Raw genomic sequence first — 144,179 nt, 5'->3', positions numbered from 1 at the left:
AAGAAGTTTCATACAACGGATAGGAAAAAATGCAAAGTAGGAAGGGGATGGAAGCATGAAGGAGATGTGTAGGGAGATGGCAGAAGTTATTAAAAGAACAGCAAAAGAAAGTGGTGAATCTAGAGGGATACGACTAAGAGACAAAGAGTCCTGATGGTAGAATGCGAATGTATAAGAAAAGATAAAGGCAAAAAGGAAGTGCTTTAAAGAATGGTCTTTATGCAGCAATACAGATAATTGGAAAAATATAAAGCGGCTAAAAAAGAGACAAAAATGACAGTAAGTGAAGCAAGAGTAAGAGCATATGAACGTCCTACCATTCTTTAGGGATGAAAGAAGGAGAAATATATATATAGAATTGCAAAGAGCCGTGAAAGAAGAACGAGAGAATTGGATCAGGTAAGTACATAAAGGATAAAGACGGAGAGGTTTTGACTCAAGATGAGAAGATCAATAGAAGGTGAAATAACTACTTCTACGAGTTATTTAATGAAGGACAGAAGACTCTTCCGAGCCTTGGTCGGTTGTGGACGAGGGAAGAAAATTAAAACTTCAACTATTATCAAATGATTCGAGACTACGAGGTAAAAGAGGTTCTAAAGCGGATAAAAAATGGTAGGACAGTAGGACTCAATAATATTTCGATTGAAGTTTGGAAGGGTCTTAAAGAGAAAGACATCAGATGGTTAACCAAGCTTCTTAATAAGATTTCAAGGTCAAAGAATATGCCAAATGAGTGGATAAAGAGCACTTTGGTACCTATCTACAAGAATACAGGGGATATACAGAATTGCGAAAACTATAGAGGAATCAATCTCATGAGTCATACCATGAAGTTTTGGAAAAGTGTGATAGAACGAAAGCTGAGACAAGAGACACAAGTAACATAAAATCAAATTGGTTTTATGACAGACAGATCTATCACTGAAGCTACAAACCTGTTAAGAAGGATGATGGAGAGGTATCGTAGTAATAAAAGGGATTTACATATAGTTTTTATTGATTTGGAAAAAGCGTACGATAGGTTGTCAATAGAGGTCTTATGGAAGGTTTTGAAAAGGAAGAGAATAAGAATTGCATAGATTCGTGCAATTAAAGACATATATGATGGGGCTACAACTAGTGTGAAGACTCATGGTGGTATGATAAAGGAATTTTCTATTGGTATAAGATTACACCAGGGATATTCTCTAAGTCCATATATTGTTACATTAGTCTTGAAAGTACTCATAGAGTATATCCAAGAGCCTGTGTTATGGTGCATGTTTTTTGCTGATGATATTGTCCTTGTGGGAGAGTCAAGGGAAGACCTAAATAAGAAGTTAGATTTAGAGAGAGAAGCTCTAGAAGTGTATGGTCTGCGCATAAGCCATAGCAAGACAGAATATATGGAATGTAAGTTCGGCCGTCGAAGGAAAAACCCTAATACAGAGGTGAAGATTAGAGAAAATATCCTAAAAATGTTAAAATTTTTAACTATCTTGGGTGCATCATACAGGATAATGGAGAGATTAAACATGATGTAAATCATAGGATCTAAGTAGGTTGGTCAAAATGACAGAGTTTGTCTGGTTTTATATGTGACAAAAAAGTGTCTTTAAAACTTAAAGGTAAATTCTATCGTACTGCTATCAAACTTGCAATGCTTTATGGTACAGAGTGTTGGGCGGCCAAAAGTGTCACATCCCAAAATGAGTGTTGAGCTCAGAAAAATAGTCACATAGCAAGCCTAACAAATCCAAATTTAAGATAAATAAGAAGGTTACAAATTTTTTTGATAAATTTACAGTTTCTAGAATGAAAAATTACATATTTTTAACAAAAATAAATAAATAAATAAATATGGATAGATATTGAATAGATATCTATTGCAGATCATTACTCTTAAATAGAAAAACTCACATAATCAAATATTTATTCTTGAAAAATATTTTTAGAAAAACAGAGTGAGTTTTGCAACCCAATGACTAGACAGTACATCTATAATTCATTTGAGACTATATAAATATTATTATAAAAACAATTTTTGTTAGAAAATAATAAATTATATGAATAACTGAATCAATAAGAGAGTTCTCATACAGAAATCAAATCAAATAGTTCACACTTGGGCGGCTCCAACTCTAAGGGTAGTTCTTTCCTCTCGTGTGTCCGTACGGAATAACAGATCCAACGTGTGGCCTACACGTTAGGCTAACAACGCCCCTGTTAGCTGGGTCTGAGTCAGATGCATCTAGGTGAACGTCATAATAGCTGTTAACTACGGTTTTCTAATACGAGCCACCCAAACCAATTCAAAACATATAATTTCGAATATAACAAATTCTTCGGTCTTTCAAATGTGAGGTATCAAATCAAATCAAACAATACTTTCTCATCCAAATCATATTCAATCATATTTTCTCAATCTTAAAGCATTTTAAACATATTTCACAATTTTAAAATAAGTGAGTACCAACAAATATTTCAATACTTCAAAAATACATATTCGAGTAAAATCAAATGTTTTAAAATAGGTGAATGCTATCCTACCCTCTCTAAAGTAACATGTAAGTTACCCTCTCTGATGTGTCACATTTTAATTGGGTGTTTATTTTAACCTGAGTTACTTTCTCCACTCTTTCATCGTCGTTGCACCTCCAAAGCATCACCGTCTTATTAGTGATTCGTTTTTTCTTCCCAAATCATTCTTCTAGAAAAGGTACTCCAACTCTCTCTAATTGGATTTACTCCTTCCCACTCCTTGGTTGTCCTCATTACGCCTCCCAAGCATCACGGTCTCGTTGTGTATCTTATTTTATCTTACCAAATCATTCTTCCAAAAAAAGTACTCCAACTCTCTCTAATTGCGTTTACTCCTTCCTATTGTACTCCTTCATTGTCGTCGTTATGCCTCTCAAGCATCACCGTCTCATTGGGTGTCTTGTTTTCTCTTCCCAAATTATTCTTTCATAAAAGGTATTCCAACTCTCTCTAATTGCGTTTACTCCTTCCTACTTCTTTGTCGTCGTCGTTGTGTCTCCTAAATATCACCGTTTTATTGGGTGTTTTATTTTCTTCTTCTGTCAGGTCCTTACCGTCTTCCAAGATATTATTAACTCTCGTGAGATTAAAGTAACTCAGGTTAAAATAAAAATTTAATTAAAATATAATATATAGAGGGTAATTTACATATTACTTTAGAGAGGGTAGAGTAGCATTCACCTTTAAAATAATATAAAATTTCTTTAAACATATATATAGTTTCATAAAAATATATAGCCTCATGTGTATATTAAAATGAGTTTAATAAAGATAAATATTTAGTTCTAATAAATCAATTATTAAGATTAATTTAAAATTTTTTGATAGTAATTTTTGTAAGTCAAATAATTATAAATATAAAATCTATTGACAAATTAGTCACAAAGTACCGAAGAGATTAAACTCGGAGTGCCCAAAATAAAAACTGAGAAAGGTTGAAGTAGAATGGAATGAAAAAGCACGAAATTTGAACGGGGGGAAGTAGCAGCAACTTCAATTCTCACAAAGAAAATAAGGGGATGGAGCATCAGCAGCTCCGATGACCCTCTCCAGCGTCGACGGTGAAGGACACAACAGAACAGCGGTGGCGGCAGTTCCTCTCCTCTGGCAGTGACTCCCACAGCAACACCACAAGCTCTGATGAGCAGGGGAGAGGCAGGGCTCAGCCCCCAGCGAAGCAGAGCAAAGGTAGAACGCGAAGCAGGCAGGCAGGGGCTCTAGCAACCTCAACGGCAAGCTCCAGCGGTGGCAGTTGCTCAACGATGGCGTAGCAACTCCTCCCTCCTCCACGCTACCTATTTTTCCCTATTCGGCCCTCATGCCTACCGCTGCAACGACGATGGTGATGGCAACGGAGTGACTCGAAGGTTCGAATTGGCTCCAAAGGCAGGACGGTATGCGGCGATGACGACGGTACAGCTCCATTCTCTCTCTCTCTCTCTCTCTCTCTCTCTCTCTCTCTCTCTCTCGTGCGGGCTCATCTTGTCTCTCTCTCCCCCCTGTGCCAACGACGCGACGACGATGGCAATGGTGACGGCGGGACCAAGCCGTGCCGTTCGGTCTCTCTCCTCCCTCCTCTTTTCTTCTCTTCTTCCTATCTTCTTGCGTTCTCCCTCTCCCTCTGTTTCTTTCTCTCTCTTGTCTTTCCTTCTTTGTGGTTTCAGAGAGTGAGAGTGAGTGAGAAGTGTGTGTCATATAGGAAATTACTTTGTCTCAGCTGAAACTATAATAGGAAATCTAGGATGAACAATTAAGAACTGGTTCCACAAGCCATGGAAAGGATTGCATGTAACATTTTCTCATGCTTTTTGTAAGCAGTGCATTGCCACTTCTCAGTTCTTCCTTTCTATATTATTCAACAATACTGTTTCTTTATTGGATAATATTTTTTTTCCCCATCAAACTGTGATCTTAATAAAAAAAAATTATTTTGATAATGGCACCTATGAACTTATTCACAATTCCTTAAGGTGTGTCTTTGATCTTTCCTTTTGTAATCGCCATAAGCTAAGAAAGAACTAACAGATAGTTTGTAACAACAGTTCATCATGATAATTTCAGTATCAAATTGACTTTTTCTTTCCAAGGTACAATAATGAGAGTGTGTCAAACTCGAAGCTAACAAAGCTAATATATTTTGGTCTACTAACATTTACAATCAACAAACTTGGTTTACTAGTTTTTCTAAGATACCTATCCTTGTCATTTCTAATTCAGTTTAGGAAAATATTTAACTTCATTATTTTCTTTTTCTTAGAAAAAATGCATTGGAATAATTTTTAAGATAACAAAAAGTAAAAAATATATAATTATGCCCCTCTTTTTATCCTTTTTTTTTAATTTAATTATTTGCAATTGGTTTCTATTTTAATCAGTACTTGGAATCAAAAGATCATTCTGATTCTAGTTTAATGTTGCCATCCTCTAATTTAGCTTTGTCACTGCAACTCTTAAATGATGCTTTATCATGATTATGACAGTATATACCACTACTTTATCAAATTTGCTTCTTTTTTTTAATGTTTTTGGAGAGGGGGAGAGCGAAATTAAAATTATCCTCTAAAGAAAGCAGACAAAATACATGGCAAATAGAAGGTAGGCGTAATTTGCCGATTTCAACTTCAAAGAAAGTTTGCCACAATTTACTTATTTTAATCATGAAGTGGTCCCAAAGTTTTCATTACGTTTTTTTTTGTCAGAAAAGCTGGTTAATTATTGTATAAACATACCAACCCAGTTCTCATTAGGTGATTATACTTTAAACATTTTACCCCACAGGAATAATTAATACAAAGAGTTAATGAAAAAACACAAATTAAATTAACAAATAAAATAGACTTAGTTTGTTAATGGAGTCAAGCAGAATATAAATTGATTGTCCTTCAAAGGTAGATTACTTCTATGATGCTTCCTCCAAGAAGGAGTTTCAACCCAACTTCTCAGAACATGAGACGCGTTGAGAGCTCTTTTATATGCTTCTTCTCTGCATAGACTCTCTTACACAGTCACACTCTTCACCTCAACTTCTTACCTTTGTTTTCATTTACAAAAGTGAGCTTCTAAGTCATCAATGGAGTGCAAGAGCATCCAAAGCATGGCATCAAGTAGCACAAGACCCAAATATGACGTGTTTGTGAGCTTCAGAGGTGAGGACGTACGCAACACCTTCGCTGATCATCTCTTTGCCGCTTTCCGTAGAAACGGAATACTTGCATTCAGGGACGATAGGAATCTGATGCAAGGACAACACATCTCCACTGAGCTGGTGCAAGCAATTGAAGGATCTCAGGTTCTCATTGTCATCTTCTCTAAGAACTATGCTACCTCTTCATGGTGCTTGCAGGAACTCGCTAAGATGCTTGATTGCAGCAATACGATAACAGAACCAAATCTGTTGCCTATTTTCTACGATGTGAGTCCGTCTGAGGTGCGTAAACAGACCGGAGACTATGGGAAAGCGTTGGCTGAGCATGAAGAAAGATTCAAACATAACTCAAAGATGGTGCAACAATGGAGGGAATCTCTGCTGCAAGTCGCCAATCTCTCTGGTTGGGATATACAAAATAAGTAAGTAATCTTTCCTAAATTCCAGTACTATCTTTGTAAATAGATTATCTATACATGAATAAGTTGATTAAACAAAATCACCTTGTTTTGCTCTTTGTTTTAGGTTGTCTTATTCTTATATAAGAAAATGAGCTTACAAGTTCATTTTCACTTTATTCTTTCAGGCAGGAGAATGGAGAGATTGAAAAAATTGTTAAAAGGGTTCGAAGCAAATTAGGTTGCAATTTGTTAGGTGTGGATGGGTTGGTTGGGATGCAATCTCGTGTGGAACAATTGGAAAACCTGATTGATTTCAACTCCGATAATGAAGTTCGGGTTGTAGGCGTTTGTGGCATGGGTGGGATAGGAAAGTCAACACTTGCTAGGGTCGTGTATGGTAGAAACCTTCATAAATTTGGTGCTCATTGTTTTGTTGATGATATAAGCAAAGTTTTTCGTGAAGGTGGTCTACTTTCTCTACAAAAGCAACTTGTTTGTCAAATTACAAATGGAGAGATCCAAGATATATACAATCATTACGAAGCTAAGAGTTTGATGAAAACTAGACTACGTTGTCAAAAGGCTCTGATTGTTCTAGATAATGCCGATGAAGTTGAACCGTTAGAGAACCTTGGCGTGACTCGTGATTGTCTATGTCCAGGAAGCAGAATTGTAGTAACTTCTAGAGATCAACATGTCTTGAACTCTTTTGGGCTTGATCAAACATACAAAGTTCAACTCTTGAATGACGATGAAGCTCATCAATTGTTTTGTGAAAAAGCTTTTGATGATAATATAACTATGAGTTGTGACGAGATTAGCAGAGAGTACAAAAAGTTGACGGATCTTGCACTTGAATATGCTCAAGGCCTTCCCTTGGCAATTAAAGTTTTGGGGTCATATCTACGCGGTCGAGATATCTCTGTATGGAGAAGTGCCTTGGATAGACTGAAAGATAATCCAAAGAAGGAAATCGCAGATGTGCTTCAACTTAGTTTTGATGGATTGGAACCCCTCGAAAAGGAAATATTTTTGGACATTGCTTGTTTCTTTGACTACCAACATAAATGGTTTGTGGAAGACTTGTGGTACTGTCGGGGTCTTCATCCAAAGATTGGAATAAGTGTCCTCATCGATAAATCATTAATAACAATTGATGAAGGCTATATTAGAATGCATGACCTGTTGCAAGAGTTAGGCATGAGAATAGTTCGGCAAAGTGCTCCAAATGAGCCTTGGAAGTGGAGTAGGATATGGTGCAAAGAGGATTTTCAACGTATTATGTTTGGAAATACGGTATGCAATTTTAAAAATTTTTCAATTTTATAGAGTTAATAGGTAACTGAAGTAATCTAATATTTTTGTGACTTTTTTTTATTTAGGTAATTGATGATGTTAAAGCCATGCAATTGATGGAACCATACCAAGGAAGAAATATGACATTAAGAGCAGAAATATTATCAAGAATGAAACGACTTGAATTTCTCCAAATACAAAATGTTAGTTTTTTTGGAAGTTTTAATAGCATTTCTAGCGAACTGCGATATCTCGAGTGGAAATATTATCCGTATACGGATTTTCCATCATGTTGTAAGCTATCCAAGCTTTCGAAATTAGTCTTGCGAAGGAGCAACATCAAGCAAATATGGGATGGCACAATGGTACTACTAATAAATAAAATAAGCTTAAGTTATTTTGAAGTTATAAAACAAATAAGTGAAAGTGTAATTAATGATGTTCGTTTTTTCTAATTGTGCAACAGTGTCTGGATAATTTGAAGAAATTGGATCTCTCTGACTCTGAGAATCTTGTGAAGATTCGAAACCTTAGCCAGGCTCCAAATCTTGAGTTGCTGTTCGTTAGAAGATGTAGAAAGCTTAAGCACATACATCCATCAACCGGAGACCTAAGAAAACTTGTTGTGTTAGATTTGAGTGGGTGCACAAGTTTAACGAGTTTTCCCGTCACTGTATTCGGTATATCTTCACTAGAAGAGGTAAATCTGAGCGGGTGCTCAAGATTATTTGGTGGGAAAGAGTTGGAGAATGGAAGTGAGAGTAGTATCCAATGCCAATCCACAGTATGGTCCACTTTTAAAAGGCTTAAGCCTAGGTTACCATTCCATTTCTTCAATTCTTTTAAAAGTAGATACAACCATGTCTTCCATATGTGGAGGCTTTCTGTCGCTCGCTTAAGCTGCGTGTATTATCTTGACCTAAGTTATTGTAATCTGCATACTATCCCTGAGGCCATATCATCCTTACATTATTTAGAGATGTTAGTTTTCATGGGAAACAATATAGTTAGAGTACCTGATTTCATAAACAAGCTTCCCAGACTGAGAGTGTTGAAGTTAGACAACTGCAAACGGCTAATGTATGTAGATGAGTTCCCATTGCCATTACCCTATCCAGCGGCAGAGCGAACAGAACTTGTGAAAATGATAGAATTGAGTATGTTCAGCTGCCCGAAAATAGTAGAGAAGGAAAGGTTGAGTGGAATGGGTAGTTCATGGATAAGAGAGTACATTAAGGTGCGTGTGTATTGTTGTTGCCATTATTGCTGCTCTTGTTTACGGGGTATGCATCTAATGATTAGGGTTGTCTGTGTTTTGTGGTTACAGGTACACAATGAATCCACTGGTAGACTTTCTATTGTAATACCAGGGAGTGGAGGTCCAATTCCAAGGTGGTTTAAGCATCAGAATAAGGGGGCGGATAATTCAATGTGGATAGAATCATTTCCTAATGCCAATGACAACAATTGGATTGGCATTGCCCTTTGGGCCGAGATTGTTGTTCAGTTTGCACCACGCATCTTCATTGAGCTCTGCTTTTACGACCAAACAGGAAAAGTCAATTTCAATCACATTGTTGTTTTGCTTCAAAAGGAGGAGGAGGTGAGGGGTGAATTGGTTCAGCTCTGCCTATTCTATTTTTCTCGCCAACTACTCACTCTGGATGGAAAGCAGCATGATCTTCATGGATCCCACTTTAAATTCGAAGTAGATTACCACAGCTATGTGGAAGTGAAGAAATGTGGAATGCGTGTGGTACTGAACCAGGATATGGAGTAACCCAACTGTGGAAGATATTGATTTAGTTTGATTATTGCCCAACTCAGAGGTATTCTTTCATCGTCTCAATGTCCAATCTTTTCCAACCTTTGACATTCACATCACCAAATTAAACATCGTTTTTCTCTTTTCTTTTCCCATTCACGTAATAATTTTTCTTCAGAGTCTGTATGTCATTTTGAATATAAACGGTTTATCTACAACTTCTCTATTTTTCTTTTATTATCAGCGCTATTTTTCCATTCCAAACCAAACACACACTAGGCTTCCAGTGAATTCTGCTGGAGTACAACTCAGGATGTTTTTCTTCCCATGTTCTACATTTCTGTTATTGTTACTGTTATCGTCACTCTATGCTGCTATGTTATTCGAGTATGAAGCTTGAAGCTTGGCTGAAATTGTCTAATCCATTTCCTTGTTGCAGAGAAGAGGATTGAGATATGTTGAGGGTGATTCATATTAATATGAGTAACTGGAACTCATCAGAGAAGAACTTGTTGGTGTTCATGCTACCATGTTGCTAAAATGCACTTGCCTTTTATGGAAAATTTGATGTGAATGGTGATATCCATGTTTCAAAATAAAGTAGCGCTCTTTATTTATGTGTAGAGACATTTTCAGTGGTCATTGTCTTTATTTCTATATTTTAGCATTGATACCGTATATATATGGTGAACTCTACCCTTGTGGCATATACAGTGATTATTGATAAATTATCTTTCAACTAGAGTTCCAAAGTTCGAATAAAATCATCAAATTTAATTGCTATCTCTAGTACGATCGCTAGAAAATCCTAAAAACGAGAGAGCTAAAAAATTGATAGAAATTTGTGATATATTAGTTAAAAATGATGGTAATTGGTGCGTGAAAGAAGACACCAAGGTATTTTATTTTTTATTTTTTCTCTTTAATTGCTCTTAAATTATTTTTCAATCATTACTCAAATAATAAAAATCCTAAAATGATAATTATTGACTCATTATTTTTATGACTAACTAATATTTTGATTTGTGTTTGTTATATAGTTTTTTATTTGTGTTTGTTATATAGATACAAGGCTATGAGGGTTGGTTATCTGAAGAGGAGTATTATTGTTGATCCGACTGAATTTTAAGAAAAATACTAGGAAAAAAATCTTAGTAAGGAGAGAGCTGAATGCATATGAACAAGTTCAAAACCCTAACTTAATTAATTGGAAATTGTGATTGGATTTGAGAGGAATTATGGTTTTTGGTGGGAATTATGAAAATAATACTACTATCAAGTTTCAAGAGAAACATCACGTCAATTGAAAAGAACAGAGAAGATAACGTAAATCTTGGAGTTCTGATAGAAAAATAATTTATGAATAATCACTGTATATGTCACAAGGGGTAATTTACCCTTTATTTTAGAAAGGGTAGGATCGAATTCACCTATATATATTACCGTTTAATCTATGATATTGTCAATATACTAAAATGATCACATAAAAAATAAACTAGTAGTAGTATTATCGATAATGCATGAACTAAAAGTTAAGATGAAGTATACAGACAAAAAAAGAATAAACTACATAATTAATATGAATTAAAGTTCAAACTTAAAGCTTAAGTGAAAAATCAAGCCCCGGAGACTCAAAACTAGAGGGTTCATTATCTGGCTTGGGATCCTGATCATCCTTTGCATGGCGAGTGAGACTTGTAGCAACATTGTCGGTAGAAGAATCTCCTAGTTGGGAAGTAGTTCCATTACCACCATTATCATCTTCTTTTCTCAAATTTGAAGAACTTGCTTGAATTCCACTAACCCCGCCTACTTCATTATTTGGTTGCAAACTCTCAATACTTAACCTATCAAGTGTTAATGATGATGATGAACCAAGAATCCCCTGCGTTGACCAATTATGATTACGACCAAACCTAAGAGCAGCAGACCAAGGATAAGAAGGTTTGTGAATCATGGATTCGACTCTTACCCCAAGTGTCCTATTATAGGACCCGTATAAAGCTGGTGTGGAAAAGCTATGGTAAGGGTAATATGGAAAGTGAGGGTGACCAAAAGCAGCCGTGTCCATCCCTTGGCGACGTTTCGCTATCGCATGCTCTTGTTTGTGGGCATTTTGGTGCCCGCCAAGGGCTTGAGAGGACGAGAACTCTCTCTTGCAAAAATTGCAAGATAAAGTTTTCGGCTCTGAAGTCCTTTCTTTTTCTTCAGTGTTTTCATCTTTTCCTTCGTCAACATTATTATTAGTCCAAGTTGACGATGATCCCATCATCCTCTTCCCGGTGTTGAAAAAATCGAGCTCTTTCACGTTGGAAGAACAAAGAATCGATGAAAGAGGATTCAGAAGGACAAGCATCCGAACTTTGTGCTGCCATGGCTCAAGAGAGAAAGAGATGTTGCAATTTTGAATTGAAATATGTATTGATAGTGGCATGATTAAAGGTTATTTTCCTTTTGAACCATGAGACATCACAAAAGACTTCTAAAATTTACTGAGTTTTATCAACAAACAGTAAAAGCTTAAAATAGCACACACTATCAGTAAACAGTAGCAATGAAAGCACGCACATGATTCTCCTGAGTCACACAGCCTCTGGTTTTGCAAAAAGATTAGTCTTTTCTAACCTTTGACATTAACATCACCAAATTAAACATCGTTTTTATGTTTTCTTTTCCCATTCACATAATCATTTTTCTTCAGGTCTATTTCATTTTGAAATAATAAAAAAAAAACGGTTTATCTAGAACTTCTCTATTTTTCTTTTCTTATCAGCGCTATTTTCCATTCCAAACCAAACGTACACTAGGCTTCCAGTGGCTTCTGCTGGAGTACAACACAGGAGGCTTTCTGTTATTGTTACTGTTATTGTCACTCCATGCTGCATTGTGTTATTTGAGTATGAAGCTTGAAGCTTGGCGGAAATTGCCTAATCTATCTCTTTGTGGCAGAGAAGGTGATTGATAATATGAGTAATTCGAACTCATCAAAGGAGAACTTGTTGGTGTTCATACTACCTTGTTGCTGAAAGAGGCTTGGCTTTCTTTGTTAGAATAGAAAAAATTTGGGGTAAATGGCGATATCCATGTTTAAACACAATTAGCCAGTTAAATATTTATTAATGGGGCTTGTGAATAAATAAGTGTATTTTAAATGAAGCATAAGTGGAAGTGACAATGTTGGGCTTTAGTTATCACAAGATCTTCGCAAACAAGAATGTGGTCGAAATTTGAAAAACAATAACTTTTCCGATTGAACCATGAGACTTCACAAGAGACTTCTAAAATTTACTGCATTATTGGACCACTGGACCCCAAAATTCCACTGTCATGAAAGTTCGAAATAGAGATTTGGTATCATTTTCCTTTTGTTTTTTGCTAGTTTATTTTGGGAATGAAATTGCATACTATATACCAATCGACAATATGGTCCACCTTTAAAAGGCTAAATCTTAGCTTACCATTTTCAATTCTTCAATTCTTCTAAAAGATATAATGATGTGTTTCGTCTGTGGAGGCTTTCTTTGGCTCCTTTAAGCTGCCTGTATAGTCTCAATCTAAGTTTTTGTAATCTGGATAGGATCCCTGAGGCCATTGCATCCTTACACTATTTACAGAGCCTAGACATTTTTGAATGAGGGCGGGGGTTAATTCAATAAGGATAAAGTCATTTTCGAATGCCAATGACAACAACTGGATTGGCTTGTCCATTCTGTTGAGCTTGTCGTTCAACATAATCCACCTACTACTTCCACTCATCCACAGTACCACTGCATTGATATCTACTTTCATATTGGAGAGAGGGATTCATTCACTGCCTATTCTATTATCCTCGCCAAAAACTCATTAGCTCTGTATGGCAGCATGATCTTGATGGTTCCCACTTTGAATTCAAAGGCCCCAAGAGTCTGCATTTGGAAGTGAAGAAGTGGGGGATGCGTATGGTACTCAACCAGGGTTTGGAAAGAACCCACTTCTGACAGAGAACTGCTTTGATTATTTCCCAACTCATCGGTATTCTTTCACTTCATCATCTCTATGTCCAATCTTTTCCAATACCAAATTAAACATCGATTTTCCGTTTTCTTTTTCTATTCACATGTTATCTCACTATAGTTTTTCTTCAGGGTCTATGTGGTTTAAGTAAAAACGTTCATTTGGAACTTTTGTATTTTTTTTTTTAAATCATCCCTGTTTTTTCATTCCAAACCAAACGCAGACTCATATCTCTGTATTAACTAGGCTTCCAGTGGATTCTGCAAGGTGGAGTGGAAACAGGAGGCTTTTCTTCCAATGTCCTATATTTCTGCTACTGTTACTGTTACTGTTACTGTTACTCTTCTATGTTATTTGGGTATGAAGCTTGGCTGAAATTGTGTAATCTATGCCTTTGTTGCAGAGAAGATGATTGAGATGTTGAGGGTGATTCATAATGAACTAATCAAAGAACTTGTTAGTGTTCATGCTACCATGCTGCTGAAAGAGGCTTGGTTTTGTTGGAAATTTTGAGGTATGGTGATATCCATGTTTTCAAAGTAGCATTCTTCTTTTATGTGTAGAAACATATTTAGTTGTCATTGCATTTATTTCCATATTTGCTTTCACTTTATGTCTTTAGTAAGTTGAGACTTTTGTTTGACTTTTATGAACAAAAAACAAGGAGACTGAGAAATGTGAATGTAATAAAGTCAAGGGGGCTTCAGGATCATTTAACTCAGTGAGGCAATAGAGATATATGTTGTTGCAATTATCAACTCTCCATGGAAAACCAACGTTTTTGGTTGCTTTGTTGTATCAGTTATGATTGCTTTGCTTCTAGCAGTACTTGCATATATGTGACCTTACGTAATGTAAAGATTTCCATATGCTTTCACAGGACCTTGTGTAAGTGAAGCAAGTTATTTGTAATAACTAAGTTTTATCAACTTGCACTAAAAGCTTAAAAGTTAAAATAGCACATGCTATTAGTAAAATCAAAGTAGCAATAAAAGCACATAACCCTCCCAAATCACATAGCCAATCAGTCAGGTTTAATTCAAAGATTTTCTAATTTAATACAAAGATATTAATTAGAGAAGTAGAACTAATTTACCATAGGACCTTGCAAACTCATGTGTAAACACAATTAGCCAGTTAAATATTAATTAGTGGGGCTTGTGAATAAATAAGTATATTTTAAATGAAATATAAGTAGAAGTGACAATGATGCGTTTTAGTTTCACAAGACCTTCTCAAACAAGAATGTGGTGGAAAAACTATAACTTTTTCGATTGAACCATGAGACATCACAAAAGACTTCTAAAATTTACTGCATTATTGGACCACTGGACCCCAAAATTCCACTGTCATGAAAGTTTAAGCAGCCTTAATATAAATAGACTTTTTATGTGTATAGCAATTAAAGAGAAAGGGGGGAGGGGGATGGGTGAGAAAGTATCCTCTAAAGAAAGAAAAGTCAATTTACGAGAAATAAAAGGTTGGCATAATTTGATGATTTACGCTAATGGTAATGCTAACTCCGCTTATGCTACATCTGTATTATATAGCCAGTCTCAAACTCGGATAAAAGAGGAGGGTTATGTTAGGCCTTCGACAGCCAACATAAAAACCTAGTCGAATCTTCATGATATGGATCAAAGATGTTATTGCGCTAAAGCTATGTCATTGTTCAAAAGTAACGCATTGTATGGCTCGCATACATTATCAAATGAGCAAGAGCCGCTGCATCAGTGCCTGGATGTAGTGTTAAATGAGTAAGGATTCCCGCGTTTTCGTAAATGGACGAGGGTAAATAAGCTAGTTCACAGAGAAGAAAGTAAAAGTAAAGGCTGGAGCGACAGAAGGTTGAGATTTTGGACATGGAACATAGATACTCTAACAGGAAAATCTATGGAAGGGTGGTGAATACCATGACAAGGAGGAAGATTAACATCATATGCCTACAAAAAACAAAATGGGTCAGCGTAAAGGCTAGGTAGTTGGATATCTTTGGATTCAAACTTTGGTATACAGGAAATGTGAATAATAGGAATAAGCTAGGTATTATCGTAGATAAGTAGTGGAAGAAGAACATAGTGGATGTCAAAAGGGTGGGTGATCGGATCATCTCTATGAAACTTGTGGTGGAATGAGGTACTTTTCATGTGATTAGCGCCTATGCATCTCAAGTGGGTTCAGACGAGCAACACAAAATAAGGTTTTGTGAAGATCTAGAGAGTTTGGTCCAAGACATACCCTCAAGAGATAAGATTTTTTTTAGAAGGTGATTTAAATTGCCATGTTGAAAGAGAAGTGACTGGGTATGGAAGTATTCACAGAGACCATGGTTTTGGGGTGGTCAATACCGAAGGTAAAACTACTTTTGACTTTTTCTCAACCTTTAACCTTCTCATCGCAAACACATGTTTTAAAAGAAAGACGAACAACTTATAACCTATAGGAGTGACATGACAAGCTCTCAAATTGACTTTTTTTGTTGAGGAGAGTCAGTCGAAAATTTTGCATTAATTATAAAATTATTCTGAGAGAGAGTTTAACAACACAACATAGGATGCTCATTATGGATTTTTGCGTCGAACAAAAGTTAAGGAAAAGACATCATACGAAGAATCGAAGGACGAGGTGGTCACGGATGAAAGGTGACGAACAAAGAAGCTTCCTAAAACGAGTAGGAGAAGAGGCAAAGTAAGAAGGGGATGGAAGCACGAAGAAGATGTGTAGGGAGATGGCAGAAGTTATTAGAAAAATAACAAAAGAAAGTTTTGGTGAATCTAGAGGGATACGACTAAGAGACAAAGAGTCCTGATGGTGGAATGCGAGTGTATAAAAAAAGATAAAAGTAAAAAGAAAGTGCTTTAAAGAATGGTCTTTGTGCCGTAATGCAAATAATTGGAAAAATATAAAGCGGCTAAAAAAGAGACAAAAATAACGGTAAGTGAAGCAAGAACAAGAGCATACGAGCATCTCTACCAGTCTTTAAGGATGAAAGAAGGAGAATATATCTATATATATATATATATATATATATATATATAATCGCAAAGAGTTATTTAATGAAGGACAGAAGACTCTTCCGAGCCTTGGTCGGTTGTGGACGAAGGAAGAAGATTAAAACTTCAACTACTATCGAAGGATTCGAGACTTCGAGGTAAAAGAGGCTCTAAAGCAGATGAAAATGGCAGGATAGTAAGATTCAATAATATTCCGATTGAAGTTTGAAAGAGTCTTAAAGAGAAAGACATCAGATGGTTAGCCAAGCTGTTTAATAAAATTTTAAGGTTAAATAAAATGCCAGATGAGTGGATAAAGAGCATTTTGGTACCTATCTACAAGAATAATAGGGATATACAGAGTTGCAAAAACTATAGAGGAACCAATCTCATGAGCCATACCATGAAGTTTTGGGAAAGTGTGATAGAATGGAAACTGAGACAGCAAGAGACACAAGTAACATAAAATCAATTTGGTTTTATACCAGACAGATCTACCACTGAAGCTGCATACCTGTTAAGAAGAATGATAGAGAGGTATCATAGTAATAAAAGGGATTTACATATAGTTTTATTGATTTGAAAAAAGCGTACGATAGGTTGTCAATAGAGGTCTTATGGAAGGTTTTGAAAAGGAAGAAAATAAGAATCACATAGATTTGTGCAATTAAAGACATGTATGATGTGGCAACAACTAGTGTGAAGACTCATGGTAGTGTGATAGAGGAATTTTCTATTGGTTTAAGATTACACTGGGATCTTCCCTAACTTCATACATTTTCACATTGAATTTGGATCATCTAAAGTTTAAATTTCACTTTAGAGAGTAAAGTGTGATCTCTCACCATTTATTTCATATGTAGGACTAAGAATAACTATAAAAGAAAAACTATTCAATGATAGAAGATCACACTTTACTTTTTAAAATAAAATTCAAACTTTAGAGGATCCAAATCCTTTCACATTATTCTTGAAAGTACTCATAGAGTATATCCAAGAGCCTGTGCCATGGTGCATGCTTTTTGCTGATGATATCGTCCTTATGAGAGAGTCAAGGGAATTCCTAAATAAAAAGTTGGATTTATGGAGAGAAGCTCTAGAAGTGTATGGTCTGCGCAAAAGCCATAGCAAGACGGAATATATGGAATGTAAGTTCGGCCGCCAAAGGAAAAACTCTAATACATAAGTGAAGATTAGAGAAAATATCCTAAAAAAGGTTAAAATTTTTAAGTATCTTAGGTGCATTATACAGGATAATAGAGAGATTAAACATGATGTAAATCATAGGATCCAAGTAGGTTGGTCAAAATGGCAGAGTTCGTCTGGTTTTATATATGACAAAAAAGTGTCTTTATATCTTAAAGGTAAATTCTATCGCACTGCTATCAAACTGGTTATGCTTTATGGTACAGAGTGTTGGGTGGCCAAAAGTGTCACATCCCAAAATGAGCCATGACTGGAGCTCAGAAAAATAGTCCCCTAGCAAGCCTAACAAATTCAAATATAAGATAAATAAGAAGGTTACAAACATTTTTGATAAATTTACAGTTTCTAAAATGAATAATTACATATGGATGGATCTTGCCTGCTCCATATATATGGAGCAAATGACGTCTAAGAACTCAACAAAGAATAGATATCCATTGCAGATCATTACTCTTAAATAGAAAGGCTCACATAATCAAATATTTATTCTTGAAAAATATTTTTAGAAAAACGGAGTGAGTTTTGCAACCCAATGACTAGACAGTACATCTATAATTCATATGAGATCATATAAACATTATTATAAAAACAATTTTCGTTAGAAAATAATAAATTATATGAATAAGTAAATTAATAAGGGAGTTCTCATACAGAAATCAAATCAAATAGTTCAAACTTGGGCGGCTCCAACTCTAAGGGTAGCCTTTTCCTCTCGTGTGTCTGTACGGAATAACAGATCTAACGTGTAGCCTACACGTTAGGGTAGCAACGCCCCTGCTAGTTGAGGTCTGAATCAGATGTATCTAGGTTAAAGTCATAATCGCCGTTAACTACGGTTTTCTAATACGAGCCTCCCAAACCAATTCAAAACATATAATTTCGAATATAACAAATTCTTCGGTCTTTCAAACATGAGGTATCAAATCAAATCAAATAATATTTTTTCATCTAAATCATATTCAATCATATTTTCTCAATCTTAAAGCATTTCAATCATATTTCACAATTTCAAAATAAGTGAATACCAACAAATACCTCAATGCTTCAAAAATACATATTCGAGTAAAATCAAATATTTTAAAATAATATAAAACTTCTTCAAACGTATATATAGTCTCATAAAAATATATAGTCTCATGTGCATATTAAAATGAGCTTAACAAGAATAAATATTTAGTTCTAATAAATTGATTATTAAAACCAATTTAAAATCCTTTGATAGTAATTTTTGTAAGTATAACTAAGTGCAAAGCAACATATATCAAAATAATTATAGACGTAAAGTCAAACAATTAAAAATGTAAAGCCTACTCACAAATTGGTCACAAGGGACCGAAGAAACTAAACCCAAAGTGCCAAGATAAAAGGTGAGGAAGGTTGAAGTAGAATGGAATGAAAGAGCACGAAATTTGGACCAGGGAGGTAACAGCAACTTCAATTCTCACAAAGGAAATAAGGGGATGGCTCATCAGCAGCTCCGGTGACCCTTTCCAACGTCGACAGTGAAGGACACAAGTGGCCGTTCCTCTCCTCTGGCAGTGACTCACACAACAACACCACAAGCTCTAATGAACAGGGAAGAGGCAGGGCTCAGCCCCCAGCAGAGCAGAACAAGGGTAGAACGCGAAGCAGGCAGGCAGGGGTTCTAGCAACCTCAACGGTGGCAGTTGCTCAACGATGGTGTAACAACTCCTCCCTCCTCCAAACTACCTCGAAAGAGTTACCTCGAAACCTCAATAATAACAAACTCAAAAGTTGAACACTTTTTTTACTTATTAATTTGGATTCCATAATTTAGGGTTGTCATAAGTGAAATTTGAATGAATGAAATAGAGTAGAAAAGGAGAAGGAAGTAAAATGAAAGAAGTGGGTTTAATGATAGTGTGTAATTGTAAGATGAAGAGATGAGAAGATGAAAGAGATGAATAAGAAGGAAGGAAAGAGGAAGAGAAGGTTTTAGGTTTTGTTATTGAAAAGAAATAAAAAGAAAATGAAGGAAGGAAGGGGGGATGGGGTCTTCAAGGAACCTTTGGAAGGGGGGGGGGGAGGGAAAGTAAATTTAAGTGGAGGCATGTGTCTCCACGTGCTTTCCTTTTCTTTCATTACAATTATTGTTTCTTTAATGGATAATATTTTTTTTTCCCCATCAAACTGTGATGTTATTAAAAATTTTCTATTTTGATAATGCCATAATGGCACCTATGAACTTATTCACAATTCCTTAAGGTGTGTCTTTGATCTTTCCTTTTGTAATCGCCATAAGCTAAGAAAGAACTAACAGATAGTTTGTAACAACAGTTCATCATGATAATTTCAGTATCAAATTGACTTTTTCTTTCCAAGGTACAATAATGAGAGTGTGTCAAACTCGAAGCTAACAAAGCTAATATATTTTGGTCTACTAACATTTACAATCAACAAACTTGGTTTACTAGTTTTTCTAAGATACCTATGCTTGTCATTTCTAATTCAGTTTAGGAAAATATTTAACTTCATGATTTTCTTTTTCTTAGAATAAATGCATTGGAATAATTTTTAAGATAACAAAAAGTAAAAAATATATAATTATGCCCCTCTTTTTATCCTTTTTTTAATTTAATTGTTTGCAATTGGTTTCTATTTTAATCAGTACTTGGAATCAAAAGATCATTCTGATTCTAGTTTAATGTTGCCGTCCTCTAATTAAGCTTTGACACTGCAACTCTTAAATGATGCTTTATCATGATTATGAAGAAATGATATGTTACTTCCAAAATTCTGTTCTCTTTCTATATGAAAGACTATTTAAATTTGTGTAGGTTTTTAGGAGTGTTGTTATCACACTAAAGATGCTTATTAATTAAATGAATTCATTGAAAAAAGCTGGTTAATTATTGTATAAACATACCAACCCTTGCAGCTTCCCCGTTCCCATTTGCTTTTGCAAAAAGATTATACTTTAAACATTATATACCCCACAGGAATAATTAATACATAAAGTTAATGGAAAAACACAAATTAAATTAACAAATAAAATAAAATAGACTTGGCCTTCAAAGGTAGATGCTTCCTCCAAGAAGGAGTTTCAACGCAACTTCTCAGAACATGAGACGCGTTGAGAGCTGTTTTATATGTTTCTTCTCTGCATAGACTCTCTTACACACTCACACTCTTCACTCATTTTCATTTACAAAAGTGAGCTTCCAAGTCATCAATGGAGTGCAGGAGCATCCAAAGCATGGCATCAAGTAGCACAAGACCCAAATATGACGTGTTTGTGAGCTTCAGAGGTGAGGACGTACGCAACACCTTCGCTGATCATCTCTTTGCCGCTTTCCGTAAAAACGGAATAGTTGCATTCAGGGACGATAGGAATCTGATGCAAGGACAGCACATCTCCACTGAGCTGGTACAAGCAATTGAAGGATCTCAGGTTCTCATTGTCATCTTCTCTAAGAACTATGCTACTTCTTCATGGTGCTTGCAGGAACTCGCTAAGATGCTTGATTGCAGCAATACGATAACAGAATCAAATCTGTTGCCTATTTTCTATGATGTTAGTCCGTCTGAGGTGCGTAAACAGACCGGAAACTATGGGAAAGCGTTGGCTGAGCATGAAGAAAGATTCAAAGATAACTCAAATATGGTGCAACAATGGAGGGAATCTCTGCTGCAAGTCTCTAATCTCTCTGGTTGGGATATACAAAATAAGTAAGTAATCTTTCCTAAATTCCATTACTATCTTTGTCAAATAGATTATCTATACATGAATAAGTTGATTAAACAAAATCACCTTGTATTGCTCTCGTTTTCTCCTTGTTTTCGGTTGTCTTATATAAGAAAATGAGCTTACAAGTTCATTTTCTCTTTGTTCTTTTAGGCAGGAGAATGGAGAGATTGAAAAAATTGTTAAAAGGGTGAGAAGCAAATTAGGTTGCAATTCGGTAAGTGTGGATGGGTTGGTTGGGATGCAATCTCGTGTGGAAGAATTGGAAAACCTGATTGATTTCAACTCCGATAATGAAGTTCGGGTTGTAGGCGTTTGTGGCATGGGTGGGATAGGAAAGTCAACACTTGCTAGGGTCGTGTATGGTAGAAACCTTCATAAATTTGGTGCTCATTCTTTTGTTGACGATATAAGCAAAGTTTTTCGTGGAGGTGGTCTACTTTCTCTACAAAAGCAACTTGTTTGTCAAATTACAAATGGAGAGATCCAAGATATATACAATCATTACCAGGCTGAGAGTTTGATAAAAACTATGCTACGCTGTCAAAAGGCTCTGATTGTTCTAGATAATGCCGATGAAGTTGAACAGTTAGAGAACCTTGGCGTGACTCGTGATTGTCTATGTCCAGGAAGCAGAATTGTAGTAACTTCTAGAGATCAACATGTCTTGAACTCTTTTGGGCTAGATGAAACATACAAAGTTCAACTCTTGAATGAGGATGAAGCTCATCAATTGTTTTGTGAAAAAGCTTTTGATGATAATATAATTATGAGTCGTGACGAGATTAGCAGAGAGTACAAAAAGTTGACGGATCTTGCACTTAAATATGCTCAAGGCCTTCCCTTGGCAATTAAAGTTTTGGGGTCATATCTACGCAGTCGAGATATCTCTGTATGGAGAAGTGCCCTAGATAGACTGAAAAATAATCCAAAGAAGGAAATCGCAGATGTGCTTCAACTTAGTTTTGATGGATTGGAACCCCTCGAAAAGGAAATATTTTTGGACATTGCTTGTTTCTTTAACCACGAACCTAAATGGATTGTGGAAGACATGTTGTACTGTCGTGGTCTTCATCCAAAGATTGGAATAAGTGTACTTACGGATAAATCATTAATAACAATTGATGAATGTGGCGATATTAGAATGCATGACCTGTTGCGAGAGTTAGGCATGAGAATAGTTCGGCAAAGTGCTCCAAATGAGCCATGGAAGTGGAGTAGGATATGGAGCAAAGAGGATTTTCAACGTATTATGTTTGGAAATACGGTATACAGTTTTAAAATTTTTTCAATTTTATAGAGTTAATAGGTAATTGAAGTAATCTAATATTTTTGTGGCTTTTTTGTATTTAGGTAACTGATGATGTTAAGGCCGTGCAATTGGAGGGATCATATGAAGAAAGAAATATGACATTAAGAGCAGAAACATTATCAAGAATGAGACGACTTGAATTTCTCAAAATAAAAAAAGTTAGTTTTTCTGGAAGTTTTAATAGCATTTCTAGCGAATTGCGATATCTTGAGTGGGAAGAGTATCCGTTTACGTATTTTTCATCATGTTGTAAGCTATCCAAGCTTTCGAAATTAGTCTTGCAAAACAGCAACATCAAGCAACTATGGGATGGCACAATGGTACTACTAATAAATAAAATAAGCTTCACTTATTTTGAAGTTATCAAACAAATAAGTGAAAGTGTAATTAATGATGTTTGTTTTTTCTAACTGTGCAACAGTGTCTGGACAATTTGAAGGAATTGAATCTCTCTGACTCCGAAAATCTTGTGAAGCCTCCAAACCTTAGCCAGGCTCCAAATCTTGAGCGGCTGTTCCTTAGAGGATGTAGAAAGCTTAAGCACATACATCCATCAACTGGAGACCTAAGAAAACTTCTTGTGTTAGATTTGAGTGGGTGCACAAGTTTAATGAGTTTTCCCATCACTATATTTGGTATATCTTCACTAAAATACGTTAATCTGAGCGGGTGCTCAAGATTATTTGGTGGGAAAGAGTTGGAAAATGGAAGTGAGAGTAGTATCCAATGCCAATCGACAGTATGGTCCACTTTTAAAAGGCTTAAGCTTAGGTTACCATTCCATTTCTTCAATTCTTCTAAAAGTAGATACAACCATGCGTTCCATCTGTGGAGGCTTTCTGTGGCTCGCTTAAGCTGCGTGTATTATCTTGACCTAAGTTATTGTAATCTGCATACTATCCCTGAGGCCATATCATCCTTACATTATTTAGAGTTCTTATATTTCACGGGAAACAATATAGTTAGAGTACCTGATTTCATAAACAAGCTTCCCAGACTGAGAGTGTTGGAGTTAGATAACTGCAAACGGCTAATGTATGTAGATGAGTTCCCATTACCATTACCATTACCCTATCCAGCGGCAGAGCGAACAAAACTTGTGAAATGGGGAGAATGGAGGATGTTGAACTGCCCGAAAATAGTAGAGAAGGAAAGGTTGAGTGGAATGGGAAGTTCATGGATGAGAGAGTACATTAAGGTGCGTGCGTATTGTTGTTGCCATTATTGCTGCTCTTGTTTATCAAATGATTAGGGTTGTTTGTGTTTTGTGGTTACAGGTACACAATGAATCCACTGGTTTCCTTGCTATTGTAATACCAGGGAGTGGAGTTCCAATTCCAAGGTGGTTTAAGCATCAGAATAAGGGGGCGGATAATTCAATGTGGATAGAATCATTTCCGAATGCCAATGACAACAATTGGATTGGCATTGCCCTTTGTGCCCAGATTGCTGTTCAATTGGATAGAACCATTTCCATTAACCTCTACTTTTACGACCAAACAGGAAAAGGCAACCTCGTGTACAGTATCTTTTGGCCTAAAAAGGAGGAGGAGGTGAGGGGTGAATTGGTTCAGCTCTGCCTATTCTATTTTTCTCGCCAACTACTCATTCAGGATGGAAAGCAGCATGATCTTGATGGATCCCGCTTTGAATTCAAAGTAGATTACCAAAGCTATGTCGATAATGAGCGTTTGGAAGTGAAGAAGTGGGGAATGCGTGTGGTACTGAACCAGGATTTGGAGTAACCCAACTCTGGAAGATATTGATTTGGTTTGAATATTGCCCAATTCTCAGGTATTCTTTCATCGTCTCAATGTCCAATCTTTTCCAACCTTTGACATTCACATCACCAAATTAAACATCGTTTTTCTTCTTTCTTTTCCCATTCACGTAATAATTTTTTTTTCTTCAGGGTCTGTATGTCATTTTGAAATATAAACGGTTTATCTACAACTTCTCTATTTTTCTTTTCTTATCAGCGCTATTTTTCCATTCCAACCAAACACTGACTAAGCTTCCAGTGGATTCTGCTGGAGTACAACACCCATGTTCTATATTTCTGCTGTTGTTACTGTTATTGTCACTCTATGCTGCTATGTTATTCGAGTATGAAGCTTGGGTGAAATTGTCTAATCTATGTCCTTGTTGCAGAGAAGAGGATTGAGATATGTTGAGGGTGATTCATAATTAATATGAGTAACTGGAACTCATCAGAGAAGATCTTGTTGGTGTTCATGCTACCATGTTGCTGAAATGCACTTGCCTTTCTTGGAAAATTTGATGTAAATGGTGATATCCATGTTTCAAAATAAAGTAGCGTTCTTTATTTATGTGTAGAGACATTTTTAGTGGTCATTGTCTTTATTTCTATATTTGCCTCCACTTGATGTTATCAGTAAGTTGAGACTGAGAAATGTGACTCTTGTTTGACTTCTATTACCAAATAAAAAAAAAAAAAATAGGAGACTGAGAAACGTGAATGTGATATAGTAAACTCTGTGAGGCAGGAGAGTATTATATATGTTGTTGCAATTATCAATTATCCATGGAAAACCAACTTTTTTGGTAACATTGTTGTATCAGTTATGAACTTATGAATTATGATTGCTATGCTTCTAGCAGTACTTGCATATCTGTGAGCTTACTTATTGTAAAGATTTCAATATGCTTCACAGGACCTTGTGCAAGTGAAGCAGTTGCAAACTTTGCATAAGATTTTTTGATTATCCAGTTAAACTATTATTAAATGAAAATGCTTATGAATGAAAAAGATAATAAGATAGGACGAAAAAGGTGTAATGCACATTAGCGTTTATACTAAAATGATCACATGAAAAATAAACTAGTAATAGCATTATTGATAACGCGTTAAGATGAAATATACAGACAAAAAAAAGAATAAACTACATCATTAATATGAATGAAAGTTCAAACTTAAAGCTTAAGTGACAAATCAAGCCCCGGAGACTCAGAACTAGAGGGTTCATTATCTGGCTTGGGATCATCCTTTGCATGGCGAGTGAGACTTGTAGCAACATTGTCGGTAGAAGAATCTCCTAGTTGGGAAGTAGTTCCATTACCACCATTATCATCTTCTTTTCTCAAATTTGAAGAACTTGCTTGAATTCCACTAACCCCGCCTACTTCATTATTTGGTTGCAAACCCTCAATACTTAACCTATCAAGTGTTAATGATGATGATGAACCAAGAATCCCCTGCGTTGACCAATTATGATTACGACCAAACCTAAGAGCAGCAGACCAAGGATAAGAAGGTTTGTGAATCATGGATTCGACTCTTACCCCAAGTGTCCTATTATAGGACCCATATAAAGATGGTGTGGAAAAGCTATGGTAAGGGTAATATGGAAAGTGAGGGTGACCAAAAGCACCCGTGTCCATCCCTTGGCGACGTTTCGCTATCGCACGCTCTTGTTTGTGGGCATTTTGGTGCCCGCCAAGGGCTTGAGAGGACGAGAACTCTCTCTTGCAAAAATTGCAAGAGAAAGTTTTCGGCTCTGAAGTCCTTTCTTTTTCTTCAGTGTTTTCATCTTTTCCTTCGTCAACATTATTATTAGTCCAAGTTGACGATGATCCCATCACCCTCTTCCCGGTGTTGAAAAAATCGAGCTCTTTCACGTTGGAAGAACAACGAATCGATGAAACATCATTGTTGGAGAGCTTCACAAAATCCAACATCCTTTCCATATTATTATTGGAATTTGAGGCTTGGTCCGGTTCAGAAGCTAGATCATTGTCCCTTGTGTTGTTATCAATCCCTTGGGAGGTGCCAGAGATGCTAGAGGACTCAGAAGGACAAGCATCAGAACTTTGTCCTGCCATGGCTCAAGAGAGAAAGAGATGTTGCAATTTTGAATTTGAATAGGTATTCATAGTGGCATGATTAAAGGTTATTTATATAAAAACTTGTATTGTATAGTGTTGATTAGAGTTTGTAGTTGTGCACAATATTAAAAGGTTTAATTTAATATACTGAGATCTTTATAATTACAGAAATCGGTTCTACTCTTCTAATTAATATCTTTGTATTAACTTAGAAAATCTTTGAATTAAATTTGACTGATTGGCTACGTGATTTGGGAGGGTTATGTGCTTTTATTGCTACTAATAATAGTGTGTGCTATTTTAAACTTTTAGTGCAAGTTGATAAAACTCGGTTATTACAAATAACTTGCTTATTTTGGTGTTTTATTCAGATATCTTGAACAAATGAAAAATTACTTTCCTTTTTCAGCTGTCTCTTGCTGAGCAAACTTGTTTGAAAAGGCAATTTTTATTGGGAGCTACTCAAATGAAGATGCAAAAAACATCTTTTTATGAAGATGCTTTGTATAAAAGTGTGATTTATTGATTTGGCCACACTTCAAATAAAAACAACACTTTTATAACATATCAAAATCTAACCCTACATTCCATTATCTAAGGGTCAAAAAGAAAAATCATCACATGAAGACAATTATAATATCTTCATGGGAGTACCCACCTTATTTTTATTACCATCTTCTGTCCACTTGTGTGGAATAAATTTTCACGTCTTAATGATTCGGTTCCAATTTGCAATTGGAAAGAATTGCTTGCACCGGTTCATCGTTACAATTTCAAAGTACTAAACAATGATATCTGTGTAAAAAAAATAAAAAATTGATTTGATAATCTTCAACGAATTCGGGCTGTCAATTAATTAATTTTCTTGAAGTTTTTTTCTCATTAATGAGTTTTTCCAATTTTAGAAAATAAAATTTTTTTTTTTTTTGGTCAAGAGGATTGGACAACCCCCAATCTTAGGTATCACAACTCACCCACACTACACACTCACCCACACACATTTTAAGGGTTCATAATCAATACTTGGTGTACTCACCAAGATTTGAACCCGGGTGCAGCATATTAAGAGGCGCATAGTGTTACCAGTTGAGCTAAGCCTCAGCTGCAGAAAATAAAATTTGACTTTTGTTTTAGAATAAGAAAAAAAATGTTATGTGAGCAAATTATTTTTGGAAACAAGTTCAACAAGTCTTTTTTCTTTTTCTTCTTATGCCTTTGTTCCTTTGTTCCTTCTCAATTGATTTTCATTATGCCAATAAACTATTGGACCAATTTGTTTACCGTAGGATTTTACTTTAGAAGGTAAAATAAGGAAGTTTTATCGTTAGATCAAATTTGAACTAATTTTTCATTCAAAGGTGAATATTTGATGAATATTTTATTTCCTGATTATTTTCCACATTCACTACATTAATATTACTAAGAGTTGAGTTCAATCCAAATAGTTATATTCATTGCCAGAAATTTGCAAATAAAAGATATTTAGAAGTAAAAATCAGCAAAAAGTAACCTACAATTTTTTTATTTTATATTTTTTAATTATTACCAAAATAAATAAACAATTTAAATTTAATAAATATATAACTATAAATATTATATAATATAAAATTATAAATATTAAATTAAATATAATAATTTTGTGTTATTAACTTATTATCTATTCGGTATTAATAAGCTGGGGAGAATGAAGATCTGATTTGGTCAAAAGACACGGGAGCGTTTAATGGGATTTTTTTTTTTTAGACTGCAGGTGAATATTATGATTCAAGGGTTTCTATTTTTGGTAAGTTTCTGTCTGATATTCAAGGCTTTAATGCTCACAATGGTGGTTTTTCTACTGAAAAAGAAATAGTGGAAATTCAAGTGGTGCAATAATTGGTTGATGCCTGTCAATGGAGCTGATCGAAGTCTGACCCAATGGGTGCAATGCAAGAATATGACAACACTATTGTTACCAGAATAATCATTAGTTAACTCAAGTTTCCAACAAGACATCATGAATCATGATTCAAGAGGACTCATGTAATGTGCACAACTTTATCAATATTATTATTAGCTTTGTTGACAACACACCTCAGTAGAAGATCTATTCCTCCCATTAATTATAATAAAATAAATGTGCAAATGATATTTATTATACATAATAGCTAAAACAACAGCAAAAAAATACAGAAATAAGAAGTGGCATAATAATAGATATGCATGGGTGTGTCTTCACCTAACAACAAAGCTTTTCTGAATAGTTTGACTCTTGATACACTCAATCAACCAAGTGAAAATGGAGTAACTATAAGCTTAGATACATCTCTCAACTTTCCTCTATCTAACCTTCAAACTTTCACTACTATCAAGCACACAGGAATACCAGAACTGACTTCAGTGACTTGTACAGAACACTTGGTAAGAAAGCAAGATAGGAATTTTTTCAATTCATTGCAAGCATCATATAGATGATATCGCACTACAGGGTATAGAGTATTCTTAGAAAAAACAAATGAGTTAGATTGTAAATTAAATTCCTTATAACATTCATCCTTCAATGGACAAGTTAGTGAATTCCCGGTTTATATAGTGTGGATAGAATCATAGAAGCATTGATGAGATATATTAGGTAAAAAGAATGTGACTTTTACAACTCAAGTTTCATAATTCAGTAAGGAAGAAACAAGGAACAAAATGCATTATTATATATATAGAGATAGTTACATCAAAAATGTTTAAAACTAGACAGAGTGTACAATCATACCTAACTGAAGAGATACATAAGTACAGTTAAGAATGCGTTCGACAGTTATGTGCAATTTTATGTCTCCTCTTGTAAATGAAATGATCCTTGGACATCAGAGTGCAGATACACAAAATGTGGGGGAATGCATCATCCATCAACAATGAATTGATCTTCTTGATTGTCTCCCTCAACCCTGGTGTCACCATGAACCATTCCGTTCACATGATGCAAATTTTGCATCATTTGTGAAAGATAATGGTTGCTAGCACTAGTATGATCAGATAAACCAGCAGGTTGAGCAGTCCATTGAGAGAATATACCAAGTAACTGGCTAGTAAGGTTTTGTTGCTCATGAAGTATTCGGGTTTGCATTTGGCCCATCTCTGCTCGGTGCTGATTTAGCATCTCATCAACCCTCTTCTTCCATTCTAGCCTCCTGCAATTCATTCTCTCTTCCCGTTCCCTCTCACGAATCAACTCTTCATCTCTTCTTTTCCTTTCCATCTCTTCATTCTCCTTCTCCATAGCTTCCCACTTAGGCATCCACTGCCTCCTTGCCTTCATCCTATCCTTCTCCCTCTCCTCCAGTCTCTTCTCCCACTGCTTATCAAGCTCCACTCGGACGTTCTCCCTCCTTTGTCTCTCCCTTTCTCTATCCATCTCACGCTGCTCGAATCGAGCCTCCATTTCCCTCAACTGTCTCAGCTGGTTAGCTAGAAACCTCCATGCCTTCTTTTCCATCCCCTTAACCACCTTCCTCTTCTTCTTCAAATTCAACCCCGTCAATTCCCCATTTTCACACACATACCCGTTCTCCACATCATCCCTCGCCCGACTGCCACCACTCCCATTACAATTCTCCTCCCCTTCCTCAACATCATACTCAAACCCCAAACCCATCACTTCATTGTCCATAGCAGCCCCAAAATCCCCATCCTCACCGTGACCAATCTGCTCAAACTCAACTATATCCATTTCCCCACCCCCACCACCACCACTACCATCAATAAACCCATCTCCGTGATCATGATCGTGATCTCGATCCCCGTCAACGACCGCCATCAAATCACCACCACTACCATGACCACCAACACCAAGTGGGACATCCCCAAACACATCCTTGTACCTCAGAAAATTAGACCAATGCGTGAGTCCCTCCACCCAATCAAAATCACCATCACAATCCCCACCGTGAGAAGAGCCGTTCTCCGACCCGGAGAACTCAGGCTTCTTGATCTTCTGCTTAACAAGGAGGTACTGGTGGCGCATGTTCTGCACTTTTGTGGACACGTCCTTCCAGGACCACTGCCAAGGGAACGCGACAGGGTCGCGGAGGTGGTGGATCGTGTTGACGTGACAGGCGATTGGTTTGAACTTCTTCTCGCGAGTTCTCATCTTCGCGAGCGTGCCGTCACCGACCATCTCGCCATACTTGTCGATTAGGGTTTTCTCCTCCGCTTCTGTCCATTTCTTCCGTCGAGGAGGAATCATCTCAAACCAATCCCGATTACGGTAACGGTAACGGTCACGGCGGTGAAGTTGGTGTTGGTGATGCTGCCTCCTTCTTCTTCTTGTTCGGCTTCGTCAAGCACCAAAACCTTGTCGTGTATCGATTCTGATTGCATCGAGAACGGGAAAATAGCGCAACTCGCTTGAATTTTGATTGGTTTCGAATTCAGAATTTTAACCTAGCAAATGAACGATTGATTGTCTCTGAAATGGAGAGGAGCAACATGATGGCGGTGGTGGCTTACCTAGTGGAGCTTCGGAGGAGGAATCCAAATAGAAGGAGCTGCGGCGCTGAGTGTGGTAACAACAATGATTTTCGCGGAAAGTTGGATTTTTCCTGAGAAAGTGAAACTAGTTGATGTGGCTGACTGGGGTGGGATTGAAACTCACAAGCACTCGTGTGCAAAGAAAGCAGAAAATTTCTCAGCTAATTTTACTTTTCCTTTCTTTCTTTTTATTTTTTTTCTTCAATTTTTAAAAATAAAAAATTTAAAAATATTTTGAGAAAATTTTAAACAGTGGTGGGCATGCCGGAGTGGTTATCGGGCATGACTAGAAATCATGTGGGCTCTGCCCGCGCAGGTTCGAATCCTGCTGCTCACGTTTTTATACTCTTCTTAATCATGAATTAAGATTACAATCCATTATTTTTGCCTATACTATTGGCCGAGTTCAACAAATTTTTAATTTTCAGATCATCTGCCCCTCACAAGTATGCAAAAATGAAAAAGCAACAAGAATAAACTATAACAGGAACTTCTAAATAGGTTAAAACTTGCAAAGATCATAATCTCATGTTCACCCAGATTATTGTTAGTCTTTTGGCCAAAAATTAAAACAAAAGTATCTGTTTCCATAATTTATTTCTACGAAAAAGAACAATTATTCAATAGGAAAGACTAGGAAAAACTAAACTGTGGCATGTATCTATCTACAATTTCCAGCTATGCTTCCTGTAATATTTCAAAGATGATGTAGGCTTTGCCGTTTTTCCATGACAGCTTCATCTTTGAAAGAGCATTTAGCATAACCTTCATCAGATTTTTCTAAAGGGGAAAAGACCATCACTGCCGCACAGCTATATTGCTTCTGAGTCGTTTCTAGTGTGTTCTGGAGTCATGAACACAGGGGGAGGAAGTACCGATTTCTCTCCCATGTCCTTAGTTTTGTGAAGGAGAAAGGTCCCGGATAAAATCGTGACAAAGCCGCACATCTCAGTGGCGATTTGCGATGCATTTTGCGAGGCCCAGTCCTGCACAGCACAAAAAACAAACCACCAAAATAGAGAAGAACTTCATTTGCAAAGTGCCAATACATATTTTATGTGAAAACAGATCACCAGAATTCAAAGTATAATCTTGGAGTCTTGGTCTTTGAAATACAAATTAGAACCTCATCCTGAACAGAATAGATTTATTTTTCTCTATATTCTAACTCTAGCACAGAGTGATCACTGGCTCAACTAATCAAATTCACATAATATGAAAATTCAGTGTGCCTAAATTTAGATGTCCACGTTCTCTAAAAAGTAGCCAGAGAGTACTGATTTATTGTTAATACCATAGGTAGTTATGTTTATCACATTTTTCATCCATGTTTTATCTTTCAATTTTACTTTGACATGCACTCTGAAGAAGCAATTTTTATTTCCACAAACTACCAGATTTGAAGATAGTATTGCAGCTCTAAGTTCTAAACAAAAGTAATAGATGTTTGGAACAAAAGATTCATAAGGGGCACAAAGGTAAAAGTCACCTTAAACATGATCATGCTGGCAAAAATAGTAAATGTTGTAAACATGACATAGTAAACTGGTGATACGACAGCAGTGTTGAAAGTGTCTAATGCCTGCAAATTTTATCAGAATAAACTAACAGCATTACAACTTAGTTAGAAAGGCTCTTATCGCAAACTGCTAACTCAACATACTTATTTTAAAGACACAGACAGAATGCCGAAACGAGGTGAAGTTCTACCGTGAGTCCACTGAAGATACTAGAATAAATAAGATGCCATGACATTCCTAGAATATTGCATCTCAAGCTTTATTCATCCGGGACAAATCAATTGTAATTGGGAGAAAACACTACAAAGCCTCTTGTTCAAAACTTTTTCAAAATGCTATATACTGAATTACACAATGAAAGCGTGGTCATTTAGCTAGTGATATCATGACAGAAACCTCAAAGAGGGAGAATGCATAATCTTTTTTTTTAGAAAAAGCCATGCAAATCACCATCTAAAACTGAGTCAAATTCTGAAAATCCTAGAAACAGCAGAAATGACTCTGGTTCTAATTCTCCAATAATCAGCAAATAGAACAGAATACATTACATCACTGATAAATATAATTCCAAAGATTACCTTGTTCAAGTAATTAATCTGTAAAAGACAACATCCTAACACGATCAGTGTAAAAAACCAGGTCTGAAAGTACTTGAATTGATTTGTGCCTTCAAATGTAAGCTTCAGAGCTATTCCTACTGCTTTCACGCTCATAACCTATAGTATGCAACAACAAAGAAACAAGAATAATTTTGACGATGCTAAGTTTATATGGTCAACCATGACGCATGAGAGCTGAAGATAATTAGTACCGTAATTGAGCCTGTGAAAGAACATATTCCAATATATACTATCATATGGGTCTGTCCATAGCGTGGAACGCAATAGAAAATGAGAAAATTAACCACAATGATCATAGCACAAGTGTACAAAATAAAACCTGTTCATGAGAAAAGAATGGGGGCCAATGTTAGTCACACATATATGAATGCTTGGAAGGAACTAGTTGAAACAAAGCAATTAAGGGTGAAAGCATACCTGGCTCTGTTGCAAGCTCCCAAACTTCCTTGACAGAATGAATGATTCTTTCATGCGGAGCATGTAAAACAATAGTTGTAGATCCAACCACACAAAGAGCACATCCAAGCACACCAAAGATGTGCAATCTCTCTTTCAAGATAAAGTGAGCTAGCACTGCACTGCATCATGATATGAGTTCGTAAATTTTTCCGGCATCCACATTTTTATTATTGAAGTAACAATATACCTCTCCTAAAAAGTTATGCTATGAAGAATACCATGTCTCTTACCTGAAAATGATACTTAAGGCTCCTAAAGGGGTTACAAGAATCGCAGGTGCAAATGCATAGGCTGCAAAATTGGCTATTTCCCCAACTATCACTGCAAAAATTTAGACGTCTATACAAAATTAGTTGAAAAAATTCCCTAAGATTAGTAGCACGAGAAAAATAATCACAGAACACTAAGAGTTAAGATGAGAAATTTTTTCGATAAAAGGCCTCAGCTAAGTATATATCTAAAACATGATAGATTCATGTAAATGTAAGGGATCTAAAATACTGGTGATCACTTCAGAAGAGACTCTTTATTCTTTTATGACACTGAAAATTTTAACATGTGCCAATTATGTTTTTCCCTCTTCAAGTCTTCCCCCTTGCTTTTGAGAGTAAAAAAGGGGCAGTGTCATTTTACAATTGCTTATCAAAGAGTTACGTGAATTTTAGTGCAAAAGAGGTTAAGAAAAGTCCAATAATGTATTTCCTTTTTAGTTAAAGATATTTCAACTATTTGTAATGCTTATGAAGACCAAAGAAAGATGAAACTCATCATCAAGTAATACAGCACAACATGCAAACACAACTTGTACCTGAGGAATGTTACAATAAAATTAGGTAGCTTATACACTAAACAAAAGGGGCTGGGTTTCAGCTTTCAATACAGTAAAGGAAACAACCAGGGAAAAAAAATCACTTACTTGAGATCATTCCAATCCACCAAAACGGTTCAAGTAGGTATGAATGCCCTCCAGTGGCTGACCAAACCAAAACAATTTCATTGATATTAGATATATTGATCTGATCTAATAACTAGCAAAAAGTGACAGTGACAGATAAAAGATAACTTAGAGAGTATGCTGAATAGACAACAGACAATTGCCGCATTCTAAGGTCAAGTATTTTCAATAACACAGATGATAGCATGACATGAAAATTTCAACAGAAGAAAAAATAGGGATAATTGATGATGAGATCTATATATGAACCTGCTCTTTTCCCTGTAGTGGCTGCTCTTCGAAGCCCCATCTTCTTGATTATGAAGCTAGAACCAATGAAAACGCTGGACGAAACGGCCAGAATAAGCCCAGTAACATTGTCCTTGGTTGCCTCCATATATCACAATAATCACAATAATATACTAAGAAGCAGCTACAACAGATTCACCTTTAGCTATTGATCTATCATCATGAACAAAAAAGTCGCATATTACACATACATCTCAAATTAAGGAATCAAACAGGATCGAAATTCCAACGTGAAATCACACAAATCATGAATCATGACATGAAAAGCAGTAACTGGATAGAAATTAAAAGATCCGTGCTAGCGAAGGTAACTGCAGTTCTCGAATCAGATTAGTTGAATTCCCCGTAACAGGATCTAGATATGAGTGAGTGACAGAGAACAAACACGATGATATGAAGAATAACGAAGAGAGATACGTACCTTCGGAAACAAGTTGGTAATGGGAGCTAGAAGAGCATGATTCAGAAGAAGAGAACGTGGAATTGAAATGAGTCCGTTACGCATGCATCCCCTCAAGAAATAATGATTTTCAATTTTTAATTATTGATTTTTGAATTTTTGAGATTTTAAGATCGTCCGCAACCCGCGTGTTCCAATGCGAAATTGTTATAACGTGTTGTTTCGCTGTATTGTGTGTCTGTTTTGTGACACTCTTGTGTATATATATATATCTCCGAGTCTGAGAGCGAGTTTTGTTGATACATTGCCTCTCCACTTTCCACTCAAGTATGAAACATTTAGAATCACAAGAACCTAAGCCAATGGCATTTGGACAGATACTAATTTGCGAAGACCACGGATACTTTATACTTCCACAATAATAATCTATCAATATTGGACATCTTCTCATGTGCATTGCCCATAATCTATATATATATATATATATATATATATATATATATATATAGGTATTTTTCAGCTCAATAGGCCAATGATTAAACAAAAAGTCTAGAGTCAGCAACTTTATTAAATTTTAGTCAACATATAATCAGCAAAAGAAAAGTGAGTAATATTATACTATTAGATAAAATCTCACACTATTAAAAACATCATTGATGGCTATAAATCACAAAAATTACTGGCGCCCCTAACACTCCTCGTGATTAAATTCATTGCGAATCTGAATTCCATTTGAGAGTTTATTACTAACTAGATTAATTATATTCTTATCTGCGAACGAGTTATAACTCAAATAGCAAAATCTCTTCATATTCATCTAAAGGTCACAGGTTCGAGTCTCACTCTACTAATTGCTACGTATAAATTATTGGTCAATTATAAATTTAATTATTTTATTATAGTGATTTCGATTGCTTTTGTGATTAATTATTTAGTTAAAAAATATTGTGGTTAATTTGGTAATTAAATTTTATATATGTAGCATTTTTTATTTTTTTTTACTTGTTTATTTAGTATATTTGAGTTTTATTTATCTATCAATATTATTTATTTATTTATTTAATATATTTAGTGGGAGAATGTTTTTTTTTTCTCTATATGATAGAAGGAATGAAAATTGAAAAGTCAGTGTACAAGTAGTTAGAATTCAGGACATAATTAGCATCTTATTAGCGGTGGAATCAACAACACAAGAAAATTAAATCAACAAGATTTGAATCCGAGACATTGGTTAAAATGAGTTTCCTTATCTATTTATAGAGTTTATTGAATCCTAAGAAATTGGATTTGAACTAAACGGAATGATTGAAATAAAGATCTAGCATTCATTTTCCTTCTCGTCCACAAAATTTAAACTCCATATTTTTATTTTATTTAAAAAAGGAAGATACCAAACAAGAGAACTAAACAAAATGGTATTGTCATCCTTTTTAGGCTTCTTACTACTTCTTTTTCTGATTTCTCGTGTTCTTTTCTCCTTTTCCACCCTTTATTTATCAGCTGATGTGAAACCGAGACATGTGAATTGGTGAAGGAATCAAAACTAAACTGAAATTGACCCAAAAATAAATAAAAAACAACAATTAAATCCATTTTTGCTGAAACCTTGGACTATATGTATCGTAAAAATGAATCATTCAGTATTGAAAACAAGCGCTTAAAGACTAAAACGAAGGTTAAGAGTTGATTTGGATTTTAATTTTCAGTGTCCGTGAGGTTTTATTATTATGTAGGAAAAAAGTGAAACCTAAAATGAAATTTTTTTACTGATTTTTTTCCCACAATTTTTTTAAAAAAATAGAGAACGTTTTCTTAAGTTAAATAGAATTTAAAATTTTAACAATATACCACCACATTACTTAAAAAATATTTTAAGAGTTTAATTTTGGTGTAATAATTTTTTAAATTGTCTTTGTATTGTTATCTAATTATATATGGTTACATTAATTGATTAGTTGATATAGCACATTTTATTTTGATATGGGCTATGTTACGTCTACATTAAAATTAACCACTAAAATTAATTATCAGTATAAAATATATAGCACATCTTATTTTAATATGTTATGTGTACAATTAGAATTATCTATTAAAATTAGTCACTAGTATAAAATATATACTAAAATATAAATACACGTTAAAAATAAATTAAATCATATATATATTTATACATAAATATTTTAATGACTAATTTTTGTATACAAATAGTATTTTTGTTTTGATATTATTACTTTTTTTAAGGAGTTGTATAAGAAATCATTAAAGACATTGGAACAGCATAATTGTTGAACTCGTAAAAAATATAATATATTATGGTTATTTTTTATTAATTTTACTTAATTTATAAAATGAAAAAATAATTGTTAATAATTTTTTTTTTTTAAAAATGTCCTTAACCATAATGTATGAACAAAGTTGTTTTTATTTTTTATTTTTTATTATTTTATTTTATTTTATTTATTTATTTATTTATTTTTGTATGGACCGCACTATGCAACCTTTGAAGTGTAGCAAGGAGCCAAGGATCTAGACTTTAATATAAAATTATTACCGCAATAACAAAAAAATTGATGTTCTGAAAATACACTAAAATCTCATGCTATCTTAATTTAAAAAAAAATAAGAAAAACTATATATAACACTAGAATTATACGATATAATTCTGATTGTGTTACTAAATAATGTAAATTATGAAAAGCAAAATCAAAAGTCAAAAGCTCTAAAAGACACAACGTAACTATGCAAGCAACTGAACAAATATATTCTTTAGTCATATTCTCCGAACCTTAACAAGATGGATCGACTCACTCTAAAGTCAAAACTTGAGTTAAATTATAGACTCGTCTTTGAATTTGCAATTAAATCTTAATTTTATCTCTTAACTTATAATTATGTTTTTTTTTAATTTAACGAAAGTGACTCACAATTATTTTTGAGATATTTTTCAATGAATATTTGTGATCAGAATAATGGTATATATAAAAAAAATCACAGCAGATAACCAACAGCAATATTATATAGTAATTAAAGTAAAAGTTTTAAGTTATGAATGCTAATAAAATTAAATGAGTAACGACAAATAGTTTATGATTGTTTTATGTAAATAGTTGATGAAATTGAGTTGAATTATAGCTATAATTAGTGATTGATTTGACGATTTAATGAAGTAAATGTTGATGACAATTTTGCCTATTAAATATTGCAAGGGATAGGATAAATAGAGTGTTATTTTATTGCTGAAAATTCTGTTAAGTGGTTGAATTATTATCGCTGAATGTAGTGCGAATTTTTTTTGTTGTAAAAGTGTGATCATATTATGTTAATCGTAAAAATTATTCATGATTATGGATCTTATGCTCTTAGGAAAAATTAGGGCATAATTCTTGTAGAAATGGTAATAAATAATGAGAATTGTTGATTGGTATGAGTTAGGAACTTAGGGGTCAAATTTGGTTAGTAAAAATCAAGAAGCCTTGTTGTAGAAATTTTTAAACCGATTGGACAGCAACTTAAAATAAAAACTGGGAGCAATATAGACATAATTTTTGAATCAACTTATTTTTCTTTCAAATTTCAAGAATTTAAGATTACTCCATAAAAATTTCAGAAAAATTGGCTAAGTGGTTTGAAAGATATGGATTTTTGAAGTTTAGTTATTGCGGCAGATATTTCTAGTTTTCTAGTTCTGCAGTGTCAACTTTCAGCTACTATAACTTTTGATTTATTTGTAATTTTGAGTTGTTTCCAAAAATATTTTAAAGACCTATCAATCTATTTTAAGTAAGTACAAACTTCATATCCATTGCTATTTTGTAGAGTTAGTTATGTCTCTTGAAAGTCGGACTGTTCATAGAAAATTCAGAATCAGTTTAAAGAAATAGGGCAGCACTTTAACTGACATTTAATTAATCAAATGAGGTGCTATGGATCTGGAATTTGTTTGGCCTAAAACTTGGAGATGTTAAGTGTATTCTCATCAAAATCTAGACGTATCGAATTAGAATTAGATTTATCATAAACTTTTTCAAAAACAGAATATTTTTCAAAATCTTCTTGGGCCAGCAGCAGATTTTCATTAAGTTTGCCATCAAATCTAGTTAAAATCCAAATACGATAAAACTTTAATTTCAATATAAAGGAGCATGTCCAGATTTGGCAGCATACATGTCCTTAGTTAAAAGAAAAGGAAAGGATAGGTTTTATATTAAAAGAGTTGATGTTAAATGGTGATGCAAAGGGTTGTATAATTAAATGGTGATGCGGAGGTACGTATAAGTAAATGGTGATGTGGAGGCATAAAGAAAAGAAAAGAAAATGAGAAACAATGAATGAAATGAAAGTTGAGAATTGTATATTGAATGGGCCTTGTGCTAAATTGCTAATGCGGAAGTGTCCGCCTAACTGATAGTCTGAGATTACTAATGCGGAAATGTTCGCCTAATAGATAGCCTGTATCTTACCGTTATGCCAAGATATCCTAATTGATATGGGTTCGCCCATGATGATAATTGTGCCTAACTAACAGGTAAAGAGACTATATTTGGGGTTCGCCCCGAGTAACGTCGGGTTGCGGGTAGACAACCGACGCATGAGCTCATGACATGCTTAGGACAGACATGCATCATGTTATTTGCGCATTTGCATTTTATTGTGTTTGTTTATTTTGTTTATTTGTGATTGTGTTATTATTTTGGTGACTTGCTTGTGTGTTTGATTGGATATTTTACTTATGCTATGAATTTAAATTTTAATAATGTATTTAGGAATGTTGTTTATGGGTGAGAAATTATTAATGTGGCTGAGATTTTGTTTAAGTAGCATGATTTAAAAAAAGGAATTTAAAACTGTTTTAAGTAGAAAAATTGATGAATTAACTATTTGCATTTACTCTATTTATTGCGGTGTTCACGTTTTCTACTAAGAACATGTGACTTTGTTCTCACCCTAAAATTTGTTAAAAACTTTTTCAGAGGTACAAACAGGATGACTAATCGAAAATCTATGGACGAATAGAAAACTTGTTTGGCTAGTTACTTCTAGGTTTATTCCCCTCGCCCTTGATATTTTAAAGTGTTTTTACAGAGGGGTAGGTTTGCAATTGAGTTTTGTATAAACAATTATTATGTATTAATAGTAATTATGTGAGTATATGTTTATCTGACATAGTTAAGCTTGAAGTATATAACAAAATAAAAAGGAATTTTGTTTTTCTGAAAAATTATCGACAAATTAATGAGTAGATGCTCAATATTATAAGGTGTTAAAAGTTAAGGTGTTACAAAAATTATAAATTTGACATTTTATTTGCTGTTGGTTACTATCTTTGTAATTATAATTGTTGTAGTTGTGTGTGTAATATGGAAGTGGTAAAGTAAAATAGATATATTGTGTAATAAAAAAGCTTAAATGTGATAATTGTGATGAGATAATTTTGGTACGGTTTCTTTCTTTGAGAACAAATGCCATATAAAATCTCTCTCAAAACGGCACCGTGGAAGACAATAAAGAGAATAAGAAGAGATTTTGAGCCAAAGAGAAACAGTAACACCAACATAATAAAACTCCTCTAAATACCTCAAACAATATTGTTTTTACTTTATTTGGGTGTCAAAAATAAAATAACAACATTTCACCCGTTCAGTGTAGTTTTTGTTAAACTACGTTATCATTCCGTCACTAAAAATCGTGAATTACTTTTATTAAATTTAAGAAAAAAATTAGGACAATTGTAAAAAGAAAAAATTAAGACTCGATTATAAATTTAAAGATTACTTTAAAATTTAACTTTAAAAACTTTTAATCGGTTAATCAAACACGCATTACATTAATTTTATGCACAAATTATGTATTTATATTATGATACATCATTATGTATTTTTTAGGACAACATAGACTACTTCTGCATTTAGTTAACATACGGACACATATTAATGTTATCAATTAAAACTATTTTTATATATAAGACATGTAAAATTTAAGTTTTTAATATATTTTATTTGTTATATATTTATTAAAATAAGGGTTAAGTATTTTTTTCGTCTCTAAAATTTGAAGTCAAAGTTAAAATCGTTTCAAACCTTTTTTTTATTCAAATCATCTTCAATATTACAAAATGCTAATTTTGTCTATTAAATAATATTTTTCGAACATATCCTTAAACAAAAATTTAAAAAAATTCTTCCAAAATTCTTTCCACCTTCATCACTAATTTCCTGCATCATCACCATCTCTCTCTCTTTCTCTCTCTCTCCCCCACCGCCACCACATCGCTCTTCATCCATCAATTTGAATCCAACACCACCCCCTTCATCCAAACAACACTAACAATGACAACAATAATTGAATTTTGAAGTGAGAAGAGAAGAAAAAAGCTTGGCAACAGCAACTCAATGGCAACAAGAACTCAAAAGCTATATTTTTCATTTTATCTCCATCAAATACACACTAATATTTCATTTTCAAAAAATAATTAGTGCTTATTTCTAATTTTTTAATCACTTTCAACAAATTTAATTCTAATCTAAAGATCTCAGAACAAAAAATCAAAACCTTTTAATAAAATAATTATAATTCCACAAAACACTAATGTATATATTCTTCAAAAACAAAAAGAAAAAAGAAAAAATAGGAAGAACAAAGAAGAGAACAAGAACATCGAAGAATGAAAAAGAACAAGGGAAGAAAATAGAAACATGAAACTTGAGGCGGTGAAGAGTGTGACTGAGTTGGTCTGTTGAGGGCGACAGAAAGAAAAGGTTGACAGAAGTGACGGTAATTGTTACGGGAGTACCATCTTCAAAACCGCAGCATCTCCTTTGACGTTTTTGAAACTACTCCACAACCACAAGCCCAAATATTCCTTCCGTCTTTGATTCTCTTAGTGAATTGGGTGAATGAACAAACACTTCAACTGAAAATTTACTGACTCAATCGAGATGCAACTTCAGAATGAGTTTTTTGGGCTTGACATTGGAGTAGAAAATCCAAATCGGCGACCTAAACTAAAATGATGCCGACATAATTGTCGTTGGAGCCTAAGGAGGGGTCGGGATCGTCGAGGGAGTGATCGTCGGAAGAGATGAGGAAGGCAAGTTCGACACCAATGGAGAATGGTTGAGGTTGGTGATGGAGAAGGAGAAGAAGGTGGAAAAGGAAGGGGGCAGAGGTGGTAAGGTGGCGGAAAGGGAGAGAAGAAGAATTGTGGGCTGGGAGGAAGTTCGAAGAGAAAATGGTAGGAAGGAAGAGGTGGTGAGGGAAGAGAGTGAAGAAATACCGAGGATAGGGGGTTATTTTTATTTTTTAATATTATTTTTATTATTGTTAAGGGTAATTTGGTCTAAAAAATAAAGTTGAGGTAGAAAATTATGATTTTATAATGCTGAGGATGATATTAATTTAAAAAAAGTCAAAAATGCTTTTAATTTTAACTCAAGACCTTAACGACGAAAAATATACTTGAACCTTAAAATAAGAATGAAAAACTTCACTTAAAAATAATATTAACTATATATATATACATTAGACATAGTTGGCTTTACTAGTATTAGACATAGTTGTATCTTGATGATGATTCAATTTTGTACATTAGTACTGCGTTTAGTTGGTGTCTGTGTATATCACGAGACACACACAACAACACATGTGCATTGTTTATTTTGTGAGACACAAATTTAAAAGAGACACGGTTACACATAACTACACATAGAGAATACGTATTTTGTGTCACGCCAAAATGAAAAGACACAAAAATTTAGTTTGAGACATAGATTAAAATATATTTTTGAACAACTTTATCCTTACTAATTTTTCAAATTTTTAAAATTACCCAACTCATATTAACGTTTTTTTTTTCTCTTCTCCTCTCACCCTCCTCTAATCTCTATTGCTACTGCATCTCAACTCCTCTCCAAATTTGTTTCATCTTCATCCTCCACCATCCTAGATCCGTCAAGTAGCTACACTTCCGAAGTACTTTGTGTTTATCTTTTCCAAGATTGACGTCTCTCTATGTGGGCCTCTTTTTCTCATTCTCTCCTCTCTGGCACCGCTGTCGTCTCTAACAACATAGACTACGCTTCCTCTATCTCCTTCATCTCTATCTTCATATAGTGATGAGAAATAGTGTTGGTGATTAGAGTGGTCGGCTATCATTGTAGATCTGATGTCGCTATAACTACAAACACGAAGAAGGTTGCTTCTGCCGAACGTCGCCATAATCGTGGACACGAAAAAGGTCGTCCAACACTGCTTTTTGCTTCCGCGTCGGCCTTCGCCATCACTGTCATTTTTTCCATCATTTGCCTCACCTCCGATGCGTCAACAAACCCTCATTCTCCCTCATATTAGATATATTTCTGTCTTTCTTTTAATTTTTTGTTATTTTTTTAATTTGAATTGTTTAAGTGATATTTAAATTGGAGTTGTTAATTTTATATTTATTCGAAATAATATTGAAAAATCAGTAGCGATGATAGTGGTGGTAGAAATTGATGATGATTGTGGTGGTAATAGTGGTAGTGGTGTTGAGTTTATTTTGATTTGGGACTAAAATTTATTTTTGAATTAGGTAGATATATCTTGTGTATTATGAATTATGATTATTATCATCAAATATGTTGTAAAATTTGTGTATATATGTGTTCACGTATTTCTATATATTTGTATCTATATCTTTATTTTTTTTGAGACAATAACCAAACACAGTCTAATTGAATGAAAAAGTCCATATTGTGTATGTGTTTGTTGTTAAGGAATGTGGTTATTTTTTTCATTGAATCCATTTTCTCTTTCACAACATTTTAGACTACATTTATTTACAATGACAAAGCATTAAGATATGAACACAAAGATATAAAATTATATTTGATAGATAAGATATAAATAGAAATATTATATTTTAAGATACAAGATTAATGTATTTTTTGTCTTTTTTAACAAAGATTGAATAGAGACACAACTTATCTTTTTATTATCACTATCAAATTTTTATAATTATATTTTTTTATCATTTTTTATTTTAAATTTTGTGTGAAGAAAAAAATAAAGTAAATTAAACTTCTTATTATTTGTTTTATTTTATATTCAGTATATCACTAAATAAAATATAAAAATACTAATTTTTATGTATCTATTCTTTATATCCTATTTTTTATATCTTATCTTGTCTTGTTTTAAAAAGCAAACACAATTTAAAAAACTGTTTCCCGTATAAAATATTTTATTTTAGTATTAGTGAAGTTTATTCTCAATGAAAATTCATTATTCTAGTAATTTGATCTTACCATATTTTTTTTCAGATATTTAGGAAACATCCAAAAGATATATTTCTCTATCAAATAACATATTTTTTTCATAATGAATAACTGGCAATCATGCAATCATTTAGAATAAAAGAATTTTATGTATTACATAAATTTACGATTTATTCCTCTAGACTATAAACCATTGGGGCCTTTTTCTTCATTATTTTCGATATTATGAACATTGGTTATTGAAAAAATAGTGTAAATTAACTTTCAAATGACAAAAATATGCACAGTTTGAAAGAAAAAAGTTCAGACATGATAAACAAAAAAGATAATGATAAATATTCGAGTAAATCAAACTTGTTCTGTTAAGCCATCCATGTATATAGTTATATAATTAAGTTCATAACAAAATGAGCACCGGATAAATACTCTTTTAGTCTTTATAGTTTAAAGTCGAAATTAAAATTATTCCTAACATATTTTTTTAATTTGAAATAGTCCTTAATATTATCATTTTTTAAAATTATTATTTTATAAAAAATGTATATTTGACAAATTTATCCATGATAAAAATGGGTAATTATCCATTTTTTAAAAAAATTATCCCTAAAAAAATGGGTATAATTATCTTTTTTTATTAAAAAAATTATCTCTAAACTACTTTTTCTTTTTCTATTCTCTCTATTTTTTTCTTTTTTTTTTGTGTGAGAATTTAGTAATTTAATGAGAATAAATACTATTTTAATCACTAAAATTTGATGTCAAAATTAAAATCATTTTTAACCTTTTTATTTTAAAATTGTCCTCCATCTTAAAATTATTCCACTATTCTCCTTCTATTTTTTATTTTCTTTTTTTTATGTGAGGATTTAGTAATTTAACGGAAATAAATATTATTTTAAACACTAAGATTTAGGATTAAACTAAAATTATTTCTAACCTTTTTTTGTTATAAAAACGTCTTCAACGTTGAAATTATTTTTAAAATTATTCTTTTCTAATTTTTGGACCAAATTTATCCCTGATAAAATAAATTAAAAAAATCCTCTCCTCTCATCCTTACACATAATAGAATAGAGATGAAGATTGGAGAAAGGGAATCTCATTCCTTACTGAAATTTTATATCTGACCAAAGAAAGGGAGTCACATCCATATAAAAAGCTTTGAACATCTTTATGCTATTGTGATAAGTGGAATTGTATCAAAATTTTTTCCAAAACAGCATGTCAAGCTAGCGCTTGAAATTTTTAAAACAGAAGCAACGAAGGTACATTTCCAAAGTCTTATTCAAGACTTCACTTTGGCCATCCGTTTGCAGGTGATAGGTTGAGCTCATCGCTAAAGTGGTTCTTTGAGCTTGAAACAATTGCTACCAGAATTTAATAATAAACACTTTATCACGATCAGAGACAACTGGCTTGGAAAAACTATATAGAGTTTAATAATGTACTTGATGAAAGCATCGAAAACTGTCTTGCTAGCAAAATTACGACGCAGAGCAATAAAATAGGTGAATTTGGTGATTCTATCAATCACAATCATGATCTCCGAGTATCCATGAAAAGGAGGTAAGGATCTAATAAAATCCATGCAGATATCATCCCATACTTGGTGGAAAATAGGGAGAGGCTTCAAAAGCCCTGCTGGCTTGGTAGTCTCGGCCTTAGCTTGCTAACATATCAAGCAATTTTAGACATAATTTTGAACGCCCTTATGCATGTTCGCCCAGTAGAATGAGGAGCGGATCTAATCAAGAGTCTTAGCGATACCAGAATGTCCCTCGCCCGGACTATCATGGTGCTCATAAAGGATAAGAGGAATGAAGCTGCTAGTTATAGGGAGCACTACTCTATCCTTCCATAATAGAATATCATTTAGGACAGTATAGTGTGGATCAACCTACCTCTTTTGAAGATATTGCTGCCATAATTCTTGCAATGCGCATCAGCCTCAATTTTCAATTTCAAAATCCCCATCCATTCAGCATTGGGATGAGACTAAGTTGCAAAAAAATAGTGTGAAAATGGCATCAGCGACAACATTTTTCTGCCTCGATTTGTATTGTATCTCATAATCATACCCAAGTAGTTTGTGGAGCCACTTTTGTTGCTCAGGTGTATGTAGGGTTTGATCTACCAAGCAATGCCTTCAAATTCTGTTGAGCAGTATGAATTAGGAATTTTTTCCTAGCAAATAATGTGAAAATTTTGCTACAACTTTCATAATCGCATAGAACTCCCTAGCATAAGCTGATTGTTTCTGCAGCAAAGGAGACAACTTCTTTCCCAAATGGAAGGGTGCAGAAAATATAAAGATGAAATAGAACAGTAAACAGTGGTATATGTCTTAAAATTGTAGTGGAATTGTATCAATAAGTGAAGGAATTGAGTGACAGAACATAAACAAGAGAGGAGAGAGTAAGACAATTAGTAAGAAGTTATAACAATAAAATTATTAAGGCAAATAAAAGGGTAGCAGCCATGAAGTCCCTGTAAGAACCTGCGAGAGGAAGAGAAGAGAGACCTATAATAAAGAAAGAAGGGAAAAGAAAGAGAAAGAGAATTCAGAAAGAAGAGAAGCAAATACCACAATCATCTATTGTCCATGATTCTCCAATTTCCTATTAATAGGGCGTCTTCTGCTATTGTGTCTCACATCCTGAACATTCGCACCATGTTCTGCGTGTCCACTTTCTCTAACTAACTCCACGTGTTCTACTAAAAATTTGATTTTTCTTTTTCTTATTTGCAAACAGAAGATTGAATAAAGAAAGAAGAAGAAAAAAAAAGCACGACGCCAATAACTACGCCTTAGCAAGAATCCACCGGTTCTCTCCCTGTTCTCTTCCCATGTCGCCATGGTCATCGACGAGGTTAGAAGGTGGTGGCAGCAGGTTCTCCAATGAGCAAAGACAGAGATAGAGAGCTCAACAATAACAGTGGACCTCCTCATTGCTTTTGCCGCCATAATCTCCTTCAACTCCCCCTTCCCCTCTCTTTCCCTCCCCTTTTTTCTTGGATATGCTTCTCTCTCCATTCGCATCACTTTCTCTCATATTCTATCGTTGATGGCGGCAACAACGATGACTCTTTGTTGCTTCGCCATTTCTTTTTTCCCCTTCTCTCACTTCCGCCTTCTTCCCCTAATTTTTTTGTTTTTCTTTTCTTTCTCTATTTCCTTCAATGGTTTTAGGAGTTTGGGAGTTAAAAAAATAAAATTTTATAAAAGGTTAAAATAGTCAAAAAATTATATTATTTTAATAAAAGGATAATTTTAAAAATAATTTTAACTTAAAGACAATTTTTTAAAAAAAAGGGTTGGAGATAATTTTGATTTCGACTTTAAATCTTAGAAACTAATACGATACTTATCCTTAATTTAATGTTGTGAATAAATTTGGAGATTTAGAATTAGGATTAAACAAGTATAATCACCTGTGCCATACACGTGAGAAGATTAAAATTATAATTTTAAATTATTTTTTTGAAATTAATTTAAATTATAATAATTTGATTAATAAAAAAGTAACATATTATGCATTGTTTTTTTTTTAATTCGGTGTTGATTGGATTAATTCTAAAATAGTTATTAATCAGTTTTAATAATGTACTTTTTTCAATAAATCACACATGTATACTGAATGTGATCATAAATAATATAGTAATAATAGTTAAATCCACCAACAATATATTAGCTATATTATCACACTATTAAAAAAATTAAATATAAAGACTATTAACACTTATAAATTTATAAAATCGTACTTTCTTTGATTCGTGCGAGGGTTTACTTGTCAAATAAATTTAAAATATAAACAAAAAATATTTATAAGATGGACCTAGCATCACTTGAAAGAATCATAGAAAATAATCAACTTATCTTATCATCCATGAGAACCATTTCTACATAAGTCGTCTTGTTCTTGTCAAATTTGTATGGGACTTTCCATAACCTTATAATTCTTGCCTTTATTTTTCAAACTTTTTCATTACATAATCTACCGTACCATAGGTAACACTGTTGATAGAATCGTAATTAGTAGCCCTTAGGTATGAAAAATAATAAACAGAAGAAAATTTATGTCCGAAGTACGAATTTTTTAAATGATAAATTAAATAATTGTAACAATTCACTATTACTCCTTCTCTATATATATATATACACTAATTATACACGGTAATAATTAGCAAATATCTTCAATGGAGATACTTACTACAGTTAGGTAAAATTTATTTCATTATATTTTATTAACCTTTATGATTAATTCAATAGAGATACTTACTCAATATATATGTTATCTACATTAATTATAAGCCAATATTTTTAGAAAAGAGCTAAAAGAGGAGATATATAAATATATATAATATTATTGCTATATAGGAAGTAGGGCTGTCAAACGGGCTAGTCCGGTCCATTTAGGCCCAACCCATTAAGCCAGTGGGTTAAATGGGCTGGCCCGTTTAAACCCACTTTATTCGCAGGCCAGAATTTTAATTTCTAGCCCGTACTGTTTATGGTCAGTCCAATGGGTTAAACGGGTCAGCCCGTTTATCATTTAATTTTATTTTTTGAAAAATATTTTGACAAAAAATATCACTTTTAGGCCAAAAATCTTTAAAAATAATATTTTTTTAGCTGATAGGTCTGATTTTCAGGTCGAATCGAGAGAAATATCAACTAAAAGTACTTTTTTTTGAAAAAAATGTAAAAAAAAATAAACGGGCCACCCATTTAGCACACAGGCTAGCCCGAAATTTAAACGGGTTTAATTTTAGAGGTAAAGTTCGTCTATTTAAATGGGTAAACGGATTGGTCCGATGAGTTTAGCCAATTTTGACGGTTCTAATAGGAGGCATACATAAATTGATACATTTTTTTTATTATATTATACAACTTAAAATTGTAGTATCATGTTATTATTAATTCTAGATACTTGCTATAATTATATCAAATTTAATTATGACTCTAAATAAATAAAATATATAACATTCAATATTATTTTTTTCTTTTTACATTCAATATTTACTGTAAATATAAAAAGTAAGATAATTAATGAAAAAATATGAACAGAAAATAAAATATATTAATTAAAATTCAATTTGTTATCTAATTAATATTGTGTCCATACGATAAAACTTTATGAAAATGTTATAAATCACAAACTTTTTTTATTCTACATAAAAAAAACACTATACGAAACTTTTAGTCGTACAAAAATAATTATAAGAATTAATTATTGATGTTGATATTAATCACAATTAATTATTGATATCCTATTTTTTTTAAATATATTTTACCTTTTTTAAAATATAATGCATATACCATGTAGACCTTTTATTATTATTATTATTATTATTATTATTATTATTATTATTATTATTATCCACTAATTGATATCAAATTAAATAGGTCACTATTAATATGTGCATCAACTATCTTCTAATAAAATTATTATACTTAAATACAGATTAGAACTATATCAATTGATATAATTAGAATGATTAAAAATATCGATAATTGATACGTAGTTTAATAACGCATTGAATATTGATTATAATTAATTAATTTATATAAATTATAATAAATTGTGAGATTTGAATGGCTAATCAAATTAATTAATTGATATAATTAATTAATTATAATTGATTTGCTTTGACAAATTAAATGAAATAGATTTGGAAACACCTCAAGAGCATGCCACATCAGTTCCATTATTAAATACAAAAATTCTATTTTTATATAATAGAATAGAATAGAATAGAATAGATAGATAATAAAGATATTTTCATAAATTAGTGTAATTATACATTATTCATTAAATATTTATTATAATATTGTAATATAATTATAATAAAAATATTTTTATAAAATAAATTTATTTAGAGAAATATAAATTGGTTATTAATGGCCGGTGCCATTATCATATAATTATCATATTATATTATTATTATCATTATTATTATCAATATAATTAAAATGATCAAAAATATTTTCGATTGATAATTGATAAGTAGTTTAATAATGTATTAAATATTGATTTCATATAACTATAATAAAGATATTTTCTTAAATTAGTATAATTATGTATTATTGCTTAAATGCTAATTATAGTATAATTATAATAAAGATATTTTTATAAAATAAACTTAGAACAGAAAATAGTGTATTAATTTTGGCGGAAAAATATATTCACGAGGAATCGACACCTCACTTTCATTAGTTGGAAGAAAACCCAATTTTAGTATATTATATATATAATTACAAACGGTATGAATTTTTAATGCAGATACTAATTGCTACTAATAGAAAAAAATTATATAAATAGAAATTATTCAATCAATTTCGTATGACAAAACAATGGTTAACAAAAAGTATGGAATCTTTTTTTGACATACGTATTATGCCATACGTATAAATTATACGGGTTATTTTATAACTTCATATATATATGTATAACAAAGCAGTTTAATATTATATTTTATCTATATTAATTATATGTCAAAATTCTGAAAAAAGAGATAAAAGTGGAGATATATAAATATGTATAATATTATTGTTATATATGAAGCAGTTTTATATTACTATAATTATAGAGACTTACTATAATTATATCAAATTTAATTATGACTGTAAATAAATAAAATAGGAAACAATCAATACTAATTTCTTTCTTTTTATAGTCAAAATTTACTGTAAATATTAAAAATAAAATCACTAATGATTAAAAATTTGAGTAGAAAATAAAACTCCATAAGCTAAATTCAATTTGTTAACTAATTAATTTGATGTCCATATAATAATAATAATAATAATAATAATAATAATAATAATAATAATAATAATAATAATATTATTATTATTATTATTATTATTATTATTATTATTATTATTATATATTGACTAAAACTGTGAATACATACTAATAAAATTATTACATACGAATGAGAATTAGAATTTTACCAATTATATAAATTCAAAATTATTATTATTATTATTGAATAATGATGATAATTCATGTGATAATGAATATTACCTATAAAATATCTAAAATTAAATAATATTTAACAGTAATTATGTAACAATTATAATTCAAAAATTACTGTATATGAAGTCACGTGAATGATTATTATAATTGATATAATAATTGCTATAATTGCTACATATTCTCAATTTTATAGGTTGTATCAATTTAACTATATCAATTATATTCAAATTAGTAGTCAATTATTTTTATGAAAATTCTTGCTATAATCAGGTTATACTTATGAGATTATCTTGTATTAATCGTTATAATTAATTTAATAAAGATATTTATTAAGTATATATGTTATCTATATTAATTATATGCCAATATATATTTGTAAGAATGAGTTTAAAAAAGTGATATATAAATATATATAATATTATTGTTATATAAAAGTTAGATTTAAATAATATATTAAATATTAATTTGATATAATTATAATAAAAATATTTTTCTAAAATAATATAATCATACATTATTCATGAGCTAATTATAATGCAATTAAATATATAATAATATTCTATATTATTTATTTACCGTCATGATTTGATTTGATTGTTTTCTAATTTATTTACTTACATAAATGATTAAAATATATAACATAACTATCGTAATTATTATAATTTTATGATATAATTATAATTAACATATTTTATCATAATTTAATATTGATTTGATATAATTATAATGAAATTTTTTTCTAAAATAATATAATCATATATTATTTATGAGACAATTATAATGCAATTAAAGATATTATTATATCATAATGTCTACTTACTATATTAATATAATATCAAAAGATACAAGTTTCATTGTTTTTTATAGATAAAATCGGTTTTTATTGGCAACTAAATTGTGCTTAGGACAACGAAAAACTATATATTTAGGTAGAGTTTTTTTTGTCAAATATAATGAAAATACCAATAAAAAAAATAAAGAATAAAAATAAACTTAAATAATATACTTGACACCACTTTATTTTATTAATTATTAAATTATTTAAAAATAGTACATCCACGAAAAATAATCATAATATATAAATTGAGGCAATAACACTACAAGAATATGGCCGATTAGCTACCACGAAAAGAGTCGTAAAATCATCGCTAATCTGACGCAAAATATAATTTGTGACAAATTAGCTACCGCCTAGCAACTAATGCTTTCCTCGCTAATTACAAGTCGCAGATTAGTGAGGCAAATACAACAGTCGCTATTTCATCGGAAAGTTTTTTTAGCTACCGAATAGATAGTTGAAAATCCATCACTAAAGTAAAAGCTAATTCCATAGAAGAAATAGACTAAACGGTAGTCGCTAATTAGCGACAAACTCTACTACAGCAGACTTGTCGCTAAACGCAAGCTAACTTTGTAGACAAAATAAAAAGCTTAGTTGACGCTAATTAGCAAGGGATTTTTCCGAACCTAACTCGTCGCAAGTTGTCCGCTAATATGATCGCAAATTTGTCGCGTTTTGTAGCAAATCTATAGCTAATCTTTGAAAATCCTTAATCAAATTTGTAGGAATTTTGTCGCTAAACCAAAGCTATTCTAAATGAGAAAGTAGAGTTATGAAGTAGTCACTAACTTGCTAGGAAATAATATGTAATCAATTAGTTGCAATACTATCGCAAAATGTCATCGCAATTTCCTTTTAAACTAATAACAAATCGATAAATATCTCATAAATGTTTCAGTTGCAATAGAGTTTTTAATTTCTCACCATCATCAACAGCGAGTATGTCGCTAATTTTTCTGTAATAATTATTCTAAATAATTTCTTTAAATAATAAAAATTATCTATTAACAAAATATAAATGTAAAGACAGTTGTAACTTATTCAGCCAAGAACCAAGTCTGTAGTAAACCTTGCATAGATTTGTCTCTTATTTTCGGTTAATACTTAATACATCAAATTCTTGTTCATGGAGAAACGTCACATTAAAGTTTTACCCTCAAGATAGAAATGTGAGGAGGAAAAAATCAACTAAAAGGCCAAAGTACAACTACTGCAGGTAATTTTAGTGAAGGTATGCCTCGATTTGCAAGGTAAGGAATGGAGCTACTGGAATTACTTGAACTATAGCCATTTCCCACTGCTTTCAAATGGTCAACATTCATGTTAGAACTTTTCTTGATCTTCTTTTCTTGAATCTGTTCAACTCTCACATGAGGGGAGAAATGTCAGAACTTTTCTTGATCTTCTTTCTTGAATCTGTTCAACTCTCACATGAGGGGAGAAAATAGAAAAGAACAAGTTTATGTCAAAAGCTATTCACTCTAATAACCAAATATCAAAAACAAAAAATAAAAATTCATGGTCAAAAAAAGGCTCATGGTGGAAAAAAGAAACCACATAGACATAAATACCAGATAACAAAATCTATAGAATATTTGAGCTGAGACTCCAATGCCAAATTATAGGAATCTATTCCAAAACAAGGAGCTGGAGCAATAATGATTTATTCAAAGATATCCAAAGCCTAATGTCTAACAAGAGTGTCATTCAACTCTTTGTCAGTTTAGATAAATAACACGGAATTTGTCGCATATCATAGAAAATTTAGTGAATGCATAGAACTGACAGGACCTAGAAAATCCCAACCATCTAAAAGATGCCAACTAAATATTAAATATATAAATAAATTGAAATACTCTCAGAACTAAAACAATCATATTGTTATAAAATTTCATAAGACAAAAATACATAAGTGGAAAATTAAAAGATAACAGCCAAAAAGTAATCACAAAGAGCAGAGCCATTTGTCCTAATTGGCTTTTGAAGCTAATAGTTTAAAACTACATTATGCACATAACTCTGACTAAGCCAATTAGATTTCAACCACAATACAGTTCTACAAAATTTAATCAGAGTGTAGCACATAACATTAACATACCTTAACTGCAAGTTCTCCAATAGACTAGCATGCATTATTTGCTATTGAAATAGCCTCTTTAACCTTAGAAATTTCCTGTATAGATAGCATAGTACATTAGTAAAATAATTGAAAAAATACAACCACTCAGCTGAACCCTAAACTAATACCAGAAATACACATACCAGCTGCTTGGCTTAACTTTCAATCTAAAAAATAATTCATTATAAAATGCAGCAGAAACCAAATCATTAAGTTGATTGTAGTAGAACCTTGTATACAAAAAGAAAAGGTGTAATAATGGTGCTTATTATCAACATAAATAGCACCAGCTAAGATGAATTAAATGTGGCCACAACATTCAAAGCAACTGAAACTTAAACCAATGATTGTAATTACGAAGCTGCTTGGATCATGCTAGTAGGAAAGGGAAGTACTAAACATTGCCAGTTTAATTATTTTGATTTATTACAACCAAATCATGAAAATATTCAGAGCTACATGTGAGAACTGGAAATCAAAGCATACCGTAGAAGTTATAAAATTGACAAAAAACAGAGGACCTATACCGAGACATCGAAATGTGAAATAAATAATTTCAAAGTACATAACATCATAGACAAGATAAGACATTTCCTAACAGATAAAACATAAGAAAAAGTGGGGTGCATACATGTGCTATAGACCGCCATTTGCAACCTTCAGCCACCATGGATGGCGCTGGGCACCCGATAGGGGCTCTACATGACTGTCGGCCTTCTCAAGAGGAACAAGACCATTTGAAAAGAAGCAATAAGAAAGTGCGTAAAGATGGAAATCCAGCTGCTCATACCAACAAAGGAATACTGGATGGTTAATGGTACCCCATTAGAGGGAGGTTTAGAGAATATAAGAACTATTGCTCATATGGTCAAAGAGGGTCTTGTCCAAAATAAAATGGAAGGAGAGGGTCTGAAACAGTATTACTATACATTTTGTACATTTCAAACAGTTAACTCATGATAGGTTAGAATTATTCATTCTAACAGCTTACATTAACTAACTCTATCTTGGAAATTAAGCAATCAAGCAAGTAAAACATGAGTAGCACACTAGTTTCAAAGCACATGATATTCTTTTTCACTCAAAGCACATCATTTTAGAACACAGTTTGAGCAATTTTTGTTTGTTTTTATTTGGCACACAAGGCACACATACACCCATTCTTATTACCCTTATTACAACTTCTAGACCCTGAATAATGTAAACTAGAAGTTTACCTCTCAAAAGGCAGATCTATGACATGACAAGAATGACAAATAAAACATTTAACTGCCACAAAATAGATTAACAATATACTAACCCAAGTTTGTTTATTTTATGTTCGAAAAATAAACTAATAGAGTACAGACCATGTATTAGTTATTAAAACCATATAGACAAAAATTAAGAAGGTTAAATTTTAATCACTACACCCTGTCCTCATTAGTGAACAACAATCATGAACAGAACCCTTAGAACCAGGATAAAAGGCATAAATCTAAAGGTATGATGGGTCAAAGAATATCAAAAAACAATGGTCCATAAATGATCACTAAAGAGACTGTGAACCCCGATAGGGAATATACATTTAATCACATTACTGTACTGTTACCATGCAAGTGTAGCAATGCAACTCTAATCTAGTTATACCAATTCCCTTTTAATCAACTTTATACCAACCGGTGGCTGTTGATTAGAGATATATGGTTCTGAGTGGCCACTGCTCCCTCAACCATTTATGAACAACAAGAATAGTACTCTCTAAAACAAGCTAGACTAACAGCTAAAGGCTACCATCATCATTTGAGAAGCCAAAACAGTGAATGGCATCATCTAAAGCAATTACTGTTCAAACTCAAGGTTCAAGTTTCTAACAAAATTTAGTGGAAAAAACCTAGAAAGGTAAATGATGCATACAAGTCCATAGATAAATAAAGGCAAAATAAGAGAACAAAAAGCACATACAGTTTTTTATTTCATAGGAACATCCCCAATACTGCTCGCTTCCCTACCAAAATCCCGATCTTTGGAGAAATCCCTATTTCAGAAATTCCAATAATCAAGAGTCAGAACAATAATCAAAATTCTTATTAGAACAATAAACACCTAATCAGAACAAAATCAGAACAACAATAAACACCTAATCAAAATTTCCAATATCAAGAGTCAGAACAATAATCAAAATTTTGATTAGAACAACAAACACCTAATCAGAACAATAATCAAAACCCCTAATCAAAGTTCCAATAATCAAAACCCCTAATTAAAAGTTCCAATAATTATTTACCTGAGCTTGAGCAGAGGTCAGAGAAGAGAAGAGAAGAAGAGGACGACCGGGGTAGCACCATCATGACCGAGAGGGGAGAAGCAGTCGTCGTCGTTGAGGGTCAGAGAAGTGTCGTCACACTTCGCAGTCCTCGTCGCTGAGGGTCGTCGTCACTGAGAGGCGAGAAGCAGTGCAGCACGTCGTGACTCTGAGGTTAGTGAGTGGTGACGGAAGCCATGGCGGTGGCTGATGAGAGACATAGAGAGGGCTGAGAGGGCAAGGGTGACGGCCGTTGATGAGAGACCGAGAGAGGGCTGAGAGGGGAAAGGTGGCGACACCGTCAAGTGCGTGTTGAGAGGAGAGTGTTGTGTGGGGTGTGCGTAGCTGCGTGCCCTAGAAGAGGAGGAGTCTTTGTAATGGATCCACTGCGGAGAAAATAGAATTTTCAATTTTTTATTTGAAGTATTGGCGCTGATACGCAAATTTTTATTTGAAATAATAAAAAGTGCGCTTATACATGCGTTTTCAATTTTTGAAATTAAATGTTTTTTTTTAATTAATATACCTTATTTTATTTTTTGAGTTATAATTTTTATTTCTTTTGTTTTTTAATTTTTATTTTAATTTTTTTAAAGAAAATTAACTTTTAAAAAATTCTTTATAAAATAAATAAAAAAATTTAATAAATACAAAAATATTTATATAAATATCAATAATCTTATATTAAAATAAATAAATTAAAATAATTTATATTCTTGAAAATCTATTCCTAATATATTTGTTAGTATTATTTATTAAATTTAATAATAAATGTAAAATATAGTCATTATATATATATATATATATATATATATATATATATATATATATATATATATATATATATATAACCTATTCCTATACACGTATTAAATTACTTGTTGTATCAATGGAGTTTAGTTATTGAAAATTGAGTTAATATTCATTTTGGCCCTGAAATTTGCATATTAATTTGTTAATATTTGAGCTCGTAGCCTAAGTTTCGTATGACTGAGATCTACTAGATCTTCTATAAATTTGACGGACTCTCAATATTCTCACGAAAACGACAATAACAAGTACAATTTGAAAAATTTGGAACTCTGGAGCAGCAATCAAACTTCTAAAAGCTCTAATAGATCTCGATCATATAGAATCTGAGCGAAAAATCAAAATTGTAGCAAGTTAATGTATCAAATTAACACATCGTTAACGAAAATCAACTCAAGAGCTCATGCGAGTTACGATTACAAATTAATTCAAGAGCTAGCTTAGATTAATATTTATTGAATGAATTCCAAAATAATTCTATTTAATTAATAATAAAACTTGTACGATCATATGCAAATAAATCCTCATATATAACAATTTAACTATCTTATTTATTATATATTTTTCTAGTATATTTTGTGAATGAAAATTATCAACTTCCTAAAATATTAAATTTTTAAATTTGTCTTTAAATGATACTAGTTTTAAACTTCAATTCAAATTAACAAAAAACTTCTCATTAAAAATAACAATAAATTTTTGATCCAATTGGAAAAAAAACCATTTTTAAGGAAAAGCTTTTTATTTGTGTTGTTTGTGAAATTTTCGAAAATTGACATCTTATTAGAATATTATAAGTTATTAGTTATTAAAAATTAACTAGCTAATTATTAGTCACGACTTTGGGACTTTAATTATTCTCTCATTTAAAATAGACTTAGATTAGTGACAAAATTGTGACAAATTACATTAGCGTACTTGGCAAATTTGTTTCAAATTTTTCATGAATTTTACATGGATTTATATAGAGGTTAGCGACTAGTAACAACATTAAATAAGGATAGAATAAGGATTAATATTTTCCTTCACAAATTAGTAGCAACATGAAATAAGTAAGGAAAGTCTATCAGTTATTAAGCAGTCGCTAATTCCTCACTAAATAAGCTTTTGATTAGTGACTCAATTGCGACCAGTTACTTCTAACATTTTCTCGGTTAGTTTTGGATTTGTTATAACTCTGCGACGGATTTCCAACGAGATTAGCGAGTAATTTTCTACAAAATAGGTAGGATATAGCTTTTGATTTGCGACGAAATTGCAGTTGCCAAGTCGCTCGCTAAACTAAACTTGCGACAACTTAGCGACAAATATATTTCGCTCGCTAATCAGCAACTTGAAATCAGCGAATGAAGTATGTCAGTTGTTAAATGGTCACAAATTTCTCGCTACTTAGGTCCTAGGTGCTCAATATCCGTATTTCCACTTTAGCGACTAATTAGCAAGGAACACTTCCCTAGCTAAATGATTTATACATTGCGACGAGTTAGCGACGACTATTTTCTGTCGCTATCCTAATTTTGAATTTGACAATATTATGCGACAAATTAGCGAGAAACTAGTTGCTCGCTAAAAATAAAAATGTTGGTAACAAATTAGCTAGGAAATTGTCCATCGCAAAATTTATTTCAAGTCTTTGTGACGGATTAGCTAGTAACATTGTTCCTCACTAATTAGACTTTTTGCACAAAGTTTATTTAGCGATGAACTAGTGTGTGAATTGTTTCTCGCTAAATGTATATCAAACAATTGCGAGAGAATAGTGACAATAATATCCCTCGCTAATTTATTTTTATTCGATTGAACCCTTAAGTGACTGATTTGCTAGAACATTGTCACTCGCTAATTAATTTGTGACAAATTAGCGATAAAATTTTTCTCGCTCTTTTTTTAGCTACAAAAGTCAATTTGCGAGAAACAAACTTACTCGTGAATCTCTCGCTAATCAGTCGCTTTTCTCAAGTTCGGATATTTTGTGACCGCTCATTAATTTTGTCGTTAGTGCGTCGCTAATTTTTCGCAAGTTAGTGACAGATTAGTGACAAAAAATATTTCTCACAAAAATCCGTCGCTAATATGTCAAATTCTTGTAGTGTAATTTAAAATTCTCTAATTATAATTTAATCAAATAATAATATTAAAACCAAAATTACTTAAACAATATTGAATCTATTATAGTCTTTAGTCACGTATAGTATAAAGTCATTCTCGTAACGACAACCAACTGAAATAATATCGTAAGTATCAACATTTAAAATTCGTACAAATTTAAAATTAATAGTACATCAACAGAGTTAAAAACACAACAAAAAAGATGACAAAAGTATTGAGAGTTTGGGACATTTATTTTGCAGCTCACAATAAAAATCTGAGGACACTTGCTGCAGTAAGAGCAATTAAAAAAAAAAAGAAAAACAAAATCTGAATTTGAACCAAATTGACCAATTTAGGATGGTGAATCTAATGAGAAATTATGCAACCGAATAATTATAATAATTTGATAAAAAAGGAGGATGAGTAAATTATAAATGTTAGATAATTAAGATTATTGATAAGTAGTTTAATAACGATCTACTTAATTTTAATTATTTTAATTATAAAAATAAATTACAAATATTAGATAATTAAAATTATTGATAAGTAGTTTAATAATGCATTAATAATTAAAATATCACAACTGATATTACAATTTTAATCGAATAATTAAAATTATAATAATTTACTCATCCTCCTTTAACCACATTCCATTAGGTTGGTCATAATAGGTGAGTAGATCCAACAATCATTCGGTAAAGTAGAAATTATTCCCCCTTCTTTGAACGCTTACATCCATGTAGTTGGAATCCGAATCAGTGAAGACAACTCGATGAGGTATTTTATAGATGTGATACATTGTAAACGATTGTGGTAAAAGACAATTGAATTGGAACATTAGACGATAAGAACAACTTAGAGTAACAACAATTAATAAATTATTAAAAGAATAATACAATAGAATGAGTATATGAAAAATATTATAAAAAATTATAAATTGTACCTTAAAAGGATCAACTTCAATAAAAAATGAAGAATACATTCTTATTCTATGAAGTAGTAAAAAAAATACTAAATATAAAATTATGAGCTGACTCTCAAATTTAGATGTATGTACGATAGAAAAACACTATTTATAGACCTTAGTAAAACAAAAATAAATAGGTAAATTAATTACTATTAAGGCAATTTGTTATTATGTACAGTAATTACGCATTATAATTGATAAGTAATTTAATAGTGCATTAAATATTGATTTGATATAATTATAATGAAGATATGTTCTTAAATTAGTATAATTATATATTATTTATTAAATATTAAATATAATATAATAATATAATTATAATAAATAATTTAGAATTTTATTCGTTTTGGAGGGAAAACAGACTCACGAGAGAGTGACACGTCACCCTTATTAGTTGGGAGAAAACCCAGTTTTAGTATATTAAGTAGATAAGAATGAATTTAGAATAATTTGAAATGTATTGATACTGGTGAATTGGATATAACGATAAAGGTTGGATTGAATTTAGGGATACAGAAATTTGTACAATAAAGATGAAAAGAGAGGAATTTTTTAATTTTTATTTTATCACGGACAATTTTATTTAAAAAAATATTAGAGATAATTTTAATTTTGACTCTAAATAATAGAAAACAAAAAATACTTATTGCAGGTGAACACCTTACCAAAATAAATAAAGAAACAAATAAATAAAAGTGAACATAATCTATAATTTTGATAAGAAATAGGCTTATATGCTACAAAGTTAAGATTTTGAAAAAATTTAAATACACACCTTAATCATAACGAAAACCAAATAAATAACCGGTGTTAAATATATCTAAACCTTTTGATACGAAATAAAGGATAAATAAAAGGACAAGGACTAAAATTAAATAAAAAGATATATTAAAATTAAAATTAAAAAATTAGATTAAAATTGAATATAAAAATAATTATTTTATTTTTATTTAAATTTTTGATATAACAAAAAAGAAATTTATCAACTTAACTTGTCTAAATTGTAGTTTAGAAATTAAATTGGAGAAAATCACTTAACATTTTATCTAATTGTTCAATGCAATAAAGAAAAGACTCATTCAACTTCACTTATCAATAACATAATTTTATCATAAAACTAACAATTATTTTAACACTTTTCTAATTTTTTTTATAACAGCTACAATAATTTAGGAGATATTTATAATTTTTTATTAGATTAAAATAAAAAAATAAGCCTACTAACATAAACTTAATTTAATAATTAAATAAACAAAATCAAAATTTATGAAATTAAATTAAACATTCTAATATTTAAAAATATAAACTAATAACTACTAAATAATATTTGAACTCTTCTTATCACAAATATTTAAAGCACATATCATTCATCTCTTCTTTAAAAGATACTCATTCTCAGATTTTGCAGTTAAAAAATAATATATGAAAATAATAAATACAAGAAAGATATTTTTCTTTTTCTTTTTGTAATTTTTTTATACTGTCTATTTCTTTTAACAATGAAATCAATAAGAATGACAAAACAATAATAAAAATGATAAAGAAGAACATGAGAGACACCAGAACTTTTTTTTTTCTAATGGATACAAGATGATAAACATAGATTAATAAGAATTAATCTAATAACTAAAGCTAATATGAAATGATATGAAATAAGGGATAGATAAAAATACAGGGATTGAAATAAAAAAAAAACAAAAAAAGGGTTGAAATTGAATACAAAAATAATTACTCTATCTTCTATTAAATTTTTTTATGCAATAAAAAAAGACTTCTCAATCTAACTTATCCATACTATAGTTTAAAAATTAAATCGAAAGGAATCACTCAACCTTCTATCTAATTTTCTAATGTAACAAGAGAGAGACTCACTCAGCCTCAGTTGTCTACACTATGATTTCATCACCAAACCAAAAAGTATTTTGAAACTCTTTTCATCTCTCTATAGTGCCTATAATAGATTAATAGTTTAGGTTTTATGAGGTATTTATAACCTCTTATTAAATTAAAATAAAAAATTATAAACTTATTAATATAAAGTCTAATCTAATAATTAAATAAATAAAATCAGAATACATGAAATTAAATTGAACATTCTAATATTTAAAAGTATAAACTAATAACTACTAAATAATACTTAAACTCTTCATATCATATTAAAAGAATACTCAACTCATCACATTTCTTTTAATAAAATAAAGAGTAAAGTGAGAATTAGGTCCTGAGGATTTCGTGTTCAGACAAATTAGACCCGAAGAAAAAAAAGTAACAATTAGATCCCCTAGGATATGAGACGTTGGACACATTACATCCTTCCGTCAGTCTATGTAACAAAATGAAACGGAGTTGCTTTGCTGTCCTGTGATGCGTGAGCATCTTTCTTATCTTTTCCTAATGAATTTGCACTTAAATTGTTGAGTTTAATTAAGAATTAATTATCTTTTAGCCACTATGGATGCTACTTTGAGTCTTGTGCAATTCTGTTTATTTTAGATAACATTCAGATGTATTTGATGGAGTTTTTGCAGCACAAGAAGTAAAGGAGAAAACCAGCGAGGAGCGACGTGTACGCGTACTTGACGCGTACGCGTAATTTGGAGCTTTTCATGGCGACGCGTGCACGTGGATGACGCGTATGCGTGATTTGAAGATTTGCACGGCGACGCGTGTGCGTACTTGACACGTACGCGTGACACTCGAAAAAGACTATTGACGCGTACGCATGACTGACGCGTATGCGTGACATGCGTCACGTGCAGAAAATGCTGGTGGCGATTTCTGAGCTGCTTTTGACCCAGTTTTCAGCCTAGAAAGTACAGATCAGAGGCTGCATAGTGAAGGAATCAAGTGGTCTCCATCCATCAATTGAAGACTTGCTGATTGCTATAATTAATTCTGATTTAAATTCAAATTTAATTTTTAAAATAGGAAAATATATTATTTTAATTTTAGATTTTTAAATTAATTAGGATTAGTTATAAAAAGGAGGATTCCATTAGTTAACGAGATCATCCCATCAGATTGGAACTCAGTACATTTTACCTGAATCCTGATTTTCTCTCTCACTCATGAGCAACTAAACCTCCACTGTTAAGGTTAGGAGCTCTGTCTATTATATGGATTGATATTATTATTTTTCTATTTTAATTCATGTTTTGATTTATATTTCAAGAATTATTTTCATTCTTTATTTTTATGAATTTGGGTGAAACGGAAGTATGACCCATGTTCTAATTGAGTTCTTGTATAACTTGGAAAAGCTCTTTACTTGAACAACAGCTTGAAAATAATTTCTCATAAATTTTAATTATCTAGATTTAACAGGATACGTGACATATAATCCTCTTATTTTTGGGTAATTAGGATTTTTGTGGCATATAAACTGGAATTTGATCATGTAGCTTCTAATTGGAATTAATTGACCAAAGAATTGGCAGTTAATGAATTTTAGAGAAGACTAGAAAGGTCTAAGGAATTAGGGTCTAGTCACATATAGTTTGCCATGAATTAAATCTTGCGTGATTAAAATAGTTAATAAGAAAAGTCAATCAGGAAAATAGATAACTTTGAAACCTTAACTGTTTTCTCCCATATTTTATTTTCAACTTAATTACTTGCGTGCCTGCCTTCTGATATTTTCAACTTAAACCTTTTGAACTGATGTGTGCGTTTCTGCCACATCTGCAGTAGGACGACATCGTTTTATAAATTCCCTTCCTTTATATTTGTTTCACTTTGTCCGTAACCTTCAGTTACACTCTGTTATTACCTATTAACCCTAAGGAGAAGCTAAGGTCAAAGAGTCTTGGCTCTGCAGTAACAAAAGTCACAATTCTTCTTCAATGTACCATTAAGGAAGAAGACGTCGTCAAGGAAACTGGTGTTAGTGGGGACATCCTCGAGTCAAGTAAAAAATGGTGATACTTTTGTCAGCTAGTGTATCCCTTTGTCAGTTACTTTCATGGTGGTCCTCTCGTTTGGAACAAATTGTTTAATCTTCTGCAAAGTATGGTGGTCCCATAATTTTTAACTTGTTTGCATGACACATTTTGTCACATTTAGAACTATTTATGCATTTGTTGTTACTTTTTGAGGCTTCCGTTTATTTGTATATAATTGCTGAAACTAATGATTAACAGAAAGACTAGTATCACTTACGTCATAATTAAAAAAAGACATACATGTTCCTGATTCTTTAGTTAATTGTTGTCCCAATTGATTAAAATAATAATTGTGTTTATACTTAACAGATGGAGGAATTTGTTATTCCTGTATTCGACCATGAGAAAAAAATTGTGAGGAATAAACGGGGAGAGTTGAGTTACCGGGATGGGTTAGTAGAGAGATTTTCAAAGATAGATCTGGATCTTATGAACTTTTTTTACTTGAAGGAATTGTTCAAGAGCTTGGTTTACGATGATTACAAAGCAATGATGTGGTTTGATTCGAATGCTGCTAATTTTAAAGCCGGTTTGCATTCTATTTTTGGAGATTCAGAGATCAATGCTTTAAGGAAGCACAAAATACAAAACAAGGAGTGTGAGGAGTTTTATATATATTTTCAGCATCATATTCTTGGTGGAGAAGATGTTATAGGGTGTGATGAAGCTGGTGATCCTCCTATTTCTGATGATGACAGTAATGATGATGGTTACGAGAGCGCTGAAGATGAGAAGCCCCCACCTCCTGGTTTTGACCAATCGGACACTGATATTGAAGAGGAGCATGCAAGAGTGATGAAAAAGAAGAAGGCTACAGACAGTAACCATTCTTCAAAAGGAAAGAAAGTTACTTCTCCAAAAGGAAAGAAAGTTACTAATGAAGAAATTTTTGTATTTAGCAATTCCCCTAAACCTCGAAAGAAGAAGGAATATAAGAAGGTGAGGAGGAGTTCAAGACTGCAACATCGGGATACAAAGCATTTGGGGAACTTTAATTCAAGTCAGCACCCAATTGAACTTGGAGATGAAGAACATCATGAACATGCAGAATGTAAAACCCGGTTAATTAATGACTAATTAATTCATAAATTAAAATTTATTCTAAAAAATTAAAAATGTGATTTTTATGGCTTAATATGATAGAGAAAATTAAAACGAGAATTTTGACACTAATTTTAAAGAAATCGGCCCAATGTTGGACCGAACGGGTCAAACCGGACCCATATTGGGCCCTTGGCCTAAGCAAACTCAACCTAAAACCCTTAAACAACACTCTCTCTCCCCTCTAAGAGCCTAAAACACGCTGAAATGAAGTGAGGAATGAGAAGAACACTCTTCCAAAGTTCTAACCCTCACTTGATCTTCATACCACCATAACTTTTAATCCGGAGTTTCGATTGCTGCACTATTTGCGACCACGCGTTCACCACGTCGAGCTCTACAAAATTCACAACTTTGTTCTTGAGGTAAGCCACGATTTTTCCTCTGAAATTCCAACCTTAATTTTGAAAAATTGGGTGAAAAATGTTGAGATTTGTGAGCTTTTGATATTATAGGATCCAACTAGTTTGAAGGAGAGGCTTAACATTGTCTCTTTGATTCTAGGGTATGATAAGATTCTCAACCCTAGTGGAATTTATTGGTTTATGATGTTTGAGTATGTTTGAATGTGGTATTGTGGTTTAGAAAGTGTATATATGTATGTTGGAGCTTGATTGAAGTTTTGGAAAGCTTGTAAAATGACTTTTGTATGCTAAAAATATGTTCTTGGAGGTGTTGAAGCCTTGAGAGCTTGTGAAAAAGTGATTTGGAGGTGTTCCGGGTTGAGCGGAGAAGCGGCCAAGGTATGGTTTCGATTTTCTGTATCTAAAATGTAATGTGGTGTGAAAACTTAGGCTAGAGACCCATAAGATAGGATTTGGACTATTGATGTTGTTGATTGGTTGAGATGAATTGTGTTGTTATGTATGTGATTAGTGGATTTTGGATGTTTTGATGGTATGATGTATGAGAGACATGCATGTTTTGATATATGCTTAATGGTTGGTTGAGATTGAACTGTGGGTGAAACTATCTTGATGGTGAGGATGATATTGATTGTATGTATTGATGGTTGATGGAAGTGGTATTGTTAGAAATTGGGATGAGAAAAGATATATAACATGATATTGTATTTGAAATTGAGTTATTTGATTGAGATTGGTTAAAATAGTGGATTGGTGAGTTGTGAAATTGATGAAAATGTTAACATATAAGTTGAGGAGGCTTGAGATTGATTTTTGGTAAGTTTTGGTTGGTTTTGAAAAGGGTTGAAATTGGTTTGTTTTGAAAATGGACTTTTGTGGGTTTGTATGAAAATGTGATTTTTGGGCCTACTTTGACAGAGCATAACTTGGTATCCGAATCTCCGATTTATGTTAAATTTGTTTAAAAATGAAATTGGATCTGAGATGCTTATGCCGTTCGAAGAATGAATGAAAAATAATTTGAAACGAATAAGTTATTCTCGTCGGAAGTTTGGGGTTTGAAAATGTAATTTTGCAGCTTTTTAACTTAGTAAAATTTTTGACAAATCGTGCTTCCACGCGCACGCGTCACTCTCAATTTTTACTCCCCCGCGTGTGCTCCTGGCCGACGCTTATGCATCGCTATGTTGATGTAAGTGCCCAGTAGAAAAATCCAGAGAGTTGCGCTAGTCTTGTCCTGGGTTTGTGAAAGGAGCACAAAACGTACCCATGCGTATGCGTGGCTGACACGCACGCGTCACTCTGCCTCTTTACTCCCACGCGTGCACATGGGCAACGCGCACGTGTCGCTCTACTTTTCGTGCTTCCTCGCGTGCGTATGGGCAACGCGCATGCGTTACCCCCATTTTCACCAAAACTTGATTTTTGAGTTTTTAAAACCGAATTTTATACTTCTAAGCCTCCATTCTCACCTTTTGTGTCCTAAATCCTTATAGTATGCCTAGCGATAGGATGAGACTAGGAGATGTGGTAACTTGTGGACGAAATAACGGGAGAGTTAATGATGAATTATGATTAAGATAATTGTATGGGGTGTTGATGGTGATGGTGGAAGTGCTTTATATGCCATGAGTCGAAGGGCTGTAATTGTTAATAAATTGTGACTGGTTACAGGTTATATTATGAGCCGAATGGCTGAGTTATTGCTGAATTATGGCTGAGCTATTATTGAATTATGGTTGAGTATGATTGTATATATGCTTATTGAATGAAATGTGAATGTTGCACTTTCACTATCTGAGATACGAGTTTTCCTGGGTGAAAACAGTGGCTAGCCACCACGTGCTCCAGGTGGAGATTCGATACTCTGCTAACCTTATATCGTAAGTGTGGCCGGACACTGTGAAAGTCTTGGATGAGCTCGCTTCCGTGGATAAACACCAGTGTGGGTGTTGTGAATATGTATTGATGATTATGATTGAGAATAACTCGAGTTGGGGATGCACGACAGATCGACAGTCCAATGGTTAGCTACCAAGACTTGTCGAGTTGGCTTTATAATTGACAAATGAGACTTATCAGCCACTAGGACAGGCATACATCATATGCATTATATGTGAATTGTTTGGAATGCCTAATTGACTGCATGTTACTTGTTAATTGTCTAACTGCCATATCTGCTTCCTATTTGTGCATTTCCTTGTTGGTATAATTGTGTTTGCGATATCAAATTACTGATGGTGGTTGGGAGGTTCAAAGAATTTAGAAATGGGAGTGTTAGTTAGACTCAAGATCTTTAGCCAATTGCCTATTTCATTTATGGTTTAGTCTGTTTATAAGCTTTGATTATCTGTTGAAAGTTCTAGGATTGCCTTCGGCTTTTCCAGGACGTTACATGTTAAATATGTAGGAACTGTCACCATACTGAGAACTTTCGGTTCTCACCCATGCGGATTTTGTGGTTTTTAGATGCAAGACGTGAGGTTCCTCGCTGAGGTGTGCTGGAGACTTCTGAATTTGCGAAGATCCTTAGCTCTTGAGACTTTATTTTGGTTTTATGTACTTGCTTAGATACTTATTATCTCCACTATATATATATATATATATATATATATATATATATATATATATATATATATATATATATATATATATATATACTGTTTTGACTCCTCCTAGAGGTTGTTTTGAAGAACACGTTCTGTAACTTGTCTTTTGGGTTTCTTTTGGGTTCTTTACTTTATATGTGTGTGTGTGTGTGTGTGTGTGTAAACTTCTATGCTCGAATTAGTTATCTTCGCAAGCCGGGTTTTGAGTTTTTGGATATCCGTATTTTTTGAGCTCTCTTGTTTATATACTCGCGTTAGCTTATCCTTTATCTGTTTCGTTATGTTATCGATCGGAGTGTCGCGCTTTTCAATTTAACGATTTTATTTTACTCAATTTTCTTCAAATGCTCCTAGTTATAAACATTTTTCACACTACTATATATACTAAATTTTATTTTTAGAGGTTGTAATACTTCGCCACCTCTATTTTATGACTTAAGCATAAGGCTCTGTATGGTAGGGTGTTACACGGAAAATGCTGAAGAGGCTGAGGATGACCCTTTTGTTGGGTTCTTTTTGGGGAAACACACGCTAACAAGGAGTCAAATGATAAGAAAGTATTTGACTATGAATCAGAGGACTTGCACACTCCTGTTGGAAGCGATGTAGAGAATGATGTTTATAGGACTGCTTTTGTTGACTTCTCAGAGGGTGTTGAATTTAGAGAAGTGAAGAAAGAAATTGGTATGAAGTTTGACACTTTGGACTAGTTCAAGAGGGCACTAAAGGACTGGATAGTAGCTCAGGATAGAGAATTACAGTGGCTGAAGAATGACAAGGTGAGGTCAAGAGCCAAGTGTGCTAAGAAAAATTGTCCATTTTTAATTTTTTTCTCATAGAATTTATGTGAAAATTGTTTCCAAATCAAAACTTTTTTTTCCTGAACATACACGCAATCGGAACTTTGAAAGCAATCAGGTAGATGTTAGATGGCTTACTGAGAAACTTGAGAAGCGATTACAAACACAGCCAAAGCTCACACAAAAAGAAGCATTAGACACGTAAAGCAGGATTATAACATACAAATTCACTACAAGAGCATGTAAAGGGAACTGAAGAAGGCAAGAGAGTTAGTAATTGGTAAGAAAAGTGAACAATATGACAAATTAAGAGATTACCTGGTTGAGATATTGAAAAGTAATCCTGGTAGCACAGCCTTGTTAGGAGTTGAGCCATTTTCACAATCTTCTCTACTATTGAATAGACTTTATATTTGTCTAGATGCATGTAAGTAAGGTTTCAAGGTAGGATGTCGCCCATTGATTAGGCTAGACTGGTGTTTTCTAAAGGGCTATTATGAGAGATAATTATTATCTGCTGTGGCTCAAGATTCAAATAACAATTTCTATGTGGTAGCTTATGCTGTGGTTGCATCAGAGACCAAGAAAACATGGAAATGGTTTCTGACTCTATCGCTAGAAGATTTAGGAGATGTTCAAACACATGGATGAAGCTTCATATCTGACCAACAAAAGATAAAAATTTTAGAGTATTATTCATATGTTAGCATAGTTTGATTGTTTATTAGGCTTATGGTACTGAATTGTTTGTGTTTGTTATTAGGATTTGGTTCCTGCACTTCGAGAAGTGATGCCCAATGCACATCACAGAAACTGTGTAATGCACACTTGAAAAAACTTCTTGAAGTAATACAAAAATAAGCAAATCAAAGGTGTTGTGTGGGAGTGTGCTAGATGCATAACTACAGTTGAGTTCAAAGCAAGTATGGATAAGCTAAAGAGAATAAATAAGAAAGCTAGGCTTATTTGGCTATGTTTGAGCTTGTTGTGTGGGTCAAAGCATACTTTAGCCATTGACCTAAGGTAAATAATTTGACCAATAACATGTGTGAGGTTTGGAACTCAAAGATTATGTATTATATGGCTAAACTAGTATTGACTATGTGTGAAGAATTCAGATGTTATATCATGAAAAGGATGGCAAATTACAAGAGATTTTTGGGTGGGTACAAGAAAAAGATTACACCAGTTCAACAAAAGAAAATGGAGATACTAAAGAAGGCTAGTGATAAGTGACAACCACAATGGATTGGTGATGATGATCGAGTCAAATATGAGGTTCAGTGTGACGGTAGGAAGGTGCCAGTAAATCTGGGCCAAAGCACATGTACCTGTAATGTGTGGCAACTCACAGATCATATCAAAACTTCCTAATCATAGAACTTTTTGGATTATATGTAGAAATAGTTTGTTAGCTGGATTAGCTTATTTGGTTTGTTGTTGTTGTTTACTTGTATGTGTCAAGAATGCCACGTGTGCATACTATATCTGCAATAGCCTGGAGAAATGAGCGACCTGAAAACTATTGTTATCCATAGCTGCAATTGCAAATGACCTCATTCAATGCTACATACCAACATTGTGTTGAGCCAGTTCCAAGTGAGCAATATTGGGAGAAGACAGAAGGATCAAGACCTATTCCACCCAAGTTTAAGAGACCCGTTGGGCATCCAGAGCTACATGCAAGAAAAAAAGATTCTTTTGAGCCACTGTTAAATGCAAATAAAGTTAGGAGAAGCTTCACGATGACTTGCACCAAGTGTGACAAATCTAGCCATAACTTCAAGACATGCAAAAGAGCTCCAGTAATTAAGAAAGAAAAAAAAAAGAACAAAATTCTCGTTAAAGAATAATACATAAGAAGAGGTACCATTGTCTCAAAATTCTCCCCAACTAGAAAATCAAAAAACCATTGTTGAACCCAACCCACAGCCATAGGTAAGCAAAGTTAATTGTATATTCACACTATTCTTAAGAGTTTAGTTGTCTGTTAGTATTTTTATTAGAGATTTAAATGTCCTATCTCTAACTTGTAAGGGGTTTAGAAGTCCTACTATTAAAATGAGTAATCGAATATTTAGATGCTCAGCCTTAGTCTGATATTATAACAATTGTTTCATTTATATCTATTTAGCCAAATTCAGTCCAAGTAGAAAATTCTAACCCTAATGTCATTACTCAAAATGTGGAACCAATTGGGTCTATGACTAATGAAGTTGACACTTATACAAATATTGCAAATAAATTTGATGATGTTATTCAATATGGAACTGTAACCAATGAATCTGACACTAATGTAACTGATTCAACTATAAGTTTTTTGTGGAGGATATTATTCTTACTGCATTTATTTGTTTAATATCAAATGAATGTGGACCATAGTGAATTTTTCGTGAACGTTGCAGGGCCAATTGGATGATGTTATAAAAAGAAGAAAAAAGAAGACAAGAAGGTCTACAGGATTCAAGCCTCCTAGACAAGCACAAGTCTAGTTCAGGCTTCCTGGTCAAGTCCAAGCTCAATAATAATACAATTACAAATACTAATACATTCATACATCAACTGTCTAATTTGATTCACCCAAAATTGTTGTTCCACACATTCACAATAATTGCAATTAAAAAATCAACCATAAAATACACAACATTCCTAAATCTACAATCAATAATTTTGCTTGGGGTTTTTTATTTCTACAATCCATTTTCAATCTCATAATTCTCTCCTCCAAATTATTTAATCTATCCTCCACTCTCTGCTTAGAACTTTGAACCTCCACATCTCTAGTAACATCATCCAACCATCTAAAAAACTTACGGTATGACAAATTGTCTTGTAAAAGGAACTAAAAAATATACCATGAATGATACCTATAAATTTCAATTCAATGCAATACTCAAAACTCAAATAATAATTAAAAAAAATTGAATTAACAATTATCCTATAATTTGGACACTCTAAGAATAACCTATCTAAATTCTCTACTATTCCAAACTTGTATATGATTGTATATAGTTGACAGTTACACTTAGGATTGATTTTATTATTGAAATCTCTTCCATGTGTTGAGTCACCCCTACAATTTCAATCGCTACCTTCATTTTTTTTCCTTTGGCGCCTTGTACTTCTGGAGCTTCCGATGCTATACATTCTACATTGTGCTAGGGTTTTGTTTCAGGATGAAAATTCTGGAAAATTAGGGTTTGAGGCATGTTAAATTCAAACAATATAGAAGGACCAATTTATCCTTATCATTTAGAGTAATTCCAATGTGGCATTTAACAGACACTTCAACACATTCACGTCCACGTCAGAGGCGCCGCTAGTCTTACTAATAGAAGGATGTAACGTGTCCATATTTTGTTTCTTGAGGGATCTAATTGTTTTTTTTTTCTTCAGGTATAATTTGTACGAACGCAAAATTCCTAGGGACCTAATTGTCACTTTTCTCTAAAATGAATGTTCTCTCATATACTAAATGATTTAATTACCGCATTTTTTTCATCATAGAATTTGAACACGTATAAATTATTTTTTTTAATTTAAATCAATCCAATTCGATTTACATTTTTTATGTACTCTTTTTGAGTACTAATTTAAATAGGCTGACTTAAAAAAAAAATAATGTACTAATTTCAAATGAACAGTTTTAAATAACTAATTTTAAATACGTAGCGTAACAGTTTTAAAATATAACTTTAAAAATTAGATTAATTTAAAAATAAAAATTAAATTGATATTATTTTAATTATAATTTTTTTTATAATAATATACATATTTCGTTCACAGTTTAAATTTTAAACAAAACAATTATAAGGGTAAAGTATTAAATTGGCCTCCTATGTTTAGACATAATTTTGTTTTAGTTCTTAAGGTTTAAAGTGTTATATTTAAATCAAAAAAAGTTTCATTTAGCTTCAATGTAGTCCTACCGTGAGATCAAAGTTAAATAATTAATGAAATATCCTACATGACAGCAAAATCGATAATATGAGAAACAAGTACAAGCTCTAGAAGCATAAAATCAACTCTGGATGTATCAATACATTTATTTATCATTTTTTCTTACAATATAAATGAAATATTTTCTATAGAATTAAAGAGAATGATAAGTAAATGTATTCATGTATCCAAGGTTGATCTTGTGTTTTTGGAGTTTATACTTATTCTCTAAATTATCGACCTTGTTCTTATAATAGGACATTCCGTTAATTATTTAACATTGACTTTGGAACTAAATTGAAACTAAATAATTTTTTTTACATTTAAATAGGATACTTTAAATCTTAAATACCAAAAACAGGACTACGTTTAAATGTAGGAAACTAATTTAATACTTTACTCCAATTATAAATATATCTCATTTACACCGTAAATAAAAAAATTAATATGATATAAATTGATAAATATGTTACAAATTACCCATTTCAATAAATAAAATAAATAAATTATTTATTTATAAAAAAACTCAGTCCCATATGTATATTACGAATTTCCGATTGCGAAGCACAAAGCCCAAACCAACATTCAACGCCAGAGACCAGAGTGAGAACAGGTACGCGCACTGCTTTTCCCTTTCACCTATCAAACCTTCTTCCCCTCTTTCTCCCTCTCTCTCTCTCTCTCCCCAAAATCTCTAATAAAATTCATCTGCGCCCTGCTTTACCAAATCAGCTTGGGATTTTCTTCTTTCCCTAACAATACCCTCTTAATTTTATTTCCATGCTTTTTCGCGGTTTTAATTCTCCAAATCTTTGGAATCTGATTTTGAATCTTGATACCTTAACGTAAAGCCGTTTTTCATCTCTTCCTTTCTGTAACATTTTCGCATTCGGCATCAGATTCAACCTGTTCTTATATATTCTTTATCCAGGAAGCCCTTTTATTATGCCACTTTTATTTATTTGTTTGTTTTATGTTTTAACCTAGTTCTAGGGTTTTTCCTTTGATAGTTTGTGTTAACGGGAGCTGAGTGTGCTTCAATTGAGCACTTCAATTGAAGATTTCCTTCACCAATTGGGCATTTATAGGAGATTTGCTACTTCTTGTTTTCGGTATCAGGTAGGGTTGATGGCTGATCGGAGTTCGGCCGTTGCAAAGCCGGTATGGATGAAGCAAGCCGAGGAGGCCAAGCTGAAGAGCGAAGCCGAGAAAGCCGCGGCAGCTAAAGCTGCTTTCGAAGCGACCTTCAAGGATTTGGAGAAGAGTCGCGAGAAGGGCACTGTTCAATCTGACAGTGAATCCGAGGAATACGAGGATTTGGCCAATAAGCCGATTGGACCTGTGGATCCTTCTAAGTGCACGGCGGCGGGTACTGGCATTGCCGGCGGAACAGCCTGTGCTCCTTCTTCGTTCACAGTGGTCACCAAGGATTCAGATGAGAGGAAGGTTTCAGGTGGGGGTGCACAAGTCAAGGTGAGGGTGACGCCAGGTTTGGGCGTTGGAGGGTCTGATCAAGAAGGGATTGTGAAGGATATGGGTGATGGAACGTATAACGTCACTTATGTGGTGCCCAAGAGAGGGAATTACATGGTCAGTGTTGAATGTAATGGCAAGGCAATCATGGGTAGTCCATTCCCTGTGTTTTTCAGTGCAGGTATTCACCATTACTCTGCCGCAAAATTCTCTGCATTAGTGTTTAGATATATATGATGCCATGTGTGGTTTTGAATTGCTCCTAAAGTCCTAGTTAACGGTTCTGATCACAGTTCTAACATATAGGTATTGTAAAATTTAAAATTTTGGTTACAATTGGATATAGTGTCATAATACAGGAAATGCCACCAAATATAATTGGTACCACTTGAGTATCATTTGTATTTTCATAAATCAAACACCGGTGATATTTTTGTATTATTAAAAAAAGCATGGCAGTGATATTGTTGGATCTTAACATATTTAAATTTGATGAAAGAAACTACAAGGAAAATAAAATTTCAAAACTAAATCAGAGCAAAAAAGACGGAAAAGATTACACCTATTTAAGTTCTCTATATCACTTTATCCTTCTTCCTTCCCCCCATTAATGGAACATAATAAGTTTACTTTCTTTCTTGGTTGGGCGATTAAGAAAGAGACAGAGTTGAACTTGTTAATTTTCAATTTTCAATGCTTTGACAGTTTGATTTGTTATATTACAGGCAATAGTAGTGGAGGGCTGCTGGGTTTAGCTCCGGCATCTTCTTTTCCAAATCTTGTTAATCAAACTATGCCAAACATGCCGAACTACTCTGGGTCCGTTTCTGGGGCATTCCCAGGATTACTGGGAATGATTCCAGGGATTGTTGCTGGAGCTTCTGGGGGTGCTATTTTGCCTGGAATTGGGGCCTCACTAGGGGAAGTTTGCCGTGATTATCTTAATGGGCGATGTATAAAAGTCGATTGTAAGTTGAATCACCCACCTCATAATTTGCTAATGACTGCATTAGCCGCAACGACCTCAATGGGAACACTTAGCCAAGCTCCTATGGCTCCATCTGCTGCTGCAATGGCTGCTGCACAGGCAATAGTCGCTGCCCAAGCACTTCAAGCCCATGCAGCTCAGGTGCAAGCGCAGTCAGTAAAAGATTCCACTGGTATGTTGTGGCGTGTTAATTTTGTTTGTTGCTGTGTTTGGTATTACAGAGCTCTTATACAAGAAGTGCTCTCTGTTGGTGACTTTTTGTCATGTTTGGTAGTTACATTTTTTTATGTTCTTGTTTTCCGTTTAAGTATTTCTTGCTGTATTCTTACCATCTATGGTAACTTAATCAGGCTCACCTGAAAAAGCTGGTAAGGATGATGCATTGAAGAAAACTCTCCAAGTTAGCAATCTGAGTCCACTTCTCTCTGTTGAACAGCTAAAACAACTCTTTGGCTTCTGTGGCACAGTTGTTGAATGCACAATTGCTGATTCAAAGCATTTTGCTTATATAGAATATTCAAAACCTGAAGAGGCTACTGCTGCTCTGGCGTTAAATAACATAGATGTTGGTGGCCGGCCTTTGAATGTTGAGATGGCAAAATCTCTTCCACAAAAACCATCTGTTGTGAATTCTTCCCTTGCTTCGTCATCTCTTCCTTTGATGATGCAGCAAGCTGTGGCAATGCAGCAGATGCAATTCCAGCAAGCTCTGCTTATGCAACAAACCATGACTGCACAGCAGGCTGCCAATAAAGCCGCCACCATGAAGTCTGCAACAGAGTTAGCGGCAGCCCGAGCTGCTGAAATAAGTAAGAAACTGAAAGCTGATGGACCTGAAATTGAAGAGAAAGAAACAAAACAGAAATCCAGGTCTGTTTACTTTGTCAATTTTTCCTAGTGTTATTGTTCTACTGGTGCATCTTGACTATTCATTTTCAATGTTTTTATTGTTGCAACTTGCAAGTAATTCATTTTAGGGTGCCCTACATAAGTATCATGAACCCATTAGAGTAATGCATGAAATAGATTTATAAGTTTGGTAAAGGTGCCTGAGGTTTCTGTCATTTTGATGTTTTAGGGGGAAAAAAAAATCATAATCTTGTCCCCATTTTAAAAGTTCCCATTTGTTGGTATATGTTTACTATACTTAATAGTTTTGGGTTTAGTGTGAGTGCAATGCATCCTTTGCTTTTTTATCTTAATATATATATATATATATATATATATTACACAATTGCCTTTGTATTATAGAAGCTTGCAGTTTTATGTGTCATAGCTGTGAGGTTGAGTAGCATATCTCTTTATTGTGAATATGCATTCTCATCAATCTTAGGGGTTCCCCCCACAATGTGTGCAATTACTGTGCATAGTGTTTTAAAATTGTTGCATGTTGATCTGTCTTTAAAATATATGGCCGAATGGTTGTGGAACAAGGAAAGTTTAGATTGTGGTGACAAAATTTTGTTTTTATATTATTATTTTTTTTGTCCTTCATTTTCATATGCTAACAAAGGTCTTTAATTCATTAATTCAATTTCAATTTTCAGGTCTCCTTCTCCTCCTCGTGCAAGATCTCGATCAAAGTCAAGATCTCCTGTTAGTTATCGAAGAAGGAGGAGGTCTCGTTCCTACTCTCCTGCTCGCTACAATAGGGGTCGTCGGTCCAGATCGCCAGTCAGGTCCCATCATTATTCAAGCTATGAAAGGGATCGAAGGTCCTATAGAGACATCAGAGAACACAGTGATAGAAGCAGAAGACGGGATTCAGATAGATACCTTGATCGGCATTCATCTGCTTCAAGAAGGAATAGGAGTAGGAGCGTGAGCCCTCATTCAAGGAAATCACATCGAACTGAATCTATTTCTCCAAAACATCACAGAGAAAGTTCACCTCATAGAGGAAGGAAAGAATCACGTGCTGATTCTGGATCCCCAAGTCATCGCAGAGGTAGTAAGTCATCTCCCAAGATTGATGAAATCAAACAAGAGAGCAAAAGACGCTCAAGATCAGTTTCTTCAGATGATAATAGGCTTCAATCCAGCAAAAATGAAGAAGTCCTGCATGGAAAATCTAAAAATAGAGAGAGAAGACGGTCCAGGTCAGTATCTGTCGAGGAGAAGCCTTACAGGAGGAGCCGATCATCCCCAAGAAGAGTGGATGAAAGTAGATCTAGGCATAATAAACGGTCAAGATCGAAATCTGTGGATGATAAGCAGCGCTTGCCTGAGAAATCAGATGAAAGCAAGCATAGAAGGTCAAGGCCTAGTGATAAAAGGCGTTCCAGATCAAGATCAACAGAAAGTAAGAATGAAATTGATGAAAGAGAGGATGAAAAAAAGATCAAAACTGATAGGTCAAAGCATCATCACACTAAAAGAAACAGGTCAAGATCTGTTGAAGGGAAGCATCGCACTAAAGATAAATCAGGTGATAGTAAAGATAAAAAATCAAAGCATCGCAATAGAAGACGTTCCAGGTCAATATCATTAGAGGTTGAGCATAAGAATGGAGGCAGCTCATCACATAAAGAATTGGATGAAAGCAATTTTGAACAGAGAAAACTTAGGTCTAAGTCCCCTGAAGGAAAGCGTCACACTGGTGATAAATATGGAAGCAGATATGAAAGATCAGAGCATCAAGAGCAATCCCTATCTAAATCAAAATCAGGAAATCACAACCCAGTTGAATGTGATGGTAATGGGCTCTCCCCACGAGTTATGGAGGAGTACGAATCTAAGGGAATAACACAAACTGATTCTGGATTTATGGAAGGTAAACATCATTTGAATGATGGAGAAAATGCTACTAGCAATATAAATTCAAAAGTTCATGAAGATGCTGTGCAGGAACCAACTATAAATTTAAAGATGGCAAAGGCAAATGATAGTGGGAATTGGGTTTCACCAAACAAAACCTGCAAGTCAGAAGGGTCAAGTGAAAATGCTGGAGCTGATTATAACCAAGGTATGCTAAATCCTATTGTCAACCTTTGATGTTAATTATTGATTATTTTAGGTTATGTATGGCAAAACATGAAAATCCTCTTTAATGCAGACCGTATGTGTGGTGAAGAAGCAAGAAGTGGAAGATATTAAGCACTCTCTATTTGGTATTGATTTAAAATACTGAACTAAATTCAATTCTGCACACTTAAATAATTATTAAAGCTTAATTACTTTCTGTGGATTACAGGAGTGGGAATATAAATGATTTCAAAGATTCAACCTGGCTTTTGACTATGCTAATGGACATTATTGTGACATAGATCTGTCATTTCATCCGGAACCAAAAGTGGCACCTACTTATCAGAGAAGCCATGTTACACAAGGCTGATTTGGTTTCATAGTGCTGTCATATATTGTTTCACTACAAGAGCATTGCAGGAATCATGGTTGAAGATTTTTTCACCCGTCAATGATTATGGCGCATATTCTAATTAAGGATTCTCATTAAGTTTACTGAACTAATTCCTTCCAAGGAATAGACAGTTTCTTCTTAGTAGAAATCACAATTCTCAGAGGATGCTTCGCTATTTGATTTGGTTCCCAGAATATTCTGTGTTAGCTGATGAACAAATTCAATTGATTATTTCCTTTTTTCAGGTTGGGTTGGAACAAAGATCAGATATAGAATCTGAGCTGTGATGTGGTTTAAGGTTTCAAGAAGTGTCGTGAATTTGTCATGATCAGCCACGCAGCGCTTATATATCATGCTTCTTTTACTGCTTGATTGATGTATGTTGGAATGTTATCTTAATTATACAGTTCTTTTTTATGAAACTTAATTTGAAGTTTAGATGAAATCTGAACTCTTTTTTTCAGTCCTCCAGATATCATGTTAGCCAGTAGGGAGAACCCCTTTTAATCAATGTCCTGATTTTATGCTTCTAAAAACTTAGGGATAATGGTATTTTTAATCTTATGTGTTAAACTACCAACAGTTGTTTGCTATATATCTGTAGGTTCTAGACCCTTTGGGGAATTTTCTTAGTATGATAAAGTTTAGTTGCGCACATCAATCTTTGATGTTGGCAATCATAGGTTCACTTTCTTTTACTCATTTTATGGTGTGGGCATTTTATATCCAAATAAATGCAGGTTATTCACGTTGAAATCTGTTCGAGCTTTGAGATAAAGTTTTGCTGGGTTGGTTTCTCTTGTGTAAAATGAAGGTATGAGGTCAGATTCTGATGCTCTATGGTTCAGAGCACCTCTGTTTTTCTTCTATTAAAATGTGAGAGTAATGGGAGTTGCTTAGGTTTGCATTATGTATGAGTATGTTTGTTCTCAGTACCATTTGCCAATATTTTTTCTAATTGCTACCATCATTTGGTGTCTTATATTGCCCTACATTTTTGTTTTTCTTTTCTTTTTTTCCCCCTTCCATTTTTTCTCTTTTTCTTTTTTCTTTTTTTTTTCTTCCAAGAAATTATTATGGTTAGGTAAAGCTTCTATTTAAGGTCAAGTGAACCTGGATGTTGCTGCAATGAGTTACTTCATGTTGCATTTGAGCAAATTGGGCAGAGTTACAGTTTTTACTTAAGTAAATGCTGAAAAGCAAATGTTGATTTGAACAGGTAATTCTCCATGAAACTGCTGGGTTGGTACACTATCTGTAGGATCTTCATTAACATTTGTATTTATAGGGTATCTGTTAATTATGTCAGCCTTGTTTGTGCTGCTGCTTATTATGTTTGAGTAAATGCTCAAATTCATCCCTGAAAGATCACTCGTTCTCCAAATTGGTCTCCGAAAATTTTTTTTAATCAAATTCGTCCGTGAAAGATTTTAAGTTAGTTACATTAGTCCTTACGTCACTCATCTGCATTTGTATGGTTCGAAACAATTCGTTGTCCGTCTGCATTTTGGAGAATGGGTGATCTTTCAGACACGATTTTGACCATTTATTCTATTATGTTCCCTCTTAAAATATTTTCATATTGCACTCCTGGTAATCTGCAGTTTGACTACTTTTAGTGTTAATACATTCTGTTTATTTATTTGATATTAAGTCACATAACACGAATTGTGTCTTTTGAATATGAATTTGTTGCTGAGCGATGCTGGAGAACTTTGGTTTTTTTCTTTTCTATTTGACACAACACATGGGATTGTTTTGTTGTTGATTGTAAATGCCTTCTGAAGGTTTTTCCTTTCTTTTCCTTTGTTTTATTTTTTTTGGGGCAATCTTTTTTCCCTCTTTCGTTTTCACTTTTTCTGGATAGGGTAAGCTGTGGATATGATGATCTTATGAGCAGTTGCAGCCTCTTCCTCCAGATTATCATTCGAAGTTCTTGGAAGTTGTGTGCTTTTAGATTTCTATTTCGTTGTGGGTAGAATATTTGAATAGAATCGTTATCTCTATGCATCAAGTGCTCGACTCACTAATGTTTCCCCGTCAATTTGTCTTGTTGGCATTTATGGGATTTACCAGTCTTTCCCCCCCCCCCCCCCCCCCCCCAGTCTGAATAGTTCACTAGGAAATAGGAAACACAGTAAAGTATACTTGCCCGACATTTGACGTGTTCAATCATGATTAAGTGGAATGTCAATAGGTGTGTTGATCCTCGACAGTTGGTCGGTGACATTTTAGGGGCCATAAGTTTTTCTAGTTTTGCCCGTGTTTTACCTGCTCCTTGTCGCCTGAACCGTAGTGTCATGGGGAATTAAAAAGCATTCCCTTCGGGATTTGCTTATAACGACTAAAATATACACTTTTATATCGATATGGCTTTAATAGCATTGACGTGGTCGTGTTATCTTCTGCTGTATCTCGAAAACCATCAGCATTGGGTTTGGTTTGGGTTTGGGTTTTTTAAAACAAATTATATCGATAAGTTTCACACAACAGATTGTCGGTGTTGGGAATATTATTTAGTAGGAAGTTGCTAGAGTAATTGCCTACACACTCACGTTTCCTCCCCACTCGTTTGCTTCGATTGGGTTCCTCGGTATTAAAAATCGCATGCATATCGTTTTTTCGTTGGTAGTACGTCCATCTCTTTTCAAATCAGGTTAAATAACAGGAAACATAAAAGTTGGTTTAACAAGATTTCCTTGCGTATTCATGAAATTATAAAGTCAACGTTTCATTTCTAATGTCATTCTTTATTAGTTTATATCTCTATCTACAACCGTCCCTATAATAGTTGAAGTTATCTTTTAGATACAGTAGTTTAAAGCCAGCGAGTATGTTTGTCATTAGTTCATTACAAAGCGGATAATCTTATCAAAATAAAACTAGTCAATATATTATGGATTGGTTCATGAATGCCGTGGATAGTGTTAATGGAACAATATACTTAACTAGGAACGTTGAATAGTCCTAATATTACATTGCCGAAGCTCTATCGGTAAAGCGGTGAAGAAATGAATAAATTTGATGTATTTCAAACGCACATGGATTGATTTACGTATGGGTTGTTTATTCCCAGTTGACTATTAGGCTGCTTGCGCTACAGAATAGGCTAGATAAATAATGGTACTTTGTTCAAGGATTCAAGTTAATTTCACTAAGCCCATGTGAACAACAATAATATACGTTCTAGAAAAGTTATGCAATTCCGATTAGGTGTGCCCAACGTAGAAAATTTGGCGTTCCATTTAGAACCTTCTTTTAACATTGGTACTAGATACAAAATGCGCTTAGTAATAGTGTAATACTGATATCAATATATCATCATCATAATTGAATCCAGCGTAAAGGTGAGCCATTAGACATTCACCTACTTCTTACTGAGATTTCAGACACCTCTAAATATTTATTTAAATTTAATTTTTATATAATATAAATCATCATATGGACAGAAGGTTCGGCTTTTATAATCATTATCTCCAAAGCAAGACAAATAATAATATCATGATTCTTTAATAGGATAAAATATTTATACGGATATATTTTAAAATGAATCTTATTTATTGGAAGAAGAACATTTCACGATGTAGAACATTTGACTTTGTTGTAATCTTTACAATAAGGCGGGAAAAATATGATGGATAATAATATATTAAAATTAATCTTATTATTTTATCAAAGATGTTATGTGTAGTCACTAGATTTATCATTATATATTTATCTATAAATATATATATTATTTGAATTATTTTTAATATATATTTTATATTTTAATTTTTACATCTATTTTATATAAATAACTTATTTTTAATGTATATCTAATATGATTATTGTTCCGAAAGTTGGTGTTAATGTATTTATAGTAGAGTCGATAACTATTTTTTTGGAGTAGTTTCATCTTTTTTTGTGGATAATCGTTCTTTTTATCTTAAGAATTTGTTAGAATCTATTTTTAAGTAAAAATAAAGATAGCAGAAGAAATTCGCATAAACAATTACTTATTTAAATAAGTAAAATTGAACCTTCTTGTGATAACCGATTTTTAGGAGTTGAATAAGTGGAGATCCTTAATAAGCATTTATACTTAATAAACTTGATTTTATTTTGGACCTGAAGAATGGTTATATATTATAACAACATAAATATTGCTTTTGCTTCTGCTTTTGCAATAATTATATCACCTATATTCACCAGATATTCCAACCACACAAGTCTCCTCATAAATGATATAGTTCACCTACTAAAAGAAAACTCCAAAACATGTCAATCAACACCTAACTTATACCCTTAAACAAACTTAAGGTTCAGATCAAATACAAAGAAGAAAACTTGCAGTTGGATTCTGTTTTTTTTTTTTTTTAAATTGAATAAAGAATATCACTTTACTTTAACTCTATATAAGTCAATTTTATTCAACTCAATTCAGTTAAAGTCCCAGGCTCCCATAGTCTCCAAATAAATAGTAACAACAAATCATATTAAAGTAAATTATTTTTTTCTTAAAAAAAAAAGAAAAAAGAAAAGGCAAGACCATAGAAGATATAACACGTGGTTAGAGGCCTCAGAGTTGTGACATGAGCATCCACTCCTAAACACAAACGGAAACAGAAACATAGCCACTGAACTTCTTCTTCTATTCTATAATTTCTATTCATTCATCTAAACACACAAACATAGAAAGATGCGGTTCTATCCAGGCTTAACCATCACACCCACCGATCACCGCTTCTGCGTCCCAACCGCCACAAATCCCGTCTCTCTAAGGCCCATTATCGGTCCAATCAAATCCCCAAACCGAGTCACCTTCTCCTTCAAGAAGCCCAGGGCCACCCTCAACGGCGCCACTGCCACCGAGGATAAGCCAGTGACGGCGGTTGCGGAGCTGAGCTTCTACGAGCTTCTAGGGATTTCGGAATCGGGGTCGCTGATGGAGATAAAGCAAGCGTACAAGCAACTCGCAAGAAAGTACCACCCGGATGTGTCTCCACCGGGTCGGCTCGAAGAGTACACGAAGCGGTTCATTCGGGTCCAAGAGGCTTATGAAACCCTCTCGGATCCCACTAGGAGAGCCATGTATGATAACGACATGGCTAGGGGAGTTCACTTCGCCTTCAATGCTCGTAGAAGTTACCACCACCGTGATCAGGTTTTCCCCCTTTTTTTCTGCTGAAATTTAATATTCGTTTTGGATTTTGATTTTTTTTTGTTATTGTTTGTGTATAATTAGAAGCAAGTTTAGTTATCTGAAATGCTTGGATTGGTTTATTCTGTCTTCAAGATAGGGTTTTTAGCGAATAGTTCATGTAAAGCTTAGTTCTTTTATATTCCGTGCTCATCACGTTGATTCCTTTAGTTGGTTGGACATGAAAATTAGGGCTTTACTTTGCGTTTGAATCTGTGAATTTGTTTCCCTGCTGATTTATCCTTGTTAGCAATTTTGCTGTTTCTGTTTCTGTTGATATTTATTTTTTGGCTAGTTGTTCCTCCTCCAACTCTGTGCCCATGAGGCCATGATTGATTTTTCCCCATTTTTTTAAAATTAATTATGATGAATGTAACCACTAACCAGCTCCTTCGTTGACTTTTTTTTTTTTTCGTTTGAATAGATTCATATTGATTTTATTCTGGCTTTTGTCTTCTTTTTCTGGAATAATTTTGAATGTGTCAACTTCAACCCCATTTCATCATCTCAAAGACTTGATACATGTATTATTAAATTCAATGCATATATATGACTCTTGAGCACACTTTGAGTCAGTAGAACCTAATTTTATACCATGGTGATGGGAAATTGTAGGTCCTACCAACATGCTTCATGCCTTCTAAACATATGGAAGAAGTAGAACCTTTTCATATATTGTATTTGCTTGTTAATTGGTCCTTGTATGTCCATCTCAATCCGAATTGTTTTAAGACAACAATCCTTAGTGTGTTTTCTTTTTGTAATTTTTTATTTTTTCTAATAATCCAAGCGATTTGATTTGTTCTCAGGTGGTTGAACATAAGAGCGAGTGGAAATCTCGTTGGCAATCACAACTTTCTGAGCTGAAAAGAAGAAGTAAGAGCAAGAGCAAGGATGAAGGGAAGAACATGTCATGGGCAGCAAGAATGCGCCAACAAAGAAATGAATCATCAGATGAATCATGACTAGGATTTCCATTATTGTTCTCGAATCTGTGTATATGTATATATCTATATCATTTCCACGTTAGTTTTTAGATCAGATATATAGTATTACTTTCGGTTCACAACATGTAGTTATGACTTTTATGGTATGTTCATAAATTAATGTATCTACTACCATAAACAAACTTTACCCTGATACATTAATTTATAAATGTACCAAAAAAGCTGAAATAACAGTTATTGTGTGCCAGAGTGGTCTGGTGGCTGCATTCACTATGCTAACAAAGTAACAAACCATTATAGTTTGCCATTGCCACCCAAGAACGGGAAGAAAAAGAGAAAGAGAAAGAAAAGGAAAGTGGTGCCTCTTGGCCTTAATAATCTAATTATAGTTGATTATTCTGCGTCACACTTTGTGATAAACATGTATTCTGGTGTCATTTTCTTGGCTTAAGTGGTGTATTTTGTCTCTACTAATCATTCAACATAGTTTGTCCCAATTCCCAAGTTTCCAATCACAGAGATAAGGTGATAATAACTATGATGTCGACCCATAACAAAATTGGATACCACATAGCTCCACGCCAATTTGTATGTAGAATTCTAGCAAAGCAAGCAAGCAGGCCCACTTGTGCCTCAGTGTTTATCGTAGTTGTCTCTAAATAAATCACTAGTAGCCGCCACCGTTAAAAGGTATGTTGTTTTATAGCGGTATAGGAAAAAATTATATTATTTTTAGGGTGTAGTTAATATGTGTATTAAATATATTTAGTGTACATGTTAAAGTTACACTTATTATTAGTAAAAGTTTTCAAATTTTTTGCTTTAGTAAACATACAATAAATAGATGTATTAAAAATTTAAACTTTGTATCTTTTTTCATAAAAACTTTGTTAATTAGTAATCATAACATGTGTTATTAGTTAAACCATTATTTTTATACTAAGTTTAAACTAAACTTTTAGTGGATATTATTAAGCTATAAAACTATATGTTAGTGTTTTGAGAGATATAATTCATGATAAATTTGTTCATTGTTTATGTTTAAGATGAAATTGATTTTTGCATAAAAGGGTATAAAGTTATCCATGTAGTATGTATGACTTTAAAGTTCGAGAAAATATTTATAACAATAAAACTATGTTTAGAATATTCTTGTTAAAAAATTAAAAGTAAATGAGTTTAGCTATCTTGTGTCTTCAAGAAATATTTTAATAATATAATAAAAAATTTAAATTTTTAATGTATTTATCTTATCCATAATTTTTAGTAAAATATTTTTTATGATATTATTAAAATATATTTTTAAAATATATGTTAACAAGACTCAAATTGAAAGAAGAACAAATACATTTAATGCATTAAAATTTTAAATTTAACAAGTTTGTTAGAGAGTTTTTATATTTTATATCATATAATAATAACTTGGTAGAAAGGGTTCGTTATATAATTCAACATCATCATCATCGTCCTCTACGTTGAAAACTAAAATTTTTTCATCTCATATCATATATGGATTAACTATATATTAGGTATATCCTAAAATTAATCATTAAAATTAATTATTAATATAAAATATATATTAAAATAAAAAATATATATTAAAAATAAATTAAATAATATATATAAATTTATATAAAAACTATGATGATTGATTTTAATTATTAATTTTAGTATATAAATAATATTTTATATATAAATTGTTTATTAATAATAGCTTTATAAGGGGAGAAATAAAATTAAAAAAATTATTTATACACTAAAATTAACAATTAAAATTAGTCAATAGTTATTTATATATAAATATATATGTATTTTAATTCATTTTTTATATTATATTTTATATTAATAAATAATTTTGTTAATTAATTTTAATATATACCTGTTATTTTTATTTTTATTTTTTTGGTTAGTGAATTAAACAATCGCAATAAATTAAATAATCCTCAATTTTAAGTATACAACACACTTAATTGCAGTCTCTAGAATTTAAATTCCAAACCTTTGAGATAGAGAGAGAAAAATATGCCATGTAAATTAAAGTTCATTAACATACCTATTATATTTGATAAAGATAAAATAAATATCCAAGGCGCTTCATTTGAAAACAAAAAAGGGTTTCTTTTAAAAAGCTCGTTCTCGACAAAGCATAATGGTACCTTTTAATTTATATATTTAAGTATTTAACCCATCTCGGATCTGCCAAACTTATATAATAATTAATTCATGTTTTTGTTTTTTCTGGCACGTGATTTATTGTCTTAACATTTTACTACTGTTCTAATATGAGGCGAAAATGGTCGTTAATGTAGTCAACCCACTCGTAAAATTAAATCAGTGAATTAACTCGCAGTTCTCTATTAACATAAAGTAAAACTCACCATTTCCTTGTTTTAGCTGTGTAGACGTTAAGTTATTCACACTTTTCCCCCTTATTTTATTGTGCCTCATTCGGACTAGTTTTTTGAACCTTTTAAGTTTTAACATTGCGAATTCTCGTGTCTTATGTGCTTAAATGTCAAGCAAAATAATACAAATAAACAATGACATATTTTTATGACTTATTTGGATGAACTTCTAAAAAAATATATTTTTTTGAGATATTTTTTTAAAGATTATATAAAAAAATAAAAATAATTTTATATTTGGTTATTTTATACAAAAAAAATTTATCTATTAATTATATTTGAATATAATGGTATAAAAGTATTTTTTTATTTAATTATTACATAAAAAATATCTTTTTTTAAAAAAAATATAAATTACAGCTTCTTAAAAAAATATTTTTTATTTTTTTAGTATTTTTACTTTTACTAATAGAAATTTGTCAAACACACTGAAATAAAAAAAGATCTTTTTTATTAAATTTTTTTTATCAAAATAATAATGTTCAAACAAGCACTTAATAGAATAATATAGCTTTGCAAACAAAGTAACTCTTATATAGCCAATAGAAAATGCTACATCCACACAAACATAACGTCGAACATGACAATTATTGTTTCACAAACACTTACATTTTATTACATTTGGTGCACAATAATAACACATACTTAATTAACTAAAAATCACCCTCAAGCAGAAGACCATTAATCTTGAGCTCAGGTTTAATCTTCACAATTTGATCCTCAGGCAAAATCATGGTCACAAATTTCCCATCAGAGCCATTCTTGTTAGCACCTTTAGGCCATGGCATAACCAAAACAACTCCTTCATCTCCAACACCTTGAAGTGTTGTGTAAACAAACCTTGGTTTTTTTCCCTTCAATTCCAACTCATACACATTGGTTTCTTCTAAGTCAACAAAAGTCAAATTTGCACCATACACATAGAAATCAGCCACCCCTTCATCTTTTTCCATTGCTTCTTCAATTAGATTCCTTTCGTCGATTCCTTGTTCCGCAAGCATGCTTGCCAAAACCCTAAAATTAGTGTCACTCATTGAAAATTCACTTCCAGCTTCAACCTTGCTTATGACTTGATTATTGCCAATTATATCATTGCCATGACTCGGGTCGGGTTTGCAAATGGTAACGGTGTTGGGCTCGAATCCGGGCCGAACTTGGGCCACACAGTGCCAAATCACAGCACAAAGGGATTCAAAAGGAGGGGTTTGGTCAGCACTCGGGCCCCAAATTTGGGCTTGTAAGTAGTTCATTTGGGAGCCAGTTACTTGGAAGGAGAATGTAACCATTTTGCAGTTGTTCGGTGGGATCCAGTGGTCGCCGACCGGGTCGACCGGCTTTGCACAGACTGGGTCCATTTGAGGTCCAGTTCCGGTGGGCCTTGGGATTGGTCTTGGGATGTTAATGGGCTTGGTTAGGTCCAAATAGTTCATGCATCGTCCCCAGTTGTTGATGAACTCAGAAGCTGCAAATGGGTCACCAAGTATATGGGCCCAGCTAAGGCCCAAGGAAATTCCACCACACCTAAAATGAGTTACCTGTCGGCCCATGGCCAGTCCAAAAAAATATAAAAAATAAAAAACAATGACTTACCTGGAATTATAAAAAAAAAATTAAAAAAAGAAAAAGACAGAGTCATAAATATGTGAGGATGGTTATCTTAACTTAATATGTTAGTCGTTAAGTAGTATATAATTAATTAGATAGATGTGTGGTTAGTTGCTCTATTTACTATTCATTTAGACTAGGGTATTTCATCAGTTTCTTTGTTTCCTCATGTGTCTTTTCATCCTATCCATTTTTATGAAACTGACCTACATCCAACCCCATTATCATTAAGAGGAGTATATAATAGTTTTCATTCCATAATTTAAATTTCGGTTCATTTATTGTCAATTCAGGGAAATTATTATTTTATTGAGAAATGGTTGTCTTTCTTCTCTAAATTTAATTCGGAGTATGCATTGCACTTGAGCCCCACCGGACAGAAGGCTGGCAAGGCCATAATGAGTGTCAATTTTAAATATATGTAATACTTAGTATTTTATTTTAATGATACAATAAAAACAATACACGTTTATAGACAATCCCTATCTTGGCTTAATATTATTTATTTTCATAGTAGTAGTGTCTATTTATTCTGACGTGCGATTTTTTCCCTCCAAGTTGTGTGTATTTTATTAGAGTTCTCTGAACCACTATGATCTAGAATTATTGGTTTCCCTAAGCAGAGCATTAATATGAGTGAAAGCCACACAAAATAACGGGTTCATGTATGTTATATCAAATTATCAACCATTTTCTTATTCGTCATAAATTAGAGCATAGTAGGGACTTATTAATAGTATGAGAAGCTCCAATAGCATGTGAATGTTAGGGTAAGGGGGGTAGTTGCATTTTGTAATTTTATTAAGAAAGATAAGTATGCTGTTGTGCTATATATGTATTTATTGATTTTATTCTGTCTCAAATATTACGATGATATTTTTTATTATTATTGAATGAAATGTGATATTTTTATAAGAATAACTGAATTGAATAACTCAAGCCTACATTTATTTTCTGGAAAGAATTGTAAACTAAGCCTGCCGAGGCTAATTAACTGTGTGATTATTTTTGTGGAAATGAAGATGATGATGGTGGTGATGGTCCCTGGTCAAGAATACAACTGAAATTTCACAATTAATTAAACGATTCTTCTACACATCTCTATAGTATTCTTCAAAAGAACATTTTTACTAACAATATAATTTACATTTTTAAGAAATTTAACTTTATGTGTTTTAAGAATTTAGTTTAGTAAATTCCATCCTAATAAAAAAAAAAGACATTTAAACTAGTAATTGTTTTAGAAGGAAAAATAGTGAACACTACGTATTTTCCGTGATATTATTAAGACTGAAATAGGGTTAGGCAGTCAGGCATCAACAAAATGCCTAGGCGTGTAGTACTAATGCATTAATTAATGTGTTTCATAAGTGACTCGTCTAAAAGTTTTTGAATTTTTAAGAAAAGATATTTTTTAATTTTTTTAAAATTATATTTGGATATTTTACACAAAAAAATATTTTTATTATTAATTATATTTCTGTATAATAATATAAAAGTATTTATTTATTTATTATGTAAAAAATATATTTTAAAAAAATATATAAATTATAATTTCTCAAATTTTTTTGTTTTTTTAGTATTTTTATTTTTACTATTAAAAATTTATCGATTACGTTAAAATAAAAAAAATTAAATTTTTTTTTATCAAACTTAATAACAGACAAATAAACACTAAACAAAATGATTACATTTGAATAAAAGAAATAACGATACTTCATCTAACAATAATTAAAAGTGTAGGGTTGTGTGAATGAGGTTTGAAAAAAATAAACTGTGAAATTTATACACTCAAAAGTAGTTATTAAAGTAATTCTAATATAAAGACAGAAGATAAGACTAAAAATTACAGTATATCAAACTTTACGAGCGGTAAAATGAATAAACCATGCAACACCACCTCTTTAATATAATATACAATTAGCTAATATATTAGGTGTTTATTAAAATTAGTCATTAAAATTATTTATTAATATAAATATATATTAAAAATAAATTAAATAATATATATATATTTAAATATAATAATTGATTTAAATGGTTAATTTTAATGTATAAATTATATTTTTGTAATACAATATATGAAGAATTGGTTATTTTGTCATTCTCAAAGCAAATTTTGAAAATATAAAATTAGATAAAATAAAACATATGATCAACACAATAAATTCTGAATATATATATATATATATATATATATATATATATATATATATATATATATATATTAAAATATCAGTGTTTCAAAAACATCTAAAATTTTTCCTAATTTATTACATGATCTTGCTTCGGTTGACTTTTGAAAATATGAACTCTTCTATTTTTAAGATTTAATCAAAAGCGAGTATATATATATATATATAAAATATGATCTGATCCTTTTGTATGATTTAGTTTATAAAAAATAAGAAGAATTTTAAATGTACCTGAAATACCAGCATTTTGATAATTTTAATTATTAATCTCAATTATAAAATATATATATATATTAATTAGAATTAATAATAAAAATGATTGAAACATCGATATTTTAGGTATATTTAAAAAAATAGAAATTTATGTACAGTTAACTTTATGTGAAGTTAATAAATGAAGGTTATTAAATGACAATTTAATCAAACCTATCAAATTATTTAATGACCGTCAATTATCAACTTTACATAAAATTAACTGCACTTGAATTTTTACCATTTAAAATTTTTTCCAAAAAATATACCTATTACCTAACCACTTTGGTGTCTCACGAATGCTTTTGTCACACCTCCTCATATAAAGTATCAATATCATGCATTGACGCTGACAACCATAATAAGCCTGCATTTATATGCCGAACTAGCTTTTCTCACTTCTATTTGTATTTAGTTATTTTCTAGGATTTTGTTATCATATACACTACATCCTTATTTTTATATATACAGTATTGAATATTATTAAAGAAAATAATATATATAGATATAGTGGAAAGGATCGGAATAAAAAACAAATTCTTAAAATAGAGTTCGTTCTTCAATTATAATACTGGAATGAAGAATTCAAAACTTTTTTTTTCTTTCTGTATCGTTAAAAGTTGGTGTCTCATTTACATAACTATAGTACTACTGTTTACTGAAACTGTGGTCCATATGATATTAAACTTTATTCATCTGTGTTTTTTTTTTTTCTTTAGTTTTTTAAATTTAATAAAGGTTAAAATCAATCTTATTTTAAAGATGTAAATAATATTGATGGAACCTAGAGTTATTTTCATATAAAATTGATAGTTGATAACTGTTAGCTAATAGTTTAGTCAAATTTGTTAAATCATCTAATAATTTTCGACTATTAATTTGAGATGAAGACAACTTTTGAGTTTTGACTGATAATAATATGCTATTTTTCTTTTCTTTTTTTTTTTGTATCTTCCAATTCATTAATTAACATTAGCAGTTCCTAGCTACTTCCTAAAGGAACAAAAAAAAAAAAAAAACACTTCCATAATAATAGCTTTCTCTCCGTTATTGATGATTCAATTTGAGTAGTTATTGATTCTTCAAGTCTATGAGGTGAGAGACGCAAATACGAAAAATAGAGCTTTAGACAAAAATATTTAACCCAAAAAAACCTTTCAAAAAAATAATGTTAAATGATTAAATATATATAGAGAGAAATGTTTATCTTACTGGTTTTATATATATATATAAGGTACTTTATCATCGTTATAAAACAACAAGGTTATATAAGTGTAACCGAATCTGATCCCTTTAAAATTCTTACGTATTTTTTAACCACTAAACTACAATTTATTGATTTATGAAATAAGATAATGAATAAAAATATAACTTGAAAAACATAAAATGTGTGATGCAAAATAATAAATGATAATAAAGCATTATGATGTGTGTAGGCAGAGCACCTGCAACAAAATGGGAGGAGAAAAGAATAATTCAGGGCCAATGACTTGTTGAGAGGCCAACAACTTGTATGAACCCCAATCCTTCATTTCAAGCCACTCATCCAAGGTTTTGTCATACTTTGCCTCAATGAACCTTGCTCCACAATCATTGCACTTGATGAACGGCCGGCCGGTTTCCGATCGCCGAAACCGGCCGCAGGTTATGAAGTAGTGGTTGAACCAAGGAAACATTCGTTCCTTTATGTGCATGATGCTTAGGCTTTGTGCCACGTCACTATCAAAGAAATAAATCATTCTAAGGTAGTGAAGTTTCATGGCCAAGTCTAGGCCGGCCGGGTTGTGGAATACGTCTGTTCCACTCACTCGGCCTGGCCCGACTGAAGATAGTCTCAGATCATACACTAAGCTCTCTTCTTGTGCAAAACCCATGGTTATTAAACCAAAAAATAAATTGAAAAAAGAGATAAATTAAAGGAAAAGAGGGACTTGAGTTGGTGTACCAAAGTGGGAGGTTGCCACCAACAATATATAGAGAGTGATGGAGTGGGGGTTTTGCAAGAGGGACCATTCTTGGATGGTTGGAGATTTTAATGGAAACTTATTGTGCGTTCACTCGCCATTGGTTCCGTACACAATGAACGGTTAGACACTTCCATTTTTTTATTTTGTTTTTCAAAAAATGCTTCTTATTTTGTTTCCAATCCTCAAAATAACTTCCCTTTTTCTACTTGTAAATATACCTTAATGCGCAGGATAATTCTCACCTTAATGAGAAGTTAAAAATAAAAAATGTGATTTCTTTATAAACATTGGCTTGCTTGGACTTAATTTACTTTCGTTGAGAGTTGAACTCAAGACCTCCCGCTTACTAAACGGGTGCTCTAACCAACTGAGCTACGAAAGCAGTTGTTGGAAAAAAAGTTCTCTGTTTTTATGATATCCTTTATTAATATTTATACTATAAAAAATGTACTATTTAACATGAGTTTTTAAAATCCCCCGCAAAATAACTCCAAAAGTGGAATTATTAGGTAACGGCCGTTTTATAAAAATGGCCGCAATCTAATAGCAGGACATAAAATTTATGTCAGTTTTGCAAGTCGTTGTAACAAATTTTGTAGGAGTAAAAACTGCCGCGAAAAAAGAAAAAAGAGTTGCAATTTAGCGGGTCTTTTTTAGAATTATGTCGCGAATGCAATCAATTGTTACTGAATATAGATCAAAAGTGGCTTTCCTGAATGCATGTTATTTGGAGAGCCAGGCCCAGAAAGTGTTCCATCCCCTATTATATATATGTTTGCCAATTTTATGATATCTATTATTTAATGTCTAAATATTATTTAATTTATTTTTTATAATAAATTTTAAAATATTTAAAATTTATCAAAGTTTTATATTTTTAAATTAAATATTAACTATTTAACCTTTTTTTTAATAAAATCACCAAATTTTAAGCACCATAATCTATGATGACGGATACCGACACAGACACGGGATACGATACGACATGAGATACGTCGACACGCAAATTTTAAGATCTTGTAAGACACGAGGACACACATACATATAAAAAATAAATTATTTTTTAGATAAATCGTAATAATATTTTGATATTTTTATTGATATTAAAATATAAATTAATTTTTAAATTATTTTTAATATCTTATTTTAATTATATCAATTATTTAAAATATTTTTTGTTTTAATAAATAATAATATATATTAAGAATAAGACTTGACAAGCTGACACGTGATGATTTTTTTGGTAATTGGGACGTGATAGTATTTAGGTGTGTCCAAGTGTATTCGGAGAAAATTTTTTTTATATTAATATATGGGTTGACACAGCAAACACGTGTGTCGGACGAGTGTCGGTGAACGTCGTATCCGAAATATGTCCAACACGCGGATACAACAACTTTAACAAAATGTCTGCATTTTATAGACCAGAACAAATAGAATTTCATTACATAATTAACACTCAACTACCAGCTAACTTGTATTAATTAATAATTCTGATTTTTTAAATTAATATTAGGTAGTAATTATTTAAATTTTATTTTTAAAAAATATAAAATTAATAAATAGTAATTGCAGTAATTTAAAAATAAAACATTTGGTTCAATCCGAATTTATTTCCTCGTTATTATCCGAAACGTGTGTGGGGATGGGGCAGAAACACGAATTTGAATCCTCTAAAATTTAAATTTTATTTAGAGAGTAAAGTGTGATTTTTCACCATTTATTTCATAGGTGGGACTAAGAGAGAATATGAGAGAGAAATCATTCAAGGATAAGAGATCATATTTTACCTTCTAAAATAAAAATTCAAAATTTAAAAGATCCAAATTCCAAAAATACAATGCAATTTTTGTAAATGATTGAAGAATTTTTCATAAAAACGAAAATTAAATTCATATTTTAAAGTTTAAACATTGTGAATGATATAAATATATCATTAAATAGTGTAGCATCAATATTCTACCAATATGAAATTAAACTTAATGAAAAAAGGATCACTTTCTAATAAACGGAGGATTGGGATGTTGCCTTCCAACACCTTAAAAAACTCTTGTTGAAATCATCGGTGTTGGCAAAACTGTAAATAGAGAACCGACTTAGCGATCTCAGATGAAACAATGGGCGCGAACTCATTTGAAAAGCGGAAAATCGATAATTTTCGGTATATTTCATCGACAAGATATTTCAAAACGTAAAATATCGATATTTAAAGTTGAAAAAAACTAGTTTTTGTCTTGCTTATCTCGTCCCGACATCTCAGACAATATTTCTAAAGTCACTCCAATCGTAATTCGATCCGACAGTCCATCAGAAAGGTGTTGTAAAAACCCAATTTGGTGGGTAAGATGATGGCATAGTCGAAAGAACTATCACAATACGACGTCACCTACCAGCCAAGGCATGCCAAAATGGCGAAATTCTTGGCCAAAATGGTCAGTCCTAATACCGAGCCCCTGACCTAGCAATGGGAGCTCCATGTGGACGGAGTCTCCAATAATGTTTCAGGCAGGGCGGAGGTGATTCTGGACAACCTGGATGGACTCTTATACGAGCAATCTATTAAGTATGAGTTTTCGGTATTGAACAATCAAGTCGAATACGAGGCTATCTTAGTTGAACTTTCGTTAGCCAAGGAGCTCGGGGCCAAGAGTTTACTTGTCAAAAGCGATCCCCAAGTGGTCACCTCGCAAATCAACGACACCTACTAAGCTCGGGATCCACTCTTCCAAAAATACTTGAAAAAATCCGAGAATTATGTACCAGCATTGAAGAGGATGTAGTCCAGCACGTTTCTCGAAAAAGGAATACCAGGGCAACACCAAGACCTCAGGTGGTAACCTCTCCCTCATCCATGGGGCAGTCAAGGAACTGTCAATAACCTTCGTGGTGGATTCACTGGAAGATGCCGACTAGATCACACCTATCCGACAATACTTAGAGGAGGGAAAGCTTCCTAACAGTGCGCCGGAGTAAAAACGGGTGAAAAGACAAGCATCCAAATACACTATAATCCAGGGGACTCTATACCAAAGGCGAACCTCCCAGCCCCTCCTAAAATGCTTATGTCCCAGATAACCAGACTATGTACTAAGGAAAATCCACGAGGGATACTGTGGCCACCACATGGGGAAAAAGGCGTTAGCCCAAAAAGTCGTGAGAGTCGATAACCCAGGAGGTGATGAAGCTCGTTAGGTCATGTGTTAAGCGCCAAGAGAATGGCGAACTTCACCAAATGGATCGAGGTGGAGGCTTTGGCCACAATAACGGCTGCTCGATGCGGGAAGTTCTTTTGGAGGCAAATAATCAATCGCTTTGGAATCCCAAAAATTGTAATCTCTGGCAATGACACTCAATTCTCCAACAAAAAATTTTGGAGTCTCCTTGAGGGGTTGGGGATCTGACAGGCGACAGCAATTCACTTTTGTTGATCATCCTCAAACCAACGGACAGGTAGAAGCCGCCAACAAGGTAATCCTAAAAGGGATCAGGAAGAGGCTGGAAAAAAAGAAAAGGAATTGGGCGGAAGAGCTCGACTAAGTCCTCTGGTCTTACCGTACCACATCATAGTTGGCAATGAGAGAGACCCCCTTTCGGTTAACTTACGGCACGGAGACCATAATCCCGGTAGAGATTGGGGAACCCAGTCCCAGGTTCTTCATCGGGGTGATTGATTGAGGAGCAGAGCTTGAACATTAGACGAAGTTTGAGCCCTAACTCACCTGAGAGAGACAACCCTTAAGCAATGGCTAGCCCTCAGGTATAATTGAGGTGTCTGCAAAAGAGCCTTCGAAGTGGGAGATTTGGTCTTACGACGGAACGATGTTGGAGCCCGGAATTCAGGAGAAGGCAAGTTATCAACAAAGTGGGATGGACCCTATCGTATTCGGGAAGCATGCGGCAAGGGAGCTTGTAGTTGGAACGACTTGACGGTTCAGTCATCCCCAAAACTTGGAATGTCATCAACCTTAAGAGATTCTACTAGTAAAAAGTCTTATTTGTAAAGGGTTAAGCCACTATGTACCTTTATGTCCTTCATCGTTTAGTTATTTTGTCATGGATATTCTTTCCTCCCCCTCTCGACCTACCGGGACCTAAGGGAGGTTTTCATGAGGCCCAAATAATAAATTGATTTTAAGTTATTTCTCTTTATTTTCTGTTACAAGTACTCAAATATACGAGGATTATTGCTAATGTTCTATACTATAAAAACATTTGAAAGTAAGTGACAAAAGCGGCACCGCGGGCCTGATAAACCTGGTAGCCAAAAAAGCCATCCACACGGATTTTCGAAAGATAAAACAAAATTTACATACAAAAAAAAGAGTACCAACCAACACAGTCTCATAACAAGTTGGACCATAGGGCATAAATATAGAATACCAAAAATTCCAAAACATGGAAAACATAAAAATAAAGGGACAAGGAAGCCGCTACGCTCTCTTCTCGACACTGAGGTAGGTCCATGATCTAGCCATCACGAATTGTCTTGAAAGCACCAAAATCGAGAGCGAGAAGAGCTACCTGGGACTTCAGGGATTCCTTGATGGCAGAGATGGCCTCTTTCGCATCCCGAACGACTTCTCTGTTTCTCTTCCTCAAGGTATCCGCTATAGCCTCAACAACCATCATATTCTTCTCAGCTTCCGTTGCCCGACTCTCCGCCTTCGTGGCATCTGGCCTTAGCAGTGTCTCCAGATCCTTAAGGCATTGAACCTCGCTAGCAACTTCCTGAACCGACTTCTTCGCTGTCAGGAATCAAAAAGGGAGAGAGAGCTCGCGAGGGAGAGAGGAGACGTAAGCCAGGGAGAGAGCTCTCCGTCGCACTCCGCCACTGCCGCCACTGCTACTAATCTCGCCGACACCTCGCCGTTGTACCTCGCCGATTCTGCTTCTACTTCTGCTTTCGATTCGGCTTCTGCTTCTGCTTTTGATTTGACTTCTGCTTCTGTTTCTGCATCTGCTTCTGATTTTGATTTTGATTTGTTATTTTTTATTTCATTGTTGTTGTGTGTTGATTTTGTTGTTGAATTTGATGTTGTTTCTGAATCTGAATAATGTGTTGTTGTTGTTGGTGTTGAATATTGTGTTATTTAATCTGATTATTGGTATTTGGTGGGAGTAAGGGAAGTGAAGGTGGTGGTGGAAGAGGGTATTTTTGTCCGTAAAAAATTAAAAGGACGATTTTAGTACCAAACGAAACGTTGGATACGATTTTAAATCCAAAATAACGTTGTGCACAAATTTAATTTTGACCCTAAACCTTAGAGACCAAAGCAGTACTTATCTTTTATTATTATTATTATTATTATTATTATTATTATTATTATTATTATTATTATTATTATTATTATTATTATTATTATTATTATTATTATTATTATTATTATTATTATTATCTGCTTTCATTAAAATAAAGTTTAATTAATATTATTATTAAGTTCAAAATCTGCCGGTATGAGTAAATATCTTTTATCATCATATTATTAATGTTATTTATATTAGTAAGTCATATATATTTATCCTTATACATACATATTGTTATTTGTGTTTTAATATATCCACCTTTCATAATTATCTGTTTAAGATATTTATAATTTGAATCGCTGACTCAACAGTTCTGAAACGCGACACCCAGTCCCTTGTGACACCTAGCCACCATTATCATTAATTATCATCATCTAATCCTATCTTCTCTTTTACCCACCGAACTAACAAAGAAAAAGAGAGAAAACGTGAAGCTTCCATGGAACTCGAGAGCTTCCGATGTTGATTTCTTGAATTTTGTAACTCCAATAAAAACTCTAATCCGATTAAAGTGTTTGTATCTTCCTTTTTTTCACGTTGACGTCACTTTTGTATTTGGAAGAAATCAACGGTGGCGCCGCTGATCTTCCATGCATGGTTCGGCCAAGTGGAAGCTTCGGAGGTGGAGTAACCGATTTTGATGTTTTCTTCTTCAATTTCTCGTTCAGAAAGCTTCCTTGGTGTTTCGATATGATAGTTCTCTTACGAATGTAGGATTTAGTAATTTTATAATAATTAAATATTTTATTGATATGTAATTGTTGATTGGGTGATTGTGGCTTGAAATTGAATGATTTTGTCTTTAAATTTTGATGAAATATTGTTGCTTTAGTGCTTTATGTTCGATTCTGATGAGGCTGCCAAAACAGATTTGTTGTGGGTATTTTTGGGCTGTTTTCAAGTTTGGAATATTGATAAATTTGATGTTATTTAGTGGTTAAAAGATTAAATTAAAAGATGTGAAAAATCGATAACCGAAAAGTTCAAAAAAAGATTTAAAATTAAGTATATATTTTGAAAGATCATAAAAGAATATTTTGGTTTCGAAAACAATGTCTGTTACTAACACAAATATTGTTTTGAATATGAAAATAAAATTTGATAAAAAATCGGAGTTAAAAATAGTAATTATATAAGTTTTGTGGGGTATTTTGAGTAAAAAATAAAAATTTTAGAATAAACTGGATATTTTATAAAAGTTCAAAGTTATTCTAGAAATATGAAATTAAATTAGTAATTTTATAAATATAAAGTTAAAATTAGTAATTTTATAAAATGTTGGGTCAAAAAATAAAATATTTAACAAGTTTGAAATTTAAAACAGAATTTCAAAAAATTAAGAATAAAGCCCTACAAACTAGTTTTTGATATTAAAATAAAAATATTAAATATTACTAATTTTTAAGTAATATTGTTATTTGTATTCATTTAACTAATATATTTCTATTAAAGTTTTTTTTTTATCAAATAAGAAAGAAAGATAAAATAATAAGATTTTCTAAAAGTATTAGAAATACAGAGTTAAATTGAGAATCTTATTATTCTTCTTTCATAAGACATTTAGAGAAAGACAAGAGAAAAGTGTGAAGATAATTTGAATATTAAGAACAAGAAAGTAAAAGAATAAAGAAAAAGATAAGAAAAAGATTAAAGGGATCTCTTCCACATAAGAACGAAGAGTAAAGACTAAAAGAATCTAACGAACATCTGCCACAAAAGAGCGGAGAACAGAAAAAAAAATATATGAAAGGGATCTCTACCACAGGAGCAGAGTGCAAAGACTAAAAGAATCTAATGAATCTCTGCCATAGGAGAGCAGAGAACAGAAAAGAAAAGAATGTATTAATTAAAGGAAACTCTGTCATAAGAGAGAAAAGGGCAACGATAAAAAGACTTTAAAAGATTGTCTGCCATATGAGAGCAGATGCAACCTTGTTTGGGCCTTAATGCCAAATGTATAGTGGAGAGACCCACACATTGTGAACTGTTTTCCAAATGTAAGCATATTATAACACATTTAAAAGTCACATTGTATTATATGCACATTGTATACATCTAGAAAGTCATATTTGGGATTTGTGCCCGAGTAATGTCATGAGTGTATAGGCAACTGAAACATGAGTTTATGGCCTATATATGACAGACATGCATCATACTTGTTTACGCATATCTTTGTGCTGTGTAATTTTGTGATTGTGTATGTGTGCGATATGATTGATTGACGTCTGTGTTCTTTTATTTATCATATTTGTAAGTGTCATGTTAGTTGCTGTTAGCTATCTATTAAAGATTGTATGTATTCCAATGTGAGATTGCTGTGTAATAAAGAACAAAATGAACTTAATTATCTACCCCGACCTTATTAAGGACTCCCCAATTCTTATCCCCTCTTTTCACCCATTTCAGCTACAAGTGCAAAAGTTTACTGCGAAACTGCAGGAGCATAGAAGAATATATTTGCAAGTTGAGTTGTTGCTAGAATTTATTTTTCTCTCGTCTTGTTAGTTGAAGTTTTATTCAGAGGGGTAAGTTTTGTAATTGATTTTGTAGGTACTACTATAATGTGTTATTAATATTAAGTACATGAATATGTGTTATTATGTGCTTATTGAAAAAGTTTTTAACTTTTAGTAAAACTGTCAATAGATTAATGCGTAAATGCTCAATATTAAATAGATAATAAAATAATTAGGTTAGTAACGCCTTAATTTTGGTACGATCATGATGTGTTGGAATTTGAGTTGTTACACCTCATAAGAGAATGCTAAGATTAACCAAGAGTCAAATCATCAACTAATTCAAAAGGTTAACTACCAATTCAATATCCAAAAGATTCATTCACTGACAAGAAAGTTTCTGAAAAATATTATTGATAAAACAACCTCTAAATGATTACAAAATACGACAAAAAAAACCAATAAACATTATATTTTTATGAGTAACAAACAAAAATTATATTTAGCAAACATCATATTCATTAAATCTAAATTTTTGTGGCAATATTGTGCACACAAAAATTCGGAACAAAATTTGATTTCTAAATTTTTCTTTTTATTTTTCAAAAAAATATGGTCATCCACGATAAATTAAAAAAATCACTTTACAAAAAATTATCAAATTTTAAAAATAAAAACATCTTAGGGTGTGTTTGGTTTGCGTTTTTATTTTTTTTATTTTCAGTATTTTCTGTTTTTTAAATTTTATAAAGAAAAAAGATGAAACAGTGAAAACAATAAAATCATGTCTTTTGTTTTCACCACCCGTTTTTTTTTTTTCTTTACAAAATTCTAAAGATAGAAAACATTGAAAATAAAAATAGAAAATGAAAATACAAACCAAACACATCCTTATTTTGGGGTTTGTTTTGTCAACAATACGAACTTTTGGGTACTATTTTGTTAAGAGTAAATTTTTTTTTTATCCCTATATATTTTTATTTTAGATAATCCCCACCTTATAGATTGAAAAATGACAATTTTATCTCTTTATCCTTTCTTTTCATTAGACACATAATTCTTTCCCTAAAATTTTTTGTCAAATTTTGACAAAATTTAATGACATATCATATTAGATTCAATGACATAGCGTCACTTCTTTTACGTGGAATATAACCCTTTGATTAGGACCTTAAATCCCCGTCGAATGATTAGGACATTTTTTTCCTAAAACAAAACCTTAGCTCCATTCCCTTAGCAGCAAGCACGCAGCTCCATCCATCATAGTATGTCCAACACTACTTCTCAATGGCGCCACACTCTTTGTAGATTTAACTTGAACTCTCTGAATTTTTGTTTTATTTTTGGGCATTGATTTAAAAGCAGGAGGCAAGTCTAAGAAGATCAGTCGTATAGTTTTCAAATCTAATGATATTTACATCAACCTCTTTGTCAAAGTACTTCTTCTGTTATTTACGTTATTCAAATTTTAACCCTATTTTCACCTATACGGCTATACCGTTTTCACCTATACCATATTTACTCAAATTAAACCTCAACTACTTCTGATAAATCTTGAATAATATAATTATTTGATGTCAAGCCTTATCCACTATCCTATTGAAACACAGTACATTAATCAAGCTAAGGAGTAACAACGATTCTTTAAAGAGAAACATTTTATGAATACTTAGTTTTGAATAAATAATGAATTGCAATAAAAATAAGATAAATATATATTCTGAAATTGTTATGTGAGATTTTTAAACATTTTCTTTGTGTCATTCTAAGTTTCTAACATATAATTGTCAAAATTAATTTTTTTTAGACGACGTTTTTCTTCCGTTTAAAATTAAATAGTCTAAGTAGTTACGTATTACTGCCTGCATGTTCATTAATTATTAACCTTGATGCGAGTCTTATATCAATATAAAGTTAAACTGTTGTTATTATGACAATTTCTTCGTAAATTATTAATTGTTTTTCGAACTATTTGAGCGGAGCTGATTAATACATATCCCATAAATGCGGTGTTGTACTTACATGTCACAATTTACTTCCTAATTAGTTATTATATTAAAATATAAAATATATATTTTAAATAAATAAACAATATATATATAATATTTTAAATAAAATTATTATTTATACATTAAAATTAATTATTATATATTTTATTTTTTATAAATATATATAATTTAATTTAATTATAATATATATTTTATATTTTAATATATATTTTATATTAGTGATTAATTTTAGTGTATATAATATGATTGTATTTTAAATAATTAAGTACACGTAGAATTCTTCTAATTAAAATAGAAATACAATATTATTTTAGTCTCTAACGTTTAGATCAAATTTTACTTTGATCTCTAATGTTTTAAATGTCTTATTTTAATTTAAAAAATTTTCAGACGTCCTATTATTTCAATTTTAAAATAATTTTAACCAAATTTAATGTTGTTCCTCTGTTAAATTTGACAAAAATAATTTGTATATTAAAATGTCAATAACATTCAATTTCAGTATATAAATAAAATCAATTCACTAATAATCACTAATATAAATTTTTTTGCTTTGATATTAGCGTTTGATAATTGATTGTTAGGATTTAAAATTTTATACAAAAATAAAAAATAAAAAAAATATTACAAAAAAATTTAGTTATATTTTTCTAACACATAAAAAAATATGACTTAACTAATAACATTAATATCTACATTATTCCTGCGATTAATTATTTGTATCAAATTTAATAATAAAATAACATTAAATTTGACATTGAATTCCTGCTATCTGATTAATCATTGAATTCCTGCTTTCTGATTAATCACCTCTTACTAACCCATAAAATCGTAAAATGCATGGGTTTCCTATCACAGTATGTGGGTAGAAATTAAGAGAGATAAGGTTTTGTGGGAAGGGATGGAATTGGCAAAGAGACAAGGCATTTGAGTTTGAATGTGACAACACTCATCATTTATGAAGCAAGGCTGAAGGCACCTCTTTAGGTGCATGCACTCAATGCATCCTCACCATACCTATCTAATACTCAGTCCCACATTAGTCATTACATACCAATGCACCTTCCCTTTCTCTCTCTTTCTTTTTTTCTTCTCTTTAATTTTAGTTTTTTCTCCTCTCTATATAAAAAATTTTCAATATTATTAACATACTTTTAGATTGGATTATTTAATTTCATTTGTCTATGTTGCTTTGATTTTCTGTATTAATAGGAGATTTTTTTAGAACAAAAATATTTCTGTATATTATCATAATTTTTTTTTCTCCTAAGAAAACTATAATCACACAACACATTTATTGGTGCCGTAACCACTTCTTAACATACGTGTACTTTGGAAAAGGGTAAGGTATACGACCTTAGACAAAATTAAGTAGATACATGTGGTGTGGTATCTGGTAATTTATATAATAATCTACATATATTACGAGGGAGTGGGTTCCAATACTTTTCCATTACCCTACACCCTCTTGTCTCGGTGAATGTATATTAAATTAGTATATATTCTTCTTTGCACTGACCACTTGATGATTCAACTATATATTAATTAAGGGAAATGTTACAGTGTTTTTGATATTGTGTCTAACTTATTAAAAAAAGTAAATAAATAATATTTAATAAAATTTAAATATTTTATTTTTTATTTTAAATATTTTATTTTTTACTTTCGAAAGAAAGTTAAATAATTTAGGTATCATAGAACTCACCTTAATTAATATAAGTACTTCAATTATATTCGTTTATTAAATGGAGAAGTTGTACTGTGCGATATATAATTCCAAATACTTTTACTTGTAAACCAGATTATGATTTTTGTTCTGGATTATGCGAGACCAAAAATACTATCTCGTTTGTGGAAAAATAAGACAGAAAAGTAGATTTTCAAAAATTTTATTGTTTTGAACCAAGAAAAACAATGGGAGAACTGGTATTAATATGGAAGGACGATAAAGATATTAATATTATTTAGCATGCTAATTTTTTTTATTTATTTCACCTGAAGAAATAAAGTGTAGAACAGAATTTTAAAATTTTTTGAAGTACATTTGTATAATGAAGAGTCCTAATGAAACATTCAATACAATTAGATATTAAATATGCTAAAAATAACTAGAGAAAATATTTTAATTATTGGTAATTTTAATGCTATCTCAGCCTTTAATAAAAAAATAATAAAATTTATATCCTATATTCAAATTTTTTAAGACTTTATTAACGGAAGCAGCCTGGTTAATCTTGGATATAAAAGTAGTATGTTCACTTAGAATAATAAACTGGCAGGAGTTAACTTTATTAGAGAGAGATTGAATAGATGTTTAGCCTCTATCGAATGAAAATAGAATTAACCAAATGATTCGATTGTGCACTTAGATGACACAGAATTTGACTATAGACCACTTCTGATTTCTTCGGATAGAGCAGGTTTTAAAATAAAGAAAAGGTTCAAATTTCAGGAAAGATGGTGTGACAGCAAAAAAGCTAGACATGTAGTGGTAAATTCATGGCATATGGAAGTTGAAAGTTTTTCGATGTTTGCATTATTCAGCAAGTTTAAACAATGTAAACACAATTTGATTGCATAGCAGAAAAAATCGTCTACTAACTTGAGAAAAAACATTGCTGAATTGAACTCAAAGCTAAATGCAGAGAAGGATAAAGACGTGGGGGCTGACACCACTATGATTCGAGTCTTTGAGACAAAACTAGAAGATAAATATGAGAAGGAGAAAAGATTCTGGAAAAAAAAGTCCAAGGTGCAGTGGTTGCATTAGGATGATAAAAACACAAAATTTTTCATGTCAAATTTCGTATGCGGAGCAACAAAAACAAATTGCACAGATTGAAAAGTGATTCGGGTGAGGTTGGTACTAATCCAGAACAAATAGCTAGTATTGTGCAACAATATTTTGAAAACCTATTTACTACCTGAACCCAAAGGAACCGACTGAGGAGCTGGAGGGATGAATAAAAGAGTAGATAACAATACCAATTAAATGCTAATTAGACCAGTCTCAAATCAAGAAATTAAAGATGCAGTTTTTTCTATTAATCCTCTCTCGCACAAGGAGAGGACGGATTCACTGCAAAATTCTATCAATTTTTCTGGAACACTATTAAAAGGGATGTCCTCAATGTTGTTCATAACTTCTTTGAGGGAGGGAAGATGCTTAGAGTCTTCAATCATACGCACATATGTTTAATTCCTAAAGCCCCCAACATTAGCAAGATGAACTAGGTGAGGCCTATCAGTCTTCGTACTATTTTTTATAAAATTATCTCTAAAATTCTGGTGCATAGATTACAACATACTATGAATAGAATTATTAGCGATAATCAAAGGTGTTTATAAAGGACCGATTTATTAGTGATAATGTATTGATTACTCACGAATTTATACACTTTTTGAAGAATAAGAGGTTTGGGGATGAAAAATTAGCGTTGAAAGTAGATATGAGCAAAGATTACGACCGGGTTGATTGGAAATTCGTTTGGGCTATTATAGAGAAATTGGATTTTTGTAGAAGGTGGGTGGAGTGGATGAAGGAATGTATAACGACCGTTTCCTACTCTGTTGCTGTGGAAGGACAACCTCATGGTTACTTTAAGCCATGTAGGGGATTGCGATAAGACGACTCCATTTTCTCTATCTATTCTTATTTTTTGCAGAGGGCTTCTCCCATCTGCTCTACAAAAGAGTACAGAAGAATGAGATCACCGGAATACGTTTGAACTACAAATGTCCTTACATCACTCATCTATTTTTGCAGATGAATCAATTATATTCTATAAGACAACATCCCAAGTATGTGCTAACGTAGTCCAAATCCTACAATCTTATAATGAGGTGAGTGGACAAGTGGTTAATCTACAAAAGTCATCCTTATTTTTCAGCAAAAATACCATTTCTGAAATCTGAGATACTTTTATCTAATATTCTCCACATTTCCCATATTAGAAACCAAGATAAATACTTGGGTCTGTCCTCAGTGATACAGAGATCGAAGAAGGCAGCCTTCAATTATATTAAGGATCGGATGACAAAGAAATTACAGCACTGAAAAATTTTTTCTTATCAGCTAGCGGCAGAGAAACATTGATTAAAGTCGTAGCCACTTTCATTTCTATATATGCGTTGGAGTGTTTGAAACTACCTGAGACTCTTATAGAAGAAATACAACGTATGATAATGAGATTCTAGTAGCGACAAAAGGAGGATGAAAGAAGACAACACTGGATTGGTGAAATATAAGCTATAGACCTCAAACTCAAAGGGGATTGAATTTCAAGAATTTAAAAGCCTTTAATCTAACTATGCTAGGAAACAAAGATGGAGAATCATCTCTCGTCTTCACTCTCTATTGGGCAAAGTTCTAAAAAATATATATTTTAGATACACTTCCTTTCTAAGGGTAAAGATAGGCTATGATCCTTTGTGGGGTAGCGCAATGTTTTGGAAGGCGAAAAATTCTCAAAAAAGACTATATGTGGAGAATAGGATAAGGTGACAAAGTCAGAGTCTTTGAGGATAGATAGTTAAAACAGATTGATCCTAGCTCAATTCAAAGCCATACCACTCTTAACAACTAAATTGAATGTGTTTTACAGCTAATAAACCACAACAAATAATGACAAAGAGATATTATAAAAGCAACATTTCAGCCAAACATTACACAAATTATTCTACAAACTCTAATAAACGAAAGGAAAGATTTGATAACCTGGCCAGCATAGCAAACTGGATAGTACTCTGTTTAATTTGGCTACACTTATGCCTTCAGAATGCTCCACGGTCCACCGAAATTGCAACTAGAAATTTGTCAACAAAAACAAATATGGAGAGCTCTTTGGAAGATCCAATGCCCTCCCAAAGCTAAAAAATTTCTCTGGCGTGCTCTTCACAATGGTCTTCCAGTGCGGTGAAATTTGAACCGCCAATTTCCAACAGTTCCGCCACAATGTCTTAGATACTCAAATTCTTTTAAATCGGTGACCCACTGCTTAGCCTCATGCTCTCAATCAAGACAAGTATGGTGTTCGGCAAGGATCCAACTATTAGAAATGGCAGGAGATGACGACATATTCTGAAAATGGTGGGTGCATGTGAGTGGAAGGATGATGGGAGCAGAGGGAGGAAACAGAAAAATAACAAAGGCGGCCTTCACCCTTTGACAAATCTAAAAAGTGCGTAATATGAAGATGTTCGAAGACAAGAGCTTTTTTCTGTTTGAGATTTTCTCCGTAGCAGATAAGATAGAAGAGAAATTTGCTGCAAGGATGCTATCTATAATGCACGGACACGGACATAGATACAACACGACACAGAGGACATACCGATAAACGAATTTTAAATTTTATAAGATACGGCAAAATGCATATATATAAAATATAAGTATTTTTTAGATAAATCGTAATGATATTTTGATATTTTATTGATATTAAAATATAAATTAATTTTTTAATTATTTTTAAAATTTTATTTCAATATTATAAAATATTTAAAATATTTTTTAATAAATAATAATACATACTATTTTTAAATTTATTTCAAAAATACATAAGATTAATGCTGGACAAGCTGATACGTGATGATACTTAGGTGTATCTAAGTGTGTCAGAAAATTTTTTTTATTTTTTTAGTAAGAAATAATTAGACACAATAGACATGTATATCAAACAAATATCAATGAGTATTGTATTTAAAATATATTCGACATATAGACACGATAACTCAATAAAGTGTCCATACGTCATAAAACGCTTGATGAAGTAACTATTAGATATTTAGTCTGGATTGTTTTAAAATAAATTAGGTGAAAATGTCCCATTTTAATTTTTTATTGTGCTGTCCAAAGTTGGACCAACTCTATTGGTTTAAAACCAGATGATGATTTTAATATTTTTACCTTGAACACCATGGTTATTTAATAATCGCATCAACTATTCCCTCGGTTTTACTGTTCTAGTAGCTTGCAAATTAAATTATAGGGTCTTTAGGCTAAGATATTTTCGTCGGGGTCCCCAACGTACGTATACGCTTTTAGCTGTTCACAAATCAATGCGTATGTTTCTTTTTTTGGACGTTTAATTGAATATTGCATATGATTGCATGTTACCTTTGAGGTCGCTACAGGTGTCAACGATCCAATATTAATTAAAGTGATATATGAATTCCGGAATAAGTAGTTCAACATGACTGTGTTGTAATAAAATTATTTTTCTTTTAAATTTAAATTAATAATAAGAATATAAATGATTATATACTTATATTTTTAACACAGTTTTTAAGAGTTTTTTAAGTTTTTTATTTATCTTATGTTAGACATTTTTTATTTTAATAAAAATTAAATTTTGATATTTTAGTCATAAAAATTTAAATTTTATATTAAAAATATAACTATTTATTATATATATTTTTTATCAATTTAAATTTTCAAAAAAAATAATTTCATGACATAATATTATAATTTTTATAATAAAAAGTGTTTATACTCTGACTCAATTCTAAGGTTCAGGTCCAAGTAAAAAGACCCAATCCAAATATTGGACACCAACATTCTCTCAAGAAGTCAGATCTAACCACGATTTGCTCTAAAAAAGTCGAGAGTAAAGATTAGCTGGCAAATAACACCTATTCAAATAAGTAACTGCCTAAAATCTCTCAACCCACTTCCAGGAGTCATATCTCAACTTTCCTAAGATAAAGAGACGATTATCCTCCTTGAAATGTGGAACTACATCAACGGTAGTTATTGGTTCACCACTATAAATACACTAACACCCCTCAGGTATCTCTAAGTGCTAATACTATTTAAACTTGCTTTAACCCTTGCTGACATAGGTATCGAAGTGTCTTTGCATGTACCATCTCCCATTCTCGCACATACGCAAGTCGCACGAAGGCTCCCAAACGTAAACCTGGTCCAAGGGCACCTCCATCAGACGATTGGGCCAACCCAGCGAGTCCAGTCCATCAATCTCCAATTACCCATCGTAACAAAAAGATTTATAATTCGATTTTTATTGAACCTAAAAAAAATCTCAAGTGAAACAAAAAGAAGAAAAATATGCAAAAATTTAAGCAAATTCGAGAGGATGTGATTGATAATATGTCATAAAATTATTTCTCTTAAAAATTTATATGATAGAAAAAAATATATAAATAGTTATATTTTTAAGGTTTAATTATCTTATTGCTCTCTATAGTTTCATGAAATTTTCAATTAGATTCTTATATTTTTTTTTCTTTTTAATTAAGTCCCTGCACTAATTTTTTTTCAATTAAATATTTCTTAGTAGTAATTAACTTAATTTTATAGGGATCTAACTAAAAAAAAGAATTGGTATAAGGACCTAAATAAAAGAAAAAAAAGTGTAGACACCCAATTAAAAAAAAATTTGGTGCAAGAATTCAATTAAAAGAAAAAAAAGTATAAGGACCTAATTGAAAATTTCGCGAAACTATAAGGACTAACAGAGTAATTAAACCTATTTTAATATGTTGCAATATGTATCTTGGTTTATATATATGGATTATGTATATATTATAACATTATATTCGACGTAAAATCATTTGATGTACCATAATAGTCCTACATGGAAGAAATACTTGCAATGTTTTTAGTGAGAACATGAATTATTTAAGGTGTTCCACAAGCATGAATAATTTCTCTTTGCTTATTAGTGTTTTCCATATGGTCAGGGGTGAGTTATGATCACATGAATTATCTTTGTTAGGGGTATGATGTTGAAGAATCATTACATTTACATGTATATATGAATCAGTTGGGGTCCATGCATGCATGTGATTCAGTTAATTAGCGAGATTTTATTTTCTTTCAGGTCTTCGCTTTGTGTACTGATTATTAATATTACGTCTGTTCACCAATATCTGAAAATGTTTCATGAAATGAATTATATAACCTAATCCGCTTTTTATTATTATTTACAATTATATATCCTCCCGTCAAATGACTACTTTTTCACATTTATCGCGTAAGTGAATAAGTGATACTTAAAAAAAAAACGAATATAATTAAATAATTGTAATTTTTTTTAAGTATTACAGTGGTATTCAATATAAATATTATGTAATGTACTATTTTGTAAATTAGCACATGCAATGCAATGTAGCAATTGAGGATAATATGCATTTAGGAATTGGGATGCGTTTTTTTTTTTTTTCATGTTACCAAAAATAAACATGGTATATTGTATTATTTGTACAAGAATTGTTTGCCCAACAATATATAAAAATCACAATTAGGCTCCATCTACATTTAAAGTTGAAGTGAATTATACTCTTAATGCCATCCTTCATTCAATTTTTTTATTCTTCTTTTATGATAGAAATTGACAACCTTCGAATTAATTCAAGAACTTCAACCTCCCTTGTTCTTGCAAATATCTTCTTTTCATTAAAATATCAAGGCGCTCTCTCTACTAACCAAAAAGTTATGTTGCACATATATGAACACGGATAAGGGACACGACATGACACGAAATATGCAGATACACGAATTTAAAATTTTTTATAAGATACGATAATACTGTATATATATAAAATATAAAATAATTTTTAGATAAATTATAATGATATTTTGATATTTTATTGATATTAAAATATAAATTAATTTTTAATTATTTTTAATATTTTTAAAATATTTTTTGTTTTAATAATTGATAATATATACTATTTTTAAATCCGTTTCAAAAATATATGTTAAGAAAAGACTGGATTTACTGACACGTGATGATATTTAAGTATGTACAAACGTGTCTAGAAAAGATTTTTTATTTTTTATTAAGACGATTGAACATAAAAGATACACATATCGAAGGAGTGTCGTGTCTAAAATGTGTCCAATACATGAACACGATAAATCAATGAAGTATCCGTGCTTTATAGCTAAAAAGGAAAGAAGCTAAGGAAGTGGCAAGCCATATTATTGAGCTTATTAAGATATTTACACGTTGAACATGAACACAAGACAAGAGTAGTACTGGGTAGTCAAGGCACTGATGGTATTGAATCATATAGGAATAAAAAGATGATAAAATCTAGCAGTGGTCAAGTTAATTTTTTATGTGATTCTAAAATTAATTAACAATAAAAATTCTTTCTTTTTTTATTATTGTCATGACTCATAAGAAATGAGCAACCCTATATATATAGTAGGAGCCATTGGTTTTTGAGGGTGTCCAAATAGCAATGAATTCGGAAGAAGAGGTTGGGAAAAAGTAGTTTTCGTATTTAATTGACTCAAATGCTTCGTTGTATGGAGTATTAAATTAAATTAAATTAAGGTAGACAATTTTACACCTTGAACTTAATTTGAAGAGGCTTACAGCTTACTTATGAAGTCATTTATATACTCTTACATAATAAATCATTAATGAGGTTGGTGTGTTCTGCCAAACTTGTTGCTTGGGTCTTAGAAAAAAATTGGGGAAAATTATAAAAAGAATAAATTACCATTTATATCCATAAAAGATATAAATGCTGACAAATGTATTCATATAAGAATAAAACGACAATTATACCCACGAAAGATAACTTTCGTGTGCCAAGAATATACCCTAACGGACCAATTCTATAACCAATGTGCGGGTACTCTTAACACACGGAAGCCATCTTCCGTGGTTATAATTATCATTTTATTCTTATATGGATACATTTGTCAACATCTATCTTTTATGGGTACAAATAGTAACTTATTAACTATAATTTGTAATATTTTCTCTCTTTCGTCCCTGTCATCCAAAACTGAAAAGGAACCTAACTTGCAAAACCTAGTTTGGTGACTTACAATTACAAAGGGTGTTCATTGTTGAATGCATATCAACTACACCTCAAATATTCAATTCAAGACAAAGGGTTGGCCAGTGTATGCTACCTTTATTCAAGAATATATTTCAAATCAACCTTGACCATATTAGGAGTAACACTCATTCAAACGACCAATAAAATTTACAGGATACTGAATGAATGAATCCGATCATTTTTTTTCTTTTTTTTTTGAGGGGGCTCCCTTCTCTACCATACATATCCTTTTAAAAGAAAGTTCTATATGTTACAAATCAAAATTGTGGTGGAGTTGCCAAGGCCACACATGTATTCTTTTTCTTACATTCTCATTCCTCAATTAGAAACAGTGCCTCAGCTCTCAACAAAAATAAGATAAACAAGATGATGCACAAGCTAGCATGTTTCCGCTCCTCTCCTCTCTCTCCCAATATCCACAACCTGCAAAGGCTGCATAACAAGAATTGCACCCCAAAACCAGGCCCTGCAGCAATGCATCAAACAATGCAACTAATAGTGACACAAAGTTGGTCCAAGGTGAGTGATTGGTCAGACTCACAAGTCACCACCCCAGACAGTTTTAAGATCAATGCAATCAGCAGTCACTGGTTACTTTGTTGCAGTGTGTGTGCAAATAACAAAAGAATGCTTTCAAGAAATTTGGAATCAGTTCCTAGCTCCTCCCTCGTGCTGCAGTTTTGGTCCCATATAGGGGGCCTAGAAAGGAGGGTTTCCTCGTGCCGACTATATAATTGAAGTATCATGTGCTAATCATGCGTTTAGTCAATCAGTATGGAATGACATATGGCAGAGCAAAGACATCTACTGGCTCTATGTGCAAACCTTCTGCCCATACTTGATGTGGTTCTGTAACCTCTGAAGATCCCACCACACGTCTCGTTTCTGGAGAATTACTGCTACCAAACAACCATTCTTGATCATCGAAACCAGACCACTCCTCCATTTTCGGTATTGAATATACCTGGCTTAGGTACTTGGTATCCGGATGAGGGGGTTTTATGGTTGCTCCAATGACCGGTTCAGCTGGTGCAGGAGGAGCAATATGGCTCTTGTTTGAGGGAACTTCAAACGGCTGAGTGGCAATGATGCCGTTTATCTTGCCTGCCTTGTTTTCTATCTTAACATTAGGGGCTGCTCCTCCTTGCCTGTCAGATGCATTTGGAATGGAAATTTGGCATGGTTCCAATATCCTTCCATTTTCGGCGAACAGGTGAGAGGAAGATGGTCTTGGCAGCTTACTAGGCCAATTGTCATTGGCTGTAAGAAAATTCAAAAGTTAACGACAACTCATCAGCCAACAGCAAAACACTGAGCCAAGATCAATGTGACTGAAAAGATACCTACAATTAAAATAACAATCTAAACATCTGACATCATCATAAATCCACATTCTCTCTTGGGATGTTGGTATTATTCCATGTGTTAAACAATATTAATTCAAACCAGGTAAGAGGTGTAACCCATTTATATTTACATACAATTTGAAAATATTTAGTAATCAAAATGCATCACAAATAACACTCACCACGTGGAACTCCATTTGATTCAACATCCTTTCGTTTCTTGGGATTTTCACCAGAAACAGCATTCTCATGGCCGTTCTTGACTTGTGACAAAGAATTTAAACCTATAGGACCAGCTTTGTTGCATTCTTTTGATTTATTGAGCTCTATGTTTTTAACTTCGGTATGCTCCATAGCTTTCTCCTCTTTTTTCTTCTCTTTGTCCCTGTCTTTGTCCTTTCCATGCCCTTTTTTCTCCTTCTCTCTATCTTTCCTTTTTTCTCTCCGTTTTTCATCTTTTTTTTCCTTAACCTTTTCTTTTCCTTCATCTTTTTTTTCCTTAACCTTTTCTTTTCCTTCATCTTTCTTTTCCTTAACCTTCTCTTTCCCTTCAATGCTTGCTTCCAAAGTCTTTTCAATTTTTTTCTCCGTAAGTTTGGATAATCCATCAAATCTGGGATGAATATTTCCAGCTTCCAAAGTCCTATTCTTCTCCAAAACTTTGGGTGCTCCATCAACTCTGGGATGAAAATTTCCAACATGATTCTGAACAGCTGCATTTGCAATAGGTCGGTCTTGAGCCGGGATTCCTTTTGCATCGATCTTCTTAGCAATAAAAGCCTTATCCTTGAGTTTTTCCTTACCATCAAGCCAAGCACCACTGCCCTTTCCCACAAACCTAACAGCCTCCTCCTCTTTCCTGTGGTTTATATCTGTGAACTGAACCAAATGATTTTCAGCTCCTCCGTTACCACCCCTAACCATCCTATCCAACTCCATGAGGATTTTAGAATCCTTGTTCTCCTTAGCCAGATGATTGTTTTGTCTGGCCTTCTCCCCATTGTCAATGGTATGCTGTTTGGCAGGTTTCTCCTCAACAAGAGTACCCTTCTTATCATTTTGCCTGGAATCCTTTGTGTAGGCTTTACCCACATTTGGACCCTCAGCATGTCGTGGAAATTCTTTGTCATCCGCAGTACCTGTTTTACTGTTATCTCTATCTAACACCTTTGCCTTGTCCCTATCCTTCTCCTTGACCTTGTCCTTGTCTCTATCTTTCTTCTTTTCTCTGTGTTTATCCTTTTTGTCCTTCTTTTCCTTATGTTTTCCATCCCTTCCTTCCTTTTCTCTCTTCTCCTTACTTTCTTTCTTTTCTTTGTCCTTTTTCTCCTTTTTATGTTTCTTTTCTTTGTGCTTTTCCTGAAAAGATCACATGGTGTAAAGAGATATTTCAGACTTTAGGTGCAGATTTAAGCAAACTTGGGAGCAACACACAGGCAGAATATTTCGATCAAATATAAGCATGTACTTCATTTTAATGCCTAAATTTCTTAGCAGCCTCAAGCACCAGATATTTCAATTCAACAGAAGCATGAACATTCTAAAAGGATAAACCTGGCCATTCAAATTAACAATATTTCACAGCCTTTGCAATACATGACAATTATAAATGGCTAGTAATAACCCAGAGATTTAAAAACAGAGCGCAACACCCTCATATATTATCATGCCTGACTTAACAAAGAGCAAGATAATAGGTGAAACCCCGATCAATTTGTTGCTCATATATAAAGGCTGCAAACATAGACCTGTGCAATCTTCTTCTTAATCACAAGACATAATCATCTAGACCACAGTTAATATATTAGCCTACTGTATTGGATCAATGACATATATAATTCTTAAAATTAGAAATTAGGACTCACTAAGGATATTTGTGTGTAAAGCTGAAGCTTCTTGTGAGGGTTTTGCACACCCATTACCAAATGAAGTGACAAGATAAGCCCTAATGCTAAATAAGAAAATTTCTACATGGTGCATTTGACAAACTAAAAACTATAGCATTAAACAGCTCATATGTGAAAATAATTTCATTTTAGTGCAGAGTGGAATTTTAAAGGGATAGAAGTAAAAGTGAGTTAAACACAGAAATAATCTATGGTAGGATACAATGTCATTGTTTGATTCATGTAAACAACTCCACCTACTGCGTAGAGAGATAAGGCTTTATTGTTGTTTGACAATGCATAGTAAAATAGGAGAAGCTTAAAATTTAATTATTCAAATGAGGAAAGCATTGCTGGTAAAGTCATTTCTGTCATCCCATATGTCAAATGATTAGCACTTCATATAGATTCACTTTCTGTATGTATTAAACATTTAACATTGAGGTTAAGGCTAAAGAAACACTCATATTAAGAACTTGATCATTGCACATAATATCAAGCTACAAGAATACAGTTTCATGTAAGGTCATGTTAAGATGCAGCATGCTTTGAATATCTTACACTTATATTAGTTGAAGATTCAAGCAAACAGTCATAATCTCCACAACTAGACCATATTCTGCCCTACAATCCCTTCAGTATATCAACCAATTTGTTAATCTAACTGATCTTGATAAAATCAACCTCCACAATGAATGCCCTCAAAGAACAAAAGATACTTGGTTTTACTTTCCATTTGATCTCAAATTATTTCCCTCATATGCTGTTAAGAATTTAAAGACATAATTTACTCAGGTGTCGTTTTTGTCCTTTGCATGTACAGCTGGAGAGGGAAGTGGCATTGAAAAGCCACTGATCAGCTAAATCACGAGAAACCTAAATATCATAATCATCTTTGCTTAAGGTAAGAGCTTTGTAAAGTAACTGTACTTAATCAGATATACCCTGAACTCTCCTTAGAACCCATCTTGCAAAGAATTGACGACTACCTACAAACCTGAAGGCATGAGGTACCTGTTAGGGAATGCTACAGATACAAGGATCCTACCACAGATTGAAACAGGGAACCATCCTGTTAACCAACCCTATTAGAGGAGGAGAGATTGGGACACCAATCATATGGCACATTTCAATTATTCCCCGTGTGGTAGGGGAAGGGGAGATTGCAAATAAAGGAGTTGAAAACAAGGAACATTGATTTTTAGTTTTTATTTATGAAAAAGTTCAAAAAAGGAACTTTTGCATTTGTTGAACTCTCACATGATTCCATAACTGTCCCTTAGTTTCCAAATTCAATACCCACCCCAAAAAAAAGGGATCCTACCACAGATTGAAACAAGGAACCATCCTGTTAACCAACCCTATTAGAGGAGGAGAGATTGGGACACCAATCATATGGCACATTTCAATTATTCCCCGTGTGGTAGGGGAAGGGGAGATTACGAATAAAGGAGTTCAAAACAAGGAACATTGATTTTTAGTTTTTATTTATGAAAAAGTTCAAAAAAAGGAACTTTTGCATTTGTTGAACTCTCACATGATTCTATAACTGTCCCTTAGTTTCCAAATTCTATACCCATCCCCCCCCCCCCCCCAACAAACAACAAAAATACACCAGCTTCAAAATTCTCATTCTCGCTTACCAAACCGATATTTAGATCCCCTTTTGACCAGTGTATGGTTTAGCTAACAGCAGTTATTTCAAAGTTTTTAGTGCCATATTAGAATACACATCAGATTAGGCTTAAGTTAAAAATACACACACAGGGCATTTCAAACAGTGGCCTGTCTTTGAAACTTCAAAAAGCTGTTATTATTATGTCAACATGGCCAGTCTTTTAAAGTTTCCTATCATATGCAAGATCAGGTCATAAAACCTTTAGATCTTTTCCCCAAATGGTTGTCAGTATCCTTCAACCAAAAGCGCTCTAAATCCTATCATTCCACATCAGTCAGCAGAATATGATTGTTAGAACATACAAGAAGGATGTATATCTATGTAGGCCACCCAAAAATTTGAAAATCAGGCTTTATTCCATGTGACAGAAGCAAGAAATAAAAAAAAACATTGCTCTCAAACAATACTGATCCTTGCTTAAATAGGTAACGTGGCATACTATTTTAAATCGGAAGACAGAACATCAAACACAAAGATAACTGTTTTACAACAAAAGCACTCATCACGTAAATCACAACCTATGGTTAGAGAACCTGCACCTACTCCCCTGCAAAACCAGCAAAAATCCAAAACAAAAGTAGTAATTTGCATGGTAGTATGAATGACTGCACTATATGTGTTTACTTTGTCAAGCATGCTAAATACTATTATAGGCAGCTATGAATCAAATGATACATCAACACTATTATCAATTTAATATGAAAGTAGATATCTGTTTTACAAGGGAATAATAAATCTCAATGGTTTTCTATCAAAATAATTAAACTATGTTGGTTTCCAGGGAAAGACAAGATAACAATGAGGATTTAATGAAACTTGTGAGGAGATCAATGTGCATAGAACAGGATATACATACAATGTTCAAAATATCCTTGCTCCTAGAGCAGCAAGAACATAATTTCTACACTCAATCCTCTTTGGAACTTATATAATCAGCAATGCACTTCCACCAAACTGTCCAAAATCCAATTTTGGACACAGCCCAGAAGTATTTCAGACAAAACACAGAAAAATATAGCATGAATCACATAAGCATATAAGATGACAAAGTGAACATTTGACATGACATGCAACTATGGGAAGTAGTATATCATAAATGAACGAAAACTTCCATAAACCAAGATGAACAAACCCCACTGGTCCATGCAGGAAAAAAAGATTAAACTATCAAATTCAGTATGATATGAACTTAGTTGTACTCCGTTCTCACACTCTCTATGTGTCTTACCCCCCCCCCCCCCTCCCTTTTCTCCCAAAAAACAAAAAAACAAAAAAACAAAAATCCTTTGTGAATTTGTGATGTAATCTTTAATCATCCTAAATTGGATCCATACCCCCAATTAAACAATACCTTTCTACTAATGGTCTGTATGTCATTGTTTGAAAGACCACTTAGTGGGACAAGGCTTTGTTGTTATTGTTTGAAAGAGCCTATGTAGTGGACTCTAAGCAACAAATTCATTATTACTTGGCATGAAAATTATCCAATATTATGATTAAATTGAGCAAGAATGCATGACAGCACTTAGTCTCCTCCAATGTCTCGTGTACATAATCATGCAAATTAACATTGTCAAACTCCATGTGAATATAGAATTAAAAAGTATAATAACCTTTTTTAACAAGTCTACTTCATCTGTTCTAGCTTCCTTTTCATATCCTGGTGGTGGAAATGGAAAGCACCGCGACATTGCACAAAATCCAGATATGCCCAGTGCAAAATCCTTCCAAAATTGAGAGTGCTTCAATTAGTTTCCAGCAGCAATGTTCCAGAAAGGGAACGAAACAGCAACTATGCTCCTGTCCATGCACCATGTCATCACACTCATTTCCAGTTTTAATATTCCTCCATAAACCTCTTGCTCACTAGAAACACGGATTTCGGAAACCACCAAGCTTTGCTTTCCTTCACCAAAATATGAAAACAGCTCAAACTATTATTCGGAACTTAATTCAAAACTGCGGAGCACAGCAACTACTCAATCTAAGTCTAACTCAGTAAAGTCCTAGTGCAACCACAGATGAGGATTCAACACAAACCCAATCAGTATAAGTTTGGGAGCACTATGGACTATGATATGGTATTAAGCTCACCCTAACAATGTCAATCCAAAAGGGTTTCTTCAGAAACAATAATGGACCACCAAAATCAGATCCTCTGTGTTTCCTCGACTATAAACAAAGAATGATCAACTTTTCCTCCGTGCCAAGGCCAGAAACCAAAACGATTCCCCAGCTAAGACTGAACAAGGGAACACCAAAAATGAAAGACTGGGAAAGGCTTTTAGTACTGTTTCAAAAATCCGTTCTCAAAATCTTGATCACTGTCACTGATATAGACAATCCTCTTCCATGCTCATAGTAGCAATGTTCATCCCCATCTTAAGCAATCTCCAAGTGCAAATGATCAAACACCTTAGCCCCAAATCCACAATTTGAACCCTTGAAGAGACTAGAGCTCATGCCCATTTCACGAAGGAGCAACCCTCAGTCTTCCGTTGAATCACACACTCTGATCAAAACCCTAATCACTCGGAAAATTTCCAAATTCCGCAACTGCCGAGCTTCGATCCAAAGAAACCCTAGAAAAAGGAAAATCCACCAAACCAAACAAGTTGAGTATACATACATACCCGTCAAAAGACACTCGCATAGAAAGAAAACCCTAATCCCAATTCTGGAAAACGTTCGTTGAATAAAACCCCTCCTTCCCCGGTGGAGAGAATAATACCAAAAAAACAAAGGAAGAAGAAAGAAAGCGCATTAAAAAGCAGCAAAATTGAAACGGAATAAAGAGAATCGAACACTTTTAGGTACCTAAGCAATAATGGGTATCGATCAAAAGGGGGAAAAGAAGCTCTGATTCGAAGCGTTAACGAGAAAACAAAAAAAAAAACGTGAAATTTCGATTGGTGAAAGAGATTAGAAGGGGAAAATTTGCTGGAAGAGATTACCTTGCCCGCTACAAAGTGGACATTGTAGGAGGACAAGATCTCTACCTCTCTTCACAGGAAACACGAATACACCAAAAATAACAATCTTAATAAATGGTATAATATTCTATAAAAAATATTTTTTTTTTTTGAAGGAAGTACTTTTTTTTTTCTTTCTTTCTTTTCCTTTTTTTTCCCTTCTCTTTCTCTTGTTCTGTGTTGTGTTGAATTTGGTATGCTATGTGATATGATAGAGCTGTTTCTTTCTCCCTTTCTAGATTCTGGGTTTTTGGTTCTCGTTTGTGTTTTTTCCCACTGCTTCTTTTCTCTCTCTCTCTCTCTCTCTCTCTCTCTCTCTCTCTCTCTCTCTCTCTCTGGTTATGGGGTGTATGCGTTTGTGTGCTTTGAGTAATTGTGTATCGTGTTGTCTCTCGTATATAAAATCTATAATTATTGCTAGGTTATTTATTTATTTATTTTTATTATTTTTTTCTTGCTTTCTTTGCTCTTTCTCTATTCCTAATGGGCTCTAAGGGGGAGGTGTTGTTCCTGAGTTCGGAAGTTACACGCGAGAAGGATTGGAAGAAGAAAAACAAAAACATTTGAAAACCTAAATACCCGAAATTGTAACAAAAGAAAAGGGGCAAGAAAGGGAAACCATAAGGCCGAAGCACATGCACATGACCAACATCTTTGTGATCTGAGGGATCTAATCAAGTGATAAGGGTGATCAACTATTAAGACTAAGAAGAATAAACTTTTGCCATCAAATTATTTGTATAGATAGATAGTCAACATTTAAATACAAATGATTTTAAAAAAAATTCATAATGTGAAATTAATTATTTATAATTTTGGTGGTAAGAGAGATGAGAGAGAAAGGACGAGAGAGATAGAAGGATAGGGTTAGACAGCCACAACACTAGGACAAGGATCTAAGTGTTTAGAACCGAGAAAAGTATTTTTGTTTGGAGAAAGAATCTTTTACTATTTTTATGGATAGGCTACTAGAAAATATATTGAAGCTAAGAATTATATAGCTTGTTTACGTGGACGAAACGGATCAATGACATATATCTGTCACAAAAATAGAAGAATGGTATGATATACCTATTTGCTTTCATATGATACACCACAAATGGGATGAGCTTTGAAAGCAATAACAAAAATGAATTGCACACGATTAAGAAGAAAGGAGATCTTTATGAGAGAAGCTAAATATATGAGGGAGATTAATACTCAAGAAAAGAACGTGATAGACGTTGAAACTACTATGAGGCATGCAAATGACGGAGTATTCGAACGTGGGAAAAATCTTGTTCTGGGAAGGGATCACGTGGAAAGTAGGAAAAAGATAGAAAACATGAAGGATCCACATGAAAATGGGTGGAGAAAGAAAGTAGAAGTCTCGGTGAAAAGAAATAACTTGAGCTGGTTGCAGAAGTGTATTATTGGGGTCACGGCGAAAGCTATAGACTTCGACATGTTGAACGCAACAATTCGAAAGGACTGGCTTCACGTAGTCAAGGTTCGTGAGATGTGAGAGTACAAAGCCTTGCTGACCTTTAATAGCATTCGAAGTGCAAAAGAAGCGCTCACACTTAACATGGATGGTCTGTTGAATATTTTTATAGCATATGGAGATAGGAGGAGAATGAACGAAGCGAAAATAGATAGGTGTGGCTAAAATGCTTTGGAGTTCCTCTACACGCTTAGTTAAAAGATACATTCTGAACTATTAGTGGACAGTGGAGTGAGGCGGTGAAGTGTGACGAAGCAACAAAATCCTATTTGTTATTTAGTGTTGGACAAGTGTAGAAAGATACATGTATATTTGATGATATTAAAGAATGGATACACATTATTATATGCATAAGTGGATTCGATGTGTTCGTTAAAAAAGTTGGAAGCGAGGTATATGGTTCAGTGTATTATGTGATGATGGATGATATGGAAGAAAATAGTAGGGTCATCATGAAAGGAGGATATACGACTGGCAAGATAAAAATAAAGATGGTGAAAATGAGAGTACACCGCTTTTGTTGGAATGGGATGCAACGGAAGAGATGGTGGTGTGGTGCAGATGGCTAGGGAGAAAAAACAATGAAAGGGTAGTGTTGTAATTTACCATGAAGATTTGAATGAATGGAGAAAAGAATTTTCAAATCAAGAAACGGCACACACGACAATTAAGACAATCAATTCAGTTATGAAGAAGGTTGATTTTAGTGGGATATCCTACCAATAGCGCGGATACTAATTCTGATAAAACATTATCGTGGGATTATGATAGAAGTCATGTGGTAGCTAAGTTAGAAATAACGAGCAATAATAAAAGGAGTTTGGGTGCTATGAAGCCCAATGAAGTTGTGCAAACCAATAGTATTAATGACCATATTAATATAAATAAAGCTAATAAGAGTCTGTTGGGCCAACAACAAATAGGCCCAAATGCTGGAATTGATGTTAGACTTGAAGGGGAGCGGATTGGGAGATCCATGGGGCGGCATATTCACATTGTCAGACCCAAAGGCTGTGCGATAGGGGGAGGATGTACGGTGATAATGCATAGCTTAACGGTGGTACTGGCAGAACCGTCGATGGTAGAGACTAACCGAGTAGAAAAAGTCACACCTCGGGGGGCGGTTTCAACAGGTCATGGTGAATGGAGGTCGCACGCACATGCGATTGAGTCAGTTCGAGAGGTGGTGCGAGCCACGACGCTGTCAACAGGGGCAACCATCCAAGTTCATTGCCAATGGTTGTCGTGCTCACTAATGAAAGAACGACAGCATACACAACGAGGGACACTAGTTTTGGTGTGTGTTCCTGTGGTGGTGTTGCAAACAAAGACCCTGATACATAACGTAATCATGATACATTCCGTATCATTTGATATCAGATTTCAAGTATCAGATTAACCCTTATTAATCTATATTTGATCTTCTTTATCCTAATTAAAAAAAATCGCATCATTCCCTGTGTCGTCCATTGTTCATCTTCGTGTCTTCCTTTGTCTCTTGTTGTTTCTTCTTGTAATTGTCTCTTTTATTTTTATTATTTCCTTAATATTCGTGGTTTCCTTTTGTTTTTCCATAACATTAGGTTTTTTTTAAGGAACTCTTACCATTACCTTCTAATTCAACCTTTTGTACAACTTAAATTATAATACTTTGGGAGCTGTCTTTGCTTACGTGTTAATTTTCACACCTCTTTGGTATATTTCTCTCCTATTATTAGGTTAGGGTATTGGGTTCCAAATTTGTCCTTCTCATTTTTTTATCTGATAGTGGCGACTATGAAGATGCTGGATTAGATATTGGATTTTAGTAGGTATAGACTAATCTAGGGTTTATACTATGTATTTTGAATGTTCAGTTTCAAATATCTATTAGTTATTTCCTTTCTTTTCCCTTCTAAATTAAAAAGTTTAACTATTTCAAAAAATTAAGTTTCTCAATTGTATACTACTAGATATATTCCTCCCTTCCCATTTTTTTTTATCTTGTGTGTATCTTCATTGGAAGCCTACTAAAATTATGATATTTAAACAAGAAGGTGTGCTCATTACCTAAGCCTGCCATCCCCTAGATCTATGCATAGGCTTTTTTTGTTTTAATTCTTGCTTTTTTCCTTACATTGACCCCATGTTTTTGTTAGCTTCATGTTCTCTATCTTCCTTTTCTCTCTCTTCGTCTGCTTTTTCAATTCTCTTTATTGCTTATATCTATTGCTATTTCTCTTTTAATTCTCTTTGTTCCTTATATCTAGTGCTGCTAGCTTAGAATTTATAAAGAAGATTACTCACTTAATATACTAATTATTTGAATGAGGTTTAGGATGTGAAAAAATAAATTATATGTTCAAGTAATATATTTTGAATATTAAGTAGGTTTTTAAAAGATGCATGACATTAAATGATTCTCTAACTTATATACTATTTTGATGATAATTGAAAACAAATAATTGTTTGGCCTTCCATAATTTTATTATGGTTGCTTCAATTCCTTTAAGTAGGTTTACTAATATTTTTCTACTGATCTTAAGTGAATAATTATTTATAATGTGCTAATGAGATAATCTACTATAAAAATAGAAGAGAATAGTTGACAAATTAGTCCGTACTAGGGTAATAATATTTGAAATAAATGGTCTATATCTACTTTTCTATAAGAGATTACCTTGACATATTTTTCATTTGGAATATGCTCTATCCTACATTAAATATTAAAAATATGTTGTATACGCCTATTAAAATTATAATATTTAGACTAATACTAGATGTGCTAATTGCATGCTCTTTCTCTTTCTTCTGACATTATTAGGTTAGGGTTTAGATATTGATTTACGTGTTATTTTTCACATCTCTTTACTATATTTCTCTCCTACTATTAGGTTATGGTATAGGGTTTCAATTCTATCCTTCTGACTCTTCGATTTGATAGTGGCGGCTATGAAGATCTTGGATTAGATATTGGAGGTTAGTAGATATAGACTAATCTAGGGTATAGTGTGTATTTTGAATGTTCAGTTTCAAATATCTATTAGTTGTTTCTTTTTTTTCTTTCCAAATTAAAAAGTTTAATTATTTAAAATATTCAAGTTTATCAATTGTATACTGCTAGATATACCCCTCCCTCCTCATTTTTTTTTAATCTTGTGTTAACTGAAACTACTATATTATGTGTGCTATAAAAGTGTCATTCTCTTATAAGGCCAAAGTACACGCACATGACTAACATCTTTGTGATCTCAGAGATCTAATCAAGTGATAAGGATGATCAACTATTAAGACTAAGAAGAATAAACTCTTGCCATCAATTATTCGTATAGATAGATAATCAACATTTAAATACAAAGCAGTTTTAAAAAATGTCTTAATGTGAAATTAATGATTTATAATTTTGGTTGTAAGAGAGACGAGAGAAAAAGAGGACAAGAGAGATAGAGGGGTAAGGTTAGACAACCACAATACTAAGGCAAGGATCTAAGAGTTTGAAATCAAGAAGAGTATTTTCGTTTGGAGAAAAAATCTTTTACTATTTTTATGGACAGGTTACTAGAAAATATATCATAGAAAGAATTATATAGCTTGTTTACTTAGACGGGGCGGATTAGTGACATATATCTGTCACCAAAGCAGAAGAATGCTACGGTATACCTATTTGCTTTCATATGATACATCACAAATAGAGGAGTTTTGAAAGCAATAACAGAAATGAATTGCACGCGATTAAGAGGAAAGGAGCTTTGGAGGAAAGAATTTTCAAATCAGAAAACGACACACACACGACAATTAAGGCAATCAATTCAGTTATGAAGAAGGCTGACTTAGTGGGATATCCTACCAAAAGCGCGGATGCTAATTCGGATAGAACATTATCGTGGGATTATGATAGAAGTCATGTGGTAGCTGAGTTAGAAATAACGAGCAACAATAAATGGAGTTTGGGTGTTATGAACTCCAATAAAGTTGTGTAGACCAATCGTATTAATGACCATATTAACATAAATAAAGCTAGGAAAAGTCTATTGTGCCAACAACAAATACGCCCAAATGATGGAATTGATGCTGGACTTGAAATAGAGAGGATTGGGAGACACATGGGATGGTATATTCATATTGTGAGACCCCAAGGTTGTGCGATAGGGAAGAGGATGTGCGGTGATGATCACAGCTCCACAGTGGTGCTGGGAGAACCGTCGATGGTAGAGGCCGACCGAGTAGAAGAATTCACGCCTCAGAGAGGGGGCGGTTTCAACAGGCGATGGTGAATGGAGGTTGCATGCACACGCGACAGAGATGGGTAAGGGAGGTGGTGCGAGCCACGATGCTGTCAGCGAGGGCAGCCATCCAAGTTCATTGCCAATGGTTGCCATGCTCACTAATGGAAGAACGACAGCATGCACAACGAGGGACACTATTTCTGGTGTGCATTCCTGTGGTGGTGTTGCAAACAAAGACCCTGATACGTTCTGTATCATTTGGTATCAGATTTCAGGTATTAGATTAATCCTTGTTAATCTATATTTGTTCTTCTTTATCCTAATTAAAAAAAAACGTTTCATTCCCTGTGTCATCCGTTGTTCATCTTTGTGTCTTCCTTCGATTCTCTTTGTTCTTTATTGTTATTATCTCTTTTATTGTTTATTATTTTCTTACTATTCATGGTTTCCTTTTGTTTTTCCATAACATTAGGTTTTTTTGAAGGAACTCTTACCATTACCTTCTAATTCAAATTTTTGTACATGTTAAATTGGAACACTTAGTGTCCAAAAAAATAGCAAAACAAAAAAAGTATTCAGTGCACAAAAAAAAGAATTGTGTTATCGTAAAAAATATCAGAAAAACCTAAAAAAATATATTTAGATAATTTATTATTATTCATATTATTATTATCTCATTGTGTGAAAAGTGGAAAAAAGATAGAAAATATGAAGGGTCCAAATGGAAATGGGTGGAGAAAGAAAGTAGAAGTCTCGGTGGCAAGAAATAACTTGAACAGGTTGCAGAAGAGTATTATTGGGGGCACGATGAAAGCTATAAACTTTGGCATGTTCAATGCAATAGTTTAAAAGGACTGGCTTTACGTAGTCAAGGTTTGTGAGATGTGAGACTACAAAGTCTTGCTGGCCTTTTATAGCGTTTGAAGTGCGAAAGAAGCGCTCACACTTAACATGGATAGTTTGTTAAAGATTTTTCATAGCGTATGAAGATGGAAAGAGAATGAACGAAGCAAAAATAGAAGGGTGTGGTTAGAATGCTTTGGAGTTTCTCTACATGCTTGGTCAGAAGATACATTCTGAACTATTGGTGGACAGTGGGGTGAGATGGTGAAGTGTGACGAAACAACAAAATCCTGTTTGTCATTTAGTGTTGGACGAGTACATATATGTGTGTGTTTGATGTTATTAATGAATTGAGTGTGTGTTTGATGTTATTAACGAATAGATACACATTATCATAGACATAAGTGAATTCGATGTGTTTATTAAGGAAGTTGAAAGCGAGGTGTATGGCTCAGTGTGTTATGTGATTATGGATGATATGGAAGAAAACAGTAGGGTCATCATGAGAGGAAGATATATAACTGGGCAAGATAAAAGTAAAGATGATGGAAATGGGAATAAACTGTTGTTGTTGGAATGGGATATAGCGGTAGAGATGGTGGTGCATACGGTTAGAGAGGAAGAACAACGAAAGGGTAAAGTTGTAATTTACCATGAAGATTTGATTGAACGGACGAATGAATTCTCAAATCAGGAAACGACACACACGACAATTAAGGCAATCAATTTAGTTTTGAAGAAGGCTGATTTAACAGGATATCCTACCAATAACGCGGATGCTAATTTAGATAGAACATTATCGTGGGATTATGATAGAAGTCATGTGGTAGCTGAGTTAGAAATAATGAGCAATAATAAAAGGAGTTTGGGTGATATGAAACCTAATGAAGTTGTATAGACCAATAGTATCGATGACCATATTAACATAAATAAAGCTAAGAAGAGATTTTTGGGCCAAAAATAAATAGGCCCAAATGATAGAATTATTGCTAGACTTGAAGTTGAGCGGATTGGGAGACCCATGGGGGCGGCATATTCACATTGTGAGACCTCAAGGCCATGCGATAGGGGAGAGGATATGTTGTGATGATGCATAGCTCCATGGTGGCGCAGGCAGAACCGTCGATGGTAGAGGTTGATCGAGTAGAGGAAGTCACACTTCAGAGAGGGGGCGGTTTCAACAGGTCATGGTGAATGGAGGTCGCACGCACACACGATTGATTCGGTGAGAGAGGTGGTGTGAGCCACGACACTGTCGGCGGGGGCAGCCATCCAAGTTCATTGCCAATGGTTGTCATGCTCACTAATGGAAGAACGACAGCATACGCAACGAGGGACACTGGTTCTGGTGTGTGTTCCTGTGGTGGTATTGCAGACAAAGACCCTGATACAGAGCGTAATCCTGATACATTCCGTATCATTTGGTATCAGATTTCAGGTATTAGATTAACCCTTATTAATCTATATTTGATCTTCTTTATCCTAATTAAAAAAAACCACGTCATTCCCTGCGTCGTCCATTGTTCATCTTTGTGTTTTCCTTCGCGTTTTTTTGTTCCTTCTTGTTATTGTCTCTTTTATTTTTATTATTTCCTTACTATTCGTGGTTTCCTTTTGTTTTTCCATAACATTAGATTTTTTTGAAGGAACTCTTACCGTTACCTTCTAATTCAACATTTTGTACAACTTAAATTAGAATACTTAGGGAGCTATCTTGATTTACGTGTTATTTTTCACACCTCTTTCGTATATTTCTCTCCTATTATTAGGTTAGGGTATTGGGTTCCAAGTTTATCCTTCTCATTTTTCTATCTGATAGTGGCAGCTATGAAGATCTTGGATTAGATATTGGATGTTAGTAGGTATAGACTAATCTAGGGTTTATACTGTGTATTTTTAATGTTCAGTTTCAAATATCTATTAGTTGTTTCCTTTCTTTTCCCCTCTATATTAAAAAGTTTAACTATTTCAAAAATTTAAGTTTCTCAATTGTATATTGCTAGATATATCCCTCCCTTCCCATTTTTTTTATCTTGTGTATATCTTCATTAGAATATGATATATTTTTTCATTAGAAATATAATTATATAGGAAGCCTAATAAAATCATGATATTTAAACAAAAAGGTGTGCTCATTACTTAAGCCTGCCATCCCCTAGATCTATTCATAGGCTTTTTTTGTTTTGATTCTTGCTTTTTCCTTTACATTGACCCCATATTTTTGTTAGCTTCATGTTTTCTCTCTTCCTTTTCTCTCTTTTCGTCTGCTCTTCCAATTCTCTTTATTATTTATATTTATTGCTGCCTCTCTTCTAATTCTCTTTGTTGTTTATATCTATTGCTGGTAGCTTAGAATTTATAGAGAAGATTGCTCACTTAATATACTAATTATTTGAATGAGGCTTAGGATGTGAAAAATGAATTATATGTTCAAGTAATAGATTTTTGAATATTAAGTAGGTTTTTAAAATATGAATGACATTAAATGATTCTCTAACCTATATACTATTTTAATGATAATTAAAAACAAATAATTGTTTGGCCTTCCATAATTTTGTTATGGTTGCTTCAATTCCTTAAGTAGGTTTACTAATATTTTTTTTACTGGTATTAAGTGAATAATTATTTATAATGTGCTAATGAGGATAATCTGCTATAAAGATAGAAGAGAATAGTTGACAAATCAGTCCGTACTAGGATAATAATATTCGAAATAAATGGTCTATATCTACTTTTCTATAAGAGATTACCTTGACATATTTTTCATTCGGAATATGCTCTATCCTGCATTAAATATTTAAAATATGTTCTACACGCTTATTAAAATTATAATATTTAGACTAATACTAGATGTGCTCATTGCATGCTCTTCTTCTTCTTTCTGACACTATTAGGTTAGGGTTTAGATCTTAATGTACGTGTTATTTTTTACATCTCTTTACTATATTTCTCTCCTGCTATTAGGTTTAGGTATAGGGTTTCAATTCTATCCTTCTAACTCTTTGATTTAATAGTGGAGGCTATGAAGATCTTGAATTAGATATTGGAGGTTAGTAGATATAAACTAATCTAGGGTATATTGTGTATTTTAAATGTTGAGTTTCAAATATCTAGTAGTTGTTTCTTCCTTTTTTCTTTCCAAATTAAAAAGTTTAACTATTTCAAAGATTCAAATTTTTCAGTTGTATATTGCTAGATATACCCCCTCCTTCCCCATTTTTTTAATCTTGTGTTAACTGAAGCTACTATATTGTGTGTGCTATAAAAATGTCATTCTCTTATAAGGTCGAAGTACACGCACATGACTAACATCTTTGTGATCTCAGGGATCTAATCAAGTGATAAGGATGAACAACTATTAAGACTAAGAAGAATAAAATTTTGCCATCAAATTATTCGTATAGATAGATAATCAACATTTAAATACAAAGGAGTTTTAAAAAATTTTTTAATGTGAAATTAATGATTTATAATTTTGGTCGTAAGAGAGATGAGAGAAAGAGAGGACAAGAGAGATAGAGGGGTAAGGTTAGACAACCACAATACTAAGGCAAGGATTTAAGAGTTTGAAATCAAGAAGAGTATTTTCGTTTGGAGAAGAAATCTTTTACTGTTTTTATGGACAGGCTACTAGAAAATATATCATAGCAAGAATTATATAGCTTTTTACTTTGACGAAGCGGATCAGTGACATATATCTGTACACGAAAGCAGAAGAATGGTATGGTATCCCTATTTGCTTTCATATGATACAACACAAAGACCCTGATACGGAACGTAACCCTGATACGTTCTGTATCATTTGGTATTAGATTTCAGATATTACATTAATCATTGTTAATTTACATTTGTTCTTCTTTATCCTAATTAAAAAAAATCGTGTCATTCCATGTGTCATCCATTGTTCATCTTCGTGTCTTCCTTCGAATCTCTTTGTTCCTTATTGTTTATTATTTTCTTACTATTCGTGGTTTCCGTTTGTTTTCCCATAACATTACGTTTCTTTGAAGGAACTCTTACCATTACCTTCTAATTCAACTTTTTGTACATGTTAAATTGAAACACTTAGTGTCCAAAAAAATACAGTAAAAAAAAGTATTCAATGAAAAAAAAATGAATTGTGTTATCATAAAAAAATCAGAAAAACCTAAAAAAATATCTTTAGATAATTTATTATTATTATCTCATTGTGTGGAAAGTGGGAAAAAGATAGAAAATATGAAGGATCCAAATGGAAATGGGTGGAGAAAGAAAGTAGAAGTCTCAGTGGCAAGAAATAACTTCGATAGGTTGCAGAAGAGTATTATTGGGGGTACGACAAAAGCTATAAACTTCGGCATGTTGAATGAAATAGCTCGAACGGACTGGCTTCACGTAGTCAAGGTTTATGAGATGGGAGACTATAAAGTGTTGCTGGCCTTTTATAGCGTTCGAAGTGCGAAAGAAGCACTCACACTTAGCATAGATGGTCCGTTGAAGATTTTTCATAGCGTATGGAGATGGGAAGAGAATGAACGTAGCAAAAATATAAGGGTGTAGCTAGAATGCTTTAGAGATTCTCTACATACTTGATCAAAAGATACATTCTGAACTATTGGTGGACAGTAGGGTGAGATGGTGAAGTGTGACAAAGTAACAAAATCCTGTTTGTCATTTAGTGTTGGACGAGTACATGTGTGTGTGTGTGTGTGTGTGTGTGTGTGTGTGTGTGTGTGTGTAACGAATGGATACACATTATCATATGCATAAGTGGACAGTGGGGTGAGATGGTGAAGTGTGACAAAGTAACAAAATCCTATTTGTCATTTAGTGTTGGACGAGTACATGTGTGTGTGTGTGTGTGTGTGTGTGTGTGTGTGTGTAACGAATGGATACACATTATCATAGGCATAAGTGAATTCGATGTGTTTATTAAGGAAGTTGAAAGCAAGGTATATGGCTCAGTGTGTTATGTGATGATGGATGATATGGAAGAAAACAGTAGGGTTATCATGAAAGGAAGATATATAACTGGGAAAGATAAAAGTAAAGATGACGGAAATGGGAATAAACCGCTGTTGTTGGAATGGGATGCAGCGGTAGAGATGGTGGTGCATATGGTTAGAGAGGAAGAACAATGAAAGGGTAAAGTTGTAATTTACCATAAAGATTTGATTGAATGGAGGAATGAATTCTCAAATCAGGAAATGGCACACACGACAATTAAGGCAATCAATTCAGTTATGAAGAAGGCTGATTTAACGAGATATCCTACCAATAACACAGATGCTAATTTGGATAGAACATTATCGTGGGATTATGATAGACGTCATGTGGTAGCTAAGTTAGAAATAATGAACAATAATAAAGGAGTTTGGGTGCTACGAAGCCCAATGAAATTGTGCAGACCAATAATATTGATGACCATATTAACATAAATAAGACTAAGAAGAGTCTGTTGGGCCAAAAATAAATAGGCCCAAATGCTAGAATTGTTGCTGGACTTGAAGTTGAGCGGATTGGGAGACCCATGGGTCGGCATATATTCACATTGTGAGACCCCAAGGATATGCGATAGGGGAGAGGATGTGCGGTGATTATGCACAGCTCCACAGTGGTGCAGGCAGAAACGTCGATGGTAGAGGCTGACCGAGTAGAGGAAGTCACACCTCGGAGAGGCGGCGGTTTTAACAAGAAATGATGAATAGAGGTCGCACGCACCTGCGACTGACACGGGTGAGGGAGGTGGTGCGATCCATGACGTTGTCGGCGGGGGCAGCCATCCAAATTCTTTGTCAATAGTTGCCATCCTCACTAATAGAAGAACGGCAACGTGTGCAACGAGGGACATTGGTTATGGTGTGCGTTCCTGTGGTGGTGTTGCAGACAAAGACCTTGATACGGAATGTAACCCCAATTCGTTCCGTATCATTTGGTATTAGATTTCAGGTATTTGATTAGTCCTTGTTAATCTATATTTGTTCTTCTTTATCATAATTAAAAAAAATCCGCATCATTTCCTGAGTCGTCCATTGTTCATCTTCGTGTCTTCCTCCGTCTCTTTTTGTATCTTATTGTTAGGGCAATTTACCCAAATAAATAAATTTGGTGAAAGCTTTACTCAAATACACAAAACAGATATCCCTTACGTGATTGTGCATTTTACACTTCTATGTAAATCGTGGTAAACTACCACGGTTTCTGATTATAACATAAACCGTGGCAAGCTACCACGGATTATGCTGTTTATGGTTTGTGTGTAAACCGTGGCAAGCTCCCACGGTTTACGAAGAGAGAAAGATAAGTATAAACCGTGGCAAGCTCCCACGGTTTATGAAGATTGCGACGTGAACGTAAACCGCTATGGGTTACCACGATTTACGTGTGAGTGCCTATAAATACATAATCCGCTGAAGCTTCTCACGGATCATTTGTGACACAAAGCCAAATTTGGGGGTTGTTGGTTTGAGAGAATCTGTGGAAAGTAAAGAAGGATGGAAAGAGGTTTAGTTGGTGGAGCATGGAGGATGAGGATCACTTGTACCGATTAAATGGCGTCGCTCACGTGGCTGGATACATCGACGCCGATGTTAGTTATTATGATTATTATTAATATTCTTATTATTACTATTTATGTAAATATTGATATTATTATGGTTATTGTTAGTAAAATTATTTTTTTTATTTGATTTTTGTTGTTATTGTGAGTGCATAGCATTAGTAGTTTTATTGTTATTATTATTATTGTTGTCCTCGTTTCTGATAATGGTAGTTATTATTGTTACTCTTAGATTTTGTTAGAATTGGACCGCTTATTATTATAATCACTGTTATTGCTATAATTAGGGAATTAAGAAAAACAATGTGAGTAGTAGCTCATGGATCAATCGACCTACGATGTGGGTAGTAGCTCTCAGCTCTTTGGGAATGTCGCCCCACATGCGTTTGCTGGGTATACCACCGCGGCTGTTGGGATGGACATCAATGATCCTGTTACTGAGTCAGAGTTCTATAGGGATATAGCAGACATGCTCATGGATGATGATGGGACCCATTATAGGCCACAAATGCCTGACGACCAGTCCCAGTTTGCTGATCCGCAGCCACAGACTGACGATGTTCTTCCTCAGTTGGCCGTTGACCTCAACGAGCCTGCAGCATCTCCGACTGACCCATGGATCCCATTAGGAGGGACCCCAGCCTCAGCATTCAGCGGCGTTCCGGCACAGCCATCAGGACCAGCGGCAGAGCAGAGACCTAGGAGGGTGAGGTGTCCTCCATTGTGTGGCACCGGAGGTCACCTGCTCGGTCAGTTCGACAATGATGACAGTGACACCATTGAGGATTTTGATTAGTTATGACATATTGTCATGTCCGGTGTGAACTATGTTAGTTTATGTTCTTCGCATGCTATTTAGCCTTATGTATTTCAGACTTCTGTAATTTATTATCTGCCATGTATTTGATAGTTAAAAAGGTTTGAGAATTGTCTAATATGTTATCTGCTATGTATTTGATAGTTTAAATGGTTTGAACTTCTATTATATACATGTATTCTGTCACAATTATTATGCGTAGTCTAAATGATACCACATTGATGCAATCAAACATCTAAAAATAAATGGTTTAGGATTAAAATTCCCCCTTCATAAACCGTGAGAGCTTGCCACGGTTTATGCTTATCTTTCTCTCTTCGTAAACCGTGGGAGCTTGCCACGGTTTACACACAAACCACAAACATCATAATCCGTGGTAGCTTGCCACGGTTTATGTTATAATCAGAAACCGTGGTAGCTTACCACGGTTTACATAAAAGTGTTAAATGCACAATCACGTAAGGGATATCTATTTTGTGTATTTGAGTAAAGCTTTCAACAAATTTATTTATTTGGATAAATTGCCCTTATTGTTATTATCTCTTTTATTATTTATTATTTTTTTACTATCTGTGATTTCCTTTTTTTCCCATAAGATTAGATTTCTTTGAAGAAACTCTTACCATTACCTTCTAATTCAATTTTTTGTACAAGTTAAATTGGAACATTTAGTATCCATTAAAAAAACACCAAGAAAAATACGCATTTAGTAAGTGAATGGATGGCGTTGGCTGGCCCAAATGTGCGAAGGAGGAGGTTTCCGTGTGAATATGCAACTCGGGAGACTCCGTCCGACTTGTGTTAGTAAGTGAATGGGGGGTGGTACCTGCAAAGACACTCCGATGCCTAAGTTAGCAAGAGTGTGAGCAGGTCTAGAGAGTATTGGGCCTAGAGATACCTGAGGGGTGTCAGTGTATTTATAGTGGTGAGCCAATAACCACCGTTGGCGTAGTGCCGTATCTTTAGGATGTTAACCGCCCCATTATCTTGGGGAGGTTAAGATATGGCTTTATGAAGCGGTTAGAGAGATTTTAGGGGCGGTTACTCATTTGAATTGAGTGTTTATCTGCCAGCTAATCTCATGTCCGACTTCTTTAGAGCAAGTCGTGGTTGATACCGACTTCTTACGTGAAAGTCGGTACTTAGCTAGGCTTAATCCTTCAGATTAGGCCTTTTATTTGGACCTGGGCCTTTGACATTGGGCCAGGGTATGAACAGTGCCCCTACTTGAGCCCAAAGTCTCTTTAGAGCTTGGGTTCAAGTATTTAACTTGGGTTCGTAGTCGACTTATTTGGAGGAAACATGAGTCTTATAAACCGACGTGATTTTTGCGACCTTTTGTTTCTGACAGTTACGTCAATTCAAGCGTCGTGTCCGTTGGGGAAGCATTCAGGGATTCGAGGGCTTTGGTAACGGTGCAATCTCATTAATGACTGCTCCGCTTTTACCATTATGCCCCTTAGCATGTTTCTAAATACTTTCCCTCTCTTTCATTTTTCTGTTTCTGTAATCTTTCAAACTTCTTCTTTCCTTGCTCGTGCTGCATTTTGGTGCTCGAAGATTTCTGCTTTTTCCAACCTTCACTTTTCGGACAAAGGTTAGCTTTACTTCTTTCACGTCATGCCTTATGTTTGCATGCTTTTGTTTTGTGGGTGGATAGGTTGGTCTGTAGGTTTTGGCTTCGTATACCCTCTCTTTAGGGACCGTGTTTTTTTATTTTCTTTTTCTTTTTTCTTTTTGTAGGTTTCTGTCACCTTTTATATAAAGAAAAAATGGCTTCTGTAGATGTTATTTCTCAATGGGTTGATGTCACGGTCCTTGGGGAGGAACCTTTGGTCGACGCTGAGTTTATCACTCATCTTCGTACTCATCACAGGCTTTGTACTTCGGAGGAGGACGAGCCAAAATATGAGTTGATAACCCCGGGTCCGGAAGACCGGGTTTGTTTTGGGAGAGTCAATGAGGCGGCCCCTCATTTTTTCTTTATGTATGAATGTATGATCACCCGCTTGGGTGTTTTTCTTCCTTTCTCGGATTTTGAAATATCTGTTTTGCACCACTGTCGAGTTGCCCCTACTCAACTTCACCCCAATTCTTGGGGTTTTCTGAAGATTTATCAGTTTGTTAGTCACGCTTTGGACTTTCCGACCTCTTTGAGGATTTTCTTCTTTCTTTTCCATATGACTAAGCCCTTTAGCGGGCTAAACAACAAACAGCAATGGGTATCCTTCCGAGCCATACAAGGTCGGAGGATTTTCACTCTTTTTGATGAATCCTTCCATGACTTCAAAAATTATTTTTTCAAAGTGCAAGTTGTAGAGGGTCACCACCCCTTTTTCCTGGATGAGCATTCTTCCCCTCGCTTTCCCCTTTATTGGCTGGAGGCCTCCCCTTGTGAAAAGTATGGTCTAGATGACCTGGACGAGGTGGAGGCGGCCATTGTGGGGGTTTTTCCGAGAAGCGTGGGGGAGGGCCCCATACTTGGATACTAGGAAATTCCTTCAGGGGACGCCGACCTTTGTTCGGTCGCAACTAGGTAGCAAATGCATTTCCTATTTCCGACTTGTTTCTGTCGACTTGAGTTTTTGCCGACTTGTAAATTTTGCTAATTATTTCTTTTTGCAGATATGGCAAGGAAGAATGCTCAGGAATCTTACCAGAGAGTTCAGGAGGCTAAGGCAAAATCTCGGGCCAGGGCCGGTGGTGCCAGGGCAATCGTCTCCCCTCCTCCTCCTCCTCCTCCTCCTCCTCAGAACGTGGGGACTCGCTCTCAGCCCATTGTGATTTCTTCTTCCAGCTTGTTCCGACCACTTCCTTCTGCCCGACTTCTTTCTGAGCCAGAGAAGAAGAAGCGTAAGACTTTTGAGTCTGGCTCTTCTTTTGATGGTGGGGTTAAGGCGGATGCTCTTGCATTCGTCCGAAAGAACATCTATCCTCATATAAGTATGGATGATGTTTCTGTTCGGAACCACCTCACCATCCTGGCTGAGGAGAGTTTTCGGGCGGCGGGCGTTTGTGGCAAGCTTTTGGATATCTTCGAGAAGACTCCCCTCAGCTCTTTGGGGGTAACCTCAAAGGTTGAAGAGTTGGAGGGGAGGCTTCTTGCTTACCAGGATCATGAGAGGGAGTTGAGGGAGGAGGTAGCTAAATTGAGGGAGGAGAGAGATAGCCTCCGGGAGAAGGAGAGCAAGCTGCGGGCCCAATGTACTATGGAGGCGAACTTGAGGAAGACAGCACAGGATAGTTACCAGAGTTTATTTCAGGATCTTGTGTCTGTGAAGAAGGATTTGCTGAATTCTCGGAATGCGTACGCCGAGTTGGAGGACTCTATTGCTGATGGTGCCGAGGAGTCTTGGAGAATTTTCCTGGAGCAAGTCAGAGTTATCGCTCCCGACTTGGATCTTTCTCCTTTACATCCTGATAAAGTCGTTATTGATGGTGCTATCGTGGATCCTCCTGTCCCCGTGGTTGTTTCTGAGTCAGAATTGAAGACTCGGGGGCAGAGGATTATTGAGTCTCCTCCTCGTCCTGGAGACGCTCCGAGCTCTTCAGTTGTTCCTCCGACCTCCTCTTCAGCCTCTCTTCCTGGTCCCGGTGGCGTTCCTCCTGAGTCTGGTGGTGGTGATCCTTCTACTCTTCTGAAAAAATGAATTTTTTATGGCTATATGGGGGCTCGGCCTATGAGTCCCCCCTTTTTTAAACTCATTTATTTGGTGACGCTTGAACAATTTCCTTTGGCCTTTTAAGGCCGTAAACAAAAATATTCCAGCAAGTGCCCTTTTTGAATAAGGGTTTAGATTAACAAAATAAATGCCCTTTTTTGGATAAGGGTTTAAGTTACCTCATGCGTGTATGCTTTTCTAATTTCGATATTTCAAAACCCTCTTGATCTTTCTCTGAAAACCTTTTCTATTGGCTTGTCTTGTTTTTCGAGCCTTTTCGTTTAAGGGCTTTTATGCAGCCTTTAAACTTTTCTCAGGTTTTCCAATCTCTTTTTGGTATCCTTTATACCCAAATTTGCTTTAGTGAGTTTTTATGACTTAGGTTATTTTTGTGATGCATTTTTCATCTACTCGGAGTATTTCCGAGTTTGTTTTACTCGGGTTCTCATTTCGACTTATGAGTCGGATTGTTCCCGAGTTTTTTACGATCAACTCATACAACCTCTTTACGCCGACTTGTACCTCGTCGTTTTATCCTGACGACCATCTAGGTCGGTTCATGAGATTTTCACGTTTTGTCGAGCTTAAGTCGGCGCGTTTCGTAGAAAGACTTAAAAAAATGAAGAAGGATATTATAAGAGATATTGTAAATGAAAAAGATCTTTATTAATTGGGGAGGTACCTTTTTGCTACTAAGGGTCTTGATAGCCTATTTTCCCTTAGCCTCTACTATGATGCCTCGTTAAAAACCCTTCTCCAGAAAAAACCCTTTTGGAAAAAATCATGAAGTTGGGAAAAGAGTACATCAGGGAGTAGAGTTCACTTTTAACTGTAGTACCTTTTCATATTACAAGCATGCCACGACCTTGGTAGCTCAGTGCCGTTCAGGTCGGTTATTTTATAATAACCTTTCCCTAACACTTCCTTGATTTTGTATGGTCCCTTCCAATTTGCGGCGAGCTTTCCTTCTCCTGATTTGTTGACCTCAATGTCGTTTCTGATTAGGACCAAGTCATCCGGGGCAAATGTTCTTCGAATGACTTTCTTGTTGTACCTGGTAGTCATCCTTTGTTTCAATGCCGCTTCTCTTATCTGGGCACCTTCTCGGACTTCGGGGAGCAAGTCGAGCTCCTCTTTGTGTCCCCGTACATTTCCGACCTCGTCATGGAGAATTACCCTTGGGCTTTGCTCATTGATTTCTATTGGAATCATGGCTTCTACACCATAGACTAGTCGGAAAGGTGTTTCTCCTGTGGCGGATTGGGGGGTTGTCCTATAAGCCCATAACACCTGAGGGAGCTCTTCAGCCCAAGCTCCCTTTGCTTCCTGTAGTCTCTTCTTTAGTCCTGCCAGTATGACTTTGTTGGCTGCCTCGGCTTGCCCATTGGCTTGTGGGTGTTCTACCGAGGTGAACTGATGTTTGATTTTCATACTGGCTACTAAGCTTCTGAAGGTAGCATCGGTGAATTGCGTTCCGTTATCCGTAGTAATGGAATAAGGTATCCCATATCTTGTGATGATATTTTTGTAGAGGAATCTGCGGCTTCTTTGAGCGGTGATAGTGGCTAATGGTTCTGCTTCTATCCACTTTGTGAAGTAATCTATTCCCACGATCAAGTATTTGACTTGTCCTGGCGCTTGGGGAAAAGGACCTAACAAATCCATCCCCCATTTTGCAAAAGGCCATGGAGAAGTGATACTGATGAGCTCTTCTGGGGGAGCCACGTGGAAATTTGCATGCATCTGACATTGTTGGCATTTCTTCACAAATTATGTGGCATCTCTCTGCAAGGTCGGCCAATAGAATCCTGCTCGGATTACCTTCCTGGCGAGCGACCTTGCTCCGAGATGGTTTCCACAGATCCCGCTATGTACTTCCTCCAATACCTCGGCGGTTCTTGAGGCCGGTACGCATTTTAACAATGGTGTTGATATCCCTCTTCTGTAGAGGACATTTCTCACCAAGGTGTAATGCTGTGCTTCCCTTCGGATCTTTTTAGCTTCTTTCTCCTCCTTAGGGAGGATGTCGAATTTCAGGTATTCGACTAAGGGATTCATCCATCCGAGGTTTAAACCGACTACCTCAAGTACTTCTTGCTTATCTTCTGTTTTTGCTACCGAGGGCTCTTGGAGGGTTTCTTGAATCAGGCTTCTGTTGTTTCCTCCTGGTTTGGTACTTGCTAACTTGGATAGGGCATCCGCTCTGCTGTTTAGATCCCGAGTTATGTGTTTGACCTCGGTTTCTGCAAAGCGCCCAAGGTGTTTCAAAGTTTTTTTCAAGTACCTCTTCATATTAGGGTCCTTTGCCTGATATTCTCCACTTATTTGGGAGGTCACCACCTGTGAGTCGCTGTATATCATCACTTTTGTAGCACCGACTTCTTCTGCCAATTTTAGTCCGGCTATCAAGGCTTCATATTCTGCCTGATTATTTGAAGCTGGAAATTCAAATTTTAAGGAAACCTCTATTTGGGTTCCTCTTTCATCCACCAATATCATGCCTGCGCCGCTTCCCGTTTTGTTGGAGGATCCGTCTACATAGAGTTCCCATATAGTCGGCTTTTCCTCTTGGTCCCCTACGTATTCTGCTACGAAGTCGGCGAGGCATTGAGCTTTAATTGCCGTCCGAGTTTCATATCTCAGATCGAACTCGGAGAGCTCTATTGCCCATTGAACCATTCTCCCTGCAACATCCGTCTTTTGGAGGATTTGCTTCATGGGTTGGTTTGTACGGACTCTTATTGTGTGAGCTTGAAAGTAAGGTCGTAGCCTTCGTGAGGCTATTACCAAGGAGTAGGCAAACTTTTCTAGTTTGTGGTACCTTAGTTCGGGGTCTTGTAGGACCTTACTGATGAAGTAAACTGGGTGTTGCCCGACCTCGTCTTCTTTTATCAGGGCTGACGAGACAGCCCTGTTTGCTACGGATAAGTACAGAACGAGGTCTTTTCCTGGTACTGGTCGGGTTAGGATAGGAGGTTGGCTTAAAAATCTTTTGAACTCTTGGAACGCCTCCTCGCATTCCGGAGTCCATTCGAATTGGCATCCCTTTCTTAATAAGGAAAATAGTGGAAGGGATTTTAGTGCCGATCCTGCCAAAAATCTGGAGAGGGCTGCAAGTCGGCCATTGAGCTGCTGGACTTCTCTCAAACAAGTCAGACTTTTCATTTCTAGGATGGCTCTACATTTATCGGGATTGGCCTCAATCCCTCTTTGTGTTAGCATAAATCCTAGAAATTTTCCTGCCTCCACCGCGAAGGCGCATTTTGCAGGATTTAGTCTCATCCCAAGCAGCCTTATGGTGTCAAAGACTTGTGAGAGGTCGGATAAGAGGTCGACTTCCTTCTTGGTTTTCACTAGCATGTCGTCGACGTATACTTCCATTAGGCTCCCCAAGTGAGGAGAAAACACTTTATTCATCAACCTTTGATATGTGGATCCTGCATTCTTCAATCCGAATGGCATGACCACATAGCAATAGTTAGCTCTGGGTGTGATGAATGATGTTTTCTCCTTGTCTGGCTCATACATCGGGATTTGATTATATCCCGAGTAGGCGTCCATGAACGACAAGTATTGGTACCCCGAGCTGGAGTCCACTAGGGTATCAATACTTGGTAGGGGATAAGGGTCCTTAGGACATGCCTTATTTAAGTCAGTATAGTCGACGCACATTCTCCATTTACCATTCTGTTTTTTGACTAGCACTACATTGGCTAGCCATGTTGGGTACTTGACCTCTCTAATAAAGCCGGCTTCCAGGAGCGCCTGTACTTGCTCTTCTACTATTAGGGCTCGTTCTGTGCCGAGCTTGCGTCTTCTTTGTTGTACAGGTCGAGATCCTGGGTAAACCAAGAGCTTGTGGGACATGAGCTTGGGATCAATCCCGGGCATGTCGGAAGCCTTCCAAGTGAAGAGGTCGGAATTATCTCTTAGGAGTTCAGCCAACCCTTGTTTTAGGGTTTCCCCTAGGTTGGCTCCTATGTAAGTGTTTTTTCCTTCCTCCCCACCGACTTGTATCTCCTCGGTTTTTCCTCCCGGTTGAGGTCGCAGCTCTTCTTTGGCCCTTGCGCCGCCAAGCTCTATTGTGTGGACTTCTTTGCCCTTTCCTCTCAGATTTAGGCTTTCGTTGTAGCATTTTCTCGCCAATTTTTGATCTCCCCTCACCGTTGCTATTCCCGCTGAGGTCGGGAATTTCATGCAGAGGTGGGGAGTGGATACCACTGCTCCGAGCCGATTAAGGGTAGTTCTGCCGATTAAGGCATTATAAGCTGACCCCTCATCAATGACTATGAAGTCTATACTCAGAGTCTTTGATTTTTCCCCTTTTCTGAAAGTGGTGTGAAGGGGCAAAAATCCTAGTGGTTTTATTGGCGTGTCCCCTAATCCGTATAGGGTGTCAGGATAGGCTCTCAATTCTTTCTCATCTAACCCTAGCTTGTCGAAAGCAGGTTTGAAGAGAATGTCCGCCGAGCTTCCTTGGTCTACTAGGGTTCTGTGGAGATGGGCATTGGCTAGGATCATAGTTATTACCACTGGATCGTCGTGTCCAGGGATTATTCCTTGCCCATCTTCTTTTGTGAACGAAATAGTAGGAAGGTCGGGTGACTCTTCCCCGACTTGGTAGACTCTTTTGAGATGTCTTTTGCGAGAGGATTTAGTAAGCCCCCCTCCCGCAAATCCTCCTGAGATCATATGGATATGCCTCTCTGGAGTCTGCGGTAGTGGGTCTCTTCTATCCATATCATCTCGCTTTCTCTTTCCATGACTGTCCGACCTTTCTATGAGATATCTATCAAGCCGACCTTCTCTAGCCAGCTTTTCTATCACATTCTTGAGGTCGTAACAGTCGTTTGTTGAGTGACCATATATTTTATGGTACTCGCAGTAATCGTTGCGGCTCCCCCCTTTTTTATTTTTAATGGGTCTAGGGGGTGGCAGTCTTTCAGTGTTGCAAATCTCTCTGTATACATCCACTATAGAAACTTTCAGGGGAGTATAAGAGTGGTATTTTCTTGGCCTTTCGAGACCGAGTTCTTCCTTTTTCTTGGCTTCCCTTTCCCTCTCTTTAGTTGAGGGAGGGGGTCCAGGTCGCCAACTCAGGTCTCTTAACTTGGCGTTTTCTTCCATATTGATGTACTTTTCAGCTCTCTCTTGTACATCACTTAGAGAAACGGGGTGTCTTTTAGATATGGACTGTGAGAAGGGACCTTCTCTGAGCCAATTGACTAGCCCCATTATGACTGCCTCTGTGGGCAGGTCTTGAATCTCCAAACATGCTTTGTTGAATCTTTCCATATAGGTTCGCAAAGATTCTCCGACCTCCTGTTTTATTCCCAGGAGGCTCGGTGCATGTTTCACCTTGTCTTTCTGGATTGAGAACCTCATCAAAAACTTCCTTGAGAGGTCTTCAAAGCTAGTAACCAACCTCGGGGGGAGGCTATCGAACCACTTCATCGCTGCTTTCGATAAAGTGGTCGGGACGGCCTTGCATCGCGTAGCGTCAGAAGCATCAGCCAGGTACATCCGACTTTTGAAATTGCTCAGATGATGCTTTGGATCCGTAGTTCCATCGTAGAGGTCCATATCAGGGCTTTTGAAGTTCCTCGGAACTTTAGCCCTCATTATGTCCTCGCTAAAGGGATCCTCTCCCCCTAATGGTGGCTCTTCCTGTTCGTCACGGGAGTTGCGATTTTTGAGGGAGGATTCTAGCTTTAAGAGTTTTCTTTCTAACTCTTTTCGCCGCTCCATCTCCTCTTTTAG

At 33.7% G+C, this 144,179-nt stretch overlaps 8 protein-coding genes, 3 long non-coding RNA genes and 2 other non-coding genes across 29 annotated transcripts; 5 read left to right on the top strand and 8 right to left on the bottom strand.

Moving 5' to 3' along the window:
* Positions 1-3,796: 3,796 nt before the first annotated feature.
* LOC112792657 (disease resistance protein RUN1) lies at positions 3,797-24,909 on the top strand. 2 transcript variants are annotated; one of them, XM_072212973.1, is made up of 7 exons: positions 3,797-3,936; positions 20,498-21,012; positions 21,182-22,295; positions 22,382-22,660; positions 22,762-23,538; positions 23,618-24,134; positions 24,492-24,909. In XM_072212973.1, the coding sequence occupies exons 2-6, from the start codon at positions 20,516-20,518 to the stop codon at positions 24,083-24,085; spliced, it is 3,135 nt and encodes a 1,044-aa protein (XP_072069074.1). In that variant the 5' UTR covers positions 3,797-3,936; positions 20,498-20,515; the 3' UTR covers positions 24,086-24,134; positions 24,492-24,909. The 2 variants fall into 2 exon arrangements, with proteins under 2 accessions (XP_072069074.1, XP_025691759.1); XM_025835974.3 differs by lacking the exon at positions 3,797-3,936 and having other exon boundaries at positions 20,298-21,012; positions 24,320-24,909.
* LOC112792658 (disease resistance protein Roq1) lies at positions 5,425-9,913 on the top strand. 2 transcript variants are annotated; one of them, XM_029297340.2, is made up of 6 exons: positions 5,425-6,090; positions 6,194-7,365; positions 7,452-7,730; positions 7,832-8,602; positions 8,693-9,194; positions 9,570-9,913. In XM_029297340.2, the coding sequence occupies exons 2-5, from the start codon at positions 6,343-6,345 to the stop codon at positions 9,143-9,145; spliced, it is 2,526 nt and encodes an 841-aa protein (XP_029153173.1). In that variant the 5' UTR covers positions 5,425-6,090; positions 6,194-6,342; the 3' UTR covers positions 9,146-9,194; positions 9,570-9,913. The 2 variants fall into 2 exon arrangements, with proteins under 2 accessions (XP_029153173.1, XP_029153172.1); XM_029297339.2 differs by having other exon boundaries at positions 5,426-6,090; positions 6,255-7,365.
* LOC140178044 (uncharacterized) lies at positions 17,467-19,337 on the bottom strand. Its single transcript, XR_011870120.1, has 2 exons — positions 18,638-19,337; positions 17,467-18,125 (listed from the first exon to the last, which is right to left on the bottom strand). It is a non-coding gene; the product is annotated as an uncharacterized lncRNA (long non-coding RNA).
* Positions 24,910-28,855: 3,946 nt separating the features above from the next.
* Positions 28,856-30,943, bottom strand: LOC140178043 (uncharacterized). The gene has a single exon (XM_072212972.1). It carries the CDS (start codon positions 30,403-30,405, stop codon positions 29,062-29,064), a length of 1,344 nt encoding a protein of 447 aa, XP_072069073.1. The 5' UTR covers positions 30,406-30,943; the 3' UTR covers positions 28,856-29,061.
* Position 30,944: 1 nt separating this feature from the next.
* Positions 30,945-31,026, top strand: TRNAS-AGA (transfer RNA serine (anticodon AGA)). The gene has a single exon. It is a non-coding gene; the product is annotated as a tRNA-Ser (tRNA).
* Positions 31,027-31,163: 137 nt separating this feature from the next.
* LOC112792656 (probable magnesium transporter NIPA1) lies at positions 31,164-36,157 on the bottom strand. Of its 2 annotated transcripts, XM_025835971.3 has the most exons (9): positions 34,953-36,157; positions 34,493-34,684; positions 34,205-34,261; positions 33,519-33,609; positions 33,247-33,407; positions 33,021-33,148; positions 32,788-32,925; positions 32,179-32,271; positions 31,164-31,675 (listed from the first exon to the last, which is right to left on the bottom strand). In XM_025835971.3, exons 2-9 carry the CDS (start codon positions 34,617-34,619, stop codon positions 31,502-31,504), a joined length of 969 nt encoding a protein of 322 aa, XP_025691756.1. In that variant the 5' UTR covers positions 34,620-34,684; positions 34,953-36,157; the 3' UTR covers positions 31,164-31,501. The 2 variants fall into 2 exon arrangements, with proteins under 2 accessions (XP_025691756.1, XP_025691757.1); XM_025835972.3 differs by lacking the exon at positions 32,179-32,271.
* Positions 36,158-45,598: 9,441 nt separating this feature from the next.
* Positions 45,599-47,385, bottom strand: LOC112792654 (uncharacterized). The gene is made up of 3 exons (XR_011870119.1): positions 46,767-47,385; positions 46,084-46,679; positions 45,599-45,969 (listed from the first exon to the last, which is right to left on the bottom strand). It is a non-coding gene; the product is annotated as an uncharacterized lncRNA (long non-coding RNA).
* A 5,680-nt stretch (positions 47,386-53,065) lies between these two features.
* Positions 53,066-56,874, bottom strand: LOC112792653 (uncharacterized). 3 transcript variants are annotated; one of them, XR_003197519.3, is made up of 5 exons: positions 56,392-56,829; positions 56,070-56,142; positions 54,757-54,928; positions 54,105-54,179; positions 53,066-53,422 (listed from the first exon to the last, which is right to left on the bottom strand). It is a non-coding gene; the product is annotated as an uncharacterized lncRNA (long non-coding RNA). The 3 variants fall into 3 exon arrangements; XR_003197517.3 differs by having other exon boundaries at positions 54,757-54,905; XR_003197518.3 differs by lacking the exon at positions 54,757-54,928 and having other exon boundaries at positions 56,392-56,874.
* Positions 56,875-73,551: 16,677 nt separating this feature from the next.
* LOC112792651 (uncharacterized) lies at positions 73,552-81,235 on the top strand. Of its 7 annotated transcripts, none has more exons than XR_011870321.1 (11): positions 73,552-73,645; positions 74,152-74,686; positions 75,231-75,665; positions 75,844-76,363; positions 77,041-78,266; positions 78,341-78,458; positions 78,549-78,603; positions 78,687-79,228; positions 79,592-79,665; positions 79,936-80,070; positions 80,719-81,235. XR_011870321.1 is itself a non-coding variant. In XM_025835970.3 (7 exons), the coding sequence occupies exons 2-6, from the start codon at positions 74,161-74,163 to the stop codon at positions 78,587-78,589; spliced, it is 2,940 nt and encodes a 979-aa protein (XP_025691755.1). In that variant the 5' UTR covers positions 73,552-73,645; positions 74,152-74,160; the 3' UTR covers positions 78,590-78,603; positions 78,687-79,314. The 7 variants fall into 7 exon arrangements, 2 of the variants coding, with proteins under 2 accessions (XP_025691755.1, XP_072069414.1); XR_003197516.3 differs by having other exon boundaries at positions 79,920-80,070; XR_003197515.3 differs by having other exon boundaries at positions 77,041-78,458.
* A 1,868-nt stretch (positions 81,236-83,103) lies between these two features.
* On the top strand, positions 83,104-85,474 carry LOC112792650 (chaperone protein dnaJ 20, chloroplastic). Its single transcript, XM_025835969.3, has 2 exons — positions 83,104-83,994; positions 84,840-85,474. The coding sequence occupies exons 1-2, from the start codon at positions 83,530-83,532 to the stop codon at positions 84,993-84,995; spliced, it is 621 nt and encodes a 206-aa protein (XP_025691754.1). The 5' UTR covers positions 83,104-83,529; the 3' UTR covers positions 84,996-85,474.
* Positions 85,475-87,890: 2,416 nt separating this feature from the next.
* On the bottom strand, positions 87,891-93,582 carry LOC112792649 (protein ECERIFERUM 26-like). Its single transcript, XM_025835968.3, has 2 exons — positions 92,880-93,582; positions 87,891-88,917 (listed from the first exon to the last, which is right to left on the bottom strand). Exons 1-2 carry the CDS (start codon positions 93,306-93,308, stop codon positions 88,036-88,038), a joined length of 1,311 nt encoding a protein of 436 aa, XP_025691753.1. The 5' UTR covers positions 93,309-93,582; the 3' UTR covers positions 87,891-88,035.
* Positions 93,583-93,709: 127 nt separating this feature from the next.
* TRNAT-AGU (transfer RNA threonine (anticodon AGU)) lies at positions 93,710-93,783 on the bottom strand. The gene has a single exon. It is a non-coding gene; the product is annotated as a tRNA-Thr (tRNA).
* Positions 93,784-113,044: 19,261 nt separating this feature from the next.
* Positions 113,045-121,584, bottom strand: LOC112792648 (uncharacterized). 6 transcript variants are annotated; one of them, XM_025835965.3, is made up of 5 exons: positions 120,717-121,527; positions 119,994-120,481; positions 119,513-119,805; positions 114,518-115,694; positions 113,045-114,249 (listed from the first exon to the last, which is right to left on the bottom strand). In XM_025835965.3, the coding sequence occupies exons 3-5, from the start codon at positions 119,588-119,590 to the stop codon at positions 113,759-113,761; spliced, it is 1,746 nt and encodes a 581-aa protein (XP_025691750.1). In that variant the 5' UTR covers positions 119,591-119,805; positions 119,994-120,481; positions 120,717-121,527; the 3' UTR covers positions 113,045-113,758. The 6 variants fall into 6 exon arrangements, with proteins under 6 accessions (XP_025691750.1, XP_072069412.1, XP_072069413.1 ...); XM_072213311.1 differs by having other exon boundaries at positions 120,854-121,383; XM_072213312.1 differs by having other exon boundaries at positions 120,995-121,284.
* Positions 121,585-144,179: the final 22,595 nt, after the last annotated feature.

The sequence above is a fragment of the Arachis hypogaea genome, chromosome 13, assembly GCF_003086295.3.
Source record: "Arachis hypogaea cultivar Tifrunner chromosome 13, arahy.Tifrunner.gnm2.J5K5, whole genome shotgun sequence".
In the NCBI taxonomy this organism is placed as follows: Eukaryota; Viridiplantae; Streptophyta; class Magnoliopsida; order Fabales; family Fabaceae; genus Arachis; species Arachis hypogaea.
The sequence above is the reverse complement of the archived record's forward strand: the minus strand, read 5'-3'. Positions and strand labels throughout refer to the sequence as shown.

Excerpts from the sequence above, each read along its gene's own strand:
- LOC112792658 (XM_029297339.2), top strand. The coding sequence starts at position 5,594 with ATGGAGTGCAAGAGCATCCAAAGCATGGCATCAAGTAGCACAAGACCC. Across the intron at positions 7,366-7,451 it reads GTATTATGTTTGGAAATACG|GTAATTGATGATGTTAAAGC; the intron begins GTATGCAATTTT and ends TTTTTTATTTAG. Across the intron at positions 7,731-7,831 it reads AAATATGGGATGGCACAATG|TGTCTGGATAATTTGAAGAA; the intron begins GTACTACTAATA and ends ATTGTGCAACAG.
- LOC112792657 (XM_072212973.1), top strand. The coding sequence starts at position 20,516 with ATGGAGTGCAGGAGCATCCAAAGCATGGCATCAAGTAGCACAAGACCC. Across the intron at positions 22,661-22,761 it reads AACTATGGGATGGCACAATG|TGTCTGGACAATTTGAAGGA; the intron begins GTACTACTAATA and ends ACTGTGCAACAG. Across the intron at positions 23,539-23,617 it reads GGATGAGAGAGTACATTAAG|GTACACAATGAATCCACTGG; the intron begins GTGCGTGCGTAT and ends TTGTGGTTACAG.
- LOC140178043 (XM_072212972.1), bottom strand. The coding sequence starts at position 30,405 with ATGATTCCTCCTCGACGGAAGAAATGGACAGAAGCGGAGGAGAAAACC.
- LOC112792656 (XM_025835971.3), bottom strand. The coding sequence starts at position 34,619 with ATGGAGGCAACCAAGGACAATGTTACTGGGCTTATTCTGGCCGTTTCG. Across the intron at positions 33,408-33,518 it reads GCCTTAAGTATCATTTTCAG|TGCAGTGCTAGCTCACTTTA; the intron begins GTAAGAGACATG and ends ATCATGATGCAG. Across the intron at positions 32,926-33,020 it reads CTTTCACAGGCTCAATTACG|GTTATGAGCGTGAAAGCAGT; the intron begins GTACTAATTATC and ends TGCATACTATAG.
- LOC112792651 (XM_025835970.3), top strand. The coding sequence starts at position 74,161 with ATGGCTGATCGGAGTTCGGCCGTTGCAAAGCCGGTATGGATGAAGCAA. Across the intron at positions 74,687-75,230 it reads CCCTGTGTTTTTCAGTGCAG|GCAATAGTAGTGGAGGGCTG; the intron begins GTATTCACCATT and ends GTTATATTACAG. Across the intron at positions 76,364-77,040 it reads GAAACAAAACAGAAATCCAG|GTCTCCTTCTCCTCCTCGTG; the intron begins GTCTGTTTACTT and ends TTCAATTTTCAG.
- LOC112792650 (XM_025835969.3), top strand. The coding sequence starts at position 83,530 with ATGCGGTTCTATCCAGGCTTAACCATCACACCCACCGATCACCGCTTC. Across the intron at positions 83,995-84,839 it reads GTTACCACCACCGTGATCAG|GTGGTTGAACATAAGAGCGA; the intron begins GTTTTCCCCCTT and ends ATTTGTTCTCAG.
- LOC112792649 (XM_025835968.3), bottom strand. The coding sequence starts at position 93,308 with ATGGGTTTTGCACAAGAAGAGAGCTTAGTGTATGATCTGAGACTATCT. Across the intron at positions 88,918-92,879 it reads CTCCTCCCATTTTGTTGCAG|GTAACTCATTTTAGGTGTGG; the intron begins GTGCTCTGCCTA and ends ATGGGCCGACAG.
- LOC112792648 (XM_072213309.1), bottom strand. The coding sequence starts at position 119,590 with ATGTCGCGGTGCTTTCCATTTCCACCACCAGGATATGAAAAGGAAGCT. Across the intron at positions 115,695-119,512 it reads AAGTAGACTTGTTAAAAAAG|GAAAAGCACAAAGAAAAGAA; the intron begins GTTATTATACTT and ends TGATCTTTTCAG. Across the intron at positions 114,250-114,517 it reads ATCAAATGGAGTTCCACGTG|CCAATGACAATTGGCCTAGT; the intron begins GTGAGTGTTATT and ends ATTTTCTTACAG.